This window comes from Molossus molossus, unplaced genomic scaffold (genome assembly GCF_014108415.1).
Source record: "Molossus molossus isolate mMolMol1 unplaced genomic scaffold, mMolMol1.p scaffold_m16_p_12, whole genome shotgun sequence".
Lineage (NCBI taxonomy): Eukaryota > Metazoa > Chordata > Mammalia > Chiroptera > Molossidae > Molossus > Molossus molossus.
The window spans coordinates 46,933,180-47,056,479 of NW_023425347.1; the positions used below are offsets into that span (position 1 = coordinate 46,933,180).

At 39.3% G+C, this 123,300-nt stretch overlaps 2 protein-coding genes across 4 annotated transcripts; one reads left to right on the forward strand and one right to left on the reverse strand.

The window, feature by feature from the left end:
* Positions 1 to 60,220: 60,220 nt before the first annotated feature.
* On the reverse strand, positions 60,221 to 77,505 carry TYW3 (tRNA-yW synthesizing protein 3 homolog). 2 transcript variants are annotated; one of them, XM_036256866.1, is made up of 6 exons: positions 77,282 to 77,505; positions 72,764 to 72,844; positions 71,349 to 71,447; positions 71,063 to 71,134; positions 69,536 to 69,669; positions 60,221 to 60,615 (listed from the first exon to the last, which is right to left on the reverse strand). In XM_036256866.1, exons 1-6 carry the CDS (start codon positions 77,453 to 77,455, stop codon positions 60,396 to 60,398), a joined length of 780 nt encoding a protein of 259 aa, XP_036112759.1. In that variant the 5' UTR covers positions 77,456 to 77,505; the 3' UTR covers positions 60,221 to 60,395. The 2 variants fall into 2 exon arrangements, with proteins under 2 accessions (XP_036112759.1, XP_036112760.1); XM_036256867.1 differs by lacking the exon at positions 71,349 to 71,447 and having other exon boundaries at positions 60,266 to 60,615; positions 77,282 to 77,503.
* Positions 77,506 to 77,608: 103 nt separating this feature from the next.
* On the forward strand, positions 77,609 to 101,916 carry CRYZ (crystallin zeta). Of its 2 annotated transcripts, none has more exons than XM_036256430.1 (9): positions 77,609 to 77,699; positions 82,599 to 82,715; positions 84,378 to 84,530; positions 88,468 to 88,631; positions 92,512 to 92,563; positions 97,461 to 97,610; positions 100,658 to 100,759; positions 100,863 to 100,958; positions 101,397 to 101,916. In XM_036256430.1, exons 2-9 carry the CDS (start codon positions 82,605 to 82,607, stop codon positions 101,559 to 101,561), a joined length of 993 nt encoding a protein of 330 aa, XP_036112323.1. In that variant the 5' UTR covers positions 77,609 to 77,699; positions 82,599 to 82,604; the 3' UTR covers positions 101,562 to 101,916. The 2 variants fall into 2 exon arrangements, with proteins under 2 accessions (XP_036112323.1, XP_036112322.1); XM_036256429.1 differs by having other exon boundaries at positions 77,642 to 77,697; positions 82,590 to 82,715.
* Positions 101,917 to 123,300: the final 21,384 nt, after the last annotated feature.

Here is a 123,300-nt window from a genome sequence, read left to right on the forward strand (position 1 = left end):
TATTTCACATCGCCCGCGGTGCCTGCCTGCGTGTCAAAGCAGCCTTCCTCGGGCAGGGTGGAGAGTCAGGCCCAATAACCACATTAAGAAGAGGAATAAGCCAATGGTACATGTGTTGACAGATGTTTCTTACCCAGTGGAAGAGAGATAGAGGAAATTAGATGATGAATTTTAAGGACTGAAGCATACATCGCCGTTTTTCTAAATCTCCAAGTATTGTGTTCCTCCTGAGGTCACCAGCTATGTGTTGGCCGCCTTTGGTGATGCTGAAAAGTCCTCAGAGGCTAAATGAATGAGCTCTGGAATTGCTCCCATGATGAACCACTAACCAATTTGTCTCAACTGGTACTTGGATGCAAAATTAAAAACGTAGGTCTTCTGGACTGCATTGTGGCTTGTGGCAGAGGACCGAATGATTTATTCTCACTCATTTTCTCCACTTTCTATGCTAAAATATTTTTACATGGTCAATAAATTATGAAGGCTGACATTAGCGAGATGAACTGTGGATGAAAATATGTAAACCTGAATATTTATAAGAATGTGGAATTGATATTTTAGTTTTTCTCCAACCAGCTCTAGACTTGTGGGATCTCAGTTAGATGAGGGCAAATAACTAAATTGAGATTAATTTAGTAAGCGGTCCTAGAGACTGATGCAATATGGGTCATTAATAATGGAAAAGAGGGTGCTTAGGTACTTTGGATGTTTTAGTGAAGGAAGGTGACATGTTTGGAACAAATAGGAAGAGGCACTTTCATTTTGTTTTGGGGAAGCCTTAAGCAAGGAAACACTGAACTTGGTGTTGACCTGGGGCCATACATGAGTTATCTGCCAGTGATGTCTACTTATCATCCAAATGATCAGAGGTTGCTGAGGGCTGCTATTGCAAGCTGTCTCTGTGATGCCGGTGTGTTCTGAGAAAAAAAACACAAAAGGACGTTTAATTCAGGCATAGACATTTAGACAATGGAGGGAAGCTAAAATTTTCTACTTGAAGAAGGCGATATGATTTACTGCTGAGGAAAAAAACACACAAATGTTTTGAAAAATCAAAGTACTACAAAGGGATCATTAAGAAATGACTGTTTCAGGTAGGTGACAGGAAACAGCCATACCAGCAGCTAATACTTTGAACTTTACAATGTATTAAGCTTTGTAATCCATTTATTTTCCTTCAGTTAACTCTTGAAATTAAACTATGAGATGAGCAGGTCCTTTCTAATTTTTGGACTATGGATTCAGTCTGGCATTTGTAGCAATAATAACAAATATGTGTTCATCCTCTGTAACACACAGTCTCCAGCCTAAGGCTTCAAGCTGGTGTTGGGCAGACAATTGAAAAAGAGTCAGAATAGAAAATCACTGCAAAACATTTCATACTCTATTGACTTATACCTGCATTTTGCATAACCAATCATCTGAAAGCTCTAGTGTTTTCCAGTCCTGAAGGGATAACCTATATTTCCTGGGATCTAGTAGGATCTAAATATTGACTCTTTTTTTTTTTTTTTAAGATGCCAACTTCCTAAGTTCAAAGGAACTTACATAACAAACACTTGGAGCATATGAGATGCGTGTGACCTCATGAACACTGACATGAGCAATGATGGAACTTATTTTTAGCAGAGTATTGAGAGGCTCTCCACAGCTAATTTTGCTTAGGGCTGTTCATTTAACAGTTGAAGATGTGCTCACAGGGCACACTGCCAAAGTCGATGATTGTTGTTATTTAGCACTTTATTTTAAGTGCTTTAAACGTCATCCAGAAATGTTTACTAAGTGCATGTATGTGCAGGGCAAAGCTGTCTGAGTGCTGGACAAGCTTTGTAGATCTTAGAAGTGAATAATTTTAGCCTTCAGCACGTAATGAGTGAGGGCCACTATCCCCTATGCTGCGTTGAACAGAAGAGAGCATGGTTTGCTTAGTTCTTTCCACCAAAAGGTTTCAGGGTTTTTTGTTTTTGTTAATCCTCACTGGAAGATATTTTTCCATTGATTTTTAGATAGAGTGGAAGGAAGGGACAGAGAGAGGGAAAGAGAGAGAGAAACATCGATGTGTTCTAACATCGATTGGTTGCCTCCCACACAACCTGTCCCAGATGGAACCTGCAACCCTTTGGTCTGGAACCCTTTGGCCAAGGCTCTAATCACTGAACCAAACTGGCCAGGGCGGTTGCAGGGTTTTAAAAATTGGAAATTAAGCTTTTACTACTCAAGTTACCTTCTTACACACTACGTATTATATATACAAAATTGAGAATAAAAAATAACCTGGGTAGTTTAATGAGTTTGGCAAGATAGTCTGGATTCATGTAGCAAACTCCTTTCTTTGCTCTCTAAATAAGTTATTTGTTAGTTTTGTTTGGTGAGATGTGTTAGGTTATATGGTTAATTTTTTACTTTTAATTTCTCTACTTCATTGTAGGTGGTAGGATTTGCCAGACTTAGAGAGCTACCCTACCTATATGGGCAGATACTATTTTGATTCTTTTGATCACATTGGGATAGAAATATCAGGATATCAAAAGGCAGATTGGTGAAAGGATTTTATATGCCCTGAACTCTATCAAATTCAATGCCTTGCGATTCCGGATAAAATTCACGTTTCCTCCAGTTTTCTAAAGAACTGTGTAAATCCTAATCATCAGAATAATCTGAAACCACATTGCTGATCAAGATCACTAATGGTGAGGTTGGGGACAAAAGGTTTTTAGCCTTGTATGACAGCCAGAACCCGGCAGAGATTTTCCAGTGACCTATTCAAACAGGAGTGAGATATTTGGATTGCTCTGTGACTTCTTTCTGGGGAGAAATGTTAGAGTCTAGAAACGCTTTATTATAACTTCTTTTAGCTTTATTTGGACAAAGAACAAATTTCTCCTACTTCTGCCTATGGTTAAATCATAACTAAAAATGTGAGAAACCAACTCACAGGCAAAGAACTTTCAGCCAGGTATTTTGCAGGTATTGCTTCTTTTTTCTGCTCTGAAAATAAGTATCTTAAATTTAGGAAAAAAGGTTAATGACTTCAGCTTACCCGAGGAATAATTTTTATAATCTAATTAGACTATGGGTTTCCATAAATTTTAAAAAGCTTATTACATAGGGATGCCAGAGGTGTGAGGTTTCAGGGTGTCTTGTCTAAAATTCACATGTTTTCTAATGACCAAAAGCAATCACTAAAAGATCACATTGTCTTTACTTTGATATTTATATTATTTACCCAATGATTTATTTAATTATCCTCTAGTAAGATTCTTAACACAGCACATGTTGAAAAAATGCACATTTATCCAATAATTAGCCTTGTGAACGAAGAATAAGCACAAGCAAGCATTATTATTTTGCCAGACTCAACTGTTAGTGTGGCATGAAATAAACACCAAAGCCATGAATAAAAATAATTACATTAGACATTGTTATGATGCTTAAATAAGGTGTTTCTGTAGTGCCTTGCACAGCGCTTGGCATATGTAGGTGCTTAATACCTCTTTAACAACACGTTTTTTGAAAAAGTATTGCTCTCCTACTTAGGGAAGAAGAACTGCTTTCCTTGCTCACTAACATCTATGTCTGATGCTCAGGGTTGCATTTCATTAGCCTTCACATCCTGTGCTCTCCAAATCTGTTTTTTGAAACTTCCCGTCATTTCTCTCTGTGTCAGAGCCACCGGTTCTTTGATTTTTATGTCTCTCTCTCTCTCACTTAACTCTGTTGGCTGGATCACATGCAAAATATCTTATTTTTCTCTCTTTTAAATTGTGAAAGGATTCCCATCATTTGATTAACATACACACATATATATGGTGGTAAATGTGTTAATTTATGAAACGTGTGTGTGTGTGTGTGTATGGGTGTGTGTGAGAACATTTAAATTCTATTCTCAGCAAATTTCAATCACATAATACTGTGTTATCGACTGTAGTCACCATGTTTTACATTAGATCCTCAGATTTTATTCATCTGATAGCTGAAATTTTGTACCCTTTTATTTATTTATTTTTTTATCCTCACCTGAGGACATTTTTCCATATTTTGTTCAGATAGAGTGGGAAGGAGGGAGGGAGGGAGAGAGAGAGAGAGATCCACATGAAAGGGACACATGGAGTGGTTGCCACCCGCACGACCCAACCAGTGCCAGGGACAAACTGCAACTGAGGTATGTGTCCTTAGCGGGAACCGAACCCAGGTCTCTCTGGACAGCAGGCCGACGCTCTAACTGCTGAGCCAAACCGGCCAGGGCCCTTTTAATAATCGCTCCCTATTTTGCCCATCACCCAGCCCTGGCAACCACTTTTCTACTCTGTTTCTATGTTTGACTTTTTTTTTTTAGATTTCTACACATAAGTAATACCATGCAGTTTTTCTCTGTCTGACTTATTTCAACAATGCCTTCATGGGTTGTTTCCACATCTTGGCTGTAGTGAATAGTGCTATAATGAACATGGGAATGCAGATATCTGTTTTCATTTCCTTTGGTTAAATAGCCAGAAGTGGGATTGTTGGATCATAAGGTAGTTCTATTTTTAATTTATTGAGGAATCTCCATACCAGTTTCCACAGTGGCTATACCAATTTACATTCCCAACAGTGCACAAAAGTTTTTTTTTCTTCACATTCTTGACAACACTTAACTTTCAGTTTTTAATAAGAGCCATTCTAACAGGTGTGAGGTGGTAGATATTTTGTTGTGGTTTGGACTTGCATTGCCCTATGGACTAGTGATGTTTAGAATCTTTTCATATATCTGTTGGCTGTTTGTATGTCTTCTTTGAAGAAAATGTCTACAAAGTTCTTCTGCCCAGCCCAAATTTTAATAAGATTCTCTGTGTGTGTGTGTGTTGCTATTGAGTTGTATGGTTTCTTTATATGTTATGAATACTAATCCCTTATTGGATATATAATTTGCAAATATATTCTTCCATTACATAGGTTACCTTTTCTTTTCTTTTTTTTTTTACTGTGTAGAGTTCTTTTAGTTTGATGTAGTGTCACTTATTTACTTTTGCTTTTGTTGCCTTTGCTTTTTGTATCAAACCAAAAACAAAACAAAACAAAACAAAAAAACATTATCAAGATCAATGTCAGGGAATTTACCACCTATATTTTTTTCCAGGAGTTTATGGTTTAAAGTCTTATTATGTTAAAGCCCTTAATTTATTATGAGTTGTTTTTTGTGGATAGGGTAAGACAGGGTTCCAGTTTCATGCTTTTGCATTTGACTCTTCATTTTTCCCAGCATCAGTAATTAAAGAAACTATCTTTTTGCCATTTTATATCTTTGGTTCCTTTGTCATAAATTAATTGATCATATATTTGGAGTTTTATCTCTAAGCTCTCTATTCTGTTCCATTGATTTATGTATCTCTTTCTACGTCAGTACCATACTGTTCTTAAACTGTAATACAGTTTGAAATCAGTAAGTGTCATGCCTTCATATTTGTTCTTTCTCAGGACAGCTTTGGCTTTGAGGCAATAAAAAAACTACATTAGAACTCTAGGGTAAAAAATAGGGCTTGTGCCCTGGCCAGTTTGGCTCAGCGGTTAGAGTGTCGGCCTGCGGTCCGGAGAGACCCGGGTTCGGTTCCCGCTAAGGGCGCGTACCTCAGTTGCAGTTTGTCCCCGGCCCTGGTTGGTCATGCGGGTGGCAGCCACTCGATGTGTCCCTTCACATCGATGTTTCTCTCTCTCTCTCCCTTCCTCTCTCTCCCTCCCACTCTATCTGTACAAAAAATGGAAAAATATCCTCGGGTGAGGATAAAAAAAAAATTAAAAAAAATAGGGCTTGTCAACTTTTGTGCTTCAGGTTAGTGGATTCCAGGACCTGTTCATTACATCAAGGGGCCTCCAAATACAAGAACACAGAGGTCTTTGCACTATTCGACGTCATCAGTGGGGAACCCTTCTAACTCTGGCCCTCTTGGGAATGAAGGAACGGGAAGAGAGATGTCTGTCTTCTGGGAGTTCAGTGCCATGGGGGTATAGGAGTTTGAAGAAATTACACAGAATTTACATCAGTACCGATGTCTTCAGGCCGAAGCCCTGAGTCTCCGCACAGTTCTGGAAGAAGACTGACTTGCTTTCCCGTTGAATTCCCATCTCTGTGCACTCTGTGCTTCACCTGCTCTGCTTAATCAGATCACACTTCTTTCTTTTCGTTTTCCAAAAATTTCACTGAAAACTTGCAGCTGTTCATGGATTCTTTTCCCCAATCCTCTGTCCTTGCAGGATTATTCTGTGATTTCTTTAATAATTGCTTCACTGTCATTTTACCAGGTGTCAAAGAAGGAGGATGTTAGCACGTGGTCACTCTACAGTATTGACCCAGCAGCCTCCAAGCGGCTTCACATTGTGCACTTATTCTGGTCACTCAGTAGTGAATACCTAGGGCTTATGTAAGGATTAAGGATTGTAAGACAGTGTTCGAGCTACATGATAGAGCACAGAAAGGGAGAAAAGTAATACCTGTACAATGTAATACTGTCCCTAGATACATCACAGTATGTACAAAACTATAACATAATGTACATTTCTGTAGAGAATCTATATAAAAAGAAAAGTTGGAGCTGGAATAGAACGAGAAAATAGTCAAAGTGCTCAAGGTCGACACAGAATCTCTAATTTATAAATGTATAACTTTTCATTATAGAGAGCTAAAAGCTGAGTGAGCCATCAAAAACTTTTTGAATACCCTTATAGTTTTATTTTTTTTAAATATCTTTTAATTGATTTTTTAAGAGAGAGAGAGGAAGGGACAGAGAGATAAAAACATCAATGTGAGAGAGAAACATCGGTTGACTGCCTCCTGCACACCCCCTACTGGGGATGGAGCCCGCAACCCTAGCATGTGCCCTGACCAGGAATCGAACCGGGACCTCTCATTCCATGGGACGATGCTCAATCCACTGAGTCACGCCAGTTGGGCTACCCTTGTAGTTTTAAAGAGTTCACTTTAAGTTAAAAAATTATGGAGTTCCAGAATTGGTGATTATCCCCAGAACTTATGCAAACTTAAAAAAAAAAAAAGTAGATTCAGGAAGGGTTTATATAAATATATGGACTGAGGATTTGTAGCAGTGAATAATGGAAAGTGGGGATATTTACAGATGTACTTCTGAGATAAAAGAACTTGTCATTATTGAGTGGTATGTTGGTACCGCTGTCACCTTGGTAAGAATGAGCCCTGGCCGGTTTGGCTTAGCGGTTAGAGCATCGGCCTGCGGTCTGGAGAGACCCGGGTTTGGTTCCCGCTAAGGGCATGTACCTCGGCTGCAGTGTGTCCCCGGCCCTGGTTGGTTGTGCGGGTGGCAGCCACTCGATGTGTCTCTTTCACGTCGATCTTTCTCTCTCTCTCTCTCTCCCTCCCACTCTATCTGTACAAAAAAAAAAAAAAAAAAAAAATGGGTTTAATCAGCATGGCATTTATTGTGTGATCACCGTCCAAAGATATTAAACTTCTCAATGCCTCTTATACCCAATTAGAAAACCACGCAAGCTTTTCAGGGACCTTAAGAAGCTGTGTACAGTAACAGAATGGGAAGTGAAGTAAGAATTAGAACACCTGGATTCCAGTCTTGGATAAACAGGCAATTCCCTGAAAGCTTGAGCAAGTCATTTAGGCCCCTCAGCAGGACTTATATTTAATGAGTGATGGGACTCCTGTAGTTCTAAGACTTCATCAAGTCTTACAGGAGAAATTATGTAACCCACCTTTCTTGTTGCGCAGGCTACAAATCCCATAGCTAAGAGACCCACATCATATAGCATAGATCAAAGCATCACTAACATTTGTGAGAGTAACCAAATGCCCCCAAATACTTATTACAGGCACTTCTTTATTATCCATGTTAACAGAAAAAAAAAAAAAAAAAAAAAAAAAAACCCACAGAATAATCTTTTTTAAGCATATGAGCTTTTAAAAATGTACTTGGCTTGAGATAGCATCACACTTAATAATGTTTTTATGAGAATTTTCGTTCCAGGTTATGTTTTACTTTGGCTAATATAAAAGTTGGTGGGTATTTTCTGAGAATACAACAATTTCACATTTGGAGCAGGCAGCCCGAGATTTGACGTGGTATGAAATGTTTTACATTTGCCGTTAGTAACCCCCAGAGAGAATGATCTGCAGCTGGATAAAATTAATAATAACAATGCCTATGCTTTATAGCAATTTGTGGTGGTTTTAAAAGATGTCTGCAATTCTCTGACACTCCTCCTAGGAAGGGGTGGAGTCTGTGCCCCCTCCCATCAGTCTGAGGAGAACTTGGCCAATACTAGGGAGAAAGTGATGCTGTGTGACTTCTGAGTTTAGGTTAGGAATGGCTACGCCTCTTCTGCTAGCTTTTCTTGGGACACTAACTGTTGGAACTTAACCAATCATGTAGAAAGTGTGGCTACTCCAAGGCTGCCTTGTGGAGAGCCTGCATGAAGTGATGATATATGGAGAAAGAGAAACAGCCCCGGGTCCTCCACTCCCCCAGACAGATGTGACTGAAACCCTAGTCCCTGTCTGACTTCAATTCCATGAGAGCAAAAATTGTCTAACTGGGCCTTATAGAAACCAAGATTCATTATCAAAATAAATAATTGTTATTGTGTTAAGTTTTTGTTTTGATGCATTATTATGCAGCCACAGATAACTAGAACAGACTTTAAAAATCACCTTTATCTCCCAAATTTCCCTGGGCAGGCAAGCTTACATTCCTGTTTCACATATGAGGAAACTGAGACTCAGAGATATTAAGTGGAGAGGTTCCCTAGTCTAGTTCAAGTTCCTCTTTCCACCAATGAGGAAAATAAGGATCAGGGAGGCAGGATGACTCACTGTCCGTGGAAATGCTGAGACTTTTTTCCAGTCCTCTTTCCAGTAATTAGCTATATATATGTCCCCTGCTCCATATCAACCAGAGTTGCTTTTCATCCAGGGAAATAGAAGTGGCCAGGATCACTTTTATATTCAGGACATGTTTTCCTCGGATCCATAGAAATAGTGGAAAGAGCATAGGCTTTTTGGTCACAGAAGAATTTAGTTTCAAATCAACTCGCTGGTTGTGTACTCACAGTGAAGTTATTTAATCTCTCTGAATCACATCTTCAATATCTATAAAATGGGGATTAAAGTGCTTCCTTTGGAGTATTGTTAGAAAAACAAGATATAATTAATATTAATTGTCTGGCACAATATAAGTACCCTTTAGATGCCTCTTGTAGAAAGTCTCTCGTAAAATAGCTTTTCATTATCATCATCATTTTTCCTCCAGAGGGCCTAAAATGATAAAAATGATAATATAGCATAGTAACACAGCAACTATGGTTTAGCTCATTTAATCCTCACAGTCAACATACGAGTTGGGTAATATTCATTTTTAGATGAGAAAATAGGCATGGAGTGGTTAAGTAACCTGTCATTGTTGGCTAGAATTTGAATCTTGGCTGGGTGGGAGGGGAGAAAAAAATGGTATCTCAATATGGTGGTAAAAAATACATGTTGTTACCATTTGACCTCCCCTTAAGGCCCTTTGGGGGAAATAAAACTAAGTGTAGTCTGCCTGATAACAACCAAGTCTTCCTCCAAACCACATCATTTTCATGTTTTGCTGGAAAGTAAATCAGATTCTATGTAATTGCATCTCATTTTAATATTGCATTAGAGAAGGTCTTTCTGGGATGTCTGGGATTCATTGTCTAAGGTCTTTAGTGTAATTTTCATGCTCTAGATAAGGGCTCCCAACCTGAAGTGTGCATGCTCCAATGATCCTATGAAGCGTGTTTGCAAACTGAAGCAGAAAATACCACCAACAAGGACTGTTCAGGCTCAGGGTGAACCTGAAATGTCTGAAATGAACTACAATTTTCAGATTTATGATTCAGGACTTTTTTTTAGTAACTTGTCTTTATTGTGATGTTACAGCTGTCTAGTACATGTGGATTATATTATTTTTTAAAATTCTTGTGGTTTTTACATTATAAAAAGCCTTGCGATTGGTCAATGGTCACATTGTTCTTTAGTACATAATGTAATATAGTTATTACTCCAGTACAAATTTCTAGTGTGCAAATATTTTGCAAAGTTGCATGTTGTCATAAAGTGATTCTAATATCTTTGATCATTTCTTTTAGCAGCTCAACAAGCATTGCTCTCTGGAGAAGAGTCTGGGAAAAGAAATAATGTACATTTTACTGCAAGTTTTTGATTTACTCAGAACTCAGACTATTACAAGAGCTCATGCTCTATCCTTTATCTCCTGCTCTACATAAACATATCCAGACCCCTTCTATCATTCCCTGTAGCTCAGATAGTAAATAAGAATCCATTGCTTGACTAATTATGTGTATGCTTTTGATTCAAGAGAGGAAAAGTGATGATTTAGCATGTCTGTAAATCAAGGCCAGACTTTTACTTTGCTAGAAAAGTTGGTGTTTACATGATATCATCTAAGAGTGCTGGAGGCTAAGTGTCCCCTCTAATTTTTTTCCCAATTTTGGTAGCCATGTCCAAAATTTTAGTAGTAAAAATGATTCCTACAGTTTTGACGACACAAACACATAGAAGAGTAACCTACATGTATTAGAATTAAGGGTAAATAATAGCTATCATGATAATCAGGTGACCCTATGAAGTCATGGACCAGGAGGACATAGTACCTAGAGGACCTAAAATCTACTGGTGAGAAAAAAAAATGTCAACTACACATAGAAATAATCCATAAAAAACTGGAGAAATGACACAACAAAAAGGAGAATTTGTACCCTAAGAACCTGAAAAGACAGAGCCGCCACCAAAACCCCATAAAATAAATATATTTAAAGTGATTAAAGAGATAAATTAAGGAAATATTGATTTTTATAAAATTACTAAACACTATAAGAACAGAACAAGGTTATTTGAAACAGGACATTTTAGAAATTAATAATGGTCATGGAAATCTAAAAGTCAATGACCATCCTATGAGGAAACCCATATCATCATCTTCTCTGTGTAACAGATAAAGAAACTGAGGCTCAGATGGTTAAAAAAGTTATCCATATTCACAGAGCTTATAAATGGCAGAACTGGACTTGAACCCAGGTCTCTCAACTGACTCCAAACTTTATCTTTTTAACTATTATGCTATACTGTCTAACAAAAGTATGAATTCTATAACTAGCATACGAGTGGATGTGTTTATACATGCATATATGTGTATATACATTTTCATGTTTATATAAACATGTACAGATATACAGGGATATAGTAATGCTAATAGGTTTTTTTTTTTTTGGTAAATACATTAAGTGAAGCAAAAAATGTTTTAAAAATAAAACAAAACAAAAACACCTCAATGATAAGAATAAAAAGTAGATTAGACTCAACTATAGAAACAATGTGTGGTATGAAAAATGGATCTAAGAAATTACCTAGAAGGAAAGAACAGAAAGTTATACATTCTATTTATAATTTTAATGGCTGCCCTTATGGTTTTAACTTGCATGCCTGATTTAACATAATCTAAAGTTAATATCTTTAGCTTCTTCCCAAACAACACAAGTTCCAACTTTTAACTCTGATTATCTTTTTGTTTCACATATAATTCTTGCTAGCATTTTATTTATTTCCACCTTATTAATATGACATTATTATTATTTATATTCCTTATACTGTCTATATAAGTCTTATACAGTCAGTTCTTCTTTAGAATTAATCACTGCCTTTTATATTTTCAGTTTCCACTCTCTTAAAATATACTGTATTAGTATTCCATGGCAGTGTAACAAATTACTACAAACTTTGTAGTTTAAAACATCTCTGTTTATGTAGCCAGACACAGGTTAAAGACCTTGGGCCTCTGCTCCGTTTCTCAAAGGCTGAAATCAGGTTGTCAGCTGGGCTGCATTGCTTTCTGGAGGCTCCACTTCCAAGACATTTTAATATTTTGGCAGAATTCAGGTCTTTGTGGTTATAGGACTCAGATTCCCATTCTACTATTGGCAGGGGTCACTCTCAGCTCTTAGAGGCTGCCCAGAGTTTCTTGCCATGTGCCTCTCTCTTTAAACTGTCACATACTTTGAATCTCTCTAACTTCCACTGTCTCTGACCCCTAGGCCCAGATTTAAAAGACTCATGTGATATTCTACCTATCTTAAGATCAACTGATTTATTCTACCTATCTTAAGATCAACTGATTTGGGGGATGTTAGAACATCAGAAAAATCTCTTGTCAACAGTATTTAGATTAATTTTTTTTCTTATAATATTTTATTATATAATTTATATAATGTTATATTAATAAAAATCAACCTTTCAAAATATTCTTTAGTCTCATTTGATTTAGACAATTTTTGATTCAATAACTAGTAGAAGGTATATTTATAACAGGGACAATTATCAGGAAGCAATCTCAGATTTCTGCCTACCACATAACCTTTTAAAGATGATTTTATAAGAGAAATTTTAATAATAATATCATTCAGTATTTTCTTAAAATCTTTATATAACCTCACTCCTGAATGATTATTTAGCTGGATATAGAGTTCCATGTTGGCAGTAATTTTCTTTCAGCTTGAAAATATTTCTTTTTTTCCTTACCTGAGGATTTTTTCCATTTATCTTTAGTGAGAGTGGAAGGGATGGAGGGAGGGGGAAAGAGAGAGAGGTTGATGTGAGAGACACATTGACTGTCTTCCTTTCACATGACCCGGACCGGAGCCAGGGACAAACTGCAACCTGCAACCAAGGTACGCGCCCTTGACCGGCATCAAACCCACGACTCATTGGTCCAAGGGCCGATGCTCTAACTGCTGAGTCAAACTGGCTAGAGCAGCTTGAAAATGTTTTTCCATTGTCTTCTGACTTCTGTTGGTGCTATCTAAAAGTCTGCTGTCAGTTACATTTTCAATCTTTGTAGCAAATCTATTCTTTTTTTAATTTTATAGTTTATTCTTTAAATTAGTTTTAGTTTTTGATGTCCTGCAATTTCACTAAGGTATAGCTAGTGTGGATTTAGCTTTATTTATCCTGCTTGTTACATTTCCTGAGTCTGATTATACATGTCATTTAACAATTTTGGAAAATTCTCAGCCACTTCTCTTTTCTCTCTTTTTTTCCCTTGTGAAATACCAATCAAATTTTTGTTCTGATACATTTATTAGACATATCTAACCTTTTTATTCTATCCTCCATTTCACATTTTTATATTTTATTTCATTGAACAGGATTCTTAATAATTTCATTGATCCATGTTCTAATGTATTAATCCTTTTTTTTCCAGCTGTATTTAATATGTACTTAATTCACCCACTGATTTGTTAATTTAAATGATGTCTTTCTTTTCTAGTCATTCTCTTTGGTTCTTTTTCAAATTTACCTGGTATTTTTTTCTCAGTTTCTTTTTTGAGTGTTCTTACTTCCTTATTTTGTATCTTAATGAATTAAAATATACTAATTTATCATAATTTGGAAACTAATATAGTAATATTGTTTCAGGCAAGAATTATCAGGGGATCCTAAAACAAGTCAGTGAAGGTTTGATAAGAAATTGGATATTTGTATAATCTTAAACTATTTCCCCATAGGAAATTTATTTATTACAAAGGAGAAATCATAATTTTATAGTGAAGAAACCTGACACATTACTCAATGCTCAAAGCTAAATTTCACATTAATAGGGAAAATAGACATAATTTGCCTCCTGAGATAATGTACTGAGGAGGATACAATATTACCTTTGTGGCATTCAAGCCAAAAATGCCTAACCTGAATCTAGTCATAAAGCTTTGTTTCCCACATTGTAATTTCCCTTTTGAGAGCTATCAATCTCTATTAATCTATAATGATGCAATATATATTACCTATTTTTTCAGAGTACATGAACTGACGTTATATGGACCACATTTTGAGATCTTGAGTCATAATCCACTTGAAGATATACAAAATTGAAATAGCTGGGAGAAAGAATTACTTTGGAGAAAGCTGTTGATATGTTGTGCATTTTCACTTCTGTGGGTTAAAGAGGTGATTCCTCCTTTTCCCTTGATCTAATAAGAAGGAGGGCTTCGCCCTGGCCAGTTTGGCTCAGCAGTTAGAGCATTGGCCTGCGGTCCAGAGAGACCTGGGTTCGGTTACCGCTAAGGGCACGTACCTCGGTTGCAGTTTGTCCCCGGCCCGGGTTGGGTCATGCGGGTGGCAGCCATTCGATGTGTCCCTTCACATCGATGTCTCTCTCTCTCCCTCCCACTCTATCTGAACAAAAAAATGGAAAAATGTCCTCAGGTGAGGATAAAAAAAAAATTAAAGAAGGAGGGCTTCAAGGGAATTATTTGGAAGGGATGGCCTGTTATCCTTGAGTTTGGAAGCATAAAAATGGCAAGAAAAGCTGGAAATACAATGGCTAAAGGCAGTAGAAGAGAGAGAAAGAGGATTACCTTGAGAATAAAAAGCTCTTCCACCAACAGAAGGTAAGATAAGGACGTGTAATTTTTTCTATGGATCAGATATGGGCCACATGGGAGCTACTTTGAATTTTACTCCCCATCCTAAGAAACAGCATGGATGAAGGTGAACCTCAATGAGATAATTAATTGTCACATGCCCAGAGGTTGAAGAACGAATTTTAAGCAGCCAGCAAGCAACAACTAAGCATCAAAGAAGTTGCAATTGAAAATATCCAGTGAGATATCATTGAGAAGCTCACAAAAACATCCTACGAGAGGAAGAATCAGTTTTGGAACACTGCTGCACTCAGAGGGTTCCATCACAGACTATTTCCCTGCCACTCAAGTAAGATCTTTTCTGTTGCTTACCTATCTTCCTTCATTACCCTACTTCCACCTTGATGGATCCAGAAAAGACCTAAAAATAGTGAGAGGAGGAGAAAAGAGAGAAGCCAACTATACACTCTGTCATTCTGGACTCCGAGCCTAAAGCAAAAATAAGATGGGCTAGGAGAGTAAGGAAAGGGGTGGTGGTAGTGATAAGAATAAGAAGCAGTGATTATGACATTTTTAGTTCTGTAATGAGATTATGATTATGCATAAAGTGACTGGAGTGCTTGCATTATCTGAGCATACCGAAAAGATTCTGCTATGATTTCATTGTAGCAATGAGGAAGATACAGCCCACAGTGAGTTTGAAGGGACAGCAGTGAATAAGAATGAAGTTATTTTATTTGGTATTTGTCTTGTATTGTTATATTTTCTGCTGATATCCTATTGGAGTTCAGCCCATTCTATATCCAGATTTCATTCACACTTGTCCCTGGCCATGTGGTAGTTAGCTGGAAGAACTGAAATGGAAATTCATGTATTAGTTACAATATATGATGTGACTTTTTTTTTTGCCTTCATCTTCAGATAGAGTGGAAGGAAGGGGGAGGGAGGGAGAGAGAGAGAAACATCAATGTGAGAGAGACACATCGAGTGGCTGCCACCCACACAACCCCAACAGGGGCCAGGGACAAAATGCAACCAAGGTATGTGCTCTTAGCTGGAACCAAACCTGGGTCTCTCTGGTCCGCGGGCCAACGCTCTAACCGCTGAGCCAAAATGGCCAGGGCGTGACTTTTTTTTTTTTTTAGAAAGAAAGAGAGAGAGAAAAGAGAGAATGATTGAATATTTCGTACTTATTTGCATAGCTAGAAAGCTTAGTTTCATCTCTGGATAATTTTTGGCCCAAAGGATAAACACATGCAAAGTGCTGGATTTACAAAATTGTCTCTCCAAGAAGGACAAGCCAAGTCCTGGCTAGCTTGGGTATGGAATTCCCCAGACATGAGGCCAAGACTTTGAGAGGCCAAGATTTCCCTGGGGAGCCAACAGTCACGGAGAGAGCAGATGGTTTCCAAAGTAAGGCCTAGAGAGACAGTTCCCCGAAGGGGACCAGATCTTAAGATCTTGGCAGAGATGAGGTTGTTTCTCTAGTAGAGTGAAAACATCCCCACTCCCTCAAGTTCACTTCCCTGCATGCACACACTTGCAGAACATTTACTCCACCATGACAGCACACAGCATGGTGCTCACCACTCAAGGATGATCATATTTTCCTGTTGAACGCAGTGGGATTTTCAAACAGATTATGAGGAGCCTGCGTTTTGTCGATAAACTTCTAGTAAGAACCCAGAGGGAAACCAGAACACAGACTTGGGATTTGAGGCTGCAGCTTGGCTAGTGACAGGAACCAGGCCTGGGCTGCCCTCCACATGGAGGGGCTGGCCGGGATGGGGGGGGGGGGACCAGGTGCAGCATGGGAAGGGGGCTTTGTGCAGGATCTGCTTTCAGCACTGCATCAGTTGGAAACATCACTCTCATTGGAAACCATGTTAATGAATGGCAATCACAGCACACAGGAGTGTACTGTTTTGTAATACAGTATTTGTTTCCCACAGCCCAACTATTTGCATGGAATTTGTGTTTTAATGTAGTATGGCCCCTATGAATTGTGAGGGGCAGGACATCAGGCATAAATTGGATGTGAGTTTTCTGCAAGAAATTAACCATCCGAGCACTTTGCCAACTATAAAGCTTTGAAAACCAACATGTCAGTTCCCTTCAAGCGAACTGTGTGAAGCTGAGTGGAAGACTCAGTATTGACAGGAGGCTTTGAAGTTAGGTTTACTATTCCTCCCTCTCCTTTTTTTTAAAAAATAAAAGTTAGTTCTCTGCCTCACTTCTTCAAAAACACGTGCAAGTAATTTTTATTACTTGTAGATATTAGGAAGGGAAAAAAGTAAAACTGATAATAATAGCCAGTGTTTTTTTGTTTGAAATTTTAAGACATTTGTCAAGAACACATATTCCCAGTAATCATTCTTCATTAATGGCAGCCCTAATTATTTGGACAAAATCTGATAGAGGTTCAGTGTTTAACTACAAAAAAAAATGTAGCAATAAAAATATTAAGTTATGACAAAAAGTATTATAATAAACTATAATAATAAATATTTATATTTGAATAATGATTCAAAATATATGACCTGTTTAATTTCTTTATACACTCTTTTATTTCTAGCATTAAACATAAAAGAATCACCAATAAAAAATATTGATCATATGTTCATCCTTTTTTCCCATCCTGACTCTGATTTTAATATTAATGTTGACAGTCAAGTAATATTCTTTCAGTTTATATAGGCTTGATGTATTTAAAATAGGAGGCTGATGGAGAGGTAGATTTAGGACAATTTCACTGAAATAGCCTTCCCTTTCAGACCTGAACTTGGTATGAATAAAAATAACCATTTGTATATGTGGGGTCACAAAATAGTAAATATGAAATCTTGCTCTTCCTTTCTCAGTAATTCTCTGCGGGTGTCTACTATTAGTGAATTTGCCCTCTCCTAGTTCTAAGGAAAATCAGAGTAAGTTATATGCTGATCTAAGAACATATATGGTGAGAATATGAAGTATTTTAATATATTGAGAGATATAAAAGTACATCAGTTTCTGACATCTGTTAAAAACAAGACCCCATTATCAAATATTTAAGGAAAAAATAATACCACTCCTACACAAACTCTTTTAAAAAACCAAAAGTATGGAATATTTCTCAGTTCATTTTAAGAGGTTCACATTACCCTGATTCTAAAAGCAGGAAAACATTTTAAAGTATAAAGCAATATTTCTTGCGAACAGAAACTCAAAAATCCTTAACAAAATATTAGAAAATTACAAACAGCAATACATAGAAAGATACTAAAGCATGTTATGTGGGTTTTATAACACTAATGCAAAGTTGGTTTAACATCTGAAAATCAATCCATTTAATTCAACATTAATTGAATTAAAAAAGAAAAATATAATATTATTTTAATAGATATTGAAAAAGCATTTGACAAAATTCAATTCCCATGACTGTTAAAAAACAACAAAATTTAACTATCCTCAAATGAGAAACAGAAAGGAACATTCTGAGTATGACAAAATTGTATTTACAGAAAACCTGCAGGTAATAGTATCTTAATAGTGAAAGATGGCATACTTTCCCCCAAGATTCTGTTCAACATAGTACTAGAGTTTCCAGTCATAGGTATAATAAGTGAATTTAGCAAGTTCTAAGTGAAACCAAGCTGCGGTATTGGGGTTTATTGTCTCAAGAAATCAAAGACCAAGAGTAAGTGATAGGAAAGTTTATTTGAAAGACAGACAGGCTCCCCACAGCAGGGATGGGACCCATGTGGGTTGCCAGTGGGGTTCTGTTGTCTAGAGGTAGATACATGTCTTGCTAGCCTCTGATTGGCCCTATCAAGGAATTCTGCCTTAGCAACATTGATAAATTTTAAAGCTTTGTTTTCCCCGCCTGACTGGGTTCAGCCCTAGGTCACCTATAGGGGCTTTAGTAGCTTTCTTTTTTTGATAATTTCAATGTCTCCCAGGCTATTAGTGAGGAGGAGGGGAAACCCCCTTGGAGCAACCCTATACTTGCTGTTGGTTTCTTTTCTAAGTCCAATTTTGGTTTCCTATCATCCTTTTTAAGGTAACCTGGCTTTCTGCAATAGGAACACACTCTATAGTTTTGCAGAACTCATCCAGCAATCCTGTTGCCTTGCTTGAAACCAGATTTTCTGGCTTTTTTTGTTATGTAATTGACCTGTGCTCCTTCCAGGAGCTTCAATTTGCATTTCTATAAATAAGGGCTGGGAGTTTCTGGCCTGGGAGCATAATGCCCATGTTGATTTTAGTTTTATTTTGAGATACAGAGTGGAATAAACCTCCAGATATGCTGTGTACTGGGTTGCCTGCCTGTGTGCTGAGCTCCACGTCATCTCAGACTTCCCTGTGTCCCAACCTTCCCTTCCCATGGTCCCGTCTCTCACTGCGTAACCTGCCTCTAGCTCCAGATTTCTCCTCATAAGGATTGACATACAAAAATAAAATGTATTCTTATATACTAGGGAAACAATTGGAAGTGAAAATTTCAAGTTCTGTATATAAAGAGAAAATTAAATAAAAGTGGATTTGAAAGGTTAAAAAATGTTTTATTTACAGTCATGCCTAAAAACAATATACCTAGGAGTAAAAATAATAAATTATGCACAAGTGCTAAAGCCCATAAAACATTGCTGGGAGAAATTAAAGAGGACTTATATAAATGGGGAGGCATACCATATTTGTGAATTGGAAGACTTGATCACATTGTACTTTTCCTCAAATTGATCTATACATTCAAATATGCAATTCCAATCAAAATTCTACCAGTTTTGATATAAACATTAACTACCTGATTCTAAAATTCATATGAAAGTACAAGAACTTAGAATTACCAAAGCAATTTTTAAAAGTAAGAGCAAAGTTCTATTTGATTTCAAGACTTTCTACAGTACTGTTTGATAGAATTTTCTATAATAATGGATATAGTCTATAATTATGTGCTGCCTGATATAGCAGTCACTAGTTTTGTGTGTCTGGTAAGCATCTGAAATGTGGCTTCTGTACCTAAAGAACTAAAATTCTTATTTAGTTCATTAATTTAAATTTAAATAGTCAAGTTAGTGAATATTGTATTAGATGGTGCAGACATACCATAGGTTACATTATTCAAGACAGTTTGGTATTGAAAGCAAAATAAATAAATAAATTAAATTAAATTAAGACAGTTTGGTATTATCAAAAAAGAAAAAAAGAGTTAGCTCAATAGAACAGATAGAAGTCTAGAAATAGATCAATACCTATATAGTCAACTGATTTTCCACAGCGGAACCACGGCAATCCAATGGAGAAAATAAAAGCCTCAATATCTTCATGGAGAACAACAACAAAAAAGAATATTGATCCAAAGCTCTAGAATTTCTAGAAAAAATATAGGATTCTTTGCACTCTGGAATAATATGCAACGGTTTTCTAGATGAAACAAAGAAGCACAAGACATAAAAGAAAAAAATTGATAACCTGGACTTCAGAATGTAAAATGTTTACCCTTTGAACAACATCATTAACAAAACAAAAAGGCAACATAAACTGGTGGAACCAGTAAATATGAGCCAAATAGTTGAACAATACTTCACCAACAAAACAACATAATGTTAACATCTAATTAACATACACTTATGTGCCAAACATGGTTTTAAGTGCTTTACCTTTCTTCATTAATTTAATACAGTTAATGAACATTTAAGAGCACAGACTCTTGAGTCAAAATGCTTAGGTTCACACTGCAGATCCACTCTTCACTAGCTTTTTAACCTTGGATAAATTTCTTAATTACTCAGTTTTACAGATTCCTCATTAAGAAAGAGGATACTAATAGTACCTACCACATAAGAGTGTTGGGAGGATTAACGACACAATAGATATAAAGCATTTAGAATGATGTTTAGCATATAGTAAGAACTCAATAATTAAACTATTACTATTTTCTTTGGAAGAAGACCATGTTGTGTAAAATGGGGGATGAACATTAGTTCTTTCATTTACTTATCTGTCAAATACTTAGACTTTAATATCAGTCCTAATTCATAAGACTGTTCTTTCATTTATTCACTTATATATTCAAGAAACATTTACTTAGCACCTGCTATTTGCCAGCACTGTGCTTGATAATGTAGATATAATGGTGAACAAGATACGTGAAGTCCCTGCCTTCATGGGTGATATAGACAACAAACATAAATAATAGACATGTAAACAAATAAAAATATATAATTTGGGGGTCCCTGAAGAAACAGAAAGCAGAGTAAGAGCATGGGAAGTGACTGGGAGGAGGTGCTAGGATAGTTAGATTAGGCCTTGTGAAGAGATGACGTATGAACAGAGATGAGACTGAAGTGAAGGCACAAACCATGCCAGGCACTGAGTAAATACACCCTCGGCTGCGGGAATACCAGTATAAAGGCCCTGGTGTGGGGATACGCTTGCAGAGTTTCAGATAGGGGAAAAAAAGGCCAATATTTCTAGTGAAAGACAAAGGACTGGAAGGAGATGTCAGAGAGGTAGACAGACGAGAAAACACAAGGGCCTGTAGAATTTTTCTTAGTGTGGGCACTTCTGTGTGTGGGTGCACCATTATCTTATATGCAGTATTAAAAAGAATTTCATTGAGCGTAGAACGCAGGGAGACTAGAGTAGGAACGGGAAGACCTATTAGGAGGCTTCTGCAGGAGACCAGTTGAGAGGTGATGGTGGCTTAGAATAAGACATTAACAGTGGAAACAAAGAGAGGAGGTGAAATTGACATATATTTGAAGATATAATCAGCAAACCACAAGGAGAATTTGGTGTAGGGTGTGAGAGAAGGCAGGGAACCTTCATGTTTCACTTGAGAAACTGGGTTTATGGTGGTGCCATTTCCTATGAAGAACACGGGAAAACAACAGGTTGTAGTGAATAATCAAGAAATCTGTTTGGACTTCCGGTCAAGATGGCGGCATAGGTAAACGCGGTATCACGTCCTCCCACAACCACATCAAAGTTACAACTAAACTACAGAACAACCATCATTCAAAACCGCCTGAAATCAAGCTGAATGGAAGTTGTACAACTACAGAATTAAAAAAAAAAAAAAGCAGCTACATCCAGACTGGTAGGACGGGCGGCCCGCGGCGGCAAGACGGGCTGGTCCCACACCCAAGTGTGGTGGATAAAAATCAGGAGGCTCCCGTGGCTGGGAAGGTCCTTCCTGAGGACTGAGGGGTCCCCGTCCCACACCAGGTGCCCCGTTGTTCAGGGTTCCAGTGCCAGGAAGAGAAGTCCCCATAACTTCTGGCTGGAAAAACCAGCGGGAACTGAGGCTCAGGGAAGCTGACCTGGCTGGAGCCCCAGGCAGCTCCCTAAAGGGCCCGCGCACGGACTTATCGGACTCTCTCCCTCTAAGCTCGGAGGGGAGGCAGCTCGAGGGGCGCCAGAGACACACAGGGAAGAACTGAGCTGTTTGGCACTGGAGCGAGGGCTGGAGAGGGGGCTTCCTCGGGGACAAACGTGCTGTAAGAGGCCTTTGTTCCTTTGGTGAGCCCTTCCCTGGAGCGGCAGACAGAAGCCATATCTGGGACTCCAGCAACCTGGCTCACACTGGTAGCCCCGCCCTGCTGACTCCCTGAGGCCCTGCCCCACCCCACTCAACTTTCAAGCCCACCCAAGCTGTTGCCACTTGCTTAACCATAGGATTGGCCGGTCTTGGATCCTGCTTCAGGTTTTTCCTAAATTCTTTCAAACGAGCAGCATCGGGTCTCAGTGAGCCCCATACCTCTCATTAAGTAATACACAGAAACAAACACAGGGAGGCAGCCAAAATGAGGATACAAAGAAACAGGTCCCAAATGAAAGAACAGAACAAAACCCCAATAAAAGAACTAAGCGAAAGGGAGATAAGCAACCTAACAGATACTGAGTTCAAAATACTGCTTATAAGGATGCTCAATGAACTTAGCGAGAACCTCAGTGAACTTACGGAGGGCCTCAAGAGCATAAAAAAGGACCAGTTAGAAATCATGGATACACAGTTAGAATTAAAGGAGGCATTAACTGAAATAAAGAATAATTTACACAGCTTCAATAATAGAGTATGTAAATCCAAGGAGCAAACCATCGATTTGGAATATAAGGAAGCAAAAAATCCCCAATCAGAACAGCAAAAAGAAAAAAGAATCCAAAAAAATGAGGATAGTGTAAGGAGCCTCTGGGACAACCTCAAGCGTGCCAACATTCGCATCTTGGGGGTGTCCGAAGGAGAAGAGAGGAACAAGAAATCGAAAACCTGTTTGAAACAATAATGGCAGAAAACTTTCCTAACTTGGTGAAGGAAACAGACATACAAGTCCAGGAAGCACAGAGAGTCCCAAACAAGATGAACCCCAAGAGGCACACACCAAGACACATCATCATCAAAATGCAAAAGGTTCAAGACAAAGAGAGAATCTTAAAAGCAGCAAGAGAAAGGCAGCTAGTTACCTACAAGGGAGTTCCCATTAGGCTGTCAGCTGATTTCTCAAAAGAAACTTTGCAGGCCAGAAGGGAGTGGCAAGAAATATTCAGAGTGATGAAAAGCAAGAACCTACAACCAAGATTACTCTGTCCTGCAAAGCTGTCATTTAGAATCGATGGCCATATAAAGACTTTTCCAGACAAGAAAAAGTTAAAGGAGGTCATTACCACCAAACCTTTATTATATGAAAGGATGAAGGGTCTTTTTGAAGAAAAAGATAAACTATATGAACAAACAAAATGGCAATGAATACATATCTACTGACAATTGAATCTACAAACCAAATGAACAGGCAGAACAGAAACATTCTCATAGATACCGAGAACATTTTGTTGGTTGGGAAGGGAGTTGGGGGAATGGGTGAAAAAGGTGAAGGGATTAAGAAGCACAAATTCATTGCTAGACTGACAAACCTCAAAGGGAAAGGGGTTGGGGGGGTGGGAAGAAATAAACCAAAGAACCTATATGCATAACCAATGGACACAGACAATAGTGTGGGAAAAGGTGGGAGGGGGGCGGGAGTGGGGAGGAGGGGGTCAATGGGGGGAAAATGCGGAACATCTGTAATACATTTTACATCCAAAAATAAAGATTTGAAAAAAAAAAAGAAATCTGTTTGGACATTTTAATTTTGAGGTGCCTACCAGACATAGAATAGACATTTAAATATCTCTTTTGGTAGTCAGGAAAAAATTATGGTAGCTTGGACTGAAATGGTGATGGTTAACTTGTGAGAAATATACTAACTGGAGACATTTTTATAAGCTGACAAACACTGGTGATATACTGGTCATGGATGTGGGATATTGAGATGTCATAGATAACACGGGGTTGCCCAGCTATATGGATGGTGGTGCTTTTGAATGGAGAAGGACAACAGATGGAGGAAGATCATGAATTCTGTATTTGGATATTTGAAGTTTAAAATGCTTGTGAGCCAGGCCAGTGTGGCTCAGTGGTTGAGCAGGGACCCATGCATGGAGGTCACCGGTTTGATTCCTGGTCAGGTGTGGGCCCAATCCCCAGTGGGGGGCATGCAGGAAGCAGCCAATTGATGTTCTCTCTCATCGATGTTTCTATCTCTCTCTGCCTCTCCCTTCCTCTCTCTCTCTCTAATATATCAATAAAGAAAAAAATATTAAAATAAAATAAAACACTTGTGAGATGTCCAAGATGTGATGTCAAGCAGGCAGTTATACAGGTATGTCTGGAGATACAAATTTGGGTATCACTGGAATGTATAAGGTAATTGAAACCATGGTTAAAAAAAAAAAAAAAGTGATCATCTAGGGAGAGAATAATAGAAAGACCCAGAGACATGGAAGTAGGGTACAGACTGACAACCCTCAGATGAGGGGTGGTAGGGGGAGGGAAGAGATAAACCACAGAACTTATATGTATGTATGCATAACCAATGGACACGGACAACAAAGCCAGGGACGGGGTGGGGGGATGGGGAGGAGGGTGTCAATGGGGAATAAAAGGAGAAACATCTGTAACAAAAATAAAATAATAATAATAATAATAAGAAGAAAGTTATAAGAGAAAGGGATCTAGGGCTAAGCCTAGAGAGAATCCAGTACAAGAAGATCAGGTAAAGCAGTCTGAACTTGGAAAAGAGAATACTGAGAGGCCCAATGACATAATGATGTAGAAGGTATTTTACAATTTGTAGAGGTCCGGGCAAATTATATTTTTAATAATGAAATTAGCCCCACGCATCTCAAATGGAACATGAGTGCCTCCAGATGTAAGATGATTGAATCAAGGGACACCTCAAACCCCAGAATAAATTATGATATGTTTTCTTCGAACACAAATTTTACTCAAGGGTAAGTAATTGTAGGTATTATTTTTATATGGAAACAAACAGTTATCATTATGGAGTAAAATGGAGAGTCAAGTCACTTTAAAGATTACAACATAAGCCCTGGCCAGTTTGGCTCAGTGGTTGAGCATCGTCCTGCGGACCAAAGAGTCCTGGGTTCAGTTCCCACTAGGGGCATGTACCACCAAAAAAAAAAAAATTACGACATAAGATTTCAAATAAACGTTATACATGAGCTAGGACACCTCTGCTCATACTCCCAGAAATTCCTTTCATGGCTCACCTCTTCCTCAGCTCTGGCTGTGAGCCTCAGACTATTCAGTGGAGACATTTGAGAAGCACTCGGTGAGTTGGAGGCAAAGAGCCTTCCTGGCAGTGATGAAGTCTTTCCTCACCCTCGACCATACACGATAGCACACAAGTAGGGTTCTTTTAATTTATGCTTTTTTTTTTTTAATCCTTACCCGAGGATATTTTTCCATTTTTTGTACAGATAGAATGGGAGGGAGAGAGAGGAAGAGAGAGAGAGAGAAACATCGATGTGAAAGTGGCTGCCACCCGCACGACCAACCAGGGCCGGGGACAAACTGCAACCGAAGTATGTGCCCTTAGCGGGAACCGAACCCGGGTCTCTCTGGACCGCAGGCCGACGCTCTAACCGCTGAGCCAAACTGGCCAGGGCTTAATTTATACTTTTAAAAAATAAGTACTAAAACACACAAACTATAGATATAGAAGTACAAAGAGGGAAGCCAAAACCAAAATTTTTACCATTCAGAAATCACTAAAATGAATGTTCCATAAATATTATTTCTGACAATTCTCTTTGCAAATATACAAATATTAGGGTAGAGATTTAATGGTAGTTATTTTAAGAGTTGATGTCATAGACTGAACTGTGTGCCGCCCTCCAAATTCATATGTTGAAGTCTTAACCCCCAATGTGATGGCATCTGGAGACAGGACCTATGGGAGGTAATGAAGGTTAAGTGAGGTGGTGAGGATGGGGTCCCAATCTAATAGGACTGTGACCTTATAAGATCTCTTCCCCCTCCCCAAGCTTTGTGAAGGTACGTGAGAAGATGACCGTCTATAAGCCAGAAAGAAAACTCTCATCAGAGAGTAACCTTTCTGGAATACCAATCTTGACTTCCCTGCCTCCACTACTGTGAGGAAAAAAAATTCTGTGTTAAGCTATTTTCTCTATGGCATTTGTTACGATAGTCTGAGCTGACCAAGATGGATGACAAATTTTAATTAAAAATATAAATTTAATTTTATCTTAATATAAAAGAAAAAAATAAAGCAACGTGAGACAAAAAGGAACAGTTGAAGGTTCTAGAGGGAGAATTACCTGTTTCTTGATACAGTTAAGTTATCTGTACAAGCTTCCTTCACAAGCAAATAAGAATTCACATTTCACTACATCCTTGTGAAAAATGAGTATAGTGTTTTAAAAAAGTTTTGGTGATTTTCTTCAGTGAAATATTGTATTTTGTTATAATTTGCAGTTCATTGATTCTTGGAGAGGTAATCATGTTTTTCATTTTGGGGATCACTCACATCTTCTCTTTTAAATATTATCTGTCATTCTATTTCCTCTGTTTTGTTATATTGGGGTATTAGAATTGTGTAAACTAAAGAAAAGCAGGAATTGGAAAACCTCCTTTCAGCAATAATAACATTTGTTTCCAACAAGAATCATCAGTGGATGCTAAAATCACCCTCTGCTGAAGAGAGCGGGTTTGTCCAAGGTTACCCTCTCCCAGGGGATGGTCCCCATTCAGAGCCAGGAGAGTATGTATGGGACTGCGTCCCAAAGGTGCTGAATCAAGAGATTAGAAGATAAAATTGGAGAAAATAGAGTTTATCAGTACACAGGATTTAAGCCCCAGTGAGGGCCCTAGGAGACAGCACCAGTACATTTCTAGAATGGCTGTTAAAGCTTAGAAAAAGTGATAGCCCACACTAAATGGAGAAAGGCCCAGAAATGCCGTGGGAGACGGTGGAAGAAGGATACTCTGGCAAAGCAATAAAGACTGTGTTCATGAAGGGGGCATGAGGACCATTGAGAAGATCAATGGTGGCCATCCTCTGTAATTCAGGGCTGTCCCAGAATTAGGCTCCCTAGAAGCAATGGAGATAAAGGATTCAGAAATAACAGAAGAAAATGGCAGCACATAACCATCAGAAGCAAAATGAATAGAATTATCACAATGAGTAGCAATTTCAGAGTGACAGCTAGGGGCCTGACCTGCATAGAGCTATAAAGAACAGGCAAGATAATGAGCAGCTGATAAGGGTATACTTATTTAACCCAAAGAAATGAAGAGGTACGATCAGAAGGTTGAGGGTCCTAGCCCCAGTTCCTGATTCAGGATTTGACCTGAGCGAGGCCATTTCAGACTTGCCTAAAAGAGAGTATCTGTCCCCATGAGGAAGGATGAACAACATGGAGAGTGTTTGCGGTAGTGATTTCCCTCACCCTGCTCCAAAGGGCTGTATTCAGGCCTTCAACGGAATGGATGAGGCCCGCCCTCATTAGGGAGAGGAATCTGCTTAACTTAGTCCACTGATTTAATTGTAAATCTCATTCAAAAACACCTCCACAGAAACACTCAGAATCATGTTTGACCAAATATTCGGTCACAGTGTGGCCCAGTCAATTTGACACATACAATTAATCATCACCCAATGTTTGTGGATAGAGTTAATATTCTGAAATTGGTTAGAATTCAATGCGGTTCTCTCCAAAATTCCATTTTTTTTACACAAATTGATGATTGCTTCTAAAATTTAAACAGAAGAGTGAAAAGCCAAAAATAACCAAGATAAGCTAAAAAAAAAAAAAAAAAAGTAGGTGAGAGTTGTTCTTACACCTTTGTTAGCTACAAATAATAGTTGTTGGCTATAACAAATCATCACAAAATTAGTGGGTTAAAATAACTCAGGTTTATTTTCTTACGTTCTGTAGGCTGGAACCAATACTGGTCTCACTGGCGGAAGCAAGGTGTCTGCAGGGCTGTGTTCATTTCTGGAGGCTCTAGAGCAGCCTTCCTAATGCCGCGACCCTTTAATACAGTTCCTCATGTTGTGGTGACCCCCAACTGTAAAATTATTTTCATTGCTACTCATGATTGTAATTTTGCTACTGTTACGTCTTAGGTGACCCCTGTGAAAGGGTCGTTTGACCCCTAAAGGGGTCGTGACCCACAGGTTGAGAACCGCTGCTCTAGAGAAACAGTTGCTTTGCCTTTTTCAGCTCCTAGAGGCGGCTGAGGTTCCTGGCTCAGAGCCTCCTTCCTGCACATTCAAACACGGCAAGGCTGCCTGTGTCTTACAGTCTCCTGGAGTCACCTCTCTCTCACTCTGATCTCAGCTGGGAAAGTTTCTTCCCTTTTCAAGGATTTGTGGATTAGATCAGGCCCACCTGGATAATCCAGGCTACCCTCCCCACATCAAGGCCCTTACTTTAATAATAGGCCCACCTGGATAATCCAGGCTACTCTCCCCGCATCAAGGCCCTTACTTTAATAATAGGCCCACCTGGATAATCCAGGCTACTCTCCCCGCATCAAGGCCCTTACTTTAATAATATTTGCCAAATTCCTTTTGTGATGCAATGTAGCATTCACAGGGATTGGGATGTGGACATCTTTGGTGAGCCATTTTTCCGCCTAACACACCACTTACCAAATTTAAAATTATATTATAGAAAACAATTTGATATTGGCATAAGTCTATAGGATAAAGACCTAGAGAGAAAACCATGTATATTTAGAAGCTTAGACCTTTAGCTTTTCATAGAAGCCTAGGCCTTCTATGAGAAATGAGACTTGCAAATAATTGGGTGAAGGATAAATTACTTGATACTTGGGACAGGGACAAACTAAAAACAGATTATCATATTATAGTTTATGGAAAAATAGGTTTTTAAATAATATGAAAAAAGAAACTGTAAATCTTTTAGAAGAAAACATTAGAAAATATTTGGAGGATACCTTCATAGCATTTTTTTTTTTTTAAAGAAGCATTTCTTTCACAGAATACAAAAAAGCAAAATATAAAAAACAAAAGATCGATAAATTTGAGCACTTTAAAATGAAAGCAATTTTTATAAAAAAGACATTATAATTAAAGTGAAAAGACTGACACAGGGACGTAGTTTGCAACTAGATCTTAAAAACCAGTAAGATGAAAAAGCCATGTAATGCAAAGATAAATTGGTAAAAGATATGAACAGACAATTCACAGAGTGTAAATAGTCAAAAATATTATCAATATCATTAGTACTCAGGGAAATTAAAATTAAAACCTCAATGAGATATAATATCACAACCACTAAATTGACAAAAATTAATTAATGGGATAACATCAAGGGTAGTGATGATGTAAGGAAATAGCAGTTCTTATCTATCATGATGGTAGTGTCAATTATTCCAACCATTTTATTTATTATTTATTTATTTACTTATTTATTTATCTTCAGTTAATCTTCACCGGAGGATATTTTTCCATTGCCTTTTTTAGGTAGAGTGGAAGCGAAGGAAGAAAAGAGAGAGAGAGAAACATCAATGTGAGACACATCGATTGGTTGCCTCCCGCACGGGGATTAAACTGCAACCCAGTTACAGCCCCTTGACCAAAGTTGAACCCATGACCCTTCAGTCTACAGGCTGATGCTCTAACCACTAAGCCAAACTGGCAAGTGCTGTTCTAACCAGTTTAGGGAGCAATTTGACTACACTTGATAAGGTGAAAGATGATCATTTTATAGGATTTAGCAATTTGTTTCCTAGATTTCTCCTCTGAAAACTCTCTCATATATGCATAAGGCGATGTATAAAAAAATTTGTTTTAGCATTGTTTGTAATAGCAAACAAACAAAAACAAAACGTGCCATCAAGTATTGCATTTTTCTGTGAATTCCCATATATATGTATGTTAATAAAAATAATTGATTAAAAAACAACAACCTTCAATCCTATTAAACAGGGCCAATGTAGCAGTTACTGAGGACTTGGACTGGTCTCTCAGGAAGGGAATGGGTTAAGTACACATAAAGGAAGGCTGTGTTGTTGTTAAATTGAATGAACTAATCAACATGTATCACTATGAATAAATCTTAAAAATGTGTTAATTAGAAAGTTGCAAAAGGATAAATACAGCATAATGACATGTATGATAATTGTTAAATGAAATGATAGTACATAGTGTTCAGGAACACATATTTATGTAGTAAAAGTATAAACATATGTGCAAAAATGATACAAAACTATTTCAGTTAAGCTTCTACCTCTGAGAAAGGGTGAGAAGAAAAAGGATAAAGGGGTGAGGATATATTTATGTCTATAAAAGAGGGAGATAACAAGCATATATTGAAAAATGTTAACATCTGCTTAATTTTGGGGTGGAAAACAGAGATCTGTTACATCATGTTCTGTACTTTCCTGAATATTTTTCATATGAAATGTTTCATATTTTTTTATAAAGGAAAGCAGAGGTTGCAAGAGATGAGAGAATGACCAAGCAGTGAAAGAAAGCAATTCCTTGAACTGCATATTATTTATTACTTTTTTCAACAGGTATTTATTGCAGATTTGCTATGTGACTTACTTTTGTGCTAGGAATTTGAACAAAATCCCATTTTTTCAAAAGCCATGCCAGTAGTAATTACACCAGGGTTATTTAATAGCGGAACACTTTGCCTATGACTTCAGCCAGCTGAAGTCAAACCCAATAGGGATGCTTTATGTTGTATAATACAGACCAGTCCAAGAGTTTAGTAACTGCTCGATTGTTCCTGTGTAATTGGATGGCTGCTGAATCTTTTCAGGACATACCGCTGTTCATTCACTCAGCTTCTTCCTCATCATTCAGTGAAAACTAAACCATCTGTTGTAATGAACATAAGGCTTCCTGCTTTCAATTCTATCTTCTGATTCCCCCACTAAATGCTGGTTGTCACTTTCAATTTAGAAAAACATCATTATACTCTCCAATTCTTCCTTTAAAATTTTCCTTCGCGGATCTCAAAGCACTTTACCCATTCGAGGGAGGCATTGCAGTTTGTCCAGGGGATTCAGCTACGGTGTTAACCCCATTTTTTAGACTAGACAAATGAAGATTTCAGAGAGTTCCAGGGCTTTGTCCCCATCGCTGTGAAAGGGAGTGCCAGTCAGGAAGCAAAGCCGGAGTTGCTCCTCCTACACCTAAAATTTCAACACCAGGCAGTGCTCTGGAAAAATTTCAGAAAAATTTTCACAGTATTAGAATCTAACCTGATGGACTCTGTGTCAGCTGTAGCTGACAGGTTTTCAGCACTTTTCCGCTTGTCGGCTGTGGGTGGTCTCCAGGCTGCGGACCCTGGTAGAGCTGGCTGGAGAGATGTAGGGAGAGGTACTCGAGGAAGGGCCGGCCACGGACTGTGAGCTGCTGGTTCGGGAAGGCTTTGCCCAGCGAAACTAGGTATTAGAGGGGAAAGTCTGGACCTTCGCAGGGAAAGGCCTTGATTAATTAAGGTGCTGGTATTTAGAGCTGTAAGAGGAAAGGCAGGAAATTCTCATTTGGGCATAGGGAATGGAACAGTTCACCTTCGTAATCGTGAAGCAAGGAGCTTGAAAGTGAGTTCATCAAGTCTCCCAATAAAGGGTTGCCCTCCTCCCTGCGTTCTCCTCTTCCTTTCTTTCCCCTGTTTTGAGAAGCATCTCTACTATCCATTAAGCACGATCTGTGTCACATCGTCACCAGGCAGCCCAGCAGCCGGACTTTCTCTGATCCCGACCCAGGAGCTGCTCTCACCCACTGTTCTGAGACCCCAAATAAGATCATTCATTCCGCTCCGTTCAGAAATGTAACTTTTCACTTTCCACTCAGAGTTAAAACAAACAAACAAAAACCAATCTCTTAGCAGTCTGGGACATACCTGGGATTTGAGTAGTGAATCCAACTCACTGTTTTTAAGAAAATATGACCTGTGTATCATGTTTAGATGTCAGCCTACTACAAATTAATGAGGATCTATAAAGAACAAGACAACCCGGGACTTCACTGTGCAAGCACAAACTTTGGATTTGCTAACACATTTTTCATGCTGACCGACCAAACGCCACTCTTCTTGTTTGAAGAACAGAGCAATCTGGCTTGTACTCTCAACAGGGGCTCTCCGAAGAAACCTTAGGAGGTTCTGTCTTGCCCTTTCTATTGACAGATTCCGATCTCAGCTAGATCAGGCCTAGATCTGAAGTCTCTTTGTTAGGGACCAGCAATAAATTACCTGAGGTCAAGTTCTGTTTATACAGTGGACTGTTCCGAGAGAATTACCTTCTTGACTTAATAGCTTCCTTTCGGGTGACATTTCTCCCTGAAAGAAGACAAATTGTCTAAGGTCAGCCTGCAGATCAGCTCCGAGTGTAGGAGGAAATTGTAGTGGATCCGCCAAATTGCACGGGCTCTGCCCGCCGGCATCAGGCAGCACACCGCCAGCCAGAGCCGCCCGAGGGGCCCGCGGCAGCCTGGGGCCGCTGCCTGCACAGCCGGACCTGGGCTTTTCTCTTCGGGCTGCTCCCCAGTCTTCTCTCTCCCCACCCCCATCAGCCATGAAATGGTTCAGAGCTGAGTTGCTCTAACGTTTATTTCCCTCCACCTACTAAGGCTCATTTGGGGGTCCGAATGGGAAGTCAGGGTGAGTCTCAGACTCTACTTGAGCTTGAAATCTGCTCGGTTTCACCCACGGGGGTGGAGGAGTGAATTGCAGACTGTCGTTTTCACTCAAGGGGGAAACTTTCGAAGCCAGAAGTGAGCTCAAAGCAGTGACTAGGTCTCAGGGCACTAACAGAAGAGTAATTTCTTCTTAAAGGTGCTTCTTGTCTACACGACGCAATTCAAAAAGACAATTTCTTTCGTTCATAGTCACCTACAGAGGGACTGGTGGCTTTGCCTGCTAAGTGGGTATTTTACTCCTTTGAAGGGGAAACACAGAGAAAGGGAGAAAAATAGAAGTACAAGTCTCTTTTTAATTAAGCATTTTATCCTTTGAAGTTATTCCGATTTTTTTTCACATTGATGATGTAATTTATGTAAATAATCATCTATCTATGAAAGGAGTGTGTCTGTCAAAAGCTGAAATAAAAAACATCCGTCATTTTGAAGTGATTAACATTCTCCAGATGTTTAAATCATCAGATTTCAGGAGTTTCTCTTTGTTGTGATAATGATATAGTATCCAGAACAAGAATGTTTACTTTTTTGTATGGGTCAAACGCAGATTTTTCACAATCCTATTAAGGCATGCAGTTCATTGTAATTGTATGTGCAGATGAAAGCATATTCAGTTATTATTCTTCCCCTTAATTGTAAACTGCTGCTGGTAATTTTACTGTAAAGCTCAAACAAAAGGAGTGTACTTGAAAGGACCACCACTGCCCACTTATGTAATCAATTTATATATGTCAAGTTTGTACCGGGATGGTTATCCCCTTCTGTTACCAGACATGTGACACGCTACCACCCTGCCACTCGGGGCCATGCTCGCATGCCGCCGGCTCCCTTTGCAGGCTGCTTGGAAATACAGTACATGTCGGTGATAATGTTAAATGACAGTTCCAAACTATTTCCCCTAGGCCTGTTTGACCCTTGGGTTCAGGGTAAAACAGGAATGGTTCCGCTTACCTTCAAGGCCTGAGCATCCTCACCACTGGCAGATTTAACTTGGAGGCTTGGAGAAGCTCCCTGGAGGCCCAATTACCCTTGTTAGGGGACCTATTGAAACATTAATGACATGTAGGCACTTCATTCATAAAGTCGAGCTCAACTCATGTCTAGCATTACCCCACACACACCCTTGCCGGCTTCAGATCTGAAATGCTTGTAGGGGTTTATTAAAACCGCTTGACTAGGGCACACACTGACTACACGCTTATTATGTGCTACCTAAACGCAGACAAGCTGAGAGGGGGGTCTCCAATCCCCATATGCCCAGCTCTGTCCTGAAGAATTGCATTAATTAAGAACAAGAGATACAGAATAATTTCTTAAGAACGGTGTGTTAGTAATAGTATCTCTGGCCCTTTTTTTTTTTTTTTTTTTTTTTTTAAATCTGTTGAGTCTTAATACATATGTTCAGGAATTTAATGCAATATCATCCCATCAGTGTCCACACGATTCTTCTCTCTTGAACATCAGAGAGCTCTCTTGGCATCAACAGAGGGAGGGAATGTCTTCCTTTGCTGTTCTTACAAGAAATCAAAGCATTACAAGGGTTAGATGATAATGAGTCAGACATAGAATACCTTCTTTCTTACTGCACTGAAGCTTTGGTAATAGGCTAATAATTAATAGTTACCATCTGCTACCCCTTGTGCCCAACCTTCAAATCATTCTTCATTTGTATTTGAACACACACATTCCTTTTCATCATTCCATGACCATTTAAATACTTTGATAAGCCTTGGGTCCCTAAAATGTTTCCAAATCATCCCCATCTGACATAGACCCTTGAATTAGAACTTTATTAAAGAGGAAGTATGTATAATAAGTGACAAAGGGCTATGGCATTGGGCTGGGAATGGGGTAACTTCCGATCTCTTCCTTGCTATGTTCAAGCATCAAAGTAAGTGCCAAGCCAGTCCATTAGCATTCTGGTCCTTGCTTTTTTCGAATAATTTTAATGGCCTCTTCTGTCACCTACAGATGAATGTTTCAACCCTCCTCCCAATGGACCCCTAATCTTTACTCCAACTAGAAGAATGTTGGGTCTGGGATTATCTTGGGACCTGAATGTCATTTTTTCTCTAAGCTAGAGAAAAAAATTTGCTTCCAGATTTTTACACAATGGCTCAATTCTGTTTCCTTTGGATAACCAAAGTGTCCAGACTCTCCTGGGTAAAAGAAAAAAGTGCAGAAAAATCTGGGTGCCTCACAATACCATTTTCCACTCATTACCCCATCACATTAAGTTTTATCTCTTTGTATTATATCAAATTGAGAATATTATTTGGAAATTTAAAAAAAAGGATCCAGGTAGGGTAAATGACTTACCCAAAGTCTTATTTTTTAAATTCATTTACTGAGCACCTACAACTCCCGGGCACTGTGCTTGATGCTTGTAATAGATCGGGAATAAGGTAAGAGCCTCTGTCCTAAAAAAGGAGTCAAGCCAAGACTAGACATTTAGGAGCAGAAAAGACTGCTTCTGCTTCTACTCCTGACATTTTTTCCCTCATACCTGGACTCATTGTTTTTAAGTATTAAAAGATTTTTCTGTCATGTTCTGGTTCTATTTTGACAATGAACCCCATGTATAGACGACAGCCAAACTTCTGCAGTCAGGATGGGTGATAATCATAGAGGAGAAGAAAGAACATACAATTTATTTTTTCAAAGTATTATCCCACTACATGATGATAATTGTTTTTGCCTCAGATCCATAATTAATATGTTGGCTATCACTAAAGACCAAACCCTGTTATTGTCGGAACAGATTTATTTTAATAAGCTAAGCATTCCTATGTAACCCAATTTTAGGTTCTGTGGAAAATTTGTGACAATTTTCAGAATAGCTCTGAAAAGTTAATGGCAAACTTTTAGTCTTCAGCGATTTCTCACCAACAAGCTAGCACCACAGGGCAATGATCAAGAGCTTCAAAGTTCATGAACAGGTGACGCCAGACAAACAATGGGGAAAATATCAGTAGATGTTCTCAAGACTGATCAGTCCTCCTAGATCCCTAGGAAGTAATGTGGCAAGAGACAGAGACAAACTTGCTTATTTTTATCGCAAGACCATAGTACATGTTCCTTACCCAATCCCATAGGTGTTCCTTTCCTTGGCTTCTGAGGCTTTTAGATTAATGTACTTGAAGTCTTAGGCAAATCTTTCCTGTTTCATTTCCTTGATCAAAAGTACGATGTTCAGTTTAAGTCTAAGTGTTTTGAAAATTTCAGTGTGGCTGGCTATAGCCTGTCAACATAATATTTTTGGTACAGGAATCTAACAAAATTTCTCTTTCAAGCTCTCCTTCTCCCTCTCCCTTCTTTTCTCTCTCTCTTTCTCAGTCTTACTCTTTCCTTTCCTCCTCCTTTTCTTTCTCCTCCTCACCATTTGTTTCCTTGGTGTCTTGTTCATAAAGACCCACAGCCTCTTCCTCCGTTGTCTGTGTTGGACCTGTTTCTATGATCATTCCCAGGCTCTAGCACACTTCTTAGCTCTTAAGTTGTTTATTTTTTTCATCCCCTGAATCACTGCCAAATTAATCTTCCTCGTATTCCATTTTCATATTCACTATTATAAAATCCAAACTCTTACAAAGTTTTCCATCACCTCACCCGCTTAGAACTCATTTCTGGATGAGTATCAGGTAACACTTTACTGTTTACAATGTATTTCACATCTGATAGCCCATGAGAGCCTCATAAAAATCTTAGCTGAAGCTCAGAGAGGTTAAGCAACTTTCCAAGGTCTCACAGATACTGAAGGAGAGTGCTCAGGCTTGGCCTTGGTTTACTGCATACAAACCCTGCACGCGTGTACAAGGGTTGGCAAACTGTAACCTGAGGGCCAAGTCCAGCCTGCTATTTTTATAAATTAGTCTCATGGGAACATGACTTCGACCATTTGTTTTTCCTATACAGTGGCAGAGTTGAGTAGTTGCAACAGATACTGTATAGCCCACAGAGCTGAGACTGTTTAATATCCGGCCCTTTATGGAAAAACTTTGCTAACCCTTGGTCTAATGTCTCAGAAGCTGATCTTTCCAATAAAAAATATACCTCAAATATCACCCATTAAAAATTATAAATGTAATACAGGTTTATTATCAAAACTTTGTAAAATATCACGAAACTTCAATTCTCATCCTTTCCCCTTTCTTTCCTCCTCCTTGACCAGGTGGGTCATGGAGCCATTTAATGGGGTGGAGCAGGTATCTGTTCCTGGGGTTGGAAGTTGCAACGGTCTCGAGCAGGCTCTCTCCTTACGCCATCCTCTTGGAGTCCTCGAGGGACTAGGAGGGCATCTTCATAACAGGGCTGCCCTGCGTGGGGAGTCAGGCCGAGCAAGGTGAGAAGGGCGTCGTTGTGGATGGACAGGCCAACATGTGCTGCAGAGCTCTGGTGGGCTGAGGAGGGATGGGATGTGGGTGGGCTGTCATTGGAGTTAGAGCCCCTGTGGGACAGAAGGTTGGTTATATTACAGCACTGACGGAATGCCGTTTGACCCAGTGATCCCACTTCTAGGAATATATCCTAAGAATCCCGAGACACCAATCAGGAAGAATATATGCACCCCTATGTTCATAGACACATTATTCATAGTAGCTAAGATCTGGAAACAGCCCAAGTGTCCATCAGAAGACAAGAGGGTAAAAAAGCTGTGGTACACTTACACAATGGAATATTATGCAGCCTTAAAGAAGAAGGACTTCTTGCCTTTGAGAAGACATGGAGGGACCTGGAGAATATTATGCTAGATGAAATAAGCCAGTCAAAGAAAGACAAATATCACATGATCTCACTTATATGTGGGATCTAATAAAAAAAATAAACTGACAAACAAAATAGACCCAGACACATGGAAGTAGGGAACAGACTGATGAACCTCAGAGGGAAGGGAGTGAAGGTGGGGGCAGGAAGAGGTAAACCAAAGAACTTAAATGTATATATGCATAACCAATGGACAGACAATAGTGTGGTAAAGGCACGGGGCAGGAGCGAGGAGGAGGGACTCAATGGGGTGGTGGGGGAAGGAGGGACATCTGTAACACTTTCAACAATAAAAATACATTTAAAATTTAAAAATAATAGTGGAATCTAGGATTCTCAGGGTCAGAAGGGATTTGCAAATATGAAAAGTGAGGAAACAGGAAAGAACCCTGTGATATTTGGAATGGAAGGCATAGATTACAATAACTATAGATAGATATAGTAGTAAATATAAATGTAAATGTTTACATAAATACCTGTGTTTCTCAGCTCTGTACATCGAAAGGGCCTGAGAACAGTAACAGAACAATAACAATGAGCACATTTAGTTCCAAGATCTTAGCTTTTCAATACCATTCTCCACTAAAAGGATCCAGAAATGACTGATTCTAGAACTGGGACAAAGAAAGTAAAAAAGATGAGCCCAGAACATGTCATGGCAGAAAGCAAAAAAGTACTCAGCGAATGACAGGGCAATGCTCAAACACACAGAGGCAGCTAGAATAAGCTCCCGCTGCTCAAACGGAGACACACTAAGCATCCAAATAAAAATATTAATGAATGAGAATAAAGTAGGAACAATGAGTCCTTAGTGATATAAATTAAAAAGTGAAGTTTGATGAAGAACAGGATATTTACATAGTACCAAAATATCTCCCAACAAAAATAGTGCTTACTTATAAATGAAAAGAGTAACTTTACAGTGGAGAAGGGAGGAGACACAGCCTCCATAAAGTAATCAAAGTGAATTTCATTGTGATGCTGAGAAACCTAAGTCAGGAGCTGTCTGATAGGGTGCAATGAGAAGAACACATCTCACTTTTCAAAATTGCTTTCAAAGATGCTTAACCAAAATTGAATCATGAGAGAATACCATGCAAACACCAATTGAGAGATACTCCGCAAAACCACTGGTTTACAAACTTCAAAAGTGTCAATGGCACGGACACCAAGGAGAGACAGAGGAACTTTTCCAGACCGCAGAGACTAACGGGACACGAGGACTGAACGCCACCTGTGCTTTGGAACTAGATTTATTCAGCTGTAGTACGCATTTGGGGGACATTTAGTGGAAATGGAATGGGACTGAGGATTAGATGGTAGTAGTAGATGTTATTTTCATGATTTTGACAGTTTTATTGTGGCTGTGTATAAGAATGTTCCCATTTGTAGGAAATACACCCTGAAGTATTCAGGGGTGCTGGGGTGACATGTTGGCAAGGGACTCTCAAATGGTTCAGGAAATAAATTTTTTTATGTGTAAATTGGAGTCTGTTTCAAAATTAATAAAAAAAATTTAAGTTAAGCAAAGAGAACAAAAGCCACATGTGTCCATGCCTCTGTTTCTATTTTGTTCGTCAGTTTTCTCATTAGATTCCACATGTAAGTGAGATCATATGGTATTTGTCTTTCTCAGACTGGCTTATTTCACTAATCTCTAGGTCCATCCATGCTGTCGTAAAAGGTAAGCGTGCCTTCCTTTTTACAGCCATGTAGTGGAACAGACTGACAGCTGTCAGAGGGAAGTGGGGAGGGGAGAACTGGAAGAAAGAAGGCGAAGAGATTAGCCAAAGGACATATCCATAAGCCACAGACACAGACAACAGGGTGGTGGGGACCAGAGGAGAGGGGGCCTGGGTTGGGTGGAGGTGAGCAAAGGGGAATAGGGGATGGGGACATCAACAACAACAACAACAAAAGTTTAAAAAAGGCAGTGGCAAACCAAAGTCCCTGCTGTCCTAAAAATGGAGAAAAATAAAGCAACCAGAAAAAGGTCTAAATACACAATAACAAAAATGCCTGCACTCATCTTTTAAATGCTGCAACTACTAATGAAAATAAGAATAATAGTGATGTTGATGAGGATAATAATACTAGGTGATAGGGAACATTTATTCAGGATTTACTCTTGCAAAGTACTGCTAAGCATGTTATATACCTTGTATCTTCAAATACTCACGATTTGTTCATTCAGCGTGTGTTCACTGAGAGCCCGGTTTGTGCAAGACACTCTTCTAGGAGTTGGCCTTCATCAGTGAACAAAATAGTCTGTGCTCTGCTGCCGTTTATATTCTGGGACTAATAAGTGCGTAGGGAAAATGTTTCATTTATTATTTTTTTTAAGTCCTCACCCAAAGATACTTTTCCATTTATCTTCAGATAGAGTGGGGAGAAAGAGAGAGAAAGAGGAGAGAGAAATATCGATGTGAGAGAGACACATCAATTGGTTGCCTCTCGCACTACCCCAACTGGGGCCAGGGACCAAACAGCAAGGTACGTGTCCTTGACCGGAGTAGAGCCCGCGACTTTTGGTTCACAGGCTGATGTTCTAACCACTAAGCCAAACCGGCCAGGGCTGAAAAAGTGTTTTAAAAAAGATCTTATGTTAACTGTTTTACCATACACACATCATCATCATCATCATCATCATCATCACAATAATAATAATAACAATAAAAAGGGTGGGAAAAAACTTTGAGAGGTGATGGGCATGTTTGTGGCTTTATGGCAGTGATGGCTTTATGGGTGTACACTTATCTCCAAACTCATTGAGTTCTGTCTATCAAATATGTACAGATTTTTACGTGTCAGTCATACCTCAGTAAAGTGGTTAAAAAGTCACCTGTGAGTGCCCTATCTAGAGATATATAACCATTGGTAACCTTGGTTATAGCTTTCCAGTTTTTGTTTCTGTATGTATATTTTAAAATGTTGTTTTAGTATTTATTTTAGTGAATCTGATCATAACATTTCTTAATTTTTTATAGTTTTCTTTTTTCACTTAACAATAGCATGATAAATTTCTCATTTCACTTAATGTTCCTATTGCTAAATAATTTAAAACGTGTTAGTGTTTTATTGCTTGGATTATAAAAATGTATCTAGTAGGTTGTTTTCAATTCACCTTTGGTCATTTCCTTATGGAAATTTATAGAACTAAAATTGCTAAGTCAAGAATATGAATAATTTTGGGGTTTTAAAATACATATTGAAAATTATCTTCCAGAAAAGTTTAACCAAGTTCTATTACCATTATCAAATAGTAGTGCCTATTTTTTCACTAGTTTGCCAATGATGGTTATTATAGATCATTTTACATTTTAGTAGAGTTAAACAAAACATCATTTTAATTTTCATTTGGATGTTAAATAGTTTATACACTTTATATATTATTAACCATTTGTATTTCTTCTTTCAGAAATTTTCCTTTTCCTTGCTTATATTCTGTGATAGTAACCTTTTCTATTGAATATATATTTATAAATTTTCTGTATATAGAATGCTTACCTTTTATTTCTCATTTATATTGTAGGCATCTTCCATTTATATTGGTATTGTTTCTGTTTTCATCATTCTTAGGGGAAAAAAACCTTCCTGATTGTGATTTGTCTTTTTTTATGTTGCCAAATGTAATTCATTTAGAGTCCAATTTAAAAAAGCATTTATCACCTAAAGATCATATGCATATATATAATACATACATAAATATATGTTGTTCTTGTTTGTTAGTTTGAGTTGTATACATAATTAGCACTCCTAATGGAGAGTTTTCATTTATTTAAAGCACCACTTTGATGTCAGTGTTATACAGGATCAAATTTGTTACAGGGAATACAGTAGAATATGTTGGGGTTTTGTTTATTTTTTATTGTTCAAGAGGCTCCATAATCCAAAAACATATTTATTGACCCCTATGCCATAAATACTTAAGGCTAATAGTGCCTGGCATTTCTTTTTCTACCAGTGAAGTACTACTGTGTTTACCCAAATTCAGCTTTGGTTGTCCCCAAGCTGATCATCACAGCCACACAGTTGTAGCAATCACCTAACTTAATTGAATATTATATAAGCCTATGAAATATAAAAGTGAAAGAATATTATTATTATTATTATTTTTCCTGACAACCAAGTTGGGGAGATTTCTGGTCAGGATGTAAAAAGTTGTGAGAAATCATTGCTCTCTACCTAATTACCAAAACCAACTGGATTGAGAGTCCTTTGCGGGGCTCTGAGGCCTTACAGGGCAGGTGTGAGCAAAGTAACACGGATGCGTGGGTGAATACTGTTACTACTCCAGCTATAAAATAGACCGATGAGGCCTGTTGAACTCAGGTTTTGATAAATTATAATAAATCCATTTCCACTCTTCCAGAACTTTCATGATAGGCAAAAGTGACTTAATTACTTCCTGTGTAAAGTTGCTTAGTTGAAATAACACAGTCTCTTACGGCATCAAAGAACATTCACCTTGTTTTACAATAAATATTATTGATCTAAACCACAGATGTTATTCCACTAAGGTTCCATTTGTTCCTGGGAGAAATCAAGTCATTTTCTCCTTCTATTTGGCATTCTTTTCTTTCCAGAACACAGCTTTTTTGTGTGGGGGTTATGCCTTTTCTATTTTCATTTTATGAAAGCTACTGGGAACTGCTTTAGTTACCTGACATTTATCTAGACAATTTCTTGATCTCATCTCACCTGTTTTTACTTCTGATGAAACTTGACTATACTTAATAGGATTTTCTATTTTTTTTTTCTAATTAACTACTTATTAACACTGTATTTCAACTTCATTAGATTGATTGCAATCAATCAATAGCCTTAACTTCACCATTCTTCAGTTCAGTTTCCAGTGTATTAATTTGAACAAATATGCAACTCTGTAAAAAATAGATTAACTATCCTTAGGACTCAGTTTTATTCTTAGAGGAGTATCAATTGAAAGTTACTTTTTGTTAATCCTCACCCAAGGATATATATTTTTGAAATCTTTTTTTATTCCTCACCTGAGGACATTTTTCCATTTTTTGTTCAGATAGAGAGGGAGGGAGAGAGAGAGAGAGAGAAACATTGACGTGAAAGGGACACATCGAGTGGTTGCCACCCGCACGACCCAACCAGGGCCGGGGACAAACTGCAACCGAGGTACGTGCCCTTAGCAGAGCAGGAACTGAACCCTGGGTCTCTCTGGACTACAGACCAGCACTCTAACCGCTGAGCCAAACTGGCCAGGGTGCCCAAGGATATTTTTTCCATTGATTTTTCGAGAGGGTGAAAGGGAGAGAGGGATGGAGAGAGATACAAAGAGAAAAACATTTATGTGAGAGAGATACATTGATTGGTTGCCTCCTGAATGCACCTGATCTGGCTGGGGATGGAACCTGCAACCCAGGTACACGCCCTTCACTGGTTATCTAACCTGTGACCCTCGAGTGTGTGGGCTGATGCTCTTACCACTGAGCAACTGGCCAGGGCTGAAAGCCCCCTTTTAAAAGAGAAATCCAGGAGACACATAGTGCTAAATTAAATGTAAAAATAATACAGGTAATGACTTACTTGTGTGCAAGAGAATTTGATGAAAACATTTAGGTCACACAACACTTGCCATTTTTAACACTATATTTTCCACATTTGCATCTGTGAAATAAAATGTAACAATGGTTGTTACTGAATTCTTAATTAAATCCAGAGTTTTTGTTTAAAAGAAAAACATTCCAAGTTTAATATAAAATCAAATAGGAGTACTCCTCAATATTTTTGCACTTGTATGTGCTTTTAGAATATTGGTGACTAAATTCATAATTGTACAAAGGTGGCAAAGAAGCAAGAGGCAACCAAACTGCATTATGGGCATATCTTGTTTATGATGCACAACAGATGGCAGATGAAAATCTGGACTTGCAAAGTAAACAGTTAATTATTTAATTTTCTGAAGGTTTCATTGCTGGGTGCTTTGAAACTAAAGGCTCATGAAAGTATGGAAATGCTCGCTGTGCTATTGCTAAAAGCAAGGTACATACACCTCTGCTGCACCAGAGCTGAGCCACGGCTATTACCAACAAGTTCTAGGTGTGCCTCACAGTAGGTTTCTTTTCGTCTTCCTCATTTCCCCTAAAGGAACTTCTACACACATGCATTTATTGCTAATGGTTTTATCTATATACCTACCAAATTTGTCTGGAAAACTTTGTATTCAGCAGTGGTTGTAGAGTTGCTGCTGTCACTGATCACGGATGTGGGTGGACCTAAGAAGAAGATATTTCACAATAAGGTAAAGCCATGGGCTCAGGAGGGCAGAATTCAGGGTCTTCCGCCTGAGAATAAGCTTCTTTGCATCCTGATATTTTTCTTTAGCCGTTTATGGTCACTCAGAGGCGGAAGCACAGGAATATTGTTTGTGGCTTTGGGTTCATCTATATATGTGCATTATTTAAAACCATCTGTGACCTGGGCAAGACTGAGTTTTGAATTCCTCCACCCTAATTAAGAAAAGATTCAAATGCCCCACAAAATGTTAGCAATGAAGAGTTAAAAACCAAACAACCCTTTTTCTCCTAGTGAAAGCTTTCAGATTCTTTTAAAGGCCATGGATTAGCAAAAACAATTTCTTCCTTTTCTCACACTCACCCAAGTATAATTATTGATTTTGTTTTAAACCTTTTCCTTCTCTTTCTCCCTGACTCTTTAAAAAAAAAAAATGACATTCAAAACTGATGTGATGTTGTGCTCCATTAAGAGTTCAGAAGAGAATTGCTCAAAATTAAAAACGTTTGTGGTTCAAAGACATCAGCAAGAAAGTGAAAAAGTAACCCACAGACTGGGAGAAAAATATTTGCAAATCGTATATCCAATGAGGCACTTGTATCCAGGATATATAAAGAATCTTACAGATCAGAAATATGAAAATGGGCAAAAGATTTGAATAGGCATTTCTCAAAAGAAATATAGAAATAGCAAATAAACCCATGAAAAGATTGTCATCGTCATTAGTCTTTAGAGAAATACACATTGAAACCACAATGAGATCAATTTTTCACCCACGAGAATTGTTATAATAAAAAAGATGGGCAGTAACAAGTGTTGGCAAGAACGTGGTGAAATCGGAACTCTCCTATCTTGCTGGTGGGAATAAAAAATAATGCAGCCATTTTGCAAAACAGTTTGGCAGTGTCTTCAGCATAGATTTACCATATGACTCAGCAATTCTATCTCAGGTATTTTAAGACATTTATATTCTTAGCAGAGGTTTATAGTCTATAGGCCTTAAATTTGGGGCAACACTTATGAAATGCTCTCCAAAACAAAAGCAAAGACAAAAAGGCCTTGCTTCTGTATCATTTCCCAGAGAACAAAGACCATGCCAAGTGCTAAGGCTCAGGGAGGCCTGGGAGGCCTGTGGCAGCTTTGCCTCCCACACCTGTTCTTTTTTTCTGGTGGGATAAATAAAGAAATGGAAAATAAACTCTAAGAAGCTTCAAGTCTCCATCCAAACTTATTTGAGCGTGGAAGTCCAAGTTCCAACATGATTGTTATTGAGTGAAAAAGTTCTCTCTGAAAATATAAAATAGGTACATCAAGAAGCCACATGTACATTAGTTACCTGCTTCCCTCCCCCATCCTTTTTTTTTTTAAAAAGACTATATTCTGCATGATGGAAGCTAAAAGGTGGCAGCTGTGCCAAAGTAGTGGACCCCAAATCGCTAAGCAAAAAAATGAGAGCGGGAGCTCTGATTGCTCCCGGTACAGGAGTGAATGTGCGCTCTCAACCACAAATCAAGCAGGCTGAAGGGAAAAAAAAAAAAAAAAAGGCCCAATCAAGGCAGTAATGGCCTCCACTTCACAATCAGACAAGTGCTTCTTACTTGAAAAATCCTACCATTTATAGCTGATTGCTAACCCTGGCCTCATTTCTAATCTAAAGGGCGAGTAATAATTTGGAAAAGGAATTATAACAACTTCCCAACAATTTAGCAAATTGTTATTATTTCAAGGGGAGGGAAGAGGGTGAAAAGGAGTTGCTTTTGTAATGTGTTTCTCTTGGGGGCTACCATTTTTATGACATCAAATCCCGTTGCAGCCATTCTAGAATAGCAACTAATAGACATTGGGAATATGTTTTTTTTTTAATGGTGATATTTCGTGCCACGTCACACGCGACAATAAGGTCAGAGTTATGAGTCCCTCAAGAAAAAGGGAGAAAGAGAAGTTGTCGATTTTTTTTAATACACATTTTCCTACAATATTCCCCAATAAGTTTGAGTGAATGTCCATGAGTATCACTGTTTTGAAAGGGACTTTGACCTTTTAGAGAATTTAACTTCATAATAAATAATACTGTTAAGTGCTCCGCTGGGTTTTCCTTTCAGTGTTGTGGTGTTGATGGATTTGGCTCAAGTAAGGTTTCTGGTACTAAAAATATAGTAATATATAGTTATCTTCTATACTCTTATCTTTGAACTTCTACTAAAATTAATATATATATGTATGCTAATCATGTCATTAACATGTTATACCTATAAAAGTGAGGTACCTTTTACCTAGGTACTATTTTGAAAATTAATGTAATTATATCTATTAAGCAAGACACTCACACATGGTATATACCATATTCTCATTGCAAAGCAGCTAAGCATGCATATCTAATGTCATACTGTACAAAAAAGGGTAAGGCCATGCTGCTTTCTGAGAAAGAAAATTAGCTCTGAAGAGTACAGGCCAGAAAGATATATTGAATCACCAACACAGGAAAGATAGCGGAGAACAAAATTTTCAGCCTCTTAATTGTTAACGTAAGTGAGGAAACAAAAGCTGGGAAGGGGTAATAACATCCTAAAGGTCCCACAGCTGGTAAAGGACAGAGATAAGTGAAAACTCGGCCTTACTCCTGCCACGACACCTTTTGCATTCTATCCGATTCTTTCAACATCATTCTTCCAAACAGCTCTACGTTTTCGGAATGTGGCGTGTCAGTCTCATATAGTACAGACATCAGTGATTTTTGTAACAGGATATGCTTACTTACCATCAACGTGCAACTTTCAGCCTACGGTGTGAGCAACAATATCGTTTCTGCCTGCTTTGCCACTTTCCATTAGGCTGGTAATAAAACTTCTCTGTAGTGTAGAACCCTTTTGTCCTAAAACTCTACCTAGTAAAAATATACTTGTCTCTTTTATTTTCCAAATTGAGACCAGTTACTCAAAACAGCATGGACAATTAGGAGCAGAACCCAAACACCGTATTATCATTCATTTTTCTTATCAGGTGGGCAGCCAGCAGCAGAACGCGGGGTGCAAGGCAGGCCCCTGCAGATGGAGCTCTGAACAGCGTCCTTGACGTGTCTGGAAGTTCAGGCCATGATTCTGATTCCAAGTTAGAAAAAGTGGAACTCCCTGGCATTTGCATCCGTGTAAGCTTAATGGACATTTGATCACATCTTCAGTTTTAGTAGAAAAAAGAGTAAATTCTTCTGGTATTTTTCATAGGTCTAACAAATACTAGAAATAGAAAATATATCTCGTTTTTGAATCAAAGGAAATATTTTGATTTTCAATTGAAAATGTTAAGCAGAATACACGGTGCTTTCTGAAACACAACAGATTTTAAGCAGATTTTTAAAAGTGAAATAGAAAAACAAATATAACTATCTTTATTTATGTGTGTAACTAGAGTAAGAAGGCTAAATTTTTCAGATACCCAGAAATGATTTATAGCTTGCAATTACACCCTCCATTCAATATAAACAAAATCATAATTCATATTACATAATTTATAGTGCATTCTAAAATACATAATGCTCCTCTGAAAAAGAACATGACATTTTCCTCGTATCATCTTTCATGTCCAGCACCATGGCCTTAAGGTGAAATTTTTTTTAAAAAAAAAATAAGGAATTGATATATTATTAAGTGCCAGAGAGAACACAAAGTACTTTCAGGAAGGGGCTTGAAATTTTAAAAACTTTCGAGAGTAAGGAAATCTGAGCTACAGTAATTGAAAGTATTCATTTTGTTACGGGAAGAAAAAGAGCTCCATTCTAATGGATGCGTCTGCTGTACTTCAAAGCATCTTGAAAATTAGTGAAGACTATGGAAGACTTCCACAGAGGCTCAGGAGGATGGGGACATGGTCTTAAGGAAAAGGACCAAGCAAACCCAAAAGCTGACAGAATATGAAATAGCAGCCACGGACAAAAATAGGGTATGAACCTCAAACGCAGCCTGAATGAACATGAGATAAGAAACTCAAAGCACACTTTGACATTTTAAAAATGAGACTAAGTAACGGAATCTCTTCATAGTCCAACTAGGGGGACATTTAGGGAGCCGAGCCCAGGAAAGCGTTTTTCCAGGATAGCACTTTTCTAGGAAATATCATATTCCTGACCTTCTCTTTTATTAAAACTAAATATCTTACAATATTACCACAAGCTAAAATGACCCCTAGTGTTAGGAAATAGATATCTTGGAGTAAATCATAAGCACCAAATATTGTTTATAAATATAGTAATATTAGCACATGTGTTTTGTCACCGCTTGTAACGCGACGAGCTGCTTCATTCGACACAAAAGGACACACTATGGATGATAAAGGCGACCTCTTTTCTCTTGCCCAGTAAATGAAATATCTAATCCTTACATCCACTCAAGCAATATTAGATTTTTGTCATTCAGAAAGGAATTTTCTCTCATTACAAAATATATATATTTATAGCTATGAGTTATAGCAGATGTAGCTACAAGGGGAAAAAAGGCAGAATTTTTAATAAAAATTCTGGTCGCATCGTCAAGGACAACGTGTGTGGAACAATTTCAAGGCAGGCTTCTTGAGTAGTAAAGTTACCCATATATAGGAAATCCTAGCTTTTATGGACTCAATGGAAAAGTACTCGAGTTGTTTTAGCTGTGTAAGTCATTAGACACATTATAAGGAGACTTTAAAATTTATAAGTATTCAAAAGACTTTATATCATTAAGCCTACACAAATGAATTTGGTAGCTATTTAACAGTTAATTTTTGTATCTTAAAGAGAAAATTTTGGGGAGAAAATATAGTATTAAGAAATACAGTTCCCACAGGTATCAAGAGTGCAACATGTAATTGCAAATGGATCTCTTCATGAAGAAAAATGCTCCTGAAAGAGAATTGTGTGAAACTTCATAAATGAATAACCAAATGCTATTATGGATTTTTTGTGCTTGTGCCAAATAAATAAAACTAGTCAATACCAGTCAGTGAGGTTTATAGAAACAAGGAGGGAGTCAAACAAAAATGAACAAAAAACCTGTACTCATTCTAGTAAATGCTAAATCAAACATTAAAATACTAAATCTAGACACGTTTAAGTTTTTTAGAACCTATTGATTGTAAAGGATAGCTATATTAAAAATAAGACGCTTAATTTGCACTGTATTACTTTTTAGTGGAAATTAGAATAAAGTGAAAGTAAGAGCTAATAAAATAAAGATTTGTGATATAAGTTAAAAAATGAAAATTACTTACCTAACATCCATGCCCAATGGAATTAATTTCAGAAAAAAAATTTAATACTGCATATATATGCGTACTAAATATATACAAAAACCACTTTCAAATATATGTTTTGAATTCTACTCTGAGCTCACTTTGAAAGCTTTCCGGGGACAGGGAAACACCATGCTTCTCTCTATGTGCTTATTGCTACCAGAGTAATTATCTAACAAGAATATGCCATGATAATAAACTTCATTACTCAATAACATTAGTAAACATTAAAATAGTTAAAGAATATTATACTGCATGATAGTTTATTCTATTTAAGTATCACAATTATAACAGTCTTTTCTTCTTGTATTTCTCTAAGGAGGAATTGCTAGGATTTGATAATCTGCTGCTAATACGAGCTGAAATTACAGTCATATGACTTAATTAAACATCAGGATTCATATTTAAAATATATAATTACTAGAGTGTCATTTTAAAAAAATGTAATTACTAGTTTCTACTTTAATAGCAAAAAATAATGTTCATGTCAACAGACTGTGGAAAGTTTTCTGAAAAATGTTTTTCTTCTCTGATTGTAAAGAAACAATGAAAAATCTCAGTGTTAAAACCCGCTATTAATATTATTTTCAAGGAATAAATTCCCTTGTCTTTCATCGTGTGGAAATTTCTCCTTCTAGAGGTATGTTATGCGTCATTTCATATTGTCACAAATAAACTCTTCATCTTTCTTTACAGGAACATATTTTCATTTTTGGCATTTGAGATATCCATCCATAACACTAGTGTGATATAGGTAAGTAAAGCAACAAACTTCCATTATTTTAAAATAAAATAGACTCAAAGATTTGGGGCTTTGGGGAGGAATTTTTTACTTTTGAATTGCACAAAATCATTCATAATTACCTCTTAGTGATTTCAATATCACAAATCCCTTCTGATTAGCCCTCTTAACAAATTAAAAAAAGACAAACCTGCTTCAGAATTGTCTGGCCCTGTTGGAAGCCCTGTCTAAGAGAACGACAGAATACGTAATTAAATTGAATCATGTATTTTCCGTAGAAACAAGGCATGGTACTGGGACTGATGCAAGCTATATGCTCATTTCTGTATTGCGACTGTTCAACCTCAACAGGGCAGTAGCCCACTGACCAACCAACCAAGAGTTAAGGCATCCGATGCAGCTTTTCAGTTTTAAAAATAGGGAAAGACAGAAATAAAGAAGTGACTGTAGATAGGGCTGGTGAAGTGTAACCCTTTTAAAGAACGATTCTTCATTCCTCGAATGAAAGAAATGGCCCTACAAATAGTATTTTCCCATTTAGGGGGCTGATGTGCTCAGAGTGTACTGCAGAGAAGTCTGGGGAAAGAGTTAAGCTTAGGATCCAGAAAGGAGATCCAAGCAAGCAAGAAAAACGTAAGTTTACGGAGGAATTCATGCCAAGTACCTCCAGAAGTTTGTAAGTGAAAACACAAATGTAATATGTAAGAAAAATGTTCCTTTGTTTTTTCAAGTGCAAAGTGTAAACTAGAGATTACAAGGATAAACCGGAAGTTACTGCAGCTGATTCTAACCCACACTAGCAGTAGCAGGAAAACAAATTGCTAAAATTTCTCAGCATTTGATTATCTGTGTCTTTGTATTAAGGGACACTGTTTTCTGCAGGCTTCACTTCCAGATTCTCTTGATTTATCTCTACGTTTTCACCACCAAACCACAATTGTAGTCTTAAGTATCCAGCTGGGCTGTATTTTGAAATCCTCGGCATGGCTCTCTAAATTGAAAGTGCACTATTTACATTTCACATACACAATCATAAAGAAAGTTCAGCGTCACAAAAGTCACTCAAAAATCAAGGGATCAAAAATAATCTGTCAATGGTTGTACAAAATCAAGAACATGTTGTCATCAGAATCAGTGAACATCAATGTTAGAATGATTGTTTTAAACCAACAGCAATGGATTATATATAGACTTGGTGATTGAATGTAGATAGTTAAATTTTATAATGACTTGTCTAAGTATTGAATGTTATAGTTAACATAAAGAACAAACAGAACAGCGGGAGAATAGTAACATGAACGATTCTAAAGAAATAATTTGACATGGAACTCTATAATCCTGATCAATTTAAATACAATTAGCCACTCTTTTTATAGGACACCTGTAGATTTCACACAGATGTACAGAGGGAGACAAAAATTTTCGTAGAGTCCATTACACAAATCACTACATAGAGTCATCTTCTTAATTTGTAAAAAAAAAAATGATGTTTATTATGAATTCTTTATACATACATTTTATTTATGTGTGAAAATATTTAAAGATATGACAATTCTAACTATATATAATTATATAGATTATAGTTTATATATATAGATTATAGATTATATATAGTTATATAGATTTTAGATATATATAGTTATATAGATTATATATATAGTTATATAGATTTTAGACTCAAGCCTACTAAAAATTTGAAGTAAAGCTTGTTCCCAAAATTTCTTTTATTTCACACCTTACATATACTATAATTTTAATGGCATACTGGAACAACAAAGGTAAAAACTACTGTGTGTGTATATATATATAAATATATATATCTTTTATTAAAATGCCAAGTGACTAAAGTATAACTTGATAAAACATGACTTGATTTTTTAGAAGAATAAGTGGCAGAATTTCTTTCTTTTTGCTAAATAGTAGTTAAAGAGTTAAAATATCAAAATATTCGGGAACTGGTTTTATAAAGAAAATAAATCAAACCAAAGCCCACACTTACCACCTCAGTCTTATATGAGGCTCAAACGGTTCTGCCGGTTCCACCGTGTGTAGTGCTCTGCCACCTGGTGGCTGCTTGTGGAAAACCTAGACAGTATGCTTGGGCATTCTGTCTACTTTACCCTTTATAGAACTAATAAATTAAGCTTCAATTTGACTGCATGCCTGTTGCTGTGGGAAACATTGGCTAGTTCACGTGACTTACTAATTTGCTTCTGCCTCATTTTAAAGTTATCAGTACAAATTAGCCGCAACATTAACAGGCGGTTTGAATAAGTTATTGGCAAATGTTAAGTAAAATGAAATTAGCCAGAATTTCTTGATCTCTGCATAATGCTTGTCTCCAAGGAGTTTAGATCAGTTTATTTGCATCTTACCATATCCTGGAAAATAGATAGGGATAGTATCAAGTCATGAAAAGCTGAGGAACAAAGGGATTCATTAAATGAATATAATGAGACAGCATTTCCGTGTCATAATATGAACATTCCTGCTGCTACATCACAGAGAAATGAAGTTAGTAGACAGTCTTAGATGTCATTCCTGTCAACATATCTCGTGGATGATGTAAACTGAAAGATCCAACCTTTGAATAATTATCATGTACTGATTATTATACACTAATGAATCATTCCATAATTATTAAAAACAAAAACAATTCGCTGTCATGAACACACCTCGTGTTGAGAACATAGTTTCTAAATACAAGGAACCAAAATTCTTCAACCGATTCTATGGCTGGGATGAACCTGGGACATCTTGTGTGAAATAAGGAAATGCTCAAAACCTGAGGGGGTACGAAAGGACTACGGGAGCCTATTTGAAGTGACTCCCACTGTCTAAATCTGAGACAATGTAAGTATTAAAGTAAGAATAGTAGCTATGGATTATAACCCATTGAATAAGATAAGAATCCACGGGCCCATACTGATCACACCCATAGATGGTAAAAGGGAAGCTTTCTCTAGAAGTAGAATGTCAATTAGTAAGTGTAGAAGGAATAATGAAAATAGCAAATTACTATTGTAGAAGAAATAATAAAAATAGCAAATTATGCCCTGGCCAGTTTGGCTCAGGGGTAGAGTGTTGGCCCATGGACCAAAGAGTAACAGGTTCAATTCTGGTCAAGGGCACATACCTTGGTTGTGGGTCATCCCCAGCTGGCCCTGGTCGGGGTCCTGTGGGAGGCAACCAGCCAATGTGTCCCTCTCATGTCGATGTTCCTCTCTCTCCTTTTCTCTTCCTCTCTCTCCCTCCTACTCTAACTGAAGATAAATAAAGAAATATCCTTGGGTGAGGATTAAAAAATAATTAAATAAAATAGCAAATTACTACTTTGCAAGTGAAGTCATCATAGTAACAGCTGATTCAGAAAAAGATTGTGAATAGATACTAAAACCAGTGGATAAAATTTGGATGAGGAACAGGTTATTTACATATTCTCAAAGTATAGCATCCTCAAAATTTCTTACTAATACAAAAGAAAAAAAATATTACCTTTAGAGTGGAGAAACCTGGCAGATACCACATTAACCAAATGATCAAAGTTAATGTCACCAATAGTGGGGTACACTGAAGTCATGCGCCTCCTGAGGTGATACATTGACAGGAACACATCACTTATGTAGTGTTCTTAACAAAAATGCATAACCTGAATCTAATTATGAATAAATACCAGAAAAATATAAGTTGATTGCTATTAAAAAATCTGTTTGTGCATTCCTCAAAACAATGTTGTGAAAGATAAAGGATTACTAACATTATTAATGATTAAATGAGACTAAAGAAACAGGAAAACTAAATGCAATTCATGTTCCTGGACCAGAAAAACACATTGCTGAAAAGAATAGCATTGAGAATGATAAAATTTGAATAAAGTTTATAGATTATATAACTTTGTTGTATAAATGTTGAATTTCCTGCCCAGCAGGGGTGGCTTAATGGATTGAGTGTCGTTCTGTGGACTGAGAGGTCCAGGTTCGATTCCTGCTCAGGGCACATGCCTGGGTTGTGGGCTGGATCTCCGGTAGGGGGCCTACAGGAGACAGCTAATGGATGTTTCTCTCTCACGTGGATGTTCCTATCTCTCCCTTTCTCTCTTTCTAAAATATCAATAAAAACAAAAAACATACAAATGTTAATTTCCTAATTTTTATAACTGTGCTTTGACTGGCCTTGTTCTAAAGAAATATACAATTTTAGAATTTAATATAAATAGTTAAGAGTAAAGAGGTATAGTATCTTTAATATTTTCAGAAAAAAATGTTTATACATATATAATTACTCCTTTGTAGATTTGAAATTATTTCAAAAAAAAATTTTTTTAACTTGCTGTAAAAAATGGAACTTACCACCTTTACTCACAAAGTCTTTCTGGCAATCTTAGAATGCTGGGTCTGGAAATGTGGATATTTTGTCAGATATAAAGCATAACCTTGTGCAAATAGTGCTCCTTGAACTTATTTTCTTCACTACTAATTTTATCTACCATATTATAAATATTTTTTCAAGAAATGAACAGTAATAGAATTTGATTAGAGTTTTGTTATATGTTTATAAATTAGATAATGATCTTGAACTCTCATACATCCTAAGAATTTATGAATTGTAACAGTTTAAAAAGGATCACACACCATGATCAAGTGGGATTTATTCCAGAGCCACAAGAATGATTCAGCATCTGCAAATCAATTAATATGATATACCACATAAACAAAATAAAGGAAACATTTAAAAATCATACGATTATCTCAATAACTACAGAAAAAGCATTTGACAAAATTCAACATCCATATATGATGAAAACTCTCAACAATGTGGGCATAGAGAGAACATACCTCAACATAACAAAGGCCACTTAGGACAAGCCCAAAGTTAATATCATGGTCAACAGTGAAAAGCTAAAATCTTTTCCTCTAAGATCAGGAACAAGACAAGATGTCCACTCTCACCACTTTTATTCAACATAGTATTGAAAGTCCTAGCCAGAGCAATTAGGCAAGAAAAACAAAAAGAAATAAAAGGCATTCAAATTGGAAAGGAAGAAGTAAAACTGTCACTATTTGCAGATGATACATTATATAGAAAACCTTTGAGAGGGGTGTATGGTAACTCTCTGTGCTTCTCAATTATTCTGTAAACCTAAAACTGCTCTAAAACAATGTACTAAATAAATGAATGGTAACATATACACTGGGTTAAAGTTTAAGTTGAACCATTTAAAAAAAATCTGAGAAATAAACGCTTAGCAAAATGAATGTAAAGAAACCCAGGATATTAAATTGTTGAGTTTAAGAACAAAAGCACTACCCTGGCTGGTTTGGTTCAGCTGATAGAGTGTCAGCCTGCGGTTCAGAGAGACCCGGGTTCGGTTCCCACTAAGGGTACGTACCTCGGTTGCAGTTTGTCCCCGGCCCTGGTTGGGTCGTGCAGGTGGCAGCCACTCAATGTGTCCTTTTCACGTCGATGTTTCTCTCTCTCTCTCTCTCTCTCTCTTCCTCTCTCTCCCTCCCACTCTATCTGAACAACAACAACAACAAAATGAAAAAATGTCCTCGGGTGAGGATTAAAAAAAAAAAAAGAACATAAGCACTTGCGGATGTTAAAATTCTTTTTCATTAAGACAAGCTTGCATGTTTAGAGTAGTACATTAAAGCAGAGTAAGGAGAGGCCCGAAGGTCAAGGCCCATTTTTAAAGACCAAAAGTCCTAACAAAAAATATTCCTTATAATAAGCATTATATGGTAGTGTTAGATTTATTCCCCCACCCCCAACCAAATTAAAGCCAGTTCAAAGTCCCACCCATAGAAGGACAACTGCAGTCTTTTCTCAAGGTTCTTCAACACTTAACTCAGGAACTTAACTTCTGTCAAAATGGGGAAAACCCTTTTCAAGACATGGTGGTCATCACTGCCTTTGCTCTGGTTTGAAACCAGGTGGCTCTGAAGAAGACTCAGTTTCTCTTGTTCTAAGTTTAGCCACTGAGGCCTTTGCCTTAGCTTCCAAAACATCAGTGATGAGCACTGAGTCCTTGCAGGCTCATAAACGCCTACCCCTGGCCCTGCCATCTCAGGGACGTTGCGTGCGAACAAGCACCAAGACCAGGCACATCACAGAACCCGCAGCACCCTGTTCCTTCCTTTCCTAGTGGGGGGAGGAGGCTGAATCCCCGGCACCTGTTCTCCTCTGGAAGAACCAAGCCTCCAAACCAGGGCCGGCGTCATGGGTGTGTAACCTGTGTAGTTGCACAGGACCCCATGCTTAGAAGCACCACCCCACTTGACTTAATGCTTTGTTGTTGCTATTTTGTAATTCTGAAACCATTTTTAACAAGGGGTCCCACATTTTCCTTTTGAACTGGCCTTTGCAAATTATGTAACCAGTCCTGCTCAAATATGTTATTTATTGTACAATATAACTATGTCATGATACAGTTTAGTTCTCCCCAAAGTTCTAACCAGGGTTGCTAACGCTGTGTCCCACAGGACCAGGCATTGAAGGCGGAATGATTGCAGCAGGTCAGTCAGAGAGCCAGTAGGGGGTGCTGCGACTGTGGTGAGCAGGGAAACAAGACGTGTCCAAAGGGGCAGCCAGTACTTGGCTCTGCTGAGTGTTGTTATGTGGGAATGTGGGCCTAGTGTAGCCAGATCTTCCAATTTTTGAAAGAAAAACTAGAGATGTACTTAACAAAATGAAATCATATTTTAAATATTGGCTCAATTAAAAAAAATACCCTCTGTGTGGGCCAAACAAAACACATCTGCTTGACCATACCTTGGCCACTAGTTTATGACCTTGGCTCTGAATTTCAAAAACAAAAGCATGTTTCTTAGTTTCCATCTCCATTTCTCAACAAATCTGACAACTTTTTTTCTCTCTTCTAGAACACAAAAGTACAACTGACCCTTAAAAAACATGGGTCCACTAATATGTGGGTTTTTTTCCCCCAATAAATAGTCTAAGTGTATTTTCTCTTAAAATTTTCTTAATAATTTTTCTTATCTCTGGTTTACTTTATAATAAGAATACTGTATATACTATATATAATATACAAAATATGTGTTAATCTACTCTTTATGTTATTGGTAAGGTTTCCAGTCAACTGTAGGCTATAAGTATTTAAGTTTTGGGGGAAGTCAAGTTATATTCAAATTTTCTATTGTGCAGGGGGTTGACGCCCCTAACTCTTGCACTGTTCAAGAGTCAACTGTAGTTAACTCATCGGTGATATGGAGAAATGGAGAATCCAGGCCTTAGGAATAAAAATGCTTATCTTTGTCCTAGGGGAAGAAAACAAATTTTTCTTTTATTTTGGGTAGATCAACAACAATGAAAATAAACCACAAGGTATTTATCAATAAGATCTTACATATTAAATTATTTCTATATTGCCCATTTGCAGTTATTAATATTTTTGATCAGGCATGTGGATTGAACATAAAATTAATAACATAAAAATATTCAGGGATGCTAAGGAATGAGTGGGATTCAATATCTCTTTGGTTTAATGGACAGCAACTGGTTTCCTTTCTCTACTAACCTAAGAGGTCCTGTTACCCCAGGTAAAGGGATTAGGAGGCAACCCTCTCTTCCAGATTTCGTGCATATACTCAGGTTATAGAGCTTTGGAATGCATAGGTCCCTCGGGGACCAGTTTAAATGAGTGCAAGGAAGTCAGTGAATTATGAACCCTTTACAGGTATTTCCAAACAGCAGAATGCATAGTTATTCCACCACAGGATGCTCTTTCCCAACCCCACCCCAACACTTTTCCTACAGTTCCTATGTGTGTTGGAATGTACGTATGTTTCTCTTCTTTCCATCTACCTGTGCTGCAGGTTTTCCATATTCTATTCATTAAATTAGAAGAAATGTTCCAGACAGTCTAAGACTATAAGATATTTTTTCCTGGCCAAATTCCCTTCTGGCAGAACTGCTGTATATCTTAGTGTATAGGAATGTGCACTGCACAGATTCACGGAGTGTCATTCACATTGTCGTTGCTGGAGAACATCCCTTCCTGGAGTTGTGCAGAGTTCAATTTACACAGCTGTACCTGTTGCCATTTCCTGGCGGCTCCCTTAGACCCAAGGTCAAGGACAATGACCTAACTAATTAATATTTTGGAAGCTCCTGCTTAGCCTTCTATAATGTGTACAAAGTCTGTGACATAGGTATATTGCAACATCTAGTCATGTTACTTTTGTATGTAAAAAATCTTTAATTCCTCTTCAGTGCCTTCAGAATTAAGTCCATTACCAGTGGATTCTAAAAGTGTTGGTCTAATTTTATCAGAATCACTTGAATGAGTTGTTTAAAATATAAAGATTCCTTGACTCCAGATTGAAGATTCTGGCCTATTGGGTAGGACCTGGGAGACTGTTTCTGAATGCAGCCCCATGCCCCAGCCTACCCTGGGTAATCCTGATGCTCAGCCCTGCGGAGGAAGCACCTCTACCTCCACCCTGGGCTATTCGGCCTCCCCACTGGGCCCCAACCAGCTTATTTGACACCACATGCTGTATTTCAGTTTTTCTGGAATACTGTATTCACTTCACTGAATACACCATGCTGTTTGGTATATTAATTATGTTACCCATTCCGTCTGTCTGCAAGCTTTTCTTAGATTTCTCTGTCAAGTTAATTTGTCTCTGGTTCTTTTTTTTTTTTTTAATCCTCACCCGAGGATATTTTTCCATTTTTTGTACAGATAGAATGGGAGGGAGAGAGAGGAAGGGAGAGAGAGAGAGAAACATCGACGTGAAGGGACACATCGAGTGGCTGCCACCCGCACGACCAACCAGGGCTGGGGACAAACTGCAACCGAAGTACATGCCCTTAGCGGGAACCGAACCCGGGTCTCTCCGGACCGCAGGCCGACGCTCTAACCGCTGAGCCAAACTGGCCAGGGCTGTCTCTGGTTCTTTAAGACCTAAAAGGTACAGTACCTCCTCACACCGGACTTCTGGCACTCCCTCACTTGGAATCCATCACTCTCGTGTCGAGGTTCCTACACCAGTGTGCATCATAGCAGTGGTCCCCAAAAGTTCTTCATTCGATACTGCCCCAAAAGAATTTTCAAAACTATGTACTTAATATCATAAATGTATTTGCATGTTTACATCACGAGTTTAAATACCAATATTATTTCTAGCATATTAGAACACCATCTCTTTCAAATAAATGTATCTTGTTTTAAAGGCAAAAAAGAGAGTTCAGAGCTATGACAGAAAAAAAAAAATCTCAGAGCTGTCTGGACATTATTTAAAATTTTATTTAGGGGATAATAGATGTCTATGAAGTCAATGTAATTTAAAAATGAGTACAAAATGGTATGTCAGAAGGGAAACACTGAGGAAAATCTAAATATAATTTATATAAAGAGTTAAGCGAATTATAAAAATGTTAGGAAATGACCAAATCACAACTCAATATTTACTACCTTATATAATGTATCTTATTTGACGTCCTGGTATTTTCTTCTTGTAATTTATTAGTTCTTCACTAGTAATTTACTTTTTATTTTTAATCCTCACCCGCGGATATTTTTCCATTTATTTTCAGACAGAGTGGGAAGGAGAGAGAAACATCAGCGTGAGAGACACACTGGTTGCCTCCCACAAAACTCCGACCAGGGCTGGGGACGAGCCGCAACCGAGGTGTGTGCCCCTGACTGAAATCGAACCCACGACTCCTTGGTCCGAGGGCTGATGCTCTAACCGCTCAACCAAACTGGCCAAGGCACTAGTAATTTACTTTTAAATACAGAATTTTTATAATTTGATATATTCTGAAAATCTAGTGTGAAAGCATCCTCATTTTAAAATGAAACTGGGATGGCAAATAGTAACAGAATGCAAAACGATCTGTTCTCTACTGCTTTCTCACTTCTATCTAACTGGAGCCTGTGAACACCCCCACAGTAAATTTGGCAGGTACCACAATCACTATCATAAAGAAACGGAAACCCTCGGAAAGGAAGTGATTTGCTCAAGGACGTCCAGCTTCTGTGCAGCAGTCAGAACGCAATCCCAGGCTTCGGATTCCTTGCAGTTTTCCACAGCACATTCGCCCCATTGAGATCCCTGAGTCTTAGGTTATCACTTCTGAAGAGGCTCAGTGAAAAACCATTCTGTTTTATGAAAACTGTGCCAGTGGCAAGCTCTGATTTGTGAGAAATAAAGGGGAAAGACAGGTCAGATATTTTGTCCCGAACAAAAAGGGTATCAGTTATTTTATCCACAAGGTCAAAGAAAGGAAAAAATGTGTCCTTGGATTCCATGGCAATAGGCAAACTCTGATACGCCTTTAAAGGCTGAAGATTTCAAAGTTAAAAATAAGTATAATGCTGCCCTGGCTGGTTTGGCTCCGTGGTTAGAGCATTGGCCTGTGCACCAGTAAGTTGTGGGTTCAATTCTGGCCAAAGGCACATACCTCAGTTGCAGTTTGTTCCTGGCCCTGGTTGGGGTTGTGCGGGAGGCAACCAGTCAATGTGTCCCTCTCACTTCGATGTTTCTCTCTCTCCCTTTCTCTACCTCCCACTCTATCTGAAAGTAAATGGAAAAATACCCTCGGGTGAGGATTAAAAAATAAAAATAAAATATGATTTTTCTTCAAATATTCCTAATGTATTATAGTTTCTTGTTTTGCAGAAGTAGAAATTAAAACTTACAAAAAAGAGATGCGTTAAATACAATTTTATTTTTGTAATGAACTTGTGGGATTTAAAAGATGATACTTAATGAGCAAACATATACAGCTATTTAAAAAAGGCATCTATGTTTATAAGATAGGTATCTCTAAAATAGAGAAAAATTAAATCTTGCTTTTCTGAATGTCTGATACACTCAACAAACTAAAATACTCTTATGAAGAGCAGCTTTATAATAATTAGTAACATTATTCTACCAAAAACAGTTTAGAACCAAATCTTAGTAATAATCTTCAGGGAAGATAGTAACGCCGATTCCCGGATCATCATCGTTTTCAAGTTCTTTATAATTTTCTTTAGTAACACACTCGCCACGTGTTTTCTCTCGGCTTCTTTTCTTCTTACGAGAACAGGAATGATTCTTCTCGATGATTTTCTCTTTGGGATGTAAGCCAGTAACAGTGTCTCTTTCCAAAGCACGTTGTAGGCAGTTATAAAACCTGTAAAGAAATAAGTACTATTACTATCAGTGTACCCTGAATGACTGAAATGTACCTAGAACTTATCAATTATGTAAATTTGATGTCTCATATTAACCTTGAAATATGAAATGAATCAAAGAAATAATATGCTTCTTGCTTTTATTATTGTTTAATTAGGGAAACTAATGTGTTTTCAGCTCTTTACCAGTCTTGAAAATTGGGTTGGAATCACCTCTTGTCAATTTCCATTCTGCCTCAATTTCTATTCCACTTATAGGTGTCAAATAAAGAAGGTAAAAACAATTTTTTTCTTTAAAAAAGTCATACATGTAATACATGAAGTTACAAATACAGATCCTCTATATATAAACTACCTAGAAATCGCCACTCTCAATATATCTATATTTTTAATTGTTTATAACTTTTAAAAAAATTTGTTTTATTGTTGAGTATTACAGATGTCCCTGTTTCCCCCCCAGTCCCATTCACTCTCAATATTTATTCTTTCCAGTTTACCAGTGTATTCTGAATTAATATATTTACACATGCACACATATACCTACTGTCTTTTACACAATTGGGATATTACATATAAAGTTTTTCAAATTTAATGCTTCTTGAAAACATTTTCTATATCATCAAAATAATGCTTTTTAATGGTAGTATAACATTATGTCATCTACATTGGTCTTAACTTATTTTCATATTTTCCCTAATACAAACAACAATGTGACAAACATTTTTTAAAATAAAGTGATCTGAATTTCTAGCTTTCTTTAGAATAGACACCTAGAAATGTAATTACAGAGTTAAAAGTATAAACATTTTGCCCTGGCCATTTTGGCTCAGTGGTTAGAGTGTTGGCCCTCAGACCAGAGAGTCCGGGGTTTGGTTCCTGCTAAGGGCATGTACCTCGGCTGCAGTTTGTCCCCGGCCCTGGATGGGGTCGTGTGGGTGGCAACCAGTCAATGTGTCTCTCTCGCATGGATGTTTCTCTCTGTCTCTCTCCCTCCGGCTCTATCTGAAGATAAATGCAAAAATGTCCTTGGGTGAGGATAAAAGGAAAAAAAGTATAAACATTTCAAGGTTCTTGGGAAATAGTTTTCCAGAATGGATGTTTAAAATCTATGCTTCTGAGAGCAATGTCCGAGAGACCACTTCACCCATATAGTGAATATCACCATAAAAAACATGCTTTACTTAGGTGACAACCGTACCATTATTTCAGTTTCATGTCTTTGTTGGCAAGTGAAATCGAATGTTTTGCATTAGCTATTTAATTTTTTTCTAAATGTGAATTGTTCTTTTTCTTTACTCATTTTTCTACTGGAATGTCAGTGTTAATTTGTGATACAATGAGCTGTTTTCTCCCTGAAAACTGGGCTACATTCCCTTCCCCGCACACTCACCGCTGACCAGACCCTGCCTGACACGGCCCTCGGCTGGTGCCGGCCGAGCGTGTGGGCGCTGCCTGTGCTCCAGAGCAGCGGTGTCCTGGGAGCGCGGAGTCGGCCAGTTCCGACCTCCGACCCAAGCCTTCATTTATAACAGTGGGTCTTCTCCTGTCCCTAGCAGGGCTGTCAGAGGGTGTGGGTGATGTAAGCACCTAGCACAGAGCCTGACACAGAACAAGTTCTCTATAAAGACTACTTTTATAGATTATAAACTCCATGAGACCAAGGCCCCCAGGGATCCTGTTTTCTGTCACAGTCTGAGCATGCAGTACAATGCTGACACACTTGGTAAAAATATGCCAAATAAGTGATTAAATAACTACTGAGCAAAAAAGGTCGCTTTTTAGAAATTATTCGCTCAGGTCCCAAATGAGAATGATTGGGAGGTTGAAAACTCTTGTTTCTCGCATCTCAACCGAGAGATCTACTGTAGGGACCTCATCATGCTTATATATCCTATTCTAATGGGAAACTATGCCAGGAAATTTTTTCTTTATTGATATGAGAGAGAGGAAGGGAGAGGGAGAGAGAGATAGAAACATCGATGAGAGAGAACACTGACTGGCCGCCTGACAGAAAATAGATTTCTACTTGAACCAATTTTCTTCTTTCTTTAATTTAACGAACAGGCTTAGTTCTACATGCAAAGGCTCTAAAACTCCCCCTAAAAACGCAAGGTATTCACCTGTTCCCAAATACTTCACACAGTTCAATTCATAACATGATTACTACACATCCTCTCCATAATTTAAGAATTTACATACTCACCACTCTGTATCTTGATATTCAGCTCTATGCTTGACATATACAAGGTGCTCACAGATATTTCTTTAATGAATAAATCGGTCTCAGTGAGGGAAGTACAATAAAAGGGAAAACTGTACAGTAAGAGGTACAAGCAAAGGCTCTGAAAAATATTAACTGACATACAATCTTTCAGATCCTCTTCCTCTAATGCTCCCTGTACATCCTCACTCGACTGAAACTGGGCGCTCCCACAAAGACACCACCTGCCCTGCATCCGCTAACGTGGACACTGCTTATCCTTTCCACGTCCCACCTACCAGAGCTGAGATGCGGTCAGAATTCAACGGGCTCACCAAGACTTTGCCAAGACTAAACCGCACCTGGCCTCATGTCATCTACCAAAATTCTGTTCCGTCCCTTATATTTAGGAAAACTTCTACACTTGGTTTGCTCTCTCTCTGGGTCTTACCATCATCTTCCAAACTGCCTGTGTAGAGTGGCTTAATAAAATGACCCAAGAGAATGACTCATTTTATCTAAAATATGAATCCAAGCATGCCACAAAATGGTGTGAAGCACCCTGATAAGAGACTATCCATGACATGCAACTTCGTCTTCTAGCTTTCTCCATCCAACCCTGTACTTTGGACTCAGGTAATCAAGTCTTTTTTTTTTTTTTTTTTTTCCCTAGATTGCATCCTATTCCTAGAAGATCACAGATAAGATTAAATCGTTCTTTTATGATCACAGAGAATTAACGTGTGTGTAAAATACCTTGCCAACCACACACATGCAGAGGTAATTAAAGAGGAACATGGGCCTTACTTTAATCCTCCACTAAAGAACCTAAGAAGTCAAAGCTACATGCTTGCTGTACCACAAAAAAACTGGTAAATGGAACAAAGACCCCTTTGTGCTAAAAGCCAAGAACTAAAACTTCAAATACTTTCTCCTTTTCCTTTTGTAAGGGAACGTCTAAAAAGTCCTTTGGGAAACTACCTTAGACATTAAGTCAGAAAGTTGTTTTCCAAGTGCACGTTCTCCCCTCAGTCTGCGACCCTTGCACGGCTTCCTGCAGACAGCTTTCAGCGTCATCTCAGCTCCCACGGACAAGAGCTTGGGACAGCAAGAGCTTGGGGACAGCAAGCAATGTGTACTCAGGCAACTGCTTCTTTCCTCCCCTCAACAGAAAATCAAATGGCTCTCAGTTTTTCTATCTCTGCAGCCAAGATGATCGTGCCACAGGGCAACTTGTACTCAGTTCTCTTCGTGAGAGAACCTTTTAGTCCAGTGCTGTGAAAACGAATTCTCGTTTGTTAGGTCAGTTACAGGACTTGCAATAAAAAGCTGATATTTCTTTGACTTCTGAAATAGGAAGGAAAAAAATTAATGAAATATAGGCACAATTTCATACCCTTTTAGGCTTCCATTATTCACAAATAACAAGAAGGTTATTTTCTTTTTCTTTCTTTTTTTCATTTTTTGTTCAGATAGAGGAAGAGAGAGAGAGAAACATTGATGTGAAAGGGACACATCGAGTGGCTGCCACCCACATGACCAACCAGGGTCGGGGACAAACTGCAACCGAAGTACGTGCCCTTAGCGGGAACCGAACCTGGGTTCTCTAGACCGCAGGCTGATGCTCTAACCACTTAGCAAAACTGGCCAGGGCCAAAGAAGGTTATTTTATATATTATAATTTAGATTTCAATTAAGCTCTGTGTTTTTATTTAAAACCACTTATGAGATGGCCTGTCTCAGGTGCTAGAAACAGGTAAGAGGCGTGGTCTGCACCCTCGAGGAGCTCGGGTCTAATGGGAGCTGCAGAGCTGTAAGGACACACTCCACATGCCACGAGAAAAAGAGAGAGAAAGTGGGAGCACACTGGGCACTTTGCTCCAAGTGAGATAATGAAAAGCTCTTTGGGAAAAACCCAGTGTCTGGGCTGAAATGCAAGGATGAATGGAAAGCGGGCTGGGTGATGGGAGAGGAATTATGAGAGGAAAAAATGAGGGGAGGATATCCAGGCAAGTATCAGAATATAAAACATGTATTTTCACTTTACATTATTTACCTTTTGACCTTAAATATACATGGAAATGTGCAAGTTATTTACCCACTTTAGTTCCAGTTTTAAAAATAAGACTAGCAACTCAGAGGAGTCCAAGACATCTGTTATCCTTGACACCTTTTCTTCTACCATTTCTAATCTGCTGCCATTTTGGTTGATATTCTGCAGTGTCCATCACTCCTGTTCATCTTGTTACCCCGGGTCCTGTGACTGTTTAGCTGGGCTGTGTAGGTGGAGCCTACTCCTGGGCAGCCCATGTCTAAGCCTCTCACACGTGTTCCAGAATGATCATCCTGAGGCTCGGAAGCCTTAAAAGCAGCACACTGATGGAAAAAAGTCAGTTAACTAAATTTAAACATTTATCAACCACTATTCTTGTACCAGACACAGAAAATAATGAATAAGAAACCGTCCTTATCTTTGGGGAACTCACTATGTGTTAACTGTTAAGTTCCTTCATTGTTTATGATTAATTCTATAAGCACTGGGTTTCTACTATGAGCTAGACACTAGGTAAGGTTTTAGGATAAGATAGAGAATAAGGTATTTTAAGGTGTGTGTGTGTGTGTGTGTGTGTGTGTCTGTGGTGGGGAGGGAGAAGTCAGTTCTACCTACAATGTGAACACATTGTAGTGGAAAATAAAAAGATATATATGTAATTAAATAACTGGAAGTCAACATGATTCATATTTCTGTTTTGCACTGAGGCATAAATTATGATATTGGTAAATGATAATATGAATCCGAACCAAAGCCGTGGTGGGGTTGAGACTAGGCTGGGAAAGATTGAGAAAAGACTGATGGAATATTTTCATTACATATGTCCATAGGTTATTGGATACATGGGCCCATGACTTGGGAAAGATTTGGAAGATCTACTAGTATATGGGAAGTAGCTGAAGCTATGGGCCAGGGACAGGATCCTGGAGAACAATATTTAACTGACAGGCAGAACAGTAAGAGAAATCCAGAAGAAAGCTAAGAAGGAAGCGAAGCAAGAAGGGAAGCAGGGACGGAACAGAAATTCTCATCAACCGGTGTATGAAAAAAAGCTCAATGTCACTAATTATCAGAGAAATGCAAATCAAAACCAAAATGAGTTATCACCTCATACCCATCAAGATGGCCATTATCAAGAACACACACACACACACACACACACACACACACACACGACAACACGTGTTGAATAAGGATGTTGAGAAAAGGGAATCCTTGCTCATTGCTGCTAGGAATGTAAATGGGTACAGTTCCTGTGGAAAACAGTGCGGTAAGTCTTTAAAAAATTAACTGCAGAATTATCCAAAAGAATTGAAAGCAGGGACTCAAACAGGTATTTGTTCATAGCAGTATTATTCCCAATAGCTGAATGGTTCAACAAAATGTGGTATATAAATACAATGGAATATTACTCAGCCTTAAAAAGAAATAGAATTCTGATATATGCTCCAACGTGGATGGACGAACCTTAAAGATATTATGCTGAATGAAATAAGCCAGACACAAAAGGAAAAATATATAATTCCACCTTTATGAGCTACCTAGAATTGTCAAATTCACAGAGAATAAAAATAGAATAGTGATTACTAGGGGCTGGGAGTTTGGGGAATAGGGAATTACTATTTAATGGGTACAGAGTTTAAATCTGGGATGATGAAAAGGTTCTGGAGATAGTGGTGATGGTGGTGGTTACCTAACAATGTGATTGTACTCAATGCCACTGAACTATACACTAAAAAATGCTTAAAATGGTAAATTTTGTTATGTTTAACCACAAAAAAAGTTAAAACTAAATAATAACAACAATAATAATAAAAACAAAACAAAAAGACCCAACTACTGGAAATATTCATTCACTTTTTCTCTCCGATTTGCTTCATTTTTATCAACAATATTATGTCAATATATTCAGTCCCTTTAGTCTATACTTTACTTAATATTTATTTTCTTATTACACAGTTGGTGAAAAGAACACGGCTACTTTCATTGTACTCATAGCCAAATGGTGGTTTCACCTGACCCAAGGGAGTCCTGATCTCTTACAAGCAAAATCAAAGACAGTCTTCCTCTCTTAATTGGTAAGTAGATCTCCACACTTTACATTTTTCACCTAAAAATCATTATGTATAGAATTATCTTACCCTTTCCATGAAGGGGCTTAGAAATTGGTTTTCACAAACAAGACCTTTTTTTCTATTGAAAATATTACGCTTTGACTTTGATTTTTCACATTTGCAGAAAATTTCTTGTTGTGAAATGTTACTAATGTGGAGCCTGACTTTAAAAAATTCTATTATAGCTATTTTAATTGTGAAACACTGGTCCTCTGACAAACCAATTTTAGTACTCAGTGTCTGATTGCAGAACTCATCACCTCCTGTATTTATTTATTTTTTCCCCTTTTCAACATCAGAAGAAATAACTTTTTCTTGGCACTTGGTTGAAAGTACAGCTGTTGCCAAAGGAGCGCCCTAATTTGTACAGCCTCTCTGAATTCACATGTAATCTTCTAATCAGTACCTTAAGACACTTTACTCTTCTTTAATTTTTCACTGATTTTATATGATGAGCCTGGCTCTCTTGATGGCAGCATGCACACTATAATCTCAAAACATATCTTTGAGTCATGGATTTAAAGCATAATTTGATTTTATAGCTGGTGAACGTGGCTCAATTAACTTCACCAGGTGTAGAGTTACTTGATCGTGGGCTATATTTATAATCTTGTTGAAATTCAAGTAAGGAAACAGAAAAACTGATTTGCTACCTCCTATGTTTTCCCAAACAACCTCACTGGAATACTGTGTAACAAGTGTAGTAACTTCTGGAATGGTACCAATTAAGTCCCCACATCAGCAGCTCAAACTCTAGGCTGGCGGAGTGGCTGGGTTACTTGAAATCATCACTTTATTTAGAATGTTTGTTCAAAGCATTTGGGGCCCTCTTGGTAATCTCTTGGCTTTTTTCAAGCAGTTCTGCTAGAAAATTAAGCCCTAATGCCCTAAGACATCCATTCTGTTTAATAAATTAATTCCTCTCTGCTGTATTTAGAATGGTACAAGTTATATACCATTGTTGGGAGAACTGAGAAATAGTTACTTGAATAATTTTGTGAATCCTGTTGTTCAAATGAGGAACCCTTGCTGAGAAAGCCCTGAATGGTGACACTGGTGTCATTAATGGTTTATCCTATATGTGTTACTGAAGAAAGGTTATCCTATCCTGAGAATCCATGACATGACAGGGCCAGGGCTAATCTTTACACATGTGCTATCGAATGTATACTAAAATTGTTCTTAGAGATAACTATTTCCCCCAGTTAGACATAAGAAACATGAAGCCAAGATTGTTGAGTGAGTTGTGGTAGAATGTGGATTTGAACTCACTTCTGACTCAAGGGCCTGGTCCTACCTCTTTCCACCACGGACAGGCAGCCACTGGCACTTCTGGCTTTGGCTGCTTCACAAAACAATTCTAAGTATCAAAGAATTTTAAGCAGGCAAGTTAAGCAATAGTATTCCTCTGCATTTTAGACAGAATTCTGACAGTGACATGGAGAATGGCTAAGCAGACAGACATAGCAGAAGCATTCTACGGTGAGACAAGCTAATACTGCAGTGGTCTTGAATGAGAAAGTGGCAGTAAGGATGGAAAGAGAAGAATGACTTAAGAGTTCCTTGGGCAGAAACTGACTGGTTAGGAGGTGGCCAAAAGGGTGAGGAGGAGGGAAAGAGGAAATATATACGATATCAAGTTGGCCTTCACCACCTGAATAACTCAGAAATGTACATGTTGTTAATGGTAGGTCCGTGGCATTATGTTTATATAAGGAAGACAACATAAGTGACTTCTTCATATCAAAAATTATTCTTAGAAAAAAGATGAAAAAAGAAAGCACTATAAAGAGTTTTATCTACCCTGAGGTGAAATTTTTTTTTTTATCCTCACCTGAGGACATTTTTTGCATTTATCTTCAGATAGAGCGGGAGGGAGTGAGGGAGGAAAAGAGAGAAACATCGATGTGAGAAAAACACATCAAGTGGCTGCCACCCACACGACCCCAACCGGGGCCAGGGACAAACTGCAACTGAGGTACGTGCCCTTAGTGGCAACCGAACCCAGGACTCTCCAGTCCATGGGTTGATGCTCTAACCACTGAGCAAAACTGGCCAGGGCCTGAGGTGAAATTTAAGAACACTAGAAGTATAAGATGTGAACTTGTAGCCATAATCCTTACTACTAGGACAATTCTAGCAAGTCTAGATCTAATCCATATTAAACTCACCAGAGGTGTAAAATATTTATCAGGCTAAAAATTAACCCATCTATTCTCCTCAAAAGAAGATTCTAGGTAGTCTCCAATAGATCACACCAGGGGGCAGTGTGTACCTCTTTGGTGGCTGCCTTCAACTTGATCAGTTCTAGTTCCCTTGGCTATTGGGCTCTCCTACCTCAGTGATTGTTTCTCTCCTTTCTGTCAGTGCTGGCAGTCATGTGTCCTATTCTCCTCCATGGAGCTTGTGCTACACCCACTGCAGTCTGGCTTACTTTCATCTACTATCTTGAACACCTTTTATTATTCATAATAATAAGACTACAAATAGAAAAGCAGTTGGAAGTATAAACTGAAGATGGTGTATATTAATATTTTCAAAGATGAATGTACCTTTCAATTCTCTTCTTGTTTTCCTCCATTTTTTGATTTGCTATCTCTAGTAGGAAGTCGATGTATTCCTCTGTCACCATCAGTTTTCCCTTACGGCTTAATGGAACTTCTAAGCCATGTGTGCTCCGGACAGCCTACAGGGAACAAACAGTTCAGACATGATGACTTCCATGCCAGAGACACTGACAGTAACTAAAGAAAACCTGAGTCAGGGTTGTGTTTAAACAGTTCAATTCAGCATTTAGGTTTGTACTCTGATAGAATTTAGCTAAACACAGTTGGATCAAAGGAGATTAAACAGATTTTCTCATCATATAAAGTCATTTCTAAAGAAAGTCATTCTACACATTGTCTTTCAGAGAAGCAGATAATATCAAAGAATCCAATAACTTTAATAGTTTCAATTTCACTAATGCTTAGAAAGCTTTAATACAGTATTTAAAGAAAATAAATAAATGAAATCTCAACAGAAGCTTCAAGGGAAAATCAAAATGAACTGGATTCCAGAGAGCCTCTTATCACTGCTTGGACAGAGTGTGGCTGTAAGAATAAAACATGCCTGTTCTATCTCCCAAAGTGGCCATTTCCCCAGTGCTTCAGGGCCAATCTCAGTAACCCTGCTGATGAAAAACAACATGATACAAGTAAATCCAAACACTGGATACAGATTAAGAACAACAAAAACTATTATGAGGAATAAAATTAATTCAATGAAACTTTACTGATTATCTGCAATGTAGGCCCTATACAAGGTGTGAAGATACAGATTAATATAACATGGTCCCTTTAAAAGCTGACACTTTAGAACAGGAAATAAGTGAACAAAAAATTATAATCCAAAATAGGTGCGATGACAGGAGAAACACAAACACGACTGTGCACATGCCCTCGAGCACACACACGAACCATTAAGGAAGTGTGGAAGAGGTACAACTAGTTGATGGAGACAGGCCTCAGTTGGGGTCATGTGGGAGGCAACCAATTGATGTACCGCTCTTACACTGATATTTTTCTCTCCCCTCCCCTCCCTCCTTCACACTCTATCTAAAAGTCAATGGGCCCTGGCCGGTTTGGCTCAGAGGTTAGAGCGTCTGCCTGCGGTCCAGAGAGACCCGGGTTCGGTTCCCGCTAAGGGCATGTATCTCGGTTGCAGTTTGTCCCCGGCCCTGGTTGGTCGTGCGGGTGGCAGCCACTCGATGTGTCCCTTTCACATCGATGTTTCCCTCTCTCCCTCTTCCTCTCTCTCCCTCCTCTATCTGTACAAAAAATGGAAAAATGTCCTCGGATGAGGATTAAAAAAAAAAAAAAAAAAGTCAATGGAAAAACATTCTCGGGTGAGGATTAAAAAAAAGTGGAGGAGAACACAGTGTTATAAAATAAGACCTCAAATGTACTTCTGATATCTCTGGACTGTGCCCTATAAGGAAAGAATAAATCACTGAAGGTTTCTGAGCAAGGGAATGGCAAGAAGACCAAAGTTAGCAGAGACTAAAGGTAGGAACAGCTTTTTGCCAAAAGGTACCTTACCAACATAGTCTTTCCTCTCTTTCCCACTGTTATGCCAGAGTTCCTGAAACCAGAATCTATCGCCACTGAATGCTGCAAGAAAAGAAATTTGTTAAATTCTGAGAATCTGCCTAATCAGATAAACTGTTAAATTCTACAAGCTGCAAAAACATAGGTAACCCCAAACCTCTAATTAATTAAAAACTGCTTGATTAAGCAACCACATTAAATTTTGGTAGGAGTTTTAAGGCTTAGAATGAAATCTACACACACACCTATAACTTCAAGAATAATTATGAAGTTTTACCAGGAGCTGTGCATCCCGCAGCTGCTGGCACTGCACGTGAAGAACGAGGGGTTCAAATTTCAAGACGGCATCACCATGTGCTTTTTTCAGAGCCACAATCTAAACAAGTGAAAAATATTAATATCAGACACAAATGTATGATCCTCTTCCTTGGTGATCTATTATACATGACGTCAGTTGTTCCTAGGAATTTTTAGACTCCTTCAGCATCCTTTTCCCAAAATAAGTTTTCACTCTGCTTTCTTGTTTTTTTCCTTCAAAAACTTATTAATCTGCTTATTCTTTTAAAAGACCTAATTTCTAATTTTGTATATACCTCCTGTGTCATTCTTTCCAAACATATATTTAAAAAGTAAACTACTACTATATTTAATTCCATAGCAGATTACTGGAAGGTCTGTTTAAATAGTTCACTGTTAGATGGAGGTTTGAGACACACGTACTATTATGTCTAAGCTAGAATTTATATAAGGCAGTTATTATTTCCGTGTGGCTAATATCCCCGGGCAGCATCCTCCCCCCTTCACACCATTTCATTCTCATGAGACTGTTAGTCATGGCCCTATCTTTCATCACTCCCACTATCATACTATCAGAGATGCCAAGTGCCTAGGTCTAATCAAGGACAGCATTCCATTCTACTGGCAAAAATCACTGCTCTCAGGGGGAGGACAGCTAACTCAAGCAGGATGGTTCAGAGGCCTTCTCTGGGAATGATATACGGATCTTCATAAGAAATCTTTGCCTTCTGGGGTTGCTGGTAGCTAACGTTCCTGCCACAAAGATAATCTGCAGCAGAAGGGAATAAGGGCAAATATGCAGAGAACTAGCACCCAAGAAAGGGGACTGGAGGTTGAATGAGCACCCTGAAGACAACATTTGAGCACCTGAACCAGTAATGTATGTATTTAACAATTCCAAACTTACATGAACTCATTTAAACATTTCAATTTAGGAAACTAAATAATCCAGCACAGAGATAAAGATGTTCAAGAAGCAATCCAGGTAAGTAACATATAATTGATTTACATCAGTATGCTGGTAATAGTCTAATGCCTTACTCTCGCTCACTTCCTCCCCTTTCCTTATAATTTGTACCAGGGTGCAGAGTAATAAAATGGCAGAAATGAAATTCAGTCTTTGGATCCAATACGTGTCCAATGTTCATGAATTCTCTGCTATGTCCAATAGGATGTGATTTGTTGAACAGCCGTAGTAATGCTTGCGTAGATAGTTTTACTTTTATCTCCTACAACTCAAAAAAGCATCATCATAAGTTCTCTTTAGGCTTTATGAATAATCTTCAGTCATTATAATTATGCACATAAGTGACCTTAAATTTTCTATTTTCATCTGTATTTAAAGTGACTGTGAATTAAAAAGTTTATTATTTAAATATACATATAAAAACTTACCAGATCATCTTTTACACAAGGTTTATGTGTAACTAGTAGCCAGTAACAGTTTTGTTTATGAACTTCAAAGCCATTTATACTCTAAAATGAGAAATAACATAATTTAATTTAATCAAATATTTACAAAATATTAAGTACAATGCATAACATGTTGTAGGTTTTCTTAAATTAGTAATCCCAAGTGGTGATTTTTAAACATTATTGAGAACAACTCAATAGCCTTTTAGGTAAAGTTAACCAAAAAAAAAAAAAGAAATCAATTACTTGAAACAGAAGGAAAAGTACCATATGATTTCACTTATATGTGGAACCTAAAGAACAAAATAAACAAACATACATAATTGAAACAGACTTATAGACACAGACAGTGGACTGGTGGTTGTCAGAGGGGAGAGGGGTTGAGAGACTGAGTAAAAGAGGTAACAGGATTAAGAAGTACAAATTGCTAGTTACAAAATATTCACAGGAATGTAAAGTACAGCATAGAGAATATAGTCAATAACACTGTGATAACTATGTATGGTGCCAGATGGGTACTGAAAATATCAGGAGGATCACTTTGTAAAGTATATGATTGTCTCACCACTATGCTATATACCTGAAACCAATACAAAATAATACTGAAAGTAAACTACAATTGAACAATAAATAAATAAAATTTAAATGTATCTATCAAAGTAAAAGAACTTAATAAAATATTTTCTGAAATACAGTCATGTGTCAGGAGAAATGGGATTATTCAAGGGGTTGTATACTAGCAGGCCCTGAGTTGTCCTCCAGCTGTTCTACTTAGCCAGGAATTACTAACACCCCCCCACGCTCCCCCACAAAGAATCTGAATTACTTTTGTGGGAAAGCACTGCTGTTACAATCCCTACCACTTCTTACTGTCACCTGAGCTGTTCACACCCTTCTACTATATCCCTAGTCTCTACATATATTTGTGACCTCTTTATTTAGATGTAGTCCCAAAGGGCAAAGCTAGAACTAAAAGGTCAAAGCTTCAAGATGGCAAATATTTAACGTAAGATTCTTTGTTTATTAACTGGAAAAACTGTTTATTTGCAAAGTTCTATTAGGTACTTTGGATATAAATGGATCCTTCCCTCAAGGATACTGGAAAGAAGGTGCGGAAACCATATGCATTTTTAAATCACTGAACTTCTACAAAGTAACTATTTATACAATGGGTACACAGGACACTTTGCTCTCTGGCCTTGGTAATGGGAAGAGCTGAGCTTATCTAAATAACTGGTTTGTTTTCATTCAATCACCTTAGGGACTTTTTTTTTATCCTCACCAGAGGACATTTTTGCACCTATCTTCAGATAGAGCAGGAGGGAGAGAGAGAGGACGCGCGAGAGAGAAATATCTATGTGACTGCCACATCGAGTGGTTGCCACCCACATGACCCCAACCTGGCCGGGGACAAGCTGCAACCGAGGTACGTGCTCTTAGCAGAAACCAAACCCGGGACTCTCTGGTCCGTGGGCCGACGCTCCAACTGCTGAGCCAAACTGGCCAGGGCCACCTTAAGTGACTTTTGTAACTGATTTTATGCTCTGGCTGCTCTAAAATGTAGAGCCAAATGTATGGCCCACCTGTAGCAAATTTAAATAATCTAGTGGTATGTTTTAGGAATTAACGTCATCACTAACCAGGGGTGGGGAACCTTTTTTCTGCCAAAGGCCATTTGGAATTTTTAACATCATTTGCAGACCATACAAAATTATCAACTTAAAAATTAGCCTGCTATATTTGGTCAGGCAAATTTGGTGATGTGCATCATGTTAGCTGGTATTGATTTTGCAGGTCTTATATGGTCCGTGGGCCGGACATTCCTCACCCCTGGATATTCCCATTAATTTTTCTTCTTGTATTGCCTTTTTCTAAGTTAATCCAAATCCTTCCTGAAATGAGGCAAATTGAAAATAAATATAATACTGATATAAAATAATAGATTCAATGAAAAATCCTAAGGCAGTTCAGAAGAAGCAGTTATTACTTCTAAGTATGTATCTGTAGTGTTCTGGTGGGAGAGGAGAGTTTGAGGAGTCATGTCTTAGATAAGCAGAGATGAGGGAAAACATTTCAGGAAAAATAAACATGAGCAGAGACAAAGGCAGGTAAATATAAGATAAAAAAGAATATTTCACTTCCAGTAAATAGATAATAAAGAGAAGGAGCACAAAATACGGTTGACAGGTATACTAGAGTTGGAGTTTGGATTTTCTGATGTTGAAAAAATGTACAATAAAAGATTTCCCCCTAGATGAGTGACATCGACACAAGGGTTGTGCTTTAGAAAGGTGAATCTATTAACAGCGTGTAACATAGTTTGGTTTACAGCAACTGGTAGTTTAGTAACCTGTTAGGAAACCACTGCAGAAATCCACATAAGGTAAGGCAGTAGAAATGGGGGAAGAGAGACAGCAAGGCCAGCAAGACTGCCAGTGCTCAGAAGGCAATGGAAGCAATATAAAAATGAACAGGCCCTGCTGACCTGGGAGATCAGTGAGAGATCTGAAGAGCTTGAGTGTGCCATCTTTCATGCTCTGAATTCAGAACTAATGCTAAAATTAAAACACAGCTAACATTTGCCCTGGCCAGTGTGACTGGAGCATACATTGGTACACCAAAAGGTAGTGGATTCGATTCCCAGTCAGGGCACATATTCAGGTTTCAGGTTTGATCCCCCCTTCAGGGGAGTGCAGGAGGCATCAGATTGATGTTTCTCTCTCTGTCTCTCCCTTCCCCTTTCTAAAAATCAAATACAATTAAAAAAAAAAATTTAAAACACAGCTAACTTTTACCTCACTCCTTATATGGGCCAGGCACAGCACTAAAATATTTAAAATAAATGATCCCATTTTATCTACACCAGCGATTTATTTTTTTTTCTTTATTAATTTTTAGAGAGAGAGGAAGGGAGAAGGAGAGAGAGATGGAAACAAAGATGAGAGAGAATATCGACTGGCCACATCCTGCATGTCCCCCTCTCAGGATTGGCGCCCTGACTGGGAATGGAATCTGCCGCCTCTTGGTGCCTGAGTCGATACTCACTGAGCCACACCAGCGGGGCTACACAGCGATTTTTTAAACCTTTATCATCGCATGGCACATGTAAACTACTAAAATTCTGTAGCATAGCAAAAAAAAAACCAAAACAAAATTTCGCCGATCTGAAAATAAAAGGTATAATTTTGATACATTCACACTGGACCGTTCTTGTGTTGGCTGTTGTCTCTTTTATTTGACCATCTAAGGGAAAAGGGGTCAGTAAATAGTTAGATACTGCAAGTTTTAGAAATTCTTTTGGCGCGCCAATGTGCCTGCTGCTGCACACTGGTTGAAAGTCATTGCTCTACACAAAATCCCTATGGAGCTGATATTCTTCATCCTCAGTTCATGAAACAGGGAGGCCATGAGCTTAGATAACTTTCCTCAAGTCCCATAGTTAATAATTCCCATAACTGGGTTGCAATCTATGCGGTATCACTCCAAAGCCTGAGGGCTTGACCACTACTATCTCACACTACATACTGCAGTACTGCACATACTTTCTCAGCCTGACGTCAAACTATAGGAGCTGTGACCTGGCCCGTTTGGCTCAGCGGTTAGAGCCTCCGCCTGCGGTCTGGAGAGATCCAGGTTCGTTCCGCTAAGGGCACATACCTCAGTTGCAGTTTGTCCCCGCCCCTGGTTGGGTCGTGGGGGTGGCAGCCACTCGATGTGTCCCTTTCACGTTGATGTCTCTCTCTCTCTCCCTCCCTCCCTCCCTCCCTCCCTCCCACTCTGTCTGAACAAAAAATGGAAAAATGTCCTCGGGTGAGGATTTAAAAAAAAAAAAATCCATAGGAAATGTGGGCCGCTAGGAGGTAGTGAACACCTTAACCCTGACGAAGTTCAGACAGGTAGTTAGGATTGGTAGAGCGCTGGAAGAGAAGCCACAGCTTCACCAGGCTGAAAAATCTTTAAATTCCCTCAGTATTTGGAAAATCAAATTCTTTAGCCTTTGCAACTCGAGACCATTCCCAGGCAGGCAGCTTGGGCATCCTGCTGGGGTTTGTTAGAAATGCAGAATATCGGGCCCCACACTAGACCTACAGAATCAGAACCTGTATCTCTTATTCTTTCAAATTTGTCTTTATTGTTTAAAGTATAACAGATGTCCCTCCTCTTTCCCCTCATTGATCCCCCCCCCACACACACACTTCACCGCACTACTGTCTGTGTTCATGGGTTATGCATATATGCATATAAGTTTTTCGGTTAATCCCCCGTCCCCCCTCATCCCCACCCCGCCTCCCTACTTTAAATAAAAGATCTGGTTAACAGACAATTAAAGTTTTAAGAGCACGGGTCTAGTTCACCCTCTAAATTTCATAAAGAAACCGAGACCACCCACCAGAAGGACAAACACAAACGGGCTGCACTGGGGTGTTGCACTGGGTGGGCACAGGGCTCCTGGTGTTCCCCCCACAAGGAAGGCACTGGGAGGGCACAAAGGAGGCTCACCCCATCCAGGAGGATGATGCGGCCAGAGCAGGAACTGGTGGTAAAAAACTGCTCTCGCCCATTCAGGAGCTGCACAAGCTCAGCCACATCCTCGTCCACACTGCCCTTCCGGCTGAGGTCTGCTTTGCCCAGACACTGCGCCTTCCATCGCGGGAACTCTGCGCTTCGATCCATGCCGAGAGGGACTGGCGTCGGTCCTGGCACGTTAGCTCCCGCCTCCCCTGGGGGCAGCCATCTTGCAGGAGTGGTGCCGAGAAAGGCCAAACTTCCTCGTCGTTACCAACTCGCGAGAGTCTCTGGCCGTCGGCCGGGGCGGGGAGAGGCGGAGCCAGCAAGGTTGACGACGGCCAGGCCCGCCCCCTTCTGCTGTGGACCAGGTGGGGAGCCCTCGCAGAATTTGTTCCTCACTGTACAGCCGGTAAGTGGTTTTAAACAGCCGCCCAGATGTTCAGGCCTCGTCTGGTGTGTCTGCGGTTCCTGTAACTGCAGGGGTCCCGGAGCTCTTTCTGCTCGACCTTCCTCCTGTTTTCCCATCCGATTTGCCAACTAACTTTTGAAGAGAAATGTGTAGTTTTTTGTTTATTTGTTTTGTTTTCTTTTACTTTTCCCTCCAATCGCCCCCACCGAGAATAATTTTGAAAGGGGAAAAAAAAAGTAATTTTAACACGGTTGGATGTTGACACAGTTCCTCCAGGACAAGGGAAGGTGTGTTAATGAGTGAACCATTTAAAGGCTGAAGTTTGGCCCGTTGGTGTGGCTCCGTGGATTGTGAACTGAGTCTGCTCGGGGCACATGCCCGGGATGCAGGCTGGGTCCCCAGTAGGGGGCGTGCAGGAGGCAGCTGATGGATGTTTCTCTCACATCAGTGTTTCTATCTCCCTTCCTTTCTCTCTAAAAAAATAAATAAAAACATTAAAAACAACAAAAACAAATAAAGACTGAAGTTTGGACTGTTTGGCCGCCCTAGTGGAAAGGCTGTGTGAATGCCTGGTCAGCCGCAGCAAATCCCAGCGCGCTCTGCTCCCCAACACTGGAGAACAGGTTGCCCAGTTCCATCCAACCTTTGCCTCAGAGAACCTGGAGGGGTTTAGAATGACCTGGTCAATTACTCTGTCTCCCCCTCTCTTATCACAAGTGGGCACTGAGATCCCCACCAGCAAGCAACCTGCTGGGGTCGCACAGCCAGAAAGAGACTTATCCTTGGCCACTTTTAATTTTTTAAATTTCTTCTGGGTTAGGAATAATAAATAACATGCTTACATGAGTCATTCTTGATCCACAGGAGCACATTAAATAAGGATTGATTCTCTTTCCAAGTTTTTATATTTTTTAAATTCTTGCTAAAATTTTTATTTAATTTTACTTTTGCTTTTCTCTCATAAGGTGCCTTTGCTCTGACTTTGTAAATTGATCTGTGCATTTCACATTAATATAGATTTCTAAAATTTTCTCCATCCTTTTAGTTTTTATTCAAACCTAATGGATTCAATCATAGCATGGAAATGATCACTGTTTGAGGAAAAATGTTAAATTCTGAATTTCCTCCCCAGCCAGTGTGGCTCAGTGGATTGAGTGACGTCCCATGGACTGAGAGGTCCTGGTTTGATTCCTGGTCAGGGCACATGCCTGGATTGTGGGCTGGATCCCCAGTAGGGAGAGGAGAGTGTGTGTGTGCAGGAGGCAGCAGATTGATGTTTCTCTCACATCGATGTTTCTACCTCTTTCTCTCTCTAAAAAATCAATAGTAACATATTTAAAAGAAAAACTTTCTGAATTTCTTAGATTTGCAAAGTATGGTTGGCAACCTTTCATAGGTTAAAAAATAAAATAAAAAATTAAAACCAAGGTACTCTTGGTGAAATTTTTACAAGTTTATATTTGATAAACAGAAAAATCTATTTGAAGTACAGCTTAATTAACACACACACACACACGTGAGCAATGTGACAAACCTTCTGACTGCAAATGATTTACTAATAGAATATTATCCTGTATCTCTCTAGTGGATCCTCTAACTTACGGACATTTGAGATATTTCAAATTGTAAGCAGATGCCTTGACCATAAGATACGTAATCCTACTAGGTTAGTTGAATTTCCTATTTCTAACTCAGTCTGTCTCATTATCATCATAATAAAGAACATTTCTAAGAGATGTCTCTGCCAACATTTCAAAGGGTGATATGAAAAGGACTGTATAGTAAGAGAATAAAATCACCCAACACCATTTAGGATGTAGAACTTGGGTTCTAGCTTTGCTTTTGTGTGACCTTTGTGAGTCTCTTAACCTGTTGGAATGTTTTCTCATCCATAAAATTAATGGTGACCTTATTTCCACTTTCGCATACAATTAAGTGGTGGTTTTATTTTATTTTATTTTATTTTTGCATTTGTCTTCAGATAGAGCAGGAGGGAGAAAGGGAGGAAGAGAGAGAGAGAGAGAAACATCGATGAGAGAGAGACACATCGACTGGTTGCCACCCACACAACCCCAACCGGTGCCGGGGACAAACTGCAACCGAGGTACATGCCCTTAGCGGAAACCAAACCCGGGACTCTCTGGTCTGCGGGCTGATGCTCTAACCGCTAAGCCAAATGGCCAGGGCTAAGTGGTGGTTTTAATAACTGTTGTTTCTCTACCTATTGTGAAACTGTATCAATGGATTTGTGAAAGATGTGCTTTTTAGAAGAAATCTGGTATTACAGGGGGCTGAAGAATTATCATAATTCCTATTTGTGTGTTGTGTTATTTTATTCTTTTTTGTTACACCTCCTGACATAGCACCTGCATTCTAAAGCAGATCATGACCCTGTGGGTAGCTGAGGGGGTTCAAAGGCAAGGAGTACAGATTGGAGCCTGATCAATCATAGTGGCAAAAGCTCAGTGGGAAACAAGATCGCCAGAAGCATAGTAGCAGGCAGAGCTGTCAAGGTCATGCCTGTCTCCTTACAGGCGCCACAGGATAATGTGATAGCTTTGGACAAGGCAGGGTATCTTCTAAATCCAGTATTAAGGATGAGTCTCCTCCTTACTTTGTTCTCTTCTCCCAATTTAGCAAATGTCAAAATGTAGGGGGGAAAAAATGTACGTGCTAGATATTTTTGACAGATTCTATTTCAGGGTAATTTTGCTTTTATTATTGCTACAGTTTTTTGGAGGATAATAGTGATGTCTGTTGGTGAAAAGATAAATGCGTGTGCTTGAAAGAAATGAATAGGTAGGAAGTGGGCAGGTACTGTAAGTGAAAAAAGAGCTACAAACCTTACCCAGTATGTGTGTACGTGTGTGAGAGAATGAGGGTGAGCAGGAACTGGGGAGGGGCAAAGGCGTTTTCCCTTCGCCCTTGTATTCTCGGAGTTTAGCACAGTGCCTCCCTACAGTTCATGTTCAGGAAAATATATGTTGAATGAATAACAACCAATATTTGGTATTAATGCTTTGTTTAAATCATTCTCTAGACTGTGAACTCTTAGTGGCTATAAGGACTTGTTTTTATAACCAGAGTCCTGTAAATATTGTTACATTAAATCAAAGATGATTATAGAATTATAGAATCGAGAATATTTTAATGAATGAGATCCTGGAAAGGAGAAACTAAATGGGAAAGGAATAACGGTGCCTTCTATACATAGGCGGAAACATTGGCCAGGTTTGGACTTGATGCTTGCCAGGTCCCTAGCACAGTAACCCTGAGAGGGAGCCCAGTTTTCAGATGAAGCTCAAAAACGCTGACTGCCTTGCCCAAGGCCACATGGCTAGTAAATGACCGGGGTGGGATTCATACCGAGAGCTGTCAGATGTCAAAGCCCACACTTTCCCTAACACCATGCTGAAGACAGAAAGGGGTGGAGGATAGCTGTGTTCTTATTTCCAGAATGGAAAATTCTTATCTAGACATCTTTTTATTTATTTATTTTTTTTTACATTTTTTTCTGTTTTATTTCCTTGATATTTTCAGTTTCTTGTCTAAGGAATGCCCAGCTTTAGTGAAGATGGAAATACAGCAGTGAGGCTGTAGAGTAGTCTCTGCACAGGTTTTCTCAACCTCAGCTGCTGCTTCGTGCCCTACAGTGCTGTTAGGCTCATGCCTTTTGCAGGCTTCGGCCCCCTTTTATTCGAGGGTGCCCTTCAGGATATATCATTGCTAAACAACCTTTCAGCAGTGGAAGTTTTACTTTCTCCTCTGTGTTAGGTACTGTATTAAGTCATTTTAAATAAAGGGTTTTAAAATGACACGGCCTTTGACTAATTATATTTAGAACTTTCCATTAAGAACACCATCAAATTTGATCCCCCTCCATACATGCAATGACATTTTATAGTTAGCATGGACTCTGTTCTGAATAGCCCTGTGTTGAGCTTCAATTCAATTAAAGTCTGAATTCTTTGATCTCAAGTCCTAGTTTCTGCAACTCTTTTTGAAAAGAAAATTCTGAGTTTTCATTTTAATGTTAACAGTGGTTGAACAGAAAGGTTAACCGTAAATTACCCTTAAATTTATAAAAGATGGCATACAAAGCAGTGTTTTTAGTTTTTAACTTACGTGTTTCCTCTTTTGTTAAAGTTAATGAACTTCATAAAGCCAAGTGTTTCAACAGTCTTGATAAATCTCAAAAACTTAATGCTAAGAGGAAAAAGCAAGTTGCAGAATTAAATTTGAAAACATGCAAACACGATAGCGTATATTGCTTGATAATACATTCACATGTAGTAGTGAGATAACATCATGCCTAAGAATGATGAGCACTGAGTTATGGTCATCGTTACCTCATGGAAGGGTGGGACAGAAGTGGGTTTGGGGATGGATCCTGAAGGTTTCAGTTATATCTATAATGTTTTAGGTTTTTAAAATGTTAAAGATTTGTTAAAGGTGGGTGGCAGGTGAATGTGTTTATTATATTCTTTGTATTTCTTTATGTGTTTGAAATAATTAGTAATCTAACAAAAAGAGATTTATCTAATGTTAATAAAACTTACATCAGCTTCTAAATTTTCCAAGATGTTGCAGCCCAAGCTTACACACAAAAGGCACCTACGCTATTCATTGTGCTATACCTATCCAGATGTTTTTGTTTGCGTGTTTGATTCTCTTATTGAAGGCATTGAGTCTCTACAGGAAGTAATGTGAAGTATTTTGCTTTGTTGCTGAAGGATTTGTAGGATGAAAGGTGTTTAAACATGAAATGAGATCAGTGGTAATCTTGTGATTTAAATTGTCATTTGAAAAATTGTTTGATCTGATCCTCCAGGGGGAAAAAACAGTGAATAGCCTAGACACAGTGGGACAATGTATTAATGTTTTTTTCTTCGTCTCTAGATCACTATGGCGACTGGACAGAAGTTGATGAGAGCTATTAGAGTTTTTGAATTTGGTGGACCAGAAGTGCTGAAATTTCAGTCGGATGTTGCAGTACCAGTTCCCAAAGACCATCAGGTGGAAATAATTACTTAAAAACAGGCAATAATCTTAGAGTATGAGTTTCTAGCACATCAAGTTAATATTCAAAAGAAGCAAAGTCACAATGATTTTAAAGACATTGAATTAGGACAAAGTTCACAGTGTTTATATCAATGAGCTCTGACAAAGACAACAATTCTAATAATCTGTGAAGCAGATGTGAGAAAAGGAATAACTTCTTGTTATAAGACTTTTTTGAAGTTCAGAATCATCCGTCCAGTGTAATAGTTGGATTTTTCCGAATGGAGTCATAAGTAGGTTTGAATAATTATTCTATTACAAACTTTTCCGATTTTTATTTTGTGTATGATAGGGAAACAATTTTCTTCTGCATACCCGCTTTTTACATATGATTCAAGAGAATTTAAATGTACAGCTTAATCATTTTCAGTAACTTTAACAATATACTCTTTCAATCAAATTTATGTATTTTTATTACTACACCTTCTCCTGAGTCTAATTTTCTTAGCAAGCCTTATGAGAGTTTGTATAATTTGGCTGTAACTATCTTTATAGATTTATTTCTTATAAATCTTTCTCAGTACATTTTGTTGTAACAACATCAAGCTTTATCCAGTTTCTCCATGAGACCCTGTCCCCTTTCATTCCTTTTGTCTTTGCACATAATAGTCCTTTACCTTGAAATACCAGTTTTCTCTAATTCCCCAAGAATTTCTACTCATTTTTCAAGGCCCAGTGCAAATGCCATATGCTTTGAAATGCCTTCCCTTAGTCTTATAGCAGAAGTAATTCTGTATTAATTAAGGTAAACTAGCTTCTATAGTAGAATAACCTCAAAATCCCAATGAATCAATAATAGAAAATTATTTATTATTCACTAAATTCCAAAATTCTAAAATATTGGTGAATAGCTCTCCTCTAACAGTGAGTTAGGGGCCCAGGCTTTCTCCATCATGTGGCTTTGCCACTTTCAACACTGGTCTTCCGAGGTCCCATGAAAGGACAGAGGCACAGTGCGGATTGCCTAGGAAGGTCTTTATGGCTCAGGCTTTTGTTCACATTCCCTTGGCTAGAACCCAGTCATTTGGCTACTGAAGGAGCCAGGAAACAACATTCTTTCTATGTACCTGGGAGGATGAAACAGATTTAATGAGCACAGATAAATCTCTGCCACACATCCCCTCGAATATTTCCACCACTATTTTCTCAAAATGTTTTTTTTTTTTTAATTTTTAAAAATTTTTTTTATCCTCACCTGAGGACATTTTTTTTTTCCATTTTTTGTTCAGGTAGAGTGGGAGGGAGAGAGAGGAAGAGAGAGAGAGAGAAACATCGATGTGAAGGGACACATTGAGTGGCTGCCACCCGCACGACCAACCAGGGCCGGGGACAAACTGCAACCGAGGTACGCGCCCTTAGTGGGAACCGAACCCGGGTCTTTCTGTACCGCAGGCCGACGCTCCAACCGCTGAGCCCAACCGGCCAGGGCTCAAAATGTTTTTAATATAGCACATAAGCCATTCTGTCTAGATTTTTATTTATATGTGGGTTTGCAGAACTGGAATGTGAGCTCATTGAAGGCCAGGTCTTCCCTTCCATTCTTGTAGCTGCCACAGTCATGACGGCCCTAGCATAATGCCGGAACGCTCTGTGTAAACTAATACGTTGTCATTGCAGGTTCTAATCAAAGTCCATGCCTGTGGTGTAAACCCAGTGGACACATACATTCGCTCTGGTGCTTACAGCAGGAAACCACCCTTACCCTATACTCCTGGTTCTGATGTGGCTGGGGTAATAGAAGCTGTTGGAGACCACGTATCTGCTTTCAAGGTATTACATTTTTAATGATTTCTATTTTAGCTTAATATTTTTCCTGAAAATATTTTAACACAGTTTTAAAATGTGTCTGTATTTAAGTCTTTAAAAGGTCCCATTACACAATTTCTGCCACTTGGGGGACTCCTCTAGTAACAAAAGAAATTACCTTTTATCCAGAGGTCTCGTTTATTTACATTGTTGGAAATAGGTGCAGGGTCGTTTCTGTATCTTCACATCCCCATATCCCCACAAATAAACACTGAACTTTTTGATTGAACAGAAATATGTAAGGAAAGAAAGCAAACAAGAAAATTTTACTGTTTCCTAACCCTTGATAATACACAAACCAACATAATTTAAAATACTTTCTATAGGTTTGATACACAAACCAACATAATTTAAAATACTTTCTATAAGTTTGGCTTCACAAAGTAAAGGGAATGCTATTTTTTTTTTTTTTTTGAATAATAAGTAAAAACGGAAAAATGCAAGGTCACTATACATTTTCTGAGCTCTGACTCAGAGCAAGGTGATGGAGTCAATGAAAATGTTATGATCAAGGCTTTGTTATTTATATGCCATACGACTTTTAAAGCACAGAGTATATTTGTGTTTTAGCATCTTTCCTCATAATTCCTTGACCTGCTCAACTTTGGCCACTCATTTATCCAAAATTGGACTGAGACGGAGAAGATTACTGTGGCCCCTGAAGAGGAAGACAGGCAAATTCCTACAGCTTTCCACGCCTCAGCTTGTGGCAATCTGGCTTCTGCCCCCATCGCTCCACGGAAATGATTCTTGCTAATGTCACTAATGGCATCTATATTGCTGGAGTTAATGGGCCCTTTTATGTCATTATCTCTCTTGACTTTTCTGTGACATTTGACACTCTCAGTCACTTACTTTTTCTTAAAAAAAACTTTTTCTACAGCTTCCGTGACATCATTTTCTCCTGTTCTCCCCCGCCCTTTCTTTCTGGGCATTCTTTTTCAAACCTCTTCTTCTTTGGATGCTCCTCAAATCTTGGCATTGCCCAGTGTTCCAGTCCCTACTTACACCTCCGCTTCTTGTATTGTGTCCTTTCTTCATGATGATCTCATGTACACCCATATTTTCCATTATCACATGGATAGCTTTTGTTTAGAATTTTCTTTTTTAATATAAACATTTCTAATATTTTATTGAGGTAGTATTTTAAGCCCACCAAATATTAATCGCATAAAAGAACGATTTCCTTTCTTACAAAAGGCGCATATTGAATCTTTTAGGTAATGAATATTTTCCTAATGTTTAGATTGTTTTTAAAATTTTGAAATATTATTATTATTATTACTTTGTAGTAGACAAACATTGTTAAACATTTTAAATTACAGTTGACATTCAATATTTTATATTAGGTTCAGCTATATACCATAGTGGTTAGACATTTATATAATTTACAAAATGATCCCTACCTTAAGTCTAGCTGCCAAGCTCTGAACCTGTGGTAGCCATATATAAATAGCTGGTGTCTATTTACAATTCAAATTTAACTTAAATTAAAATAAAAACAATAATTTCCTCAGTCACACTAGTAACATTTCCAGTGCTCACCAGCCCCAAGTGTCTAGCTTTGCTGTTGGCCAGTGCAGGGGTAGAACCTTTTCCTTGTCGCGGAAAGTTGTGATGGAGAGCACGGCACCCCTGTGGTCCACCTCCAGAACTGCTTACTCAGCCTGTCTAAACGGAGCTCGCCTTTTCTCGCTGCAGCTCCGCTCCCCTCGGTTGGCTGTCTTGGTGACTTCTGGGGTTTGAGGCTTCTCTCTTCATTGTTCCTCACTCAGTTCTCCCTTATGAGAACTGTGTTCTCTCTCTTTCCATTCCTAGTCTCTGTAGTTTAGTTTAGGTTGTCCTACATCGGCCCTGACCTGGATTTCTATAATAGACACTTACCTTGACACCCTTCATCTTTCCTCCTTGAATCTGCCCTTGCTCGTAAGGGGTGTTTTCCAAAGTGTAATTCTGATTGTTTTACAGTTAATTCTTGCATTCATTCCGTGTGGATTTCAAGGTATTGTTGAAAGTGCTTATGTTACGAAAGAAGACCATTTTATGCGCTCGCTCTCTCTCTCTCTCTCTCTCTCTCTCTCTCTCTCTCTCCCACCCAGCTTTCCATTCGTATCTCCCATTCTTTCTCTCCCTGTAGTTTAGTAATAACTTTTGATTCTCCCCTGCAGAGCCCACACATGCTCCTTCATCTTTGTGTCTTTGTTCATATTGATTCTTCTGTTTGGCAGAATTAAACTTGAACTTAAACATGGGTTCAAGGGATTTTACACTCCAGCTTTCATATCTTTTTATCTCCTGAAACTATTGCATTCAGTTCATTAGGCCACTTATTCATTGGGAGTGAACGCTGGCTGTTTTTTCTGCCACTATTCCTTTACTTACTTTGTTTCCTTCGCCCATAATGACTCTTCCCAATTCAAGTTTTCAAGTCTTTTCCTATCCTTCAAGACTTACCTCAAATATTATCTTCTCAATGAAGGTATTCTTGATTCTCTCAACTTAGAAATAATTCCTTTCTTTTTCTTGTGTCTATCTTTGATGGCTCATCATGTTTACCTTACTTTGTAATTATTTCTGTGTTATTTATTTCTCTCTCTTCCTGGAGTTTAAGATGCTTGAGATTAAAGAGAATGTCTTGCTGCTAATACCATTCCGAGAACTCGGAGTAATGCTTTCTATATAGTGGATTCTTAGTAAATGTTTGAATTATATGAAAATTAATACACATGTTTTTAAGCTGTGAAAACAGGATTAAAAGTGAACATAGTCATACTTGACCATTTACAGGCGACACTACTAAGCAGCGATGTGTCACTTTACTCCCAGGTGCCTCTTGAATATACCCATGGCACATTGCTGCTACCTTTTCAGATCTCTTAATTACAGAACACATTTAAGCATATTGAGCATTATAGCCTTAATGTTTTGCTTATTCCAAGGAATATATACTTTTTTTTCCAAGGAAGAAGTTAGGGCAGGTGTTCATAGTGAGCAGTCTAATTTCCCTAGTGCGCAGGCCACACTGGGCAGTGCCGTGATGCTTACATAGTGCCGTATTCCACCCTTGTTTATGCTTCTGCTCTTCAACAGTAAGGGCCACACAGTTGTTTAGTGAGAGTTTGCTGTTCCTGGTGCTGTACCAAGTGAAGAAGCCTGTCCTGGCTCATCCTGCTGTCCTGCTTTTCAGTATAAACATGAAAAATGGAGGAAAAGCAGAGGTGAATAGATCTATGGAAAGGATTTAGAGCAGGTAATTGGTATGTGTAGACACCTTACATTTTATTTGTTTCTTCTCCCTAGTATTTTGGGCAAAAATGGTTTTGTTCACTTCCACTTTCTAACTGTTTGATCTGCAGAGTGGGATTGCCTCAATTTCCTTATCTGTAGAGTGGGATTAATCTACAGTGGAGATAATGAAAGTACTTACCTCTTAAGCTGTTGTGAAGATTAACTTAGATAATGTTCATAAGACAACACAGCACCTAGCGCAGTACACTCTTAATGAAGTTTAATTATCATTATCATCATCATACCACCCTGGAGGTTTGCTTTTGTCTTATTTTTTCTATTTCTCATAATTCTTTCTTCTCACTGGTTCCCATTAATATAATATTTTAAAATATTCAGTATTTTGAAATTATTTTTATGAGACCCTAAGATGTAGAAAACAATATATAAATACTTGTTTCTTGTTTGCATTAAAAAGGGTTGTAGCTCTAGGTATTCACTTTATAAGTTATATAAATGTCTAATCACTATGTTGTACACCTGAAACTAATGTAATATTGTATTTTATTATACTATAATTGAGGAGGAAAAGTTAGGAGCATTAAAAAATAATTGTACCCATTTCGATATTATTTTTAACCCCTGACACACATTAATTTGTTGCTTCCCCCAGAAAGGTGACAGAGTTTTCAGTACCGGCACGATCTCGGGGGGCTACGCAGAGTTTGCTGTTGCAGCCGATCACACTGTTTACACACTGCCAGAAAAACTGGACTTTAAACAAGGAGCTGCCATCGGTGTTCCGTATTTTACTGCTTACCGAGCTCTGCTCCACAGGTAACAACACCGTCAGTTATATAGCCAACAACAAAGGAGGGCATATTCATTGCTTTTCTTTCTACCATCTGTCTATCATTTTGGGGTACCATTTAGTTACCATTAAGCTTTTATGAAGTAGAAACTGCTAGTTTGGGAGATTGTTCTAATTACTGGAGATAAAAAGAAGAGCAAAGTACTGTCTTTGTGTTGAAGATGCTCAATGTAGGAAGGGAGGTAGACCTAAGAGTAATAACAGTTACGTACAATGTGGAAAGTACAGTGATAGAGACGTACATAGGGATCTATGGGATCACGAGAGATGTGCCTGTGGTGATGAGGCAGGGCTTCCTGGCCAGGTATATGGCTTAGATTATTTTAAAATCATGGTTCAGAAATCTTGTTATCCAACCATGAAAACTACTTGCTGCAGTTTCAAAAGTCCAGTATAGGCTGTACCCTAGACCCACTGGGCCAATTTTCATAGCTGGACTGTGAGACTCTATATTTTAATTAAATTCCTGGATTTGAAAAGGATCAGAGGGAATTAGCCTGGTGAAGGAGCTAGTGGGGAGAGGGCATTCTAGACAATGGGAATAGTTGGTGTGTGGGAAACACATGGTATCTGGGGAGAGCTATAGCAATTTGGTTTTGTTGGATAGAGGATTTTAGGGCAAAGAGTAAATAATCTCTCAATAAATGTTAGCTGTCATCACCACATACACAAGTTTCAGGTTGTGAAAGCTAGGTTATAGAGCTCACACACTGTTGTGTAAGGAGTTGGGGGCTCATGAAATGTTTTATTCTGGAGAGTGAAATTATCATATTTGTGTTTTATTGATATCGCATATCTGCTGTGTGAAGGATTTGACCACAGGAATGGAGAAGGCGATGGGAGGGTCTTATAGGAGTATCTTCTTGGCAGAATACTTCTGGGCCAGAGCAAGGGTCACGGAAGAAGAGGGGAGAGGAAAGGACAACTATTTAGAGGTAAAATCAAGAATATTTGGTGACTGCATGTGGAGAATGAGGTAAAGGGAGAGCTTAAGAATACTTCTAGCTTTCTAGCTTGACCAATGTTTAACTGTGACCAAAAAGTTTTGGACTGGAAACTAAGACACACATCTAATGGAGAAGTCTAGCAGGCTGTTGGATGAAAGAGTCGGAAGCTTGAAGACTGGAGGTATACATTTGGGGATATCAGCATGTGGGTGAGAGCCGACAAGATGATGGTGATTGAAATCCCTCAGGGAGTGAGAAGAACAGTTGAGTGGGAATAGAACCTTAGTGAACCTCAACATTTAAGGGTATAGCCAGAGGGAGGGGACAGAGTCCCAAGAGAACCAAAAGGAGTATATTCTAAGACTAAGACCAAGAGAGTTCAGAAGTCATGGTGTCCATTAAACATCTGTTGAATTCATGGGCTTTGAAGACAGTAAGACCTGGGTTGGAGTCCTGTCTTCACCTACTACTGCCTACATGACCTTGGTCAAGTTACTTCCCTGTCTTAGCTTCAGTTTACTGATTTGAAACATTAATAGCACCTTTTTCATAGGGGTGTGGCAAGAATGAAATGAAGTAATGCACACCTCTTAGTATAGAGCCTGGCACAGAGTGAGTACTCAACCAGTTGATAGTGTTAGGGGCTGCCGTTGATGTTGCTGCTAAGGAGGGAGGCGAGATGTCAAGTGCAGCAGTGAGGTGTGTTTAGAAATAGCAGCTGGGCTCAGCAATTGTGAGACCGTTGGTGACATAGTCAGATTGTGTTCACTGGAGTGGTGGGACAGAAGCTGATTGAGTGGGTTGAGGAAGGAAGAGGAAATCGAATCATTGGATGGAGACTACTCTTAAAAAGTAGAGGGAGACAGGCAGGAGGGAGTGGAAGAGTATTTGAGCCAAGTGTGGGAACAAAAGGGTGTTTTTTTAAGGAAGGACAGGACTTGAACATGTTTTAGATGAGAAAGGATCTAGCAGAGGGAATAGGGGACAACAATTTGAAGGCCAGGCCAAGTGCTCTAGACCCTGCTGTGAGCTGCAGGGGGAGGTGTGTGTGTGTGTGTGTTTCTCTCTCTCTTCCTCTCTATGAGAGAGAGAGAGAGAGAGAGAGATTGATTTTAAGGACTTGGTTCATGTGATTGTGGAGACTTGGTAAGTCTAAAAAAAAATAATAATCTGATAGGGTAGACCAGCAGGCTGGAGATTTAGGGAAGAGTTTCAGTTAAGTCCAAAAGCATTCTACTGGCAGAATTCCTTCTTGCTCCAGTCTTTTGTTCTATTAAGGCCTTCAGCTGACTAGATGAAGTCCATCTACATTATGGAAGGCAATCTGCTTTACTCAAAGGCTACTGATTTAAATGCTACTCTTATCCAAAAAACACCTTCACAGAAACATTCAGAATAACGTTTGACTAAAATCTGGCATCCTGGCCCAGCCAAGTTGACACATAAAATTAACCATCACAATGACTGCACAGGATCATCGCAGTGGGGATCCTGGAGAGGATTAACTTGCTTTTTCTCCACACATCTACAGGCCCGGGGATTTAGGAGAATGTGCTCATGGTGTTTGAGGGGTTGTTTATAAGATTTTTAAAAAAATTCATTGGGAAATATTTTATATCCCATAGTGTAACATTAGTAATCCTATTCTCTTACATTTGTAGTTTACCTTTTAAAATGCCCAAGTCTTTTAATAATAGTTATCGCAGTTTGTCATTTGAACACCCCCATTTAATTTACTGCCCTCAATCCCCTTATCTCCAAGCAAGAGGGTTGGGGAAAGCTTTATTTATGCTCATAACTGCCGTTTGTCAGCTGTTGGCACCCAGCCTTGAGCAGGACTCCAGGTTCCTGTGTTCTCACTCTCATTGAACATGAGGTCTGTGTGACCACCCCATATTGTTCTAGGAGGTCAGGGATCCTCTCTGAGAGTCAGATCTGGATCACACACCAGCTGCTGGCTTGTGTCATTAGCACTTGTCCATCTGGAGTAATAAAGGAGCCCTCTGCCTTGCTGCACGTACTGTGTTTTCAGTATATTAGAAAAGTAGTGGTATGGACCAGAAGGTAAACACAATATGTCACTTCACCACAGGACCTGGACATTTTAGGGGTGACATGGGAACCTCTGTGACAGGATTCCTATGCTCTTATCATTGCTGGCCCAGCATTACTTTCTGAAATGAGGGCTTATGGGCTGCTGCAGCCTGATATTTGAAGGCATGGAAAAGTGAAGATGTTTTCTTTTTTTATCCTCACCTCAGGACATTTTTTTTTTTTTTCCATTTTTTGTACAGATAGAGTGGGAGGGAGAGAGAGGAAGAGAGAGAGAGAGAGAAACATCGACGTGAAGGGACACATCGAGTGGCTGCCACCCGCACGACCAACCAGGGCCGGGGACAAACTGCAACCGAGGTACATGCCCTTAGCGGGAACCGAACCCGGGTCTCTCCGGACCACAGGCCGACGCTCTAACCACTGAGCCAAACCGGCCAGGGCAGAAGATGTTTTCTTAAGTAGTCTAGCTGTTACGTGTACTTGGGCAGTGCTGTCCTGGACCTGTTTTGAGAAGCTTCCTGTGGGAGTCAACGAGAAACTCCAGGGCCTCTAGCTTCAGCAGTTTCACTTGACGTGCCTGGGAGGACTGCAGCCTGTCAGAAGGGAGCACCGCGATGGGCCCTGCATCCAGCCCCGTGCTGCCCGTACAGGCTCCCAGTAAACATGTGTGGAATGAATAGATGAACTGAGGTTTTCTTTTACCTGTGGTTCTGAAGAATCATTGTTCGTTCCTCTTGGGTGAGTGTTAGCTGGACGGAGGGTGGGAGTTCCTGGAGAGGAGTCACAGCCACCTGCGCTCAGTGAGCTGGACAGTGAGGTGGTGAGCCTGTGCTTTCTTTTACAGTGCCCGCGTGAAAGCCGGAGAGAGTGTTCTGGTTCATGGGGCTAGTGGAGGGGTAAGTATCATTTTTAAGTTTATTTTTAAATAAGCTTTTATTTGTGGGTTTCACATTTAAGTCAGTTTTAAAAGCCAAATTTATAAATGTGGTCAAGGGTGTTTTTTTCCTCCATGTGGTAAAGCTGCTTTAAGTCCTACATCCTGAAGGTGATCCTTGTCATTTGTTGCGCGTTTCTTGGTTAATAAATTCACCAGACTACCCCATCGAAAATGTATCTCTATTAGGTTTTTCACCTGTGTCGAGTGTGGAGCAAGACAAACTGGCTTTGTTTTTGTCTTCAAGTGGCGTATGTTATAAGAATACGTATATAGAATTTTAGCAGCTCTTTAAGGTGGATATTAATTCCATATTCCCTTAGATAAGGAACTAAAGTTCAGTAAAGCTTTGCAGAGGTTGCCCCGCCAGCACTGCAAAGCCACGCTGAATTCTGTGTCCTTTCTGTCTCCCTTCCACGGCCCGCCTGCTGCGCTTTGGTGACCTTCACGAGTGCAGTGTACAGCTGTGTCCTTAACGCCACTACCCCTGGATTAAAATGCTAGTGGAGGGTGGGGGCAGCGGGGACTCAGAACCTATGAAGTGAGCCCCAGGGCTATCAGAATCCTCCTCCAGAAGCCTGCTGTCAGTCTGCCTTTGAGGAGCTTAGAGGAAAAGTTAGAGCTCTGAGGTCAGAATTTAACAAGGAATCCAGATGACCTCCATCCTGCAGGTAGAGGTTTTAGAAATTTTGGAGACAAGATTTAACGTAAAGGGCCTAGGGGCTGGAAGGCTCCCTGGAGGAACTGGCTGACTCTTTCCGAGCTACCGATTCTGGGTGGTAGATGGAAAGAAGTAACCTACGAAACGGCACATTGTCTCCAGAGTCAGAGTGGCGTCCTGAAAATCCTGAAAATCTGAGTGTACCTTTAAAGGTGGCCAGGTGATAAGAGAATTCAGCCCATTGTGTTTCCGTTACTTTAGATAGATGAATCGCAAGGTTTCACACCCAGCTTCAAATAGATCAGTTCTGAAGGATTTCACAGATCAGACTATTTGCTAAAAACACCACGATTGTCCCTATGGGCTTGAGAAAATATGACAAATACACCTTGTCAAGAACTGCCGTGGTTTAGCTTCACCGAAGAGGCTATTTTTGGGTTAAATCAAATTTAACCCTAAATAACTGAAGATTCTGTCAAACATTTTTATAAGATTTTTTAAAAAATTCATGGGGAAGTATTTTATGTCCCATAGTGTAACATTAGTGATCCTATTCTCTTACATTTGTAGTTTACCTTTTAAAATGCCCAAGTCTTTTAATAACAGTTATCGCAATTTGTCATTTGAAAACCCCCATTTAATTCACTCCCCTTATCTCCAAGCAAGAGGGTTGGGGAAAGCTTTATTTATGCTCACAACTGCCGTTTGTCAGCTGTTGGCTGACAAATATTTAAATTGCTCTGGCTTTTAGAAAGCTAACCTTGTACTCTGTGTAGGAGGGAGAAATTTTAATAGGAAGGGGAGAGAAAATCTCTTTCTATTTCCTTTACCCTCTTATAAGAAGCCCAGTCGCTTCACTAGGATTTTTTTTTAAAGCAGAACCCTCACTGTTCTCTGAGCTCCCCGAGTCTGTTGCCTCCCTGGCAGGCAGGGGCAGGCGGCGACCTGGTGTGCCCGGCGCTCCAGCGCCTCTGATCTCCTTCGCCCTGTCGGAGGGAAGCAGCCTGGGCTTTTCTTGCTTCTGTTTGTACTTTCTGTCCTCATTTAATTCACATGCCTTTGGGATTACGTTGTGTATTTAAACTGAGGTGGAACTTATGAACACAGCTTATTATCCAGATATGTTGGTGGGGAGTGCCCTCGTATAGTGTCAGCAAAATAAATAGGAGAAAAGTGGTAGGCACGGAATGGTATGTAATCTACTGAGGGAGTCTGGCTCGTATAACTGTTGACAAGGCTGGAATAAACAGTGCCTTTCAAACAGCTGTTGAGTACCCCTTTGAAGTAACTAGAGCCTGAGGAGATAGTGACATTAGCTCCTAGGTTAAAATGTGGTTTTATTAATGCCTTTTTTTTTTTTTTAACTGAAATTTTTCATTGAAAATTAAAGTAGTAAAAATCGATCATGCTAATAACCTCACAGTGTGTTGTATTTCATGGAATGGAGTGTCTCTGTCACTCCTCTGACAGTGAGTTCTACGTGTTTGTTTGTTTTGGTTAATTCAAACACGTTCCTGTCATAACCCAGCTGAGTTCAGGCTTATCATGCCCATACGCTGTACAGTTTTTAAGATCTGTCTCAGGCCTGGGAGTTTGTGATCTGTTACAAGTTTTATTAGATTCCATTATCCTTTTTCACTTTACTTTTTTTCTATCATGCCCAATCCACAATGATTTACCTTCCTCTAAATACATTGTTTTCAATAAGGGGTGATTTTGCATCCCCCTCCTCCTTGCTCAGGGACAGTTGGCAGTGTCTGGGGACATTTTTGGTTGTTTCATCTGGGTAGAGGGTTCTGGCATCTGGCGGGTAGCAGCCAGACGCTCTGCTAAGCATCTTTCAGTGCACAAGAGAGCCCCACAATGAAGAATTATCCAGCCCAAAATGTCAACAGTGCCAAGTTTGAGAAACGCCGCTCTGAATGTGTGACATTTATCTGTACCGTTCGCTTGGCATGTGATCAAACGTACATGGCCTAGTCTTGTAATTTAAATAATTGCTCATAGCTCTATTTCTAAAATATTTTTGTTTCTCCTTTATACTAAACACATTTTTTTTTTTCCTGGCAATCTAGATTTCATCTAATCCCGTAGCTTTAATTACCACCTGTAAACTGATAAACCTTAGATTTATGATTTACAACTCTAGAGTCTTTCGGGTCCATACCCATATTGAGCCGATTGCTGAATATCAGCAGTTAGGTGAGCAGTATACAGCTCAGCGCGTTCTAAGTGAATTCTTGAGGCTTTCACGAACGCGATCCCCTCTGATCTTCCTTATCCCATTAATCTGCCCACTCAATCTGTCCAAAGACCTGGGAGACAGCCTTGGTTTTTCTCTTTCCTCACGTCTGTCCCACAGTCTGTGAGGCAGGCCCTCCAGCTTGCCTCTGAACTGCACCTGAGCATGTTGTCATTTTCCCAGTGTGGCCGCCTCAGTCCAGGCCAGCTCACCTCTTATCTTGGCGATGACATCAGCTGCTCACTCTGTTTTTCGTGCAACCTTCTTTTTGCCTCTCATATAATTCGAGTGTTCTTTTAAAGCCTAAATCGGATCACCTTCTATTTAAGTTCTGTGGTCGTTGTGCATGGTTCTTTAATGTGATCCAGACCTTTACCCCCAAGTCTGTGTGTGCCTCGGCCTTTCTGTGCCCCTCGGACCTCTTCCACTCTCTCCACGTGCCCCTCAAGCCACATTTGCCCTCTTTCTCTTGAGCACCCCAAGATCATTCCCACTTCCCAGTTTAGCCGGGAGCCTTCTGCCTACAACAGTCTCCCTGTGGCTTCTCCCATCTTCATGTGGCATGTCCGTCACTGCATTCGGGTCCCATCTCTTCAGGACAGCTTTTCCCGATGACCTCCCTACCCCTCTCCCTCTCTCTTTCTAACCCAATGGGCTGTTATATTTTATTTATTTTTTATACTTTTTCTTTTCTGAGTTTACTTTGTTCATGTATTTGTTTCTGTGTATATCATCTTCCTTCTTTAGAATGTAAGTTTCTTGCATGAAGTACCTTGTCTAGCACATAGTAAACACTCAATAAATGTTTACCATTTCGATGAATAAATTATTTGCCCATGTGCTCTCTCTTCCATTTAAATGGTAGAGGACTTACATCTGTTATATAGTAGTGTTGTTTTGTTTGTTTGTTTTTAATCCTCACTCGAGGATATTTTTCCATTTATCTTCAGATAGAGTAGGAGGGAGAGAGGGTCAAAGAGAGAGACAAACATCGATGTGAGAGAGACACATTGATTGGTTGCCTCCCACACGACCCTGACCAGGGCCAGGGACAAACCGCAACCAAGGTTGTGCCCTTGGTTGGAATCAAACCCGGGACTCCTTGGTCTGTGTGCCGACGCTCTAACTGCTGAGCCAAACTGGCCAGGGCTGTATATTTTTATATGTATAGTTAAAGTATGGAGTCGGTGAACATATTTTGATCATCTCTAAACACCGTACTTTGCACAAAACAGATGCTAAGTAAGCATTTTGATGCAGTAGTTAAAAACTCAAGCTCTTCAGTCTGATTTGGTCCAGCTCCTGTTTCCATCTCTGGCAAATTACTTACATTTTATGTTTCTTTTTTTTTTTTTTTATCTCTAGAACAGGGACAGTAATCATATCTACTTCATAGGCATCTTGTGAAGATGAAGTAAAGTGATGCATAGAAATTATGTAGTGTGGAACCTGGCACATTATAAATGCTCAATAAAAGTTACCTATTATTCTTATTTTTTCATTTAGACTTGAAGTTCCATAATAATAGGGTGGGACTCAGAAGAACCTTGCATTCATTATATCTATATTTAATGTTTGCAAGGGTGCAAAGAATTTAAAACTATTGGGTTAAGAGAACAAATTGATGGTTGCCGTATACGAGGGGGTCAGGGCTTGGTGAAAAAGGTGAAGGGATTAAGAAGTACAAATTGATAGTTACAGAATAGTCATGGGCGTGTAAAGGGCAGCATAGGAATATAGTCGGTAATGTTGCAATAACTATGTAGGGTGCCAGATGGGTATTAGACTTATCGGGGGATCGCTTTGTAAATTACTATAACTGTCTTACCACTGTGCTGTACACCTGAAACTAATATAAAATAACACTGAATGTCAACTGTAATGGAAAAGTTTTAAAAACGTGCACCCTTCCCCTGACAAATAAATGAAACTCTTGGGTTATATTTTGTTTTTCAGGTGGGACTAGCAGCGTGCCAAATTGCTAGAGCTTATGGCTTAAAGGTTTTGGGCACAGCCGGCACCCAAGAAGGACAAAACATCGTTTTACAAAATGGAGCCCATGAAGTGTTTAATCACAGAGAGGTTAATTATATCGATAAAATTAAGGTAAATTGGTTCTATGGTTTTATAAAAGTAAAATTTTGTTTTTTGGGAGACTCACATTTTTTAATAAGTTCTTTTTAACCACTCTCTTAAACTCGTTTGCTTCTTTTTATTAATGCCTATGCTTTTTATGCCTATGTGTGTTTTACTGTTTTAATTTAAAAAGCAAAGCTGTCTAATTTTTAAACCTTCACTCTTATTTCCATCTTGTTTATGTTTACCAAATAAGATTTAGCCTCTGAAGTCTTACAGCTATAAAACTTTGTACTCTTTAATGCAAAGCACAATTTAAGTAAATCCACAGCTTTATATTTGCACCTGTGAGGTGTTATTAATCTAATTTCTATTGGTACAAATTTTCCATGGAAGGCAAGGTATTCTCAGATTGCAAACCGGATCTGTCTAGCCTCGGGAATAATGTTTGTTTGTTAACTGGATGCTTTGGAGGAATAAGCACTACTTCATCCAGAGCAGTGAGGTGGCATTTAATTAGTGTTCTACGTATTCTGTTGCTACAATAGCATCCGAGCAGATTCTGAGGTTCTCCATTTGTGCTCTAGTGGCAATTTACTAAACACTGATTACTTTGCTAATCCTCAAACTACTTGCTCATGTTGAGAAAGAATTAGAGTTTTCCAGGTACTGATTACTATGTAAACTAGGTCATTACAAACTAGGGAAAGGATGAGGGAGAGTTTGTTTATTACCACTAAATCATCTTGCCAAATACCTGCGTATGGGCACTCCTTTGTTATATGTCTAGGAAACCTGAAATTAATGGAGTATTCACTCCTGGTACCAGTTTCCAAGAGCACTTACAAAGATGAAAAATAGCCAGTTATTTTAAGAGTGTATTTTTGTTTTACCGTAATGTAATGTTAAGACCATGAGGTCTTGTAACTTTTGTCTCTTCTACTGGTTCCTTCTGCTCAGTCTCTCTCGTTCTCTCAAGACATTCTCTTAACCGTTTATCTCAACCCCCTCCTCCGCTCCTTTACCACAGACTTCTTGGAATAGTGAGTACTTACTGTTTTTTTTTTTTAAATCCTCATCTGATGGTATGTTTATTGATTTTAGAGAGAAAGGAAGTCCGGTGCGGGGGGGGGGGGGGGCAGAAAGAAGCATCAGTGTGAGAGAGAAACATGAATCGGTTGCCTTCTGCACGCACCCTGACCGGAGATCGAACCCACAATCCAGATATGTGCCCTGACTGGGAATCAAACCTGTAACTTTTCTGGTGCACGGGATGACACCCCAACCAACTGAGCCACCGGCCGGGGCGAGTACTTACTGTTTTCACTCCCTTGCCTCTCATCACCTCCTATTGCAGCTTTGCCTCCACCCCAACCTCTTCCACTGCTAATCAGAGGTCACTGACAGTCTGCTAATCTGAGGTCACCTCCTTACCAGTCGGCCCTAACTTCATTTCAGTCTCCTTCTTCTTCTATTACTCAAAGGTTGGTGTTCCTTTGGCTTTAACCTTGATCTCTCATCTTCTCTGCTGCTAGACCTTCATCCTGATCAATCTCACTTATGCCCCTGGCTTCAGTTAGGATCCATATAATATTGATTTCCAACACTATCTCGGCCTGATCAGCTTGCTGAACATGGCCATTCGTCTGGTCATCCAAGACAAAAACCCACCTTTCATTTTTTACTCCTATCTTGTAATCTCTGTTCTCCTCCTACCCATCGGGTTGGTCAGTTCATTCTGTCAGTTTCATGTCTGACTTGCCTTTCAGATGTATCACTTTTTCCCCGGTCCTTTCACCCCTGCGACTTAGTTTAGTCTTCAGCTTCTCCAGCCTCGACTATTACTCAGAGCTGAGCTAATTTGGCTTTTTATCTTCTTCATGATCTCCAGAGTCATTGGCTCTCTTTAGAAAGGAAAAAAAAAAAAAAAAAGGAGGGAAAAGGGTCACTAGAAATAACTAAAGTGGGAGCTCCACGAGGATAGGAATTTTTGCCTCTCTTGTTCTCTGCTGGACTTCCAGTGTCTTATACAGGGCCTGGAACAAAAGTTAACTGACAAACACCTGCCCCCAAAGTCCAAATCTTTCACACAACACTCAGTGTATTTCCACTGTTTGTGCTGAATTACTGTCTCCTCTCCTACCTCTTTCTTTCGCCTGCCCCTCACCTTCCCATATACATACTCCAGGTCCTCTGGGCTGCTTTCCAGTCCGGACTCAGTCCCCCACATCTTTGCTTTTCTGTTTCTTCTGTCCAGACTGCCTCTACCTCATGCCTAGCTTCCTCCTGCTCCTCCTTTTGGCCTAAGAAACTCCCTCAGGGCTAGGCATCATCTCTGTGGAACTTTCTATGAGCATTACAGCTGATCGGAGGTGTAACTCTCTCTTTCTTTACAACCTACAGTTTATTTCTTCTAATGTAGTACCTGGCCATTGCATTGCAGCCATGACTGTGTACTTTCCCCCTTTCTCCCTAGCTTTGTTTGAGCTCTCCATTTCTATCTTTGAATTCCCAGTACCTAGCACAATGCTGGACATAGCTATTCATTTTTCTTAAATAAAGTGAATGTAAGGTACATATATATAGCTTACTTAAGAGCTAGTTTTGGATGTCGGGAATAACATCTGAGAGCTCAAATAAAAGAAGTAGGTGCCAAGCTAATGGAACGTCGCTTAGACAAAACTGAGTGCACACACGGGAGTCCTGCAACTCCCGGAGGCGTTTATTTTTTATTTATTTCTCTATGAAAATACATTTTAAGGCTAGAAAATTTTCAACTAAGGCAAAAGCACTTTGTAGTCAAGTTGAGTCTAAGCACCTGAAAATTCTAAGCAAATTTTATTTTGTTATAGCAATTTATTTTGTATAAATCTTTATCATCCTAGATGATGTGGCTTGGACCTTGGAATTACATCGTCATTGTATAATTAGTTCATTTAAAATTTGCATTATTCGTCTTAAAATGGACATTTTATATAATTTGAAACACATTTCTGTAATATGTGGGGCAATGATAACTATTTTATAGTTTTTTAAATTTCTTATTAACTGTTTTTGCATTCTTTTATATTATATAGAAATCTGTTGGTGAAAAAGGAATTGATGTTATTATTGAAATGTTAGCTAACATAAATCTTAGTAATGATTTGAATCTTCTGTCATACGGAGGACGAGTAATAGTAAGTGTTTCCTTTTTTTTTTTTAACCACTTTGAAGTTGTATCATAATTTAGCTCTATTTTGCAGTGATCTTTAACTGTAGACATGTTGTTCTTCATAATAGGTTGTTGGCAGCAGAGGTCCCATTGAAATAAACCCACGCGACACCATGGTAAAGGAAACTAGTGTCATTGGAGTTGCTCTCTACTCATCAACCAAGGTAGGAAATAGGTGTTTCTGGTTTTGGTAACTTAAACACTGATGCAATTTGCCTATTCAAGAAGACTGACAATTTCAGTAGATGTGAAACGTAGTTATCTGACTATATGTGTGCATTAAGGATTAGTTACCAGATAATAACTAGGGCAGCAATGTCATTTATTTTCCAAGTCAGGGCACTTTTGAGAGAGAAAGAAGAAACTGTTAGTCATTATTTCAGGACAATAAGTATTTTGTAATCTGATACTGTCTCAAACAAATTTGACTTACGGTTACCCGATAGGGGGCTCCTTTTTCTATAGTTCTGGACAAGCTGACAAAAGCCACACATTTATAAGAAATTATTGATGCTTTCTTAGATTCTGAAAATATTTAATGCTTCTGAAAATCAACTCCTGTGGTCCTCTACAAAAAAAAAAAATCTTTCTTTCTCACTTAGGAGGAATTTCGGCAGTTTGCAGCAGCCCTTCAAGCTGGAATGGAGGTTGGTTGGTTGAGACCTGTCATAGGTCCTCAGTATCCATTGGAGAAGGTGGCGCAGGCTCATGAAGATATCATTCACAGCAGTGGGGCTACTGGAAAGATGGTTCTTCTCACGTCATGATCAGTTCTTTCGTGTATTTCCTATGCAGTTAGAGGTTTCTCACCCCAGTTTTACGTACACTATCTTTGCTTTAATTGGCATTCATTTGATTCAGTGAGTTTCTTATATTAAAAAACAAAATGTGTCCTTAGAGATCTTGGGCATCAGAGTGTAATTCATGTTATAGCGGGCAATGTTCTCCATGCCTTCTGCCTGTAATCAAGCAGTCATAGCAGGAAGTAGAATGTTGTGGTAATTTGCATTGGGGTGCATTTTAGAAATTCCTGATACTTGATCATTAATTTCATACCTTTGACTAAAACATGCTAATTAAAAATAAGACTGCTTGCCCAGGCCGGTTTGGCTTAGCGGTTAGAGCATCAGCCTGTGGTCCAGAGAGACCCGTGTTCGGTTCCTGCTAAGGGCACGAACCTTGGTTGCAGTTTGTCCCTGGCCCTGGTGGGGTCATGCGGAAGGCAGCCACTCATTATGTCCCTTTCACATCGATGTTTCTCTATCTCTTCTTCTTCCTCTCTCTCCTTCCCACTCTATCTGACCAAAAAATGGAAAAATGTCCTCGAGTGAGGATAAAAAAAAAAAAAAAAAAAGACTTCTTGCCAGCCGGTGTGGCTCAGTGGTTGAGCGTCGACCCATGCAGCAAGAGGTCGTCAGTTAAATTCCCGGTCAGAGCACATGCCCAGGTTGTGGGCCTGGTCCCCAGTGGGGGGCATGCAGGAGGTGGCCAATCAGTGTTCTCTCTCATCGATGTTTCTTTTGTTTTTGACGTTTCTATCTCTCTTTCCCTCTCTCTTCCTTTCTTTCTAAAATCAATAAAGAAAAAATATTAAAAAAAAAAAAAAAGACTGCTTGATTTCCAAGCCCACGTCTCCATACAGAGTTTTTTCCATCTCTGCTTAGCCCAGAACTGTATTGGACTATGCAGATTTTCTGGACTAACCAAGGCCTCTTGTCTAAGCTCACTTTATCTGGATCCGCAAGTCTCTTGGAAGGGCAAGGTAAGCAGTGTGTGTTAGTTTTCCATGTTTATCTAAATACTAGGACATTTACTGTGTTCATGGTAGATTACCCGTGATTCGTATATTCTGTGAGGACAGCAGCCTTTTATTATTATTATTATTATACAACACTAGGTGCATACATAATCTCCAGGTGGATTCTTCACTGACTTGATTTCAAATTAGATTTAGAATGATCTGTTTGTGTGATGGGTGTCATATACTTTTAAAAATAAATAAACAAATTTGACACATTAGGAATGATCTGCTTTTGTTTTCCTAACATGGTAACCAGCAATGATTCTACAAGAAATTAAAAACTGCTTATGTCATTTGTCTTCATACGGTACTTGCCTTACTTCGCCTTTACATAACTGCCCGCGGTCACGTCGTAGCAGTGCTCTGTGCTGGAGGTGTCAACGCAGCTACGTACAGGGGTGATGGCTTAGAAAGCTTGCCATCAGCACTTCGTCCAAGGAAATGAGGCCTGATGGTTCGTTCGTTCTTGTTTGTCTTCATGTGAACAGTGTTCTGTCTGTGGCAGCACTGTTAGGTTGGTCCTGTGGGCCTGATTTGTTCTGTTGGATGGCAGTCATGTTCCTGGTGTGAACATGGGATTCTGCTTTAATGGGGAACAGGAAGCGCTGCTCACTCCTGTACTTGAGGACTGTCATTGGCTCTGGCAGTATGTGCCATGGCCGAAGTGTTTTGCTACTAGCATTTTCCAAGTCCATTCGCTATTTCTTTTATAGTGACGTGTTAGAAAAAAGTTCTAAAGAACCAATCTCCCCCGGCTGGGTGGCTCGGTTGGTTGGAGCATCATCCTGTACACCAAAAGGTTACAGGTTCGATTCCTAGTCAGGGTACATACCTAGGTTGCAGGTTCAGTCCCCGGACTAGGTGTGTACAGGAGGCAACCAAGTGATGTTTCTCTCTCCTACTTCCTCTCTCTTTAAAATTAATAATAATAATAATTTAAAAAAAACAGCCCTGGCTAGAGTTGTTCAGTGGTTAGAGCATCGGCCCACTGAAAGGTCGAAAGCTCGATTCCCGGTCAAGGGCAAGTACCTGGGTTGCAGGTGTGGGAGGCAACCAATCAGTGTGTCTCTTTCACATTGATGTTTCTCTCTCTCCTTCCCTCCCGCCCTCCTTCCCTTCTGCTCTCTGAAAAATTAATGGAAAAAATATCTTCAGGTGAAGATTAACAAAAATAAATAAAACAAATATCCTCGGTGAGGATTAAAAAATACACCATGTCATGATTCTAGAAACTAGCATCATTGAAATGAAATGAAAGATTCCTTCCCATGTAAAAAAATAAAAGAATCTTTTTTGGTGCTCCAGTGGGGCGGCCTGGCTTTCAGCCCCTTTGGGCCCCTCTGTGGGCCCCTCCTGTCAGGCCAGAGCTATAACACTATAGCCTTGTGGGCAGCTTGGAATCAAGGACCCCAAGGCACCTGGAAATTTGCCTACACCCCCTGGCTCCTCTGGACTACAAGGATCAGGGTGCCTGGCAGTCTCAGAGCTTGTAGAAGTGACTTTTCTTCATCTCGCTCTGTCTCTTGTGTAAGTCTGCCTTTTACAGAATACTTCCCCCTCATCTATAGTCAGCTGAAGCATGCTGCTGACTTAACACTTCGCAATCCCTTGATACAGTTCAAATAATAGCCAAACTCTATGTATTAACTACCACGTTTATGATTAGGTAGCACTGGACCTGTTCCTATATGACTCTCCTTGTAGATAGTTCTCTTCTAGTCCCAGTTCTCATCCCCTTACCACACTGTCGGTGCCAATAGCCTCAGGACACTGCACCAGTCGCCAGTGCTGTGCCCCTGCGACAAGGTGGAGGATGCCCTGTGGGATCCACAAGGACTGCATCCTGTCCCAGCCCACACAGTGGAGGATGCCCTGTGGGATCCACAGGACTGCATCCTGTCCCAACCCACACAGTGGAGGATGCCCTGTGGGATCCACAAGGACTGCATCCTGTCCCAGCCCACACAGTGGAGGATGCCCTGTGGGATCCACAGGACTGCATCCCGTCCCAACCCACACAGTGGAGGATGCCCTGTGGGATCCACAGGACTGCATCCTGTCCCAACCCACACAGTGGAGGATGCCCTGTGGGATCCACAAGGACTGCATCCTGTCCCAGCCCACACAGTGGAGGATGCCCTGTGGATCCACAGGACTGCATCCCGTCCCAGCCCACACAGTGGAGGATGCCCTGTGGGATCCACAGGACTGCATCCTGTCCCAGCCCACACAGTGGAGGATGCCCTGTGGGATCCACAGGACTGCATCCCGTCCCAGCCCACACAGTGGAGGATGCCCTGTGGGATCCACAAGGACTGCATCCTGTCTCAACCATCTGAACTTCTGTTCCTGTTTGCTTTGGCCTTAGAATCATACAGTGGGTTATAGGTTAATAGATCAGTCACCCTGAGCTTAGGAAGGTGAAACAACATGTCAAAGTTCACATGACCAGCATATTCAAACAGCCAACATTTTTAGTAGGCTTTGGATATAAAACCTAGATTTCAATGTCCAGGCCTTTGGCTTTCTGGGCTTGCTGTAACTCTGGTGACTGCAGGGAGCTGCCTGCTTTTGAGTCTCATTTTGCCTGAGATTCCTAGTTTCTGACCCTCTCATAGTCATCCCCGCCTTGGTTGTCACTTGTCTCCTGATTTAACTTTATGAAGGAATTATTCTGTTCTTCCATTAGTTCAGAATATTTATTGAGTACTTAAGAGTCTGAGTAGACATTGTGCTCGAGTTTGAGGACAGAAAGATGTATGTGACATAGTCCACATCCTTGAACTTACAGTTGTGTATGGACAAGAGCCAAGAAAAATACTTTATTTAGAGTACTGCACACACACACACACACACACACACACACACACACATATCACACACATATATTGCACACATATAATATACCACACACATTACATACACATATATTACACATCACACACACACACTATATATATATGCAAGTAGAAGTAGATTTTTTATGCAGTTATGGGGGCTGACATGTCTAAATCGGTGGAGCAGGCCAGCAGCATTTCTGTGTTTCAGTATTAAGGCAGAATTCTTTCTCTGGGCAACCTCATTTTTTGTTCTTAAGACTTCCGACTGATTGAGGCCCACCTGCATTTTTGCAGGTAATCTACTATAAGTCATCTACCGGGTGATTATTTCTAAACATAAAACTAACCATCACGGAGGGTGACCTGGGGACACAGAGGTGGGGCCCTTAGTGTGGCTTGGGATTTCGATTATACATTTAATATTTATGATGCCTTTGTTAGCTCCCTCTGTCCATAGTACAGCTGGCCATAGAACTGCAGAATAATTTGGATGCTTCCAAAAGGGAAGAAAACAATCAGGTAGCACTTTATAATATCCTTAGCTCAGCTTTATCGAGACAAGGAATTATATGTGTGCCAAGGGGTTTCCACAATTTACAGTGTAAAAAGCTTTTTTTTTTCTGTTCAAGTTAATTCTCAAGAACAGCAAAACCTATCAGGTCACTTCGGCCTAACTCAGTGTCCTCAACCACATCTTACAGACAGGAAAACACCTCAGCTCAATCCTTAATTCTCTTTCCAATAGTACTGTTTTTTAGTATAGTGAGTATAGAATCACTGTACTAAAGTGTCATTTGAAAATGGTCAGAAGAGAATTTTACTAACCCACAGAGCTTCAGGAATAGCTCATATTGTAGGAACTTCCTCTATTCAAAGAAAGAGTCTAGGAAATGTTCTATAATCAAAACAAATCTGGAATAACTTTGCTCTATGTCAGTGACCACTGACAGGTATTGATGGGGACACTACTGGTACTTTAAGAGCGAGTCTACCACTGAGCCCAAACTAAATGCATGATACAGATGCTCATTAAAGTGTGTTAATATGGCTTCAGATTAATAGTCCTTCATTTGTTCTTTCCCAGCTTCATGTAAAATTAGCCACCAAGACTGCAACCTTACTAGAAACTGAAGATAAGAGGAAACCCTGTGCCAGAATCCATTGGAAATTTATACCAAGTCCACTGTCAATCATGTGATACAATGACCCCAAATAGCTGCAAGGTAGGTAGGAAAAATGCCTCAACTCAATTGCTGCTTCTAACTCAGGACCCAGGAGCTGCCTACAAAATCAAACCCCTCATTGCCCAGAAATGGTTGAGCTGGCTGGAGATTTATGCCCATCCCTCAGAATCCCTCAACTTCTGGCTTTCTCTTGCATTTTACAGACTACAGGCTTCAATTTTTGTTGCAACTGGAGAATCAAGAGGCAGGTGCACTTTGTACCCTTGGATGTACAGTCACACAGAGAAAGCCTTGCAAATGGGTGGGGAGTGATTCCTGGATTGCAGCGAATGCTGGAGAGTGTACACTTGTACAAAGAATGTTTGCCTGACTCTAGCAAAGCCAGATTATCCAAGCGTCAGAGCAGAAGATGCTCATGCCTTAGTCCAGCAGGCACTAGGAGTGACACAAAGTACTTAGGAGGCCACCTCACTTCCTGTATAGAGCTGAAAAGAACTCAGCTCCCTTGTGAACAGGGAGGAGGGCCAAGGGCATATGCAACCCTGTGGTAGATAGAGTTGATGAGAGCATGGGTTATAGAGGCAGAAAGCCTGGCTTTAAGTCCTGGCTCTATTGACCAGCTGTGGAGTCTTGGGCCATGTCATCTGGAGTCTCAGTGTCCTCACACGTAACATGGGAGTAATTTATACTTCAGAGTGTAAGAAGCAAACAAGATAACATCTGTCAAATACTTAGCACTCTGTCTTGTGCAAAGAAGTGTTTATACAATTATTCTTTCGTTTTTAAGAGCCTTAAAGAAAGAATAAGTTGAGACAAAGTGGAGGAATGAAAAGGGAGTATCCAGAAATATGCAAAAATAAAAGGAAACCCAAATGCAGATTCCCATAGAGGATCCAGACTGGCATAACTGACGCTGTGGAAAACGTCACTGGTCATATGGATAATTGGATCACTCCAAAAATGTGGAGTAAAGAGATGAGGAAAAAAAAATACAGCAAAAGAAAAATGGAAATGCAACCTTGGAATTATAAATGTGCCTCCCCTAAACCCAGAAAAATAAAAGAGGTAATAATTAAAACTATCCAGAGCTAACCAAAAGAGCTAAGTTTATTCATTGATAATATTTGTTATGCCTAGCAAAATTAATGGAAACTACTGGTAATAAGGCATAGCTTAAAATTTTTTAATTTCACATAATTAAATATTGAAAGGGAACATGCAGAAGAATCATTATTTAGAGTTATGTTGTTCAAAAACCAGAGAATGTAAGAGAACAAGTAAAAAAACTATTAATGAATTCATAATAGGTATGCAAAAATTAATATAAGCCAGTTGATCAGTTAGAAAATATAATGGAAAAAAGATCTCATTCACAATAGTAGTACTACTATTACCAATTTAAAAAGCAGTGAGAGACGAGTGACCAAATTTATAAGAAACATAGGACCTTTACAAAGAAAACTTTTACATTTTCCTGGGGGACGTAAAAGAATATTCAGAAAAAGAATTCTTGGTCAGATTTATGTAAAGATTTTTCTTCTCCCCATACTCTAGAAATTTAAAGTAATTCATGCCAAAATCTCAATAGGCATTTTTAGAAATCTGGAAAAAAAAGTTTCTGAGGTTTTTTTTGGGGGTGGTGGTGGAACGGGGAGGCAAATAGACAGAAAAATTCAGAAGAAATGAGTTTCAACAAGTCCCCACAGATATGAAAATTTTTTACCTTGTTAGAATTACTAAAGTACAGTCCTATTAGTCCAAGAATAACTAGTGCATTGGAACAAAATAGAGTCTAGCAATACTCCTCACTTTTGTGGGTGATAAAAATGGCCTTCCTTCCTTCCTTCCTTCCTTCCTTCCTTCCTTCCTTCCTTCCTTCCTTCCTTCCTTCCTTCCTTCCTTCCTTCAATGGCTTTCAAGTAGGGGGAAACAGTTATTCAGTAAGAGAGCTGCCTACCTATTTGGGAGGTTAAAGCTCTTATACTGTTATTCAAAAGCCAAAACTATATATATATATAAAGCAAAGTAGGAAAAGTTGAAAAGATCTCCAATACCAGATAAAGATGCATAATTTTAAAAAGAAGAATTATTTAAGTTAATTAGTAAATGAGGAACACCCCACCAGAGAGATGGACATGAGTTGATAATTCATACAAGAGTAGGTACATTGATTGGCCGCTTCCTGCACACCCCCTACTGGGGATCGGGCCCACAACCTGGGCATGTGCCCTGACCAGGAATTGAACTGGCAACTTCTTGGTGCATGGGTCAACACTCAACCACTGAGCCACACTGGCCAGGGTGGGAGCTCTTAGTTTTAACTCATGATTAATAAAAAAACAAACAAACAAAAAAAAACTCGAGATGAACTTGGACTTATCAGTTTGTTTTGGATGTTTATTTTGACTGTAGCATCCATCTGAAGTCCAATGGTAACATCACTTCTAATCCAAGCAATTTTAGTATGTGAGACAAATGCATTTGAACAGAATTGTACCCGCATGTTATTTGGTGAGATATCATTCTGCTTAGGAATTAACACTGTTCATGAGTCTATTTCACAGTTTATTCTTGTAATTTGAGTTTTTACGTCTTGTGGTTTTTTTTATTCTGGAGTAAGTTTTGAGTTTATTAGCTGATTTCATGTAGCTGTGTTTATAGACCTATCCCCAGAGCTTCTAAGTGGTTCACAGATTATGTTCCCTTTTATGTTCATCAAACTACATTTCCACATAAATGAAAACTCTTAAATTGCTGGAATTCCTTGCCTTTTTTGGTCAGCCTTCTGGTTAACCAAATGAGGAAGGAACACTGTTTTCCAGAGTTTGTTCCACCCAACGGTGGGCAATTTATCCGGAATTTTTTTTCACAAGGGAGAAAATACTAACCCTATTCATACTGACAAATTTATTTGCATTCTTTTGTCTTTATCTCCTGTTTCATTGGAAGCGATGACCCTCCTTCTTATTCAGCATAATGTCTCTTTTTTCTGAATTGCCTTGCTCTAGCCTCCTCAAGAGCTTTGCTCAGTCAGGTATCCCCCGAATCCTACAGCTTCATCATCTACAAAAAATATAAACACTTCAACTTCTTTCCCATCCTACCTTTCAGAACATCATTCTGCCGATACCTCTGGTTTCTCTCGATGTTCTTTGCAAGCATCTCTTCTCACAATCACCTCTTAAATGTTGGTATACTTGACTGTCTTTTCCCTCTATTCATACCCAAACATTGGTGTCACCTTCAGGCTCTCAAACCTTTGTCCCCATCATGTTCGAAGGACCCTGTGGACCACCAACTGGAAACGGATGCAGGGTGGCACCCGGGGAGGCCCAGGGAGGCCTCAACTCGATCCGCGTTCTCGTCACAGAACAAGAAAGGGTTCTAGAGCACGACAGAAGGATTTAGCAAAGCCCAGTCAACTTAGCAAATCGATAGCGCACACTCGAGAAGTGAGAGCGGGTGACCTCGGAGAACTAGAATCTCTGATGGGATCTGGGTAGAAGATTTTTATTAAATGTTGGCAAGTGGGGGCGGGGGGATAGGGTGGTCCTTGGCTTCTGATGCCGGGAGGTGACTGCCGGTGCCACTCGTCCTTGTCTCTCCTCTTCAGATAGCGATTTCTTTTCGGTCCTCCCGATTACAGGAAATTGTGGAGGGGGACGCGGGGAACAGGGGTCAGTGAAGGTCATGTCTGTGATGTTCCAGCCCAGACAGAGAAGGGGAGGGGTAGAGCTTGAGGCCCTTGTTTTCTAGTCTAACTTTCTTACCTCAAAATCACTTGGATGGCCCTGGCCGGTTTGGCTCAGCAGTTAGAGCGTCTGCCTGCGGTCCGGAGAGACCCGGTTCGGTCCCCACTAAGGGTACGTACCTCGGTTGCAGGTTGTCCCCGAACCTGGTTGGGTCGTGCGGGTGGCAGCCACTCGATGTGTCCCTTTCACGTCGATGTTTCTCTCTCTGTCCCACTCTATCTGAACAAGGGGTGGAAAAATGTCCTCGGGTGAGGATAAAATATAAAATACCCTTGGAGGTCAGGAGAACACTGTGAAAGGCCCTTAACTAGTGTTGGCTCCTACCCAACTGCGCTGCTGCTCCTCATTCTCTCCTGCTCCCCCGTCCGCTCCTCCTTCAGGAAGAGCTAAGCCTTTAAGGCAGCACGTGGAATTCCAGGCCTTATGATATGATCAGGCAACACGGTAACCTCCTGGAGGAAAGCCCCCTTGACCGTCGCCAGTCAGAGTTAGGCATCCTTCCTCTCTGCTCCTAGAGTAAGTCTGAACACCCGCCACCCTGCCAGAGGCATTACATTCTTCTTGGAAGAAGCTGGATCTGCACACACGTACATATTCTCCAAACAGAAACAAATAAACACACTTTACACTATTGCAATGTGCTATTTGCCTGCTTCCCCGACCAGAGTGGTGCACATTGCTTGGGTGCAGGTACTGTCTTTCATTTCCTAAACCTCGCCGTGCTGCAGGGAAGGAATGTAGGAAATGCTTATCGAATAAATGAATACATATTTATTATGCACTGATTTGTGAGCTCTAGCTTCATTTTTGCATGAAAATGTACTCACAATGCATTTTAAAATGCAAATTTCAGAACACTATGATTTGACCAAGGAATAGGGAGTTTGCAACCACGCGGGTCCTAGCACGGTTCATGTTTCCCGGGTGTGTCAGGCAGACGGGGGCACAGGGGTCACACCAAGAAAGCCGCAGCACTTGGGATCCTGGCGCACAGGACCAGGGAAAGTAGACCTGGTCTAAATAGTCTGGGGGAAGATTTTCCAGGGAGCCAGATGCGCTGGCCCAGACCCCGGACTCACTGAAACCATATTGTTTATGTTACTACTACTGCAGTGGTCTCATTTGCCCCCAGGTGTGAGGACAGAAAATACAAGTTAACACACCTTTCTAAAGTGACGAAAGAGGGGAGAAATCAGCTTCCAGAGCAGAGGTGGTTTAAAGCTCTTTTCCTTTTTTCTTCTTCTTTTTAAAAATAGAGTGGGAGGGAGGGAGAGAGAGAAACATTGATATACATTGATATGAGAGAGACACATCGTTGGTGGCCTCCCACACGACCCAGAACCCGCAACTGAGGTCCATGCCCTTGACCGGGAGTTGAACCGGAGACTCTGGTACATGGCTGATGCTTTAACCACTGAGCCAAATGGGTCAGGGCTCCCTTGTTTGAATTATACCTGCTCTTTGACTTCATTCAGTCCGTCCATTCATTTGACGCCTCACTGCCTCTCAGTCCATTGGCCTTGAGCCGTCCTCCCATTCCACCAAGCCTCGGGGGCCACTAGAAAACCCTCAGTTATCTTGAACCACATCCTTCCACAAAATGACTCAATGAAACCTGACTCTGTATCAAGCCCATAATCAACCTCCAATTTCCGGCTCTATTTTCATTATTGCACTTGATCTCCTGCAGCTGCAGCCAATCGAATGTAGTGAGGGTGTGGCTCAGCTTTCTCCTCTGATTGGCCCTTCAAACCCAGACCTTTCCCGTCTCTACTCTAGTCCAGGCCACACACTCCCCAATTATTTCTCTTTCTCCAGATACATTTGGAAATTACTCATTTGATTTATTTTAAGATGATCTATGTGTATCTCTGTGCGTTGTATTTAGAAGATGAGCAAGCCATTTCCCCTCTAGAATGTGGGAGCAGCTATGTAGCAGATTGTTGCTCAAACCATTTGTGAGAGCAAATTGCTATAAACCACACAATGGGCAAGATGATAGAATGGCTGAAGCAGTTGCTAATCAGGAGTAAATCTTTTCTTTTCTTGATTTAACTTTTTTTTTTTGCCCTAAAATTTAACCTAGCACAACACTAGTAGACGGCAGACACTCAAATGTTTGAGGAGCAAAGAATGATAATGGTTGGTTTGATTTTCCTACCCGTAAATTTTCCTAGCTCAAGGTTTACATACAAAAATACATGCACACACAGCATGTATTTTATATATAGATAAATACATATATTTATGTATCTATATATAATTTGAAGTTTAAATTGTATCACAGAAGAACACAGAGGTATACACACACACACGTATATATATATACATATGTGTATATATATGTATATACATGTATACCAAGTATGTATATGAAGTATGGAAAAGTTGGTTTTATGTGCTTTTGAATTTAGCTCTGGGTACCTGCCGTCTTGCTTCAAAGGAAACCTCACTTTGGGGGGTTCAGAGGAAAAAAAAAGGAATTCCTGAAAACATAGAAGTAAAACCAATCCATTAAGATATTTATTTTCCTTTATTATTTTGTTTGGATTTAGAAAAGCATAAAACCTTTTTAACCTTACTTAATTTTTACCTTGAAAACTTTTAACAGCCTGACTTTAAACTTACATTCTAAACACAGAAAGTACATAACAAAGGTCAGTATTGATTTTTAATGTGTCAATTCAACTTAGTAGAAAAAAAAGCAATTTATGTGCTTCAGGAATCATTTCCACTTGTTTTAAACTTGTTTTTATTAGAGCTTGCAATTCTATTTAATTGGCATGTAATTTAATTGCCACATAAGTTATTTAATTATATGCTATAAATGGAAAATGTTGTTTATAGGCAATCATATCTCTTTTGTTCAGATCTGAAATCTAGATTTTCCTCTGTCCTGTGTTTACATGTAATTCCTTCATGCTGATTATTTGCATTGCGTGACTGGGTTATATAGCAAACTGATTTTGCCATTGTTTACAATGGGATGGGTATGTGTATATGGGTGGTATATGTGTGTGCGTGTGTATTTTTATTGCATTTTAGTAACTAATTCAGAGAGCAAAAACTTAACCTATTTCTTTTTTCTTTATTGATTTCAGAGAGAGAGGAAGAGAGAGGGAGAGGGAGAGATAGAAACATCGATGAGAGAGAACATCAATTGAATGCTTCCTGCATGCCCCCCACTGGGGATTGGGCCCACAACCGGAGCATGTGACCTGACCGGGAATCGAACTGGCAACCTCTTGGTGCATGGGTTGATGCTCAACCACTGAGCCACACTGGCTGGACTAAATTTAACCTATTTTATTGATGAAAACAAAGGTCCAGAAGATCCCTGTTTCTCTATGGAAAGTACAGTTGCACTACCCTCACGAGTCCTGTTAATTTAGCCCAGCGCGTCCTATCTTTGCCGAATTCCAGCATATTACTTTTGAAGGTTTATGTTAGGTGTCACTCTACAAGGGAGGCTGTTTTGACCTAACTAATAGGTGAGGTGGCTTTATTCCATCTTTCTCTAAGCAAAATAACAATATTGAATGGGACAGAACTAGGGTCTAGGCTTTATCTTTCACTAGCATGGCAACCTTGGATCTTGGTAGGCCTCTGGTTTCTTGGTTGTATATCAGGGATAATAATTACCTTATTGGGGTGTTATAAAAAGTATATTAGATAGGTCTTATTATGCCTTTGCACAATGCTTGAGATATAGAAAGCCTGTGAAAAATTTAGCTCTCTTTTATGAGATGCTCCATAAATATATGTTCAATGAACAAATGAATAGATTACAATAATCTATTTTTTCCCAGCTTTATTGAGGTATAATGAACTACAATTATCTATTGACTCAGCTGACTACCACTGCTCTGTTTGTTTACCCAGGGATGGGTCAGTGGTCTTTTGTCTCATATGAGGTAGAGAGTAGTACCTGCCACATAGTACATGATTGGTCAGTTGTGAAAACCTCTATCTTGCCCATCTGACTAAAAGCTTTCATAAATACTTCAAATACACATCATTCACATAACAAATATATGTTAAGCACCTATTTTGAAGCAGACATTGTTCTACAGACAGGTTATATACATCGGTGACAGTCTCTGGTTTCATAGTATTTTCATTTCAGAGGAGAAAGACAGCACAAATAGGTAGGTACATAGTATGTTGAGTGATGATCAGAGCTATACAGAGAAGTAAAACAGAGTACGGGGCAAGAGTGTTGGGAGCAGTCGTATTTTATGTAGCGTGGTCAAGAAAGCCTCTCCACAAAGGTGATGTTTGAACAAGAAATCTAAAAGAAAAGAGGGAGTCAGTCATGCAGATAGATATCTGGACATGGAGCTTCCCAGGCAAAGGAAACAGCAAGTGCAAAAACCCCGAGGAAGGAATGTGCATGGTGTGTTTCAGGAGAATCAAGGAGCTCTGACTGACTGGGGTGGACCGAGGGAGAGGGAGAGTAACAGATGACATCAGCGAAGTACCAGAGAGCCTTGTAAATCAGTGGAAATATTTAGATTTTAAATCAGTTATATGTGCACATGTATCCATTAAGGTTTGATTACAGAAATAAAACTTCTGCTATGCAAAGCAGAAAGTGGTTCAGAGAGAGAATGAGTGCTTGAACATCACTGGGAGGGCCAGAGGGATAAGGTCCAGGCTGGACCTCCAGCAACGACTCCTAGAAAAAGCTTTTGAAGTGTCTGCCAAGGGGAGTTGCTATCTCTGCTCCCATCAAGAAGGTGAGGAATTAGGAGGACCACTTGGGCTACAGTCCAGGGATCACTAAACCATCACCAATACCACATGCACTTTTCTCCATCTGCAGAGCTAGTGACTAGACACGAGAGCACATGCAGAGAAACCCAGGATCTCCACAATGCTGCTCCCCAGAGCAATGGCCAAATGGCAGGAAGGTGGCCCCATTGACTTCTGTCCCTTAGACCTGGCATGTGTGCCCGTAATTGTGAGGACTTAATTTTACCACAGAACTTGGCTTCCCGGTGTTTGTAATGCAGGGAGGCAGACTAGAAGGAGGTCCCAACAGATGCTGAGATCCCATCATCGGCTATTGCCTTAGCACTCACCACTGGCAGCCACAGGAGGCAATCAAGGAAATACATGATCCGCACAGAGTTTTAACAAGACCACTCTGGCCACTACTTAGAGAATAGACAATAGAAAATCATTAAGGAGACCACTGCAACAATCCAGCGAGAGATGGTAGTGTTTCATGTAATCTTGTGTTAGAATAAATATTATAATTTAGTCCAACTCACTCATTGAACTGATCTCATTTATTCTTTCATCCACTCAACAGATTATGTATTTTATAATAAAATAGACTGTCTCCAAATCTCAAGGAAATATACCTGTGTGATCTTATTGAAACCAGCTAATCATTCCTGTAAAACTGTTAGTAAAATGTGGATGGCTGTATGACTCAAAGTTTAATTTAAAACCATCTTCCCTGTGTGGTTACATACACATACATCCAAAGATTTCAACAGATTTTTTTGAAGATTTATTTCACTCATTAACACCAAAAGAGGAATTAGCTTATCTCTTGTTTTGAATTCACCTGGCTACATGTGGGAAAGTCAGTTACGGACAATTACTCCCTCACAGGCATGATAGAGGACCAGAATACCTTGCACATTTTGCAATATTGCTGAGTTAGCTGACCACCATGGAGGCTCATTCTATAGATCAGGAGGCGACAAACATTCTGATAAAGAGATCAAGATTAAGTAGCCAAAGCTGGTTTTTACAAAAATATTTGGAGTTTTATTTTATCTTTTCAATTCTTGAAATTCACTTTGATGTAAAATTTCAAAATAGAAATGAATGCTACCTGATGACATTTAAATTAGCATCTGAAAATCATGTTGTAGATATTAAGCAGATAATATAAATATAGACTTAATAATAAATATAACTTTTATTTTCTGATCAAATATTTTTATAGGTAAAAATAATTCAGCTTCAAAAAAAAAATAACTTAGCTTGTCTGTTTATTTGCTGTGGGATACCTCTTTACAGGTGTCACCTGGCAACATGGTGCCACTTTATGTTTGAAGTTTTATTCTCTTTCATGGTGCTTTCAGTCTATTCAGTACATATTTTGTTTTTGGAAAGAATGCTGTCTATAATAATTATTCTTGTGTTGCTACATAATGTATTAACTGAAACAATTTTAAAATGCTTATCTTCTGTATATAGTACTATGTTACCTGATTTCATTTTAGTGTACCTGATTAAGGAAGGGATAATATATTGATTCCTAGTATGATATAGATGGTTAAGTTATGCTTTAAAGCATAAAGTTATGGTTTTGTATAAAAAAGATGAATTAAATACTCAGCTGTCACAGGTCATATATGTTTAATAAAGAAGAAATATTTAGTTCTTTATTTTATCCTCACCCGAGGACATGTTTTTTTTTTCAATATTTTGTTCAGATAGATGGAAGGGGGAGAGAGAGAGAAAAACATTGACGTTAAAGGGACACATCGAGTGGTTGTCACCCACATGACCCAACCAGGGTCAGGGACAAACTGCAACCCAGGTACGTGCCCTTAGCAGGAACTGAACCCGGGTCTCTCTGGACTGCAGGGTGACACTCTAATCGCTGAGCCAAACCAGCCAGGGCTTTAGTTCTATATTTTAAAAATATTTTCTCATGCTTTGTGATTTGAGGCAATTGTTTAAATTAATATGTTATATGTACACATGCATATACATTGGTGTGTGCATATATGTAGACATACGTTGTACACATGTATATGTACATATATACTTTTAATAAACTGAACTATCTATCCGTGGAAGGCAAGGGTTTTATTTATTTTTTTCATATTTCTGTCTTTCATGGTAGCTCTTACACACAAACACCCAGTAAATACTTGTTGCATAAATGAATGTAAGTGCATACCGTTATGTGATACTCAATGTAGTCCTTAGATTTATTTTTACAGAAGGGGAAATCATAGCCACTTTTGCATTATATTTAATTTCTCAATTTATAGTTATAGCTGTTCATTTAAACATTTAAAATCTTCCTTTGAAACACATTACGGTGATGAAAATTTCCCAAGGACTTTGGACGTGTTTTCATGGGAGTATTTAAGCGCTATTGAGACAAATTGGTGTCTCTGGGCCCTTGTTTCCAAATTGCAATCATTAAATGTCTTCAGGTGTGATCAATATTTTTGAAAGTCTCCAAATTTAGTTTGTAAAATTGCATGCTTGGATTGTGCAGCAATTATGCTCTCATATGCTGGGAAATATTTTAACTCTTTCCTAAGACCACACACAAAGGAAAGGAAGATATCTATATTAAAAGGTGAGGCTTTCTCTCTTTGTTTAAGGAAAAGACACGTTCCTTTTATTTTGCTATTAAATCTACAGAAGCACAAAGTATCTTTGAAAATCCTTTTTCTTCCTTGGAGGCCACATCCAAACATGCGCTAGCGCTGGCGGATGCTGTTCCTGAAGCACGTTCTCCTCTGCCCATCCCCACATCTTGCCCCAGTTCAGGCACACATCTCCTTAGAGCTCTTTTAGCAGCTTCCCACTTTACCTTCCCGACCTTAACCAGCTCTTCCTTCTCTCTCCCTCGCCGCTGCAGCCAGGGTGATTTTTCTTATAAAACATCTAACCATATCTCTGTCACCTTAAATCTTTCAACGGGTCGCTGAAGTCCAGATCATAAAACCCACATTTCTTAGTTGAGCCTTTTTGGGTTGGCACCCTCTCCACATCTCTCTCCGTGCTCTGTCCTCCAGGCAGACTGCAATACCTTCTGTCAGTGAGCACGTGGCCTCTCAGCCTTGTGCACATGCTGTTCCTTTAGTTTCCGAAGTGTGGCACTGTCCCCTTGCATGTCCTTCTTCCTACCTTGATGCCTGACAACACCTACTCATCCTTCAAGAGTTCAGCATCACCACCTCTGCAAGGCCCTCCCTGATTTGTGAGAGTAAGTTACCTCTGTGGGCCCCTGGAGCATCTTCTCTATACCCGACACAATAACAAAGCAGACACACTTGATTGTCAACTCTCTGTGGATGGGTGTGTGGATTGAGATCTATTTTTCCCCAGGAGGCGATCAGATCTTGAATGCAGGGATCATACCTTGCCCTGTCTGTAGTTCCAGTGCCTGTCACAGAGCCTGAGGCATATCAGGCATTCACAAAAGACAGGTTTGTTGGAATAAAATCTATCCAGGAGGACCACCGCCTGAATTAGTTTCGTTTTTTGCTGTGGTTGACAAAATACAGTGCGTTCTGCACCAGAAGGTGTCGCCCTAGCTCTACGTTTTCAGCACTTTAATTTTGGGGGCTTTTCAGCTTTGCTCTAACATATTAATTGGGTTCTTATGGGAAGAAGATGATAATTTAGGCACTGTTTACAGAATAAAACTGATTTAACCTTCATTTTTACTGTGAACATCCCCCCTCCCCCGAATGTAGTGTTCCAAATGAAATTGCCAAAGTAAGAAGAAAGAATTCAAATTTAAAAAATGATTAGAGCAAAATAAAAATGCAAGATAGGACATCAAGTTAAGAACCCAGGAAAATGCAAAGCACCAAATCAACACCTCAGAGCGGTAATGGTGCAATAATAGCTATTGCCACACAACTGTTTCTATCCCACAAGCGAAATGCAAATTGTGTCTGGTATTTGAGCAAAAGCACTGAAAGGAAAAATAAGGCCCAGAATGAAACAGGCCTTGTTTGTAGCATGTCTTTAACTTTGAAGAGCTCAAGATCCTGCATAAAGAACCTACAATCATAGACTTACAACATTATACACGGAGCACGTTTACAAACTCAGAATGAGGGGAAAAGGAGAAGCAAACAGACAAGGAAACACAAGGAGATGAGAAATGATTCCCGAAGGTATAAAGACATACAATGAAGAACATTTTAAAATAAGATAGAAAGTGTCCAAGTACACGTTGCTGATTATCTACAGCATGGAGCAGCGAAGGAGAGACTCTTGGAATCAGAGAATCCAGGTTGTGGAGTCTAAAATCTACTAACTGTGTGACCTAGGGCTTTACGGATCTGACCTCTCAGATGGTTCGTATTTTCAAACGTAGAATGAAGCCTATCTTCAAACAGAGTCGTGAGGGTCAAATAAGATAATACCTGTAAACACAGTTCGTGTTCTTTAAAATGCTTTGTTACCCTGAAGTAGTATTAGAGGAGGAGAGTGAAGGTAACATTTATTGGGCATATCCTGTGGCAGGTAAGTGCTGAGCTCTTTACATGAAAACACCTTCTGTTTCCCTCAGTGGTGCAGGACTGTCTCCTAGACAAAGAGTTGCAAACACAGCTCCCTCCTCTCAGCATCCCTTCTCTTTCTTTGCTGGGTCACCATGTTCCAGTCAATATCTCTCAGATATGGAAATAATAGATATTACTGTCCACCCCTAAACCTTGAAGGGTCTACAGGAAAGGAGAGCTTTATTGAAACCGGCTGTTTTCAGCTTCAGCTGCCTGGTGGGAGTGGACAGGTAGAATTAGTGCTTCTGAGGAAGCTCAGATGTGTTTGCAGACCAATTCCTGGTGGAAGCTTTCTTTAGAAGGAAAAAGATGTAAAAGAATTTGTCATCAGATCAAGATCACATATACCTCTTACACCCTTTTCCAGATGGATAGATGAGACTTTTTTTTTTTTTTTTCATTCAAAGGTTTCTTTATTACAGGGTGAAAGCAACTTTGGGAAATTCCACTTTGAGACGACAGGAATAACCTTGCTCCGGGTGAAGTCACCGTCGATGTTTACGAAATAAATTAAGATTAGTCCCTATATCTGGCAATATAAGCAATCTATATTTCTAAGGTTATTGATGTCAATGCATGCACAGAATTATATGTTGTCTAGTAGTTTGTAGTTTCCATTTCAGAAATAATTGGATTTGAACAGGCCAAACATGTTTTCTTGCATGTACATCCTTTTGGAAGCACGGGTGTCCACAGTGTTATTATTCTAATGAACTTTGCAAGGGCTGGGTGAGAAATAAGTAGCAAAAAATAAAATGGTGAACAAGAGAAAGTAAACTGCAAGATTTTATTCAGCTTAAGGTGTAGAAAGCAGATCTTACAGCTGTGTGTGTCCTCAATTTAATCATTACGTTCTCTCCTTTTATTTGTCCTTGGCTTTTATATAGGGGATTAAACTTTTATACAGAAATTAAACTTTTCATCCTACAAAATTTGTAGAAATTTGGATCAGGATCACACAGACACGATTAGAAAATTAGTAATCTATGCAATAGATTATAAATTCCATAGATTTTCTTGTGTACTTTTGCAAAAACTTCATTATTTCCATGGCTGTTGAACTGAAGCTATTGCAAGTTTCTGTAAAGACATGTCAAATACTATGTCATCTGCTGATGAGCAGCTCTCTTCCTTGACAAGGTTACCAGTACTGCTATTTGATGTTTTGTACACAGTGGAATTAATGTTATTCCAGAAGGCAATGGTACTGAACTAAATTTTACATCCACAAAGGAGACTGGACAGCAGGGCAGTCTTGCACTTTAGTCTTTATCTGTAATCAGGTGCTTTATCACCACAAATCCTGTCTGTCAAGTTTCTGCAAATAAGCTGGATTTATTAGTACAGGTTGCTACCCCTTGTTCCGATAATGAGCTCCACTCCTGGTGGTGGCTCAAAGAACCGCAGAAAGCAAAGCAGAGGACCTGTCATTAGACAGCAGACTACACAGACAGTGGGAATTGGAAATGGCTTTTAACTCCACACCACTGATGGCAATTTTTGGTTGCTTGCCTGATTTGCCTAGGGCAACTAAAAACAGCACCTTAGGCCAATTCAGGCTGTCAGCCTATGCAGTGGTGCCAACTTTGAGACATGATTGACAACTAGATATATATACTCAGATGTGTGACCCCTAGTTCACAGTCATTAGCATGCAGTCACTCAGTGAGGCCTGGCCTGCCCCAAAGTCATTAGCGGAGGCCAGCCCTCTGATGAGACCAAAGAGCAGCAGCACGTTCTCACTCAGGTGTTCGCGGTTCTTGTTGCATCACTGACCATCCCCGCCCAGGAAAAGCTGGATGGCTTCGGGCTTTCGATGACCTTGTTTGATAGTCATTTGCGTGCAGGGCGGCTCAGGCTGGACGCCATCTGGCCTGACTCGGCCAGCCATTTCATCATGTGGCTGCCTCTCCACGATGATGGATTTGTCTGAGTAGCTGAGGGTGTTGAGCATTGGCTAAGTAAGTAAGAAGCCATGTGTAAGCTCCGATGTTGCTCATCACATTTCTTCTCAACTTAGAAAGTTGTAAAGACTGTCTCTCTGTGACTTGCCTATACTTTTAAGGAACACACAAAATTATAAAATTAATTATTATACTATCTGCATATTATATCCATCACCTTTACATTCTAACCACATCTCAAACACTGTCTATCTACATTTATTGTTTTAAAAAAATTTGTGTGCTTCTAGTGTTCTTGTGTTCAATCAAACTTGGACCGAAGCTAAAATCAACACGAACGAGCTGTCAAACCTCCCATCTGAGAACAGGGCTGATGTCAGATGTGCTATGAAAGGAAGGGTTTTGCCTTAGTTAGGGAAAAACATGAAAAATTATATAGGAAACATGACTTTGCACCCAGTCAGAGGGAAAAACATCCAAAGGGATGAAAGCATTTACCAGGGTCTTCTGGTGGTGATCCTCAGCTTGTCTCTGCTGAATTTGCTAAGATCTCTGCTGATTCCAAAGCATGTCTTTCTCTTCAAATTTGGCTTTGAGGACTCTCATTTATCCTCTGGGAAAAATCTACTCCTTACCTCCAGAGGCTGGAATTGCTGGAGGAGCCCAGGGCCGTCTCAAGTCTATTACTCAGTGGAGAGAGGAGCACCCAGGAGCTCCAGCAGGACAGTGCAGGGTGGCCTCTGGCCTTTCAAATGCTGCAGAGCAACCTCACGCAGGGGAGTCACCCTCCTGGAGTCTTCTGCAGATCTTCCCACCAGTGTGGTTGTTTATACTTTTCTGTATCTTCAGTTGCCTAGGAGATATCTGCTGGCTCACCTGGAGACGTAAGTGCATACCACCCACCCTTTCCTGAGGAACAAGCCTTCCTTTTCAGAGACAATAAAGTTCTAACCTGCAGTCACAAGCCAGAAGTCAGTGGGCAGATACTTTTTGTTTGGCTTGCATAGTGTTCTAAAAATTAGAAAATTTCACCAAAAATAAAATCTTTTTTTTTTTTTTTTAGCATCTTTGAAAAAATAAGATGTAGTGATTCTAGAAGGCATTTCTAGAAGGCAACAAATAGCTGAGCCTAGGAGCTTAGCTTTTTAGGTGGACCATGTGATCTCTTCGGCTACAGGCCTGTCACCCCCCCCCCCCCCCCCCCCCGCCCCCCCCCCCCCACACACACACTCGTGTCTTATATTTTTCTTCCTCCTTTGAGTTTTTGATTTCTGGCTTGAGACCATAAGAAGGCGGAAAACCATTAGCAATCGGACACCTCTCTCACAGTGGAGTTGGGAGAACTCATTCATATACAGAGCAGTGTCAGGTTCTTTAGTCTTACTCTTTCAAATTGTGATTCTTGGGTTTTCCAGTAATAAAAAAATAAAATATGGTTTTTACTAAACTATATACTCTCTGCAGCTTTTGTTTAGCTACATAAGACTTCAAAAAACTTTGAAATTATCACATATGAAGACGGGATCAAGGGCCTAATAATGCAAGGCCTCAGCTTCCTTCCACCAGGGAGGTGAAGGGAACTCTTTCTCCCAGGGCTGATGGAGGTTCAGAGGGGATTGGCACAGTCTCTGTACCTATAACATCATATAATCACGAAGTTAAGAGTTTCCTAGAAGAAGCCTTATAATCTATTTATTTCAATATAACTGCACAAAGATCTCTTCTGAATGTTTGATCA

Excerpts from the sequence above, each read along its gene's own strand:
- CRYZ (XM_036256430.1), top strand. The coding sequence starts at position 82,605 with ATGGCGACTGGACAGAAGTTGATGAGAGCTATTAGAGTTTTTGAATTT. Across the intron at positions 82,716-84,377 it reads CAGTTCCCAAAGACCATCAG|GTTCTAATCAAAGTCCATGC; the intron begins GTGGAAATAATT and ends TTGTCATTGCAG. Across the intron at positions 84,531-88,467 it reads ACCACGTATCTGCTTTCAAG|AAAGGTGACAGAGTTTTCAG; the intron begins GTATTACATTTT and ends TGCTTCCCCCAG.
- TYW3 (XM_036256866.1), bottom strand. The coding sequence starts at position 77,455 with ATGGATCGAAGCGCAGAGTTCCCGCGATGGAAGGCGCAGTGTCTGGGC. Across the intron at positions 69,670-71,062 it reads AGAGAGGAAAGACTATGTTG|GCTGTCCGGAGCACACATGG; the intron begins GTAAGGTACCTT and ends TGTTCCCTGTAG. Across the intron at positions 60,616-69,535 it reads AACAAGAAGAGAATTGAAAG|GTTTTATAACTGCCTACAAC; the intron begins GTACATTCATCT and ends ATTTCTTTACAG.